The sequence below is a fragment of the Cibotium barometz genome, chromosome 17, assembly GCF_041138505.1.
Source record: "Cibotium barometz isolate CiBa-2024 chromosome 17, ASM4113850v1, whole genome shotgun sequence".
Classification (NCBI taxonomy): Eukaryota; Viridiplantae; Streptophyta; class Polypodiopsida; order Cyatheales; family Cibotiaceae; genus Cibotium; species Cibotium barometz.
The window spans coordinates 58,292,207-58,436,385 of NC_141062.1; the positions used below are offsets into that span (position 1 = coordinate 58,292,207).

General features: G+C 42.1%; 1 protein-coding gene across 1 annotated transcript; it reads left to right on the plus strand.

Moving 5' to 3' along the window:
* The first annotated feature begins 11,048 nt into the window (after positions 1-11,048).
* Positions 11,049-72,127, plus strand: LOC147630228 (zinc finger (C2H2 type) family protein). The gene is made up of 4 exons (XM_086811873.1): positions 11,049-11,205; positions 11,300-11,399; positions 11,481-11,543; positions 71,749-72,127. The coding sequence occupies exons 1-4, from the start codon at positions 11,121-11,123 to the stop codon at positions 71,867-71,869; spliced, it is 369 nt and encodes a 122-aa protein (XP_086667999.1). The 5' UTR covers positions 11,049-11,120; the 3' UTR covers positions 71,870-72,127.
* Positions 72,128-144,179: the final 72,052 nt, after the last annotated feature.

Below are 144,179 nucleotides of genomic sequence, written 5' to 3' on the forward strand. Positions count from 1 at the left end.
CATGGATCATTTTTGTTTCCCTCATGAAGGGTTGTCCAAGGATGCAGTCGTATGAAGTAGGCTGGCAGCCAAAACTCATCACTACAAAATTGTGATAGAAGTTAGTTCCCAAGGATCTTAATCTTTAGATCCTTCAAGAGGCCTATGGGCCGGCAGTGGCTTCGCCCAGCGAGTTTCACTAGCAAAGTAGTGTCATCCATGGGAGGTGCTCCCCATTTCTCCCAACATTGTTTTGTTACAATGCTTACTCCTACTCCGCCATCTAGGATGGCAATGACTTGACGGCCGTCAAAGGTTATGGGTAATGCGGCATTGAGTTCATCACCTTCGAAATATTTTTCAAGTTTGTTGAACCAAATAGTAGGGGTTCCAATGATCCCATGGGGTTCACTAAGCTCATCTTCCTCCGTTTCATCAGAGCTATCTCGCTCTACAGACCCTTATAAGTGAGTTTCACCAGCAAAGTAGTGTCATCCATGGGAGGTTCTCTCCATTTCTCCCAGCATTGTTTGGTTACAATGCTTACTCTTACTCTTCCATCCAGGATGGCAGTGACTTGAAGGCCGTCAAAGGTTATGGGTAATGCAGCGTTGAGTTCATCACCTTCGAAATATTGTTCAAGTTTGTTAACCCAAACCGTAGGGGTGCCAGTGATCCCATGGGGTTCACTAAGCTTATCTTCCTCCATTTCATCAGAGTTATCTTGCTCTATATACTCTTGCATCCCTACCCCTAGGTGTCCCTCCATCCAATCTTTTAGATCCTTCCATAAGCTTGGGCTACCTTTGAAGTAAGGTGGCCAATGGGGATCTAGATCTGTGAAGAGAGACCTATAATGTCTCTAGGAGCGAATGCAGTTCCTTGAGGAAGATCACCTTGGCTTGTCCTCAAGGTATTTTCTGTATAGGGGATTAGAATTTGGACTTCTGATTCTGTCCTTTTGAGGTGGTCATCCCCTGAGTTTTTGAGAAATTCAGCTACCCGATTTTCTTGGTGGGGGTAGCTGCAGTAGTGGGTTCTACTTCTTGAGTGAGTCTTTGAGGAGGTCCTGGGTCTTGGAAAGCCTTGGTATGCACCTGAGTTTCCTTGGTAGTTCTCATGTTGGAGATTGAGGGACATGGCTCAAGGTAAGCCGTTGGAGGCTCATCCTCTAGTTGAGTTTGGCAGTTCCGAACCAACTCTTGGGATGCCATTAGCCTTTCCTTTTCCTCAATGGGATTAGGATATTTGGCTAGCTTTTGGGGAAGCTGGTTGGGGTCAATTGTCCCTCTACAATGAGTGGGTGTGGGTAGCAGTTGTTTCTCTTCAGATGAAGAGGTCAACACATGAGTGGTTGTGCCATCTTTCGAACCGCTTTTGATGACTACCCGGCTATCCCCTTTTCCGATTTTAGTGGTATTTTTTCACGAATGTCTAGTCGCGTGCGTTTGTTCTGGGACATTTTTCTGAGATGGAATCTTTGCATGTCCTTGTTGTGAAGTTGAAGCTTCTACAGTGGTGGTGTTTGTGTTGCGGCCCTTTGTCTATTATGTAATCTTGTCACATTATTGAGAGAGGGACTGTATGGATGAAGCCTTCTCTAACACTCAGTAAGTTAATGCTGGTGCTGGGATTAGCCTCACAAGATTTCCTATTGTTCTCTCAGTGAGAAAATCCTTATACATGTGGTCAATACCACACCCAATGCATAAAGGGGTTAGTGTGGAAGCACATATAGAGGTTCTTGCCATCCCTATTGTGCTCTCAGTGAGAAAATCCTTATACATGTGGTCAATACCACACCCAATGCATAAAGGGGTTAGTGTGGAAGCACATATAGAGGTTCTTGCCATCCCTTTCCCTTTCTAAATAGGACACTTAACTACTCGGTGAGGTCCTGCACAATGCTAACATTGCATGGGTGGTCGTTTAGCCACAATGTTCGTGTCTCATCCCCGTGGAGTTAGGGTGGCTAAGTACACAAGGTACATCTGGTCGCCCTCCATCATATAGTGACTTAATATTTGGGAGGGTGGACTATTTGGTTCAGGGAGCTCATAAGTGGGTCCTTCAACGACTTCCCTCTCAGCACCTTCTTCAAAGATTTTAGTCAGTGTGACAATTGATGGACAGGGGTGATTTGAGAGGCAATGGGGGTTGCGGTGGAACCAAAGGGGGTGGCAAGGGTACATCGAGTACCCTAAGAATGCCTCTTTGGGCCACTTCATGGCCTGGTTGAGGTGCATTGTGAAGCGCAGCCAGGTGCTGGCAAGGCCAGCGGTTGTCTTTGTTGGTAGGGCTTGTGGTAGAGCTTGAGCTTGAGTAGCTCTTTGGTGATAGGAATTTGTAATATCATGGCTGCACCATCTTTGGCAGTATGTGCAATAGAGTGTGGGATGGGGTCTCAGATGTGGACACTCCGTGCTATTATGGTTAGCTTGACAAATCGAGCACCACACTAGCTCTCTTTTGGGGTAGAGATGGGGTTGACCTACTTAATCCTGGCCTTGTCTAGTTCTCCAATGTTGGGTCATTTACGGCCTTAATGCAACTCCTAGATATTTGACTTGTTGCCTTGAGGCGGACTCCTTGCTTTTCCCTTCAGATTTGGTGCTATTTGTTTTGAAGGAGGCCTTGGATGTACCTTCATGAAGTTCTCGGGAACGTGTTCCCTTAAAGTTATCCTCAAAGTCCATAGCACTCTTGTAGCATTGCTCAAAGGAGGTATGGGCCAGGGCATACAATGAATTATGTAAGGGTACGTCCTCTAAGCCTTCTAGAAATCTCCCTATTAGCCTTTCATCTGAGAACTCATCTCTGGTGCTACAATGAGAGTGGAGATATCATACTCTATTGATATAATCCTGGATGGTTTCACCATCCCTTTGTTTGATGTTATGTAACTGCTCAACGAGACTCCATCAAGTTCCTTGACGAGAGTATCAAACCTTGAAAGCCTTTTTCAAGGCTTTGAAGGTGGCTTTATCTTCTATTTTCAAGGAGCTAAATCATTGACCATCTTTGCCATCTAAGGTGAGGCCAAAGGCACTCACCTTGACTTGATCATCTCCACATGGCTAAATGCTTCGTAGATTTGATTAAACATCTCAAGGTGTGGAATGGGATCACCAGTTCCATCAGACTTAGTGAGATCATCTTGGAGATGTTGGTTGGTTTGTTTCTTTCTTATCTGGATTGGTGTGCTGGGAGCATGATCCCATCAGCTACCCCCTTCCTATTTCCATGGCTATCCATAACATTTCAGGGGTTAGCCCTGCCATGGTCGAAGTGGGTGTGCTTGTTAGGCATGGCAGACATGACATGGGTGTACGCTTCCAGAAAGACACGAGTGTGGCTTTGAGAGGAATACGAGTGTGTGCTTATGGAATTTGAAGGAACGGGCACACACAAGTGGAACGGGTATATGCTTTCAAAAATGGAAGATCTAGTCATGGATAGTGAAGAGGGAATGGGTGTGGCAAATAAGATATGGGCGTATGCTAAAGACATGGGAATGGTACGGACATGGCTTTAGTGAAGGAACATGCGTACTCTTTAGAAGGAACGGGCATACGTTATGAATGGCATGGCTGTACACTTCGGTTCAGAGAGATTTTTTAATTGCAGGTGCTGACAACCGCCTATTGAAATTCTCTGACAGTCCTTCAGTGCCCAGACTATACCTCTTTGCCCATTCAATGCAATTATTCCTTTTTAACTACCTCTACCGAATTTAATACTGGAGATATCAAAAGATATGCTTTGGAGGAAGGAATGGGCATGAAAAAGTTGCCACGGGTGTGGCTGTGAGAATGGTATGGCGTACACATCTAAGAAATGCCAGCAAAATGGAATTCTCCCCCGATTTCCTCCTTTGATTCCTGCAAATTCAAGTATCTTCTAGATGTTTTTTGGTGTTTTTGTTTTTATGAGGGGCTAGAGCTAGTGTCTAGATACCCAATGATACCTATAATGCTAAAGGAAACATAATTACCTAAGATTAATTATGAGATTAAGCTAATTTTGCAAAACTTAACAATGTTGAAGACAAACAAAAAAATGCATGGATTCAAGGGCAAAGATTGAACACCTACCTGTGTCTCCCGCATCTGATCAAGACGTCAATGCTCCTTATGCTCCTTTGGTCTCCATTGCAAGTGTAACCCAAACAAACATAACAACCAAATAACAATCGGTGGATTTGCACTCCAACTGGGCAAAATGATGACTCTAGCAAGTGAAATGTGAGAATCCTAAGCTAAATGCTATCCCCTGTAGGGCAGTGCCAAAGATGTTAATCCAAAACATACTACCTTGCACACTCAAGAGAGGGAGAGAAGAAGAGAATGAGACATGCAAGGGTTGGTTTGGAGATGTGCATTTAGCCAACCGTGGTGAGGGTTAACTCCCTGATGTGAGGTTGCTAGGGGCTCAGAATACCACCACTTGTGTCACTCAAGTGGAGATGCACAAGCTAGGTATGGAGCAATGAAGAAGGGAGCTATGGAAAGCTCTACCTCCCGTAGGTCACATGGCCAAATCACGGAAGGTATCTATTTTTGTGTTGTCAATATGGGATGCATAGATAAAGGAAATTTTTTTGTTCGTATGTTTGGTTAGCTAGAGAGAGAGAGAGAAAGAGAGAGAGAGAGAGAGAGAGAGAGAGAGAGGAGTGTGCACATCAAAATACTCTTTTTATCTCTTTCTATCTTATGAGTGTTTTATTATTGATAATTTGTATTGCAAATGTTAGTATAATATTGATATGCTTGGCTGCCCAAGCTAGAAACATTTCATTTTTTGGACTAGTGCCTTTGAGATTGTACAGAATATATGGGTCTTAGAGAATATACAAACTATAGTAGCCTTAGAGATTATATGCATGTAATAGTCTTATATTAAATGAGAAACGTTAAAAAAGCAAAAAACTTTTTATGGACAATTATATGTATCATTGTGTACTTTTTTTAAATAAAGGAGACATTTTCATGTATATAGTGTTGGTATATATGTAGGTTACTAGGGTTAGTTATATGTTGGCAAAGATACATAGAGATATTTGTAGAGCCTTAAGATATTAATTTTTTATTTCAGTAAATGGAGATTCAAAATGATAACAACTGCTCCAAAGTTGTAGTGGCTGTGAATGTTTCTTCTAAAATGAAGAAGTAGCTTTGTCTACCTTGCCTGAGTTTATGAATGTTTGAGCTGCAAAACACCCTGCCCGATCAAGGTCTCCATCTAAGCTCTAAATGTCCACAAACTATTATGGATATATGCGAGCACACTAATAAAAATTCAGTTGCTTACAAGGAGTACTTAGATGCCCTCTGGAATGAGATCCGTGAAAGTGGCAGCCAAAGGGGAGATACGTGAAGAGATGAGTTAACTCATCGTCTCCATCGCGTCCTTGACAGTAGTGGTTGCATGGAGGCTAACCAACTAGACATGATTTCTTTCATGGAGAACATGCATGTTGAAATTGGGGAACATCTAGGTGGATGTACTTAGATGCCCTCTGGAATGAGATCCGTGGAAGTGGCAGCCAAAGGGGAGATACGTGAAGAGATGAGTTGACTCATCGTCTCCATCGCATCCTTGACAGTAGTGGTCGCATGGAGGCTAACCAACTAGACATGATTTCTTTCATGGAGAACATGCATGTTGAAATTGGGGAACGTCTAGGTGGATGTAATAAGCAATGTAAAGAACAAGTCAATTCTCTAAAAGAGCAAGTACGTACATTAGGCTTGGAGGTATTGAGTCTAAAGATATATGTTAATCAATGATAATGCAAATAAGGAATACATAAAGAATATATGCTCCTATAATCATGCCTTGGTATTCGTTTCACTAGGTGCTCACTTGGATAGACAGTTCACTTAAAAGGGGGAGGAGTATTCAATTTTCGAATCCATGGTACCACCTATCATCATGTTGGTTCTATAATACCTGATGAAACACGAGATGCGGCTCCTCGATTTGCTCGACTTTATGTGTACGATACAGAGCATGAATTAGACAATAGACTTCATGGGATGCCCTCTTTAAATCATAATGTACAAAGGTTGCAAACAATGATGTATGGACATAATCCGTACGCCCATGCACTTCATACAATGAGAGAAATGTTGTTCTTAATTCCACATACTTTTGCAATAGTACATTGTTGATGCATATAGTAGCATGGAAGAATCTAGATTAGTATGGATATGCAATAACCAGAAAGCATTGTATGCTGAGGTCTTGTAAATATGATAAATTTAAGCGATGGGGTCAATAGAGTCTCTTCGGGCATTATTGGATGCAGGGTAGTACTGCTATTTACATATACTGGGAGCCTAGACATATGCAATTGTACAAGGATTCAATGGCTATTGTTAGGAAGATGGCTAAACCTGACCTGTTTATTACCTTTACTTGCAATCCTAAGTGAGATGAAATAACCAATGCTTTATTGCCGGGTCAAGTTGCCCAAGATCGACCTGACTTGACTACACGGGTCTTTTATGAGTGTGAGAAGCATAAGGACATGATGCACTTATTGGTGAAAAAATCAATATTTGGAAGGGTATCGGGATTTGTTTTTGTTATTAAATTTCAAAAAAGAGGCTTACCACATGCACATATATTATTGATATTGGAAAGTGGATGTAAACCGATTGAGATTGCTCACTATGATATGTTGGTATGTGCTGAACTTCTTAACAAGGTGATGTTTCATGAGTTGCACAACATAACTAGTCATTGTAATGTCCATGGACCATGTGGTGAACTAAATATGCACTCTCCTTGCCTAGTTAACGAGAGTTGCAAACATTGGCACCCTTAGAATTTTTTCGAGACTACTAGCGTTGATGACAATGGGTATCCAACTTACATGTGGCGAGACCATGGTAGTTTCATCCAGGTAAAGGATCATAGGGTGGATAGTCTATGGGTTGTTTCATATAACCCTTTTCTCTCGATGAGGTACAAAGCCTATATTAACATAGAAGTATGCTCTACCATTATAGCTGTAAAGTATTTGTATAAGTATGTATACAAAGGACATGATAGAGCTACTATACAGTTGCAAGACACACATGGGGTCATTGATGAGGTTAGTCAATATCTGAATGCACGGTACGTGTCTGCGTCAGAGGCATGTTGGTGCATATATCAATATGATTTGCACGATGAAAAGACTAATATATAAAGGTTACATGCTTATCTCCTGATGCACAATAATTGGCTATTCAATGACCAAGATGATTTGCATGATGTGATTAGTTGTGATAGAAACCAAAGAACATCTTTCACCAAATGGTTTAGAGCTAATCGTAAACGGATGCAAATAGCTTACTGTATGTTGATTTCCCTTGCAAGTGGGTGTGAAATTCGGCTCTTTGCTAATGGACTCAAAGGAAAAGGGAAAATATGATCGGACATATGTATAATATTAGTCCAAGTGCAGGTGAGCAATATACTTACGCATGCTACTCACAGTGTGCAAAGGGTGTAAATCTTTTCAGGATTTGCAAACAGTGAATAGACATTTGTATCCATGTTTTAAGACTGCATGTGAATGGACATTTGTATCCATGTTTTAAGGCTGCATGTGAAGCAAGAGGAATGCTGGAGAGTGATGAGGAGTGGTATATGTGTCTCCAAGAAGCTGCAATTCAGAATACAAGATTCCAACTGTGTAAATTATTTGTCATTATAATGGTTTTTTGTGAGCCTATATACCATGGACAACTTTGAAACAAATTCTCTACCAAACTTTTAGAAGATTTTTTCCATTCCTTATAGCAGAGAGGGTGTGCTGATGTTGGTGTTTGTTATTCTATAGAGCAAAGAATCAGGCTTTGTTGCACATGCAATACCTATTACAAAAGTATGGAAAGTGGCTAGGTGATTTTGAAGGGTTGCCTATTCGTGATAGATCAAGTGTTGCCACTGTCAACAATGGTTTATTCATGGAAGTGATGATGTTTGATTCTATTCAGCAGGTTGATTTGTTTGTTTCCATGGAAAGGAGTGATGATGTTTGATTCTATTCAGCAGGTTGATTTGTTTGTTTCCATGGAAAGGAGTCTAAATAAGTTATCAATAAAGAGCATTTGATACTATCCTTAAAGCTATTTCTTTGAACCAGGGTGGTGTTTTTTTCCTTGATGGACTAGGTGGATCAAGTAAAACATATCTTTATAATGCCTTGCTATCTCGATTGAAAGGAGAGAAACAAGTTGCTTTGGCATGTGTATCATCTAGAACAGCTGTATTGTTACTTTCAAATGGTTGTACAGCTCACTCACGTTTCAAAATCCCATTGGTGTTCAATGCTTCTAGCACATGTGGAATCAAAGCTAATAGCTCATTGGTTGAGGTGTTGAAGCTTACAAGATTAATCATTTGGGAGACGAGGCTTCAATGATGCATCGGTACGCATATGAAGCATCGGACATGACATTGAAAGACATTATGCAAAGTGATACAGTGTTTGGTGGGAAAGTTGTGCTCTTTAGTGGTGATTTCAGGCAAATCTTAGCGGTTATACCAAAGGGATCGCTTGAGGATATTATTGATGCAACATTTTGCTGGTCACATATTTGGAGATATGTGAATGTTTTAAAGCTCACCCAAAACACGTGGGTTAGACAGAGTGCTTATAATTGTACAAAACATGAATTTTTCAAATGGACATTACAAATCGGAGATGGCTCTATAGGCCATTCAAACAATGAAGGTAGAGAGTGGAATTCCACTACAAATATTGATCCATGGTAACTTTGTTTTAAGTTTAGTAGAATGGGTATACAAAGATCTTCAGGGAGTGGAAGATTATGCATGCTTCTTTAAAGACCGTGCTATTCTTGCACCATGAAATCTAGAGATTGATGAGATCAATAAACTAGCTTTGAGTGCATTGCTTGGTCTTGAAAGAGAATACCTCAATGCAGATTCGGTTGTTTCTTCCAAGAATGATGCAATATTGTATCCAATTGAGTACTTGAACAGTTTGAACTTAGGTGGTGGTTACCCTCCTCACCGCTTACTTCTAAAGATTAATGCTTCTATCATGCTGCTCCGTAATTTGGACCCTCGATGGGAACTTTGTAATGGTACAAGATTAATATGCAAGTAATTTAACTCAAAGATAATAAAAGCATAAATTATTACATGTATAAATATTGGAGAAATGGTCTTTATTCCTAGGATAACATTTATACCTACTATGCTTCAATTGTCTTTTGACATGAGAAGGAGATAATTTCCTGTAAGGTTAGCTTTTGGTATGTCAATAAATAAGTCCCAAGGACAAACATTGAGTGCATTGGGACTTTATTTGGCCACACAAGTATTCACACATGGACAATTGTAGGTTACTATGTCATGTGTTATATCATCTTATGTAGTGAAAGTGTGTGTAAAGCATATTGTGGAATACGAAAGCAACATAGAAGGTTCAAATGAAGTCTTCACAACCAATGTTGTCTACAAGGAGGTTTTGCAAAAATGACATGCAAAAGAATGTAAATGTAAATGGCAGCTTACAAATGCTAAAGACTATATTTATAGATATCTCTGTATCAATGAAGTAATCATTTGAATGGAGAATGTTTGCAAAGATGTGACATGTACAATCTATGTTTGCTTCTGGCTTGCTTTTATGTACAGTGTCATTATTTTATTTCTTGCTTGGCTCAAGCTACTGAACACACACACACACACACACATATATATAGAGACCTTAAAGTCTTATGTAAATGATTAGTATAGTGAGTATTATATCAAGGGTATATTGCTTAGGATGGATGTGGCAAGGATATCATTTTCATTTGTTTATGGTGATGGACAAGATATTGAAGGTAATTATTTTAAATGGTTGCTATAATATAGGTATTATTGTTTTCCAAAATCGATTTAATATTCATGGCTCAATTGTAGACCTTCCATTTTGGGAAGGACAAGCAACATCTCTAATTATTGAACTATTAAGAGCATCGATGTTTTACAGTATATATAAAAACTTCTTTTTTATGTAGTTTTTTGCGTTTTATTTGATAAATTTATATTGTTATTGATATATTCTTTTTGTAACAGGGAATATCTTTAATTTTTAGAACCTAGATTATTGCTAGGTTTGTATGGTCGAGACACTTACAAAACGAGAGCTTTGGGCTTCTTGAAATTTATAATCTAAGATTGTGAAAGATTACGGATCAACTTAATGTACATGTAATGTTTTTGGACTATGAAAAGCCCGATAAGTTAGTTTTTCGGTGCATAGGCATTGGATATTACAGAATTTTTTGATTTGCTGTCTACAAGCCTGTTCAAACGCCATTCGCCTCAAATATTGATCCACTAAATGAGTTTTGTAAGGTTTTATCCTTATCCTTCTTTTTTTCTTCAAAAATTATATATTCAATAGCTAATGTTTTTATCTTGAATATATTTTGCTAGATGGAGGTGAGGAAGGAGTATAGGATTCCAAGGAGAGATAATCCAGTTGCCCGAAGATTGTTTTAAAGTTGTGTTTAGGTGTGTTAAGATTATCAATATTTTATTGGGTTAGAATGCTAGATGTATATTTATATGCCAAGTTTGGTGCTTTAGGAGCTTCTACATGGATATATATGGCAAGCATGGTGTGTTTATATATAGGTTGGCAAGTTGAGGACCATAAGGCCCATCATGGGCTTTTAATATAAGGCTTATCTCTACTCACTCTCCAAGGACAAGTGTTTATATATATATATATATATAGAATTGGCTGGAATTAGAAAATGCAACACAACATACACACCCATACGTGCCATCGCTTGCGCAATGATGAGGGCTTGAATCCGTAACCTTGGGACTCTTGGGCAACAACCTCTCTCCATTGTACTAATTGACAGTCGACAAGAACGAGCCTTTAGTTTTTAGACATGCAAGATTACTCTTGCCCATCATGGACAGGTCATGCCACTAGTCATACCAATATTTTATACTAAACAAAGCAAATAACATACTTTCGTTCAAAAACACGTTGCTGCATAAAAGGAGCAAGAATATATATATTCAAGCTTTGGAAAAAAAAAACGCAACAGGGGTGTAGAGTTGATTGCATCTCTTTTTCTCTCGCTTTTCATTCTCTTCCAACAAAGACCATGGGTCGGTGCCCTAACCACAAGAACAGCAAGAAGAAAGGCTTGTCGCACAAGTCGGCGCGACGAGCCAAGTTCCTCGCCAAAGATATCCTTCCTTTGTAGGGTTTCTTAGCAAAATGTCGAACATGCGTGCCGTGTTTTGATCTCGCCTTAACTTTGAAAGGTAACAACTTTAACACGTGACGATGTGATCTACAAGGAGCTTTCGGTTGGCGCCAAGCCCCTGGCCCGGGATGAAGAGTTGCCAGGCATGGGCCAATTCTACTGCCTACACTGTGAGTAAGTATCCTTTCCATCTTCTGTCACCGACTAAGGCAGAGCTTGCTTTTGTACCCCCTGAAGAGCTTGATCTGCATGCAGCCGTTACTTCGCTTCATCTGCTGTGAGGGAGGACCATTTCAAGACCAAACGCCATAAGAAAAGGTACATACTCTTGTGGGTTGACTACCATGAGTATATAACATGCACGTTCTGAATTTGGGCATGTTCTAGGATTCATCTAGGTATATAATTCAGCTGTATTAGCGGACATGCAGATTTCACAATGCAGATTTCACATTGTGAAGTTTTTGTCTGAGTTGCGGCCAATTGATATTGTGCTAATTCTTTCTATCTTTAGCAGTGCATTTGCCCTATCAACTACTTATTTGTTGTACTAATTCTTTCTATTTGCTACTTCCCTTAGTGCTAGGCTTCATTATGGTTGAGTCTGCCTTGCATCTTCGGAGGTTTGACAGAAACTCAGTACGAAGGCCTTTGTGTGAATATATGCTCGTGTGTGTGTGTGTGTGTGTGTCTGTGGAGTATGTGTGTGTGAGAGCATATCTTGATACAGAGTTATACACCCACTATTGGGCACTGATGACGTTAGTGGGGATGTCGTAGTATCTAGTCCATACAATGCATAATGGAGTTGATAGTTATATAGTCTTGTGGGTTGACTACCATGAGTATATAACATGCACGTTCCTAAAAGGTGAATTTGGGCATGTTCCTGGATTCATCTAGGTATTGTCAAAATACGCAGCGGAAATGATAACCAAATTTGAGACCACAAGAGCAAGTAGAGTGCAGAAAATAGACAGCACAAGAGGAGGAGAGAGATAGGTGTATAACTCTTCTCTATACACAAGATCCTGAGAAAAACTGAATGAATATAATGTGGGGACTATGGGGCCTTTTTATATGGCCCCATGAGTGCAGTCGGCAAGCGCATCATGGAAAAAATGGAAAAAAATATGGGAGTGAGGAAAAATGATAAAACACCTATACAGAGCGGGCACACCATAATAGAGGCCTTGGTGTTTGATAAAGACAGGAGATGACTTCTAACACCTCCTCTTAGCTCCTGGCTGTGAAATCAACCCAAGGGAGCTGGAGTGCCGCCTGAGGGTAGCCTGAGGTAGAGACTTCGTGAAGAGGTCCGCCGCATTGTCCTCCGTTGAACAATAAAGTAGCAAGATATCACCAGCCAAGATCTTCTCACGTACAAAGTGATACTGTATCTCTATGTGCTTGGTCCGGGCATGGAAGACCGGGTTTCGAGCAATAGCTATACAACTCTGGTTATGGCACTGGATGACTGTGGGCTCCTTCTGTGGAAACCCAATCTCGCCTAGCAGCCTCCGCAACCACACAACCTCGCAAGCAGCCCGGTACTCTGTCTCTGTCAAAGATAGGGCAATAGTTGGCTGTCTCTTAATGCTCCAAGAAACTGCTCCTGAGCCGAGGGTAAAACTGTATCCTGAAGTAGATCTCCTCATGTCTGGATATTCTCCCTAATCTGAGTCACTCCAACCTTGGAGTCTGACTCCGTCCCCTCCTGTGTAAAAGAGTCCTAGATCCTTCGTACTCTGCAGATACCGCAAGATCTGCAATCCTGCGTCCCAATGAGACTTCAATGGCGTCTGCATAAAAGAGCTCAACAGCCCCACGGAGAAGCTCAAGTCCAATCTGCTGTTCAGCAACCAGATCAATGAACCTACCAACTTCCGATACTGCGAGGCATCAACTGGCTCACAAGGATCATTAATGGTTAACTTTGTGTTTGGGTCCATCGGCGAAGTAATAGGCTTGCAGTTCTGCATCCCAAAGGCCTCAAGCAACTCATGAACATACCACTGCTGAGAGACCAAAAACCCCCTCTGGGTCTGCAAGATCTCCAATCCCAACAAGAAGAAGTGGAGTAAGCCTAAGTCGGTCATCTCAAACTCCTTTCACAAGGCAGCCTTTGTCACACCAATGTGCTCCACATGACCGCCGGTGAGAATGAGATCATCCACATAAAGGATGATAATCGTAACCATGCCGCGTTCCCGAAAGAGATACAGGTTAGGATCTGCAACCGATCTCTGAAATCCAGTCCGAACAAAGAAGGAATCAATCTCCTGATTCCAAGTCCTGGGAGCCTGTTTAAGACCATACAAGGCCTTACGTAACCTGTAAACCATCCCTTCTGATCCTGGAACAACAAAGCCTGGAGGCTGCTCAACATACACCTCCTCCTGTAGGTCACCATTAAGGAATGCAGATTTTACATCCATTTTATACACGGGCCACCTCTGAGAAGAAGCAAGGGCAAGAACGGTCCGAATCGTGGACATCCGTGCTGTCGGTGCAAAGGTATCCTCGTAGTCGATGCCTGGCCGCTAAGCATAACCTTTAGCCACAAGTTTGGCTTTGTGTTTGTCCACCGACCCATTTGACGCATATTTGGTCTTAAAGATCCATTTGACACCAATGATTGAACGTTTCGACGAGCTCGGTACCAACTCCCATGTGTTGTTCTTCTCGATGGCATCAAGTTCCACCCGCATGGCTTTCCTCCAAGTATCCTGTGAGAGGGCTTCCTTAACGGAAGTGGGCTCCTTGTCCCTCATAATACGAGACATCAGAGCATAGTTTACCTGAAGAAGCTCCGCTGTATTGCTTTTGTCTCGGACTCTGTGTGATCTTCGAGGGCCGTCCTTTGTGGTCCACTCGGAGGGCCTTTGTGGTCCACTCGGAGGGTAACTCCGTGACACCCCCGAAGGGTGTCTAACAACCACCTGGGTACTTGAACAGATTGAGGAGTCTCCGGCCGTTGCGGGGGTTCCACTCTAGCTCTGCAGGCTCAACCTCCTGAACTGATTGAGGTTGATCAACTGGAGAAATGGTCTGGGAATCATCATCAGACTCTTATGGATCTCCAAGAAGTGGCGGTTTCTCGACAGTGGATACTGGAACATGCTCATCAAAGACCACATCTCGGCTGACAACAATCTTGTTCATGTCTGGATCATACAATCTGTATCTCTTGGAAAGAGAATTATACCCCACAAATATAAGCTTGCGGGACTTGGAGTCAAGCTTCCCCCTCTGCTTCTTCGGAATATGAACATACGCATCACTCCCAAAAACACGGAAGTGCGAGACATCAGGTTTCCTGCCAAAGTATGCAAACGGAGCCATGTTAGGTACTTAAGTCGTCGGAGATCGGTTGAGGGTATGGACAGCCGTTGCCACAACCTCTCCCCAAAGTGGACGAGGAAGATCACGATACTCCAGCATGGTCCTCGCCATCTCCACCACAGTCCTGTTTTTGCGTTCTACAACTCCATTCTCTGAAGGCGATCTTGTATTGGCCAGCTCCCTCTTGATGCCATGATCTGCACAAAATCTGAGAAATACAGTTGAGGAGAATTCACCCCCTTTGTCGGCCCTGAGAGTCTTTACCTGCAATCCAGACTCTTTCTTCACCATCACGTGCCAATCTTTGAACTGTGCAAAAGCTTGGTCCTTCTGTGAAAGAAAATAGACCCACGTGAATATGGTACAGTCATCAACAAGCAGCATAAAGTAGAGAGATCCTCCCAATGATGGTGTTTGCTGAGGTCCACACAAGTCAGTGTGAATCAACTCCAACGGTTTCGAAGCCCGCCTGGTAGCCTGCTTCGGAAAGGATTCCCTGTGCTGCTTCCCACGAATGCAAGAACTGCAACGTCCTTGCCTACTGCCAACATCTGGCAAGCCAACCACCATCTTGTCTCGGAAAGCTCGCCGCAGTGCGTCCACATTTAAGTGGCCAAAACGAAAGTGCCACAAATCTCCGACCTGAGAACCTGTCAACGAGGAGAGTGCAGAGAGTTTGTAGATACCATTCTCCACACCGCCTTCCCAAACAACCTGGCCAGTCTCACGGTCCCGTAGAGCAACTAAATGCTCCTCAAATTCCACCTGAAAGCCAGTCTTGCATACTTCATGCACTGACAGAAGATGAAAACCCAAAGCAGGGACATAAAGAACACGGGAAGCATGCTTGTTCCCCTTGCCGTCGGGAATAATCTCCATCTGGCCCTCATTGTGTATCGGAATAGTGGAGTTGTCGCCCAATAAAGATGCGACCTGACTGCCGTTACAGATCCAAAAAGATGTCACGGGACGGACTCATGTGCCTGGAAGCACCACCGTCAAGAATCCATTCTCGGGTATCCTTCGCGGTGAAGCCAACTGCCTCCTCGCTCGAAGACGATGAAGCATCGGAGTCCATCATCTCTAAGTGCACAAATGCAGGAGTCCTTGCAGCTGAGGCTGAAGAATCAGCACTCTTTCCAGTCCGCTTAGGACACTTCCTCCAATAGTGGCCTTTCTTGCCACAATCATTGCAAGATCGTTCGGCCTTCAGTTTCTCTCGTTCTGAGTCAGGCTTCTTCTCAGAAGACTTCTCTGGTGAAGCCTTCCCTTTGCCCTTGTTGTTGTTCCGGCCTTTCGATCGTTGGCCAGTTAAGGCCTTCGAACCTCCGCTGTGAGGAGGGTTCGTGAAACGTTCCTCCTGGTCTAAGACCATGGGCACAAGCTCCTCCTAGGTAATGGTGCTGAGCCTGCCACTCGTAATCAAAGAGGAGTAGAAAGCAAAATACTGAGCACGTGAAACTCGCGGCGGGTGCCCGGGAGACTAGGGCCTTTGACACACTTGTTGATACCATCAATGCATGTTAAAACACTTAAACATGGCCACAACCTTAACACATATCCATCATCACTTTGCATAAAACATAAAGCTGGACAAAACATCCACAAATGCTGAAAATGGAGCTTGCACGTGTAGACACCGCATAGAGGCCGGAATGGGCCGACCCCCCCCTTGGAGTATTTTATTACCCAAGGAGAATAATATCATGTATAAGCTTTGAGGGCCTTACTCTCCCCACGGGAGATGCCGGATTATCCGTATACAAATGCCATAACACAGCCCAACACAAGGCTACCAAGCCGAAACATAGGCTGTAGAAATGCCGAGCCAACAATATAATCCATATACCTCCGTGTGGGTACTGATTCTTCTCCAAAAACCACAGGTCTTCATGCAATAGAGCTAGTACAGCAAGTACAACTCTCCATTCAGTCGGTACAGCAGGTACAATGGCTGGTACATCCGGTATGGTGACTGGTACAGCAGGTATAGCAAGTACAAATGCTGGTACCGTAGGTACAATGACTAGTACAAACGGTACAGTGGCTGGTACAACAGGTACAACAAGTACAAAAGCTGGTACAGTCGGTACAATGGGTGGTATAGCAAGTACAGAAGCTGGTACAGCCAGTACAAGGGTTGGTACAGAAGGTACAGTGGCTGGTACAGCCGGTACGGGTGGCTGGTACAGTAGGTACAGCAAGTACAAAAGCTGGTACAGCCGGTACGGGTGGTTGGTACAGTAGGTACAGCAAGTACAAAAGTTGGTACAGCCGGTACAATGGGTGGTATAGCAATTAAAGAAGCTGGTACAGCCAGTACAAGGGCTGGTACAACAGGTACAGCAAGTACAAATGTAGGTACAACAAGTACAATGGCTAGAAATCATAATAAATGATTAAATACCCTTGCCTTCAGTATTTCTTCGCGATGGAAGCCTCCAAAACAGTCCCCAACAGCCGGTATTCTTCATGGGCAGCCTTCAAGAGAGAGAAAGAGAGTAGCCATCATTAGGGCAGCCTTCAATGGTGGTAGAGGCTAGTGTGCAGCAAGAGAGCCTCCATTAATAAAGAGAGAGGGCTCCAATTTATAGATTTGGGCCTCCCATGAGCTAAAATGGCAAGAGAAGGCTACGATGACAAGTGGAGAGCCACACAATAGCTGAAGTGACAAGTGTGAGGCCACTTGTCTCACTTTGATCCACTCTCTAACAAATGTTAGGCCACTTGTCTCACTTTGGTCCACCTCCTTGCCACATGTCCCAATCTAAGAGATGGGTCCTTCCATAAACTTTATCTCTAAAAATATCCCAACTGGTAGACATTCTGCCATAGGCACTTTGCCAACTCTTGGTATCTGCTCAATTCCAGATGTAATGACGCGAACAGAATTTCCATTGGAGTCGGGCCAAAAATAGCAACTCTCCTAAATTTTAGGAGTGTGGTCCTTTGTATTCTAGGATAATCCCCCATTCCCAAAGCTTGTACTTTCCAAATAATTAAACATCCTGGAGTCCACCAGACCCCTTTCAGACTGGGAAATGTCCAGGCTGGTGACATCCTCCCCAGCTTCTTAAAAGTTGTCCGCAACTTTAAGCTTCAAGCCATATATTCAAGATATAATCATGTCCCATCGATTGGGCGAGACGAGACAGTCTCAAAAATCCAATATAACTGAAGAATCCATGTCCCAAAGAAATGGGCGAGACTAAATAAGTCTCCATAATACCAATATCAAAATCATGTCCCAAGATAAATGGGCGAGACAAAAAATAGTCCCAGAAGTCCAGATATCATATACATGTCCCGAGTAAATGGGCGAGACAAATCAGTCCCATAATTCCAGATATCATAATCCCTGTCCCAAGATAAATGGGCGAGACAAAACAGTCCCATAAGTCCAGATATCATAATCCATGTCCCAAGGAAATGGGCGAGACAAAATAAGTCTCCTGCCAATAAAACATCGGTCCACATGACCCTTCGCTTCCAAGGAAGTCTATGCTCTGATACCAATGTAACTCGCGGCGGGTGCCCGGGGGACTAGGGCCTTTGACACACTTGTTGATACCATCGATGCATGTTAAAACACTTAAACATGGAGGTACAGTGGTTGGTACAGCCGGTACGGTGACTGATACAGCAGGTACAACAAGTACAAATGCTGGTACAGTAGGTACAATGACTAGTACAAAAGGTATAGTGGTTGGTACAGTAGGTACAACAAGTACAAAAGCTGGTACAGTTGGTACAATGGGTGGTACAACAAGTACAGAAGCTGGTACAGCTAGTACAAAGGATTGGTGCAGTAGGTACAGTGGCTGGTACAGCCGGTACGGTGGTTGGTATAGTAGGTATAGCAAGTACAAAAGCTGGTACAGCTGGTACAATGGGTGGTATAGCAAGTAAAGAAGCTGGTACAGCCAGTACAAGGGCTGGTACAACAGGTACAACAAGTACAAATGCTGGTACAAGTAGTACAATGGTTGGAAATCATAATAAATGATTAAATACCCTTGCCTTCAGTATTTCTTCGCGATGGAAGCCTCCAAAACAGTCCCCAACAGCCGGTATTCTTCATGGGCAGCCTTCAAGAGAGAGAAAGAGAGTAGCCATCATTAGGGCAGCCTTCAACGGTGGTAGAGGCTAGTGTGCAGCAAGAGAGCCTCCATTAATGAAGAGAGAGGGCTCCAATTTATAGATTTGGGCCTCCCATGAGCTAAAATGGCAAGAGAAGGCTACGATGACAAGTGGAGAGCCACACAATAGCTGAAGTGACAAGTGTGAGGCCACTTGTCTCACTTTGATCCACTTTCTAACAAATGTTAGGCCACTTGTCTCACTTTGGTCCACCTCCTTGCCACATGTCCCAATCTAAGAGATGGGTCCTTCCATAAACTTTATCTCTAAAAATATCCCAACTGGTAGACATTTTGCCATACGCACTTTGCCAACTCTTGGTATCTGCTCAATTCCAGATGTAATGACGCGAACAGAATTTCCATCGGAGTCGGGCGAAAAATAGCAACTCTCCTAAATTTTAGGAGTGTGGTCCTTTGTATTCTAGGATAATCACCCATTCCCAAAGCTTGTACTTTTCAAATAATTAAACATCCTGGAGTCCACCAGACCCCTTTCAGACTAGGAAATGTCCAGGCTGGTGACATCCTCCCCAGCTTCTTAAAAGTTGTCCGCAACTTTAAGCTTCAAGCCATATATTCAAGATATAATCATGTCCCATCGATTGGGCGAGACGAGACAGTCTCAAAAATCCAATATAACTGAAGAATCCATGTCCCAAAGAAATGGGCGAGACTAAATAAGTCTCCATAATACCAATATCAAAATCATGTCCCAAGATAAATGGGCGAGACAAAAAACAGTCCCAAAAGTCAAGATATCATAATCATGTCCCAAGTAAATGGGCGAGACAAATCAGTCCCATAATTCCAGATATCATAATCCATGTACCAAGATAAATGGGCGAGACAAAATAAGTCTCATGCCAATAAGACATCGGTCCACATGACCCTGGGCATAGACATAAGTCCCGTCATGTCCACTTTACCACTTGCACTCTGTGTTGGTACTCTGACCACACACCTTGGGTGAGAGGTGGGCTCAAGTAAGATAAAATAATCACTCGTAGGCATAGATAACTTGGTGTTCCATAAGCATTTCTGCTACACATAGTTTATAGGCATTTCGGCCACCAATAGTTTGTAGGCATTTCGGCCACCAACTCACACTACCCTCTCAAGTGCCCATGTTCCCTTCCATCTGCTCTCTATTGTTCCACCCACACATGGTAGAAACAATCTTCAAGAGAGCACGTAGGACAAGAGAACACTACACAGGGTATGTTGTGCTTGTCACTACCCTTTGAAGTGCCCATGTTCCCTTCCATCTGCTCTCTATTGTTCCACCCTCACATGGTAGAAACAATCTTCAAGAGAGCATGTAGGACAAGAGAACACTACAGAGGGTATGTCAATCATGAGTTTCATAAGTCCAATGCATCCCAAATAAAGGGAGCCAAAAAGAATAATCCATCCCAGTAAAAGGGAGCCATAAACATAATCCATAAACCTGAGGATGGATCCAAATCCCTTGGAGTAGAGGTGGACTTTGTCCACAAAAGCATCATATCCATGAGATATCCAAAGATTTCTTCTCTATAAACTCGGACAAATTCGTCCATAGAAATTGCTTGTGAAGTCCAATATCTATATAAATGTCGTCCAAGAAAGAAATCTCCATGGATATAATCCATCCCAATAAAGAGAGCCATGAAAAGAATTCATCCCATTAAAGGGAGCCATAAACAATGTTTCCCTGAAACCATCTCAAGTTAAACAACAACACCTTTCTCCTTGCATAGCTATACAAGGGTTAGTGAACATCAAAAACACTTCATAGTAAATAGCCAAAGCACCAACTTTGCAAACTCAAAGTATACTTAGCTTTTCTTTGCCAGGTTGGTCACGAAGGCAAAAGAAATATCTCGTCACCATATCCTTAAGATATCCTGAGATATATCTCCATATAGCTTGCCTGTAAGCTTGATAATATAATCCACAATATCCATATGGAAAGAGTGCTAAACGTGTGCACACAAAGTCAACTCCATACTTCCAAGATAAATTTTGTGAATTCATAAATCCTTAGACCAAGCTGTCTATTGCTCATGCTCTTGCTTCATAGGCTCTGAAGTGGCTGGCCATGCTTAATAACAATGATGGTAAGTGTGGTCCCCACTTGAGATCTTTTCTCTTCCTTATTGACAGAAGGAAACCTCCGCTTCCAAGGAAGTCTATGCTCTGATACCAATGAAACTCGCGGCGGGTGCCCGGGGGACTAGGGCCTTTGACACATTTGTTGATACCATCAATGCATGTTAAAACACTTAAACATGGCCACAACCTTAACACATATCCTTCATCACTTTGCATAAAACATAAAGCTGGACAAAACATCCATAAATGCTGAAAATGGAGCTTGCACGTGTGACACCGCATAGAGGCCGGAATGGGCCGACCCCCCACTTGGAGTATTTTATTACCCAAGGAGAATAATATCATGTACAAGCTTTGAGAGCCTTACTCTCCCCACGGGAGATGCTGGATTATCCCTATACAAATGCCATAACACAGCCCAACACAAGGCTACCAAGCCGGAACATAGGCTGTAGAAATGCCGAGCCAACGATATAATTCATATACCTCCGTGTGAATACTGATTCTTCCCCAAAAACCACGGGTCTTCATGCAATAGAGCTAGTACAGCAAGTACAACTCTCCATTCAGCCGGTACAGCAGGTACAGTGGCTGGTACAGCAGGTATGGTGATTGGTACAGCCGGTACGGTGACTTGTACAGCAGGTACAGCAAGTACAAATGCTGGTACAGTAGGTACAATGACTAGTACAAAAGGTACAGTGGCTGGTACAGCAGGTACAACACGTACAAAAGGTGGTACAGCCGGTACAATGGGCGGTACAGTAAGTACAGAAGCTGGTACAGCCAGTACAAGGGCTGGTACAGCCGGTACGGTGGCTGGTACAGTAGGTACAACAAGTACAAAAGCTGGTACAACCGGTACAATGGGTGGTATAGCAAGTAAAGAAGCTGGTACAGCCAGTACAAGTGCTGGTACAACAGGTACAGCAAGTATAAATGCTGGTACAACAAGTACAATGGCTAGAAATCATAATAAATGATTAAATACCCTTGCCTTCAGTATTTCTTCGTGATGGAAGCCTCCAAAACAGTCCCCAACAGCCGGTATTCTTCATGGGCAGCCTTCAAGAGAGAGAAAGAGAGTAGCCATCATTAGGGCAGCCTTCAACGGTGGTAGAGGCTAGTGTGCAGCAAGCGAGCCTCCATTAATGAAGAGAGAGGGCTCCAATTTATAGATTTGGGCCTCCCATGAGCTAAAATGGCAAGAGCAGGCTACGATGACAAGCGGAGAGCCACACAATAGCTGAAGTGACAAGTGTGAGGCCACTTGTCTCACTTTGATCCACTTTCTAACAAATGTTAGGCCACTTGTCTCACTTTGGTCCACCTCCTTGCCACATGTCCCAATCTAAGAGATGGGTCCTTTCATAAACTTTCTCTAAAAATATCCCAACTGGTAGACATTTTGCCATAGGCACTTTGCCAACTCTTGGTATCTGCTCAATTCCAGATGTAATGACGCGAACAAAATTTCCATCGGAGTCGGGCCAAAAATAGCAACTCTCCTAAATTTTAGGAGTGTGGTCCTTTGTATTCTAGGATAATCCCCCATTCCCAAAGCTTGTACTTTCCAAATAATTAAACATCCTGGAGTCCACCAGATCCCTTTCAGACTGGGAAATGTCTAGGCTGGTGACATCCTTCCCAGCTTCTTAAAAGTTGTACGCAACTTTAAGCTTCAAGCCATATATTCAAGATATAATCATGTCCCATCGATTGGGCGAGACGAGACAGTCTCAAAAATCCAATATAACTGAAGAATCCATGTCCCAAAGAAATGGGCGAGACTAAATAAGTCTCCATAATACCAATATCAAAATCATGTCCCAAGATAAATGGGCGAGACAAAAAACAATCCCAGAAGTCCAGATATCATAATCATGTCCCAAGTAAATGGGCGAGACAAATCAGTCCCATAATTCCAGATATCATAATCCATGTCCCAAGATAAATGGGCGAGACAAAACAGTCCCATAAGTCCAGATATCATAATCCATGTCCCAAGTAAATGGGCGAGACAAAATAAGTCTCTTGCCAATAAGACATCGGTCCACATGACCCTGGGCATAGACATAAGTCCCGTCATGTCCACTTTACCACTTGCACTCCGTGTTGGTACTCTGACCACACACCTTGGGTGAGAGGTGGGCTCAAGTAAGATAAAACAATCACTCGCAGGGATAGATAACCTGGTGTTCCATAAGCATTTCTGTTACACATAGTTTATAGGCATTTCGGCCACCAATAGTTTGTAGGCATTTCGGCCACCAACTCACACTACCCTCTCAAGTGCCCATGTTCTCTTCCATCTGCTCTCTATTGTTCCACCCACACATGGTAGAAACAATCTTCAAGAGAGCACGTAGGACAAGAGAACACTACACAGGGTATGTTGTGCTTGTCACTACCCTTTGAAGTGCCCATGTTTCCTTCCATCTGCTCTCTATTGTTCCACCCTTACATGGTAGAAACAATCTTCAAGAGAGCACGTAGGACAAGAGAACACTACAGAGGGTATGTCAATCATGAGTTTCATAAGTCCAATGCATCCCAAATAAAGGGAGCCAAAAAGAATAATCCATCCCAGTAAAAGGGAGCCATAAACATAATGCATAAACCTGAGGATGGATCCAAATCCCTTGGAGTAGAGGTGAACTTTATCCACAAAAGCATCATATCCATGAGATATCCAAAGATTTCTTCTCTATAAACTCGAACAGATTCGTCCATAGAAATTGCTTGTGAAGTCCAATATCTATATAAATCTCGTCCAAGAAAGAAATCTCCATGGATATAATCCATCCCAATAAAGGGAGCCATGAAAAGAATTCATTCCATTAAAGGGAGCCATAAACAATGTTACCATGAAACCATCTCAAGGCAAACAACAACACCTTTCTCCTTGCATAGCTATACAAGGGTTAGTGAACATCAAAAACACTTCATAGTAAATAGCCAAAGCACCAACTTTGCAAACTCAAAGTATACTTAGCTTTTCTTTGCCAGGTTGGTCACGAAGCCAAAAGAAATATCTCGTCACCATATCCTTAAGATATCCTGAGATATATCTCCATATAGCTTGCTTGTAAGCTTGATAATATAATCCACAATATCCATATGGAAAGAGTGCTAAACGTGTAACGCGCGGAAGCTCTGGGTAGTCTCCTTTCAGCCCTAAACACTCTTGAAAACCTTCTGATGCAAAAAAGCAGGTAGAGAGAGAGTAGAGAGAGAGAGTGAGAAGTGCTGGAAATTTAGTATATACTATGGTACAAAAAGGTACATATCTTGCAGCCCTTGGCTGCCTTCATAAAAAGGTGGTAAAACCCTAAAACCTGTCCCCTATGGGACCTCTAGTGATCCCAACCCCTAGTGGGTTTGAATGAGATCAAAGATGAGCACTTGAGCCCTTTTATATGGGTCTTGGACCATGGAGGAGTTGGCTTACTGCTGGTCGGCCAGTTCAGAATTCTTTTAATGCTTTTTTTTAGCCAATCCGACCAGATCTACTCCTGGCTCCTGAGGCGCATTCTGCTGCCCGACTGGACTCCAGTCCACACCCTCATGTGCCTGCAGCCGACTGAGGCTTTTACCATCTTATGATGCGTTTCAGCCGCCTGGTTCTGTGAGCATCCTTTTGGTCCTTCTCAATCCTTGCTCCAAGTCCTGCTCCAGTTTACACTGCCATCAGTGCTCTGTGCTCTGTCATCCTGGTTCTTCTACTGGGTTCATACTCTTTATCTGGTTGCCTTTTCTGGATCTAGCCCTGAGAATGTCCATGGCATCTATGATGCACATGACAAAACGTGTGCACACAAAGTCAACTCCATACTTCCAAGATAAATTTTGTGAATTCATAAATCCTTAGACCAAGCTGTCTATTGCTCATGCTCTTGCTTCATAGGCTCTGAAGTGGCTGGCCATGCTTAATAACAATGATGGTAAGTGTGGTCACCACTTGAGATCTTTTCTCTTCCTTATTGATAGAAGGAAGCCTCTGCCTCCAAGGAAGTCTATGCTCTGATACCAATGAAACTCGCGGCGGGTGCCCGGGGGACTAGGGCCTTTGACACACTTGTTGATACCTTCAATGCATGTTAAAACACTTAAACATGGCCACAACCTTAACACATATCCATCATCACTTTGCATAAAACATAAAGCTGGACAAAACATCCACAAATGCTGAAAATGGAGCTTGCACGTGTGACACCGCATAGAGGCCGGAATGGGCCGACCCCCCCCTTGGAGTATTTTATTACCCAAGGAGAATAATATCATGTACAAGCTTTGAGGGCCTTACTCTCCCCACGGAGATGCCGGATTATCCCTATACAAATGCCATAACGTAGCCCAACACAAGGCTACCAAGCCGGAACATTGTCACCAATTGGCCGACCATTTGGTCCATTCCCACATTTTTGCGTCTCGTTCACTTGAGGCCAGGCCAGTGTCTCGTGTGAAGAGGCCAGTATTTTGCTGACATGGACGGGAGCCAGACTGGTGCCACCCGTGTGTTAGCAGGATGGTGTCGTATGGACGGGAGCCAGATCAGTGCCACCCGTGTATGACCTGGACTGTGTTCGATCCATGGGACTGTCACGCCATGGAAGAGCCAGTATTCGTGCCGTGTTTTACCTATGGGACTGTCACACCTAGGGAAACTCGTGCCTGGAACTGTGTCTTACCTATGGGACTGTCACTCCATAGGAAGACCAGGATTTTTATGTAATAAATGTCGTGCCAGTTTTGTGCCGACAAATATTTTGTACATGTTCCATGAACGGGAGATATGTCCATGTTACTTTTGCACATGCACACATATTCTGCATGCTTGAAACTGTTTTCGCATGACATGTATTCGTGTGTTTGCCTGCTTGACGTGTTACTTACTGAGCGGGGACGCCTGCCAGTGAGTCGTGAAGTGTGCCCTGTATTCTGACAAGTTTCAGTGCATGTGAACAGGTGGTAAGTATGTCGCACATGTTTGTTTTAATGTTTTAAATTCTAACCCTTTATTTTTATAAGGTTAGGGGTTCACATTCATTTAAAAGTGGGCACCCCCTTTGGGCACCCACTTTGGGGCCAAGGTGGGGAGCCTCACTTTTAAGTGAGTGTGGGGGTGGGCATGGTCACCAACCCCCACTAGTCCCCTTCATGCATGCGTGGGAATTACTAAGGTTAACTCCACCTTTATTTTAATTAAAAAGAGGCTTCCTTCAAGCGTGGTACTTCACCGCTTCTCCCTGGCGTTGAGTTTTCACCAACCTACGCTTCCTTTCTTGCAAGCGATTGTGGCCCCTGCACTACTGGCTGCGCCTGACTCTCTACAGCCGGCTGCCACCACCTGAAGGCTACCTGCCTTTGTGCTCCAACTGGCTGTAACTGCCCCTCTCTACAGGCGACTGAAACTGGCTGCTGCAGGCGGCTGCCTTCACCCTTCCATACTGGCTGGCTGCAACCCTTACCTACAGGCGGCTGGCTGCAATCCTCTCCCACAGGCGTCTACTTCTCTCCACTGGTGGCTGGCTGCAACTACCCTACAGGCGACTCCCTCTCTCTGCTGCCGGCTGCGCTTGCTCCCCTACAGGCTGGCTGCCACTGTTATTGTACCTCCTTACTGCTACGACTGCCTTCCCTACAGGCTGCCACCCTCTACACGGCTGTACCACAGCAGGGGACTTTCTCATTACAGGTTGGCTGCAACTACCCTACAGGCGGCTGTGCCCTTTTTGGTGGTACTCTTAGTGGTGAGTCTTCACGAGGCTCCTCTTTCTCCAACAAAGGTGGTTTCAAAGACTACACAAACACTACAAGTTTTGGTCTTCTATCAACCATCTACAAGTAAGTGATTTTTCAGATTTGAGTAAAGCATTTAATGTTTAAATCTGGTAAAAGAGTCGTCCTGCTCGGCCTACACCCGTTCGGTGCCGGGTTGTCCAAGCTATATGGGCGAACCTCGGTCCAAAGGTGCTGAGATCGGGAGAGCCAGGCGTTAGTACGAGAGCGCCTGTCTGTGCGTGGTCTCGGAACACCAGTGTGGTGCTCTCCGCGGAGTCCAGTGAAAGCACAGGACCGTAGTGATTGGACCACACTAGTGGTCGTTCTGCTCCGAGTTTTTCTACATCGAAATTCGAGCTATTTTGTTTAATACTGTTTTCATATGTACATGGACATGATCTGGTTCTCAGAACCCGTGGAGCATTGTATTCTTTAAATACTCCCAATAAATATATCATATATTGAGGGGGGGGTCGGCCCGTTCCGGCCCCAGTGCTGGTGTCCATCTTTCCATTTCTGTTCATTTAAATTTCAAGTTGTTTTAAGTTGTCCTTTTTATATTTGTGGTTTTAAAGTTGTGCTATTAAACGTGTAGGTGTCCAATTGAGTCTTTCCCACTTGACGGGATCGGTTTCATTGGTATCAGAGCACGGTTGTTTCCCTCTTCCTAGTGGGGAAACGAACCTGTGTATTGGACATCCCGCTTTTAGCAAACTTTGAACACAATGGACAGCCAAGGCAACCCTTTGGAAGTACCAAATTCGAGGGGTCCCTCTAGTGCTTCTCGTGGGTCTGATGCCCTGCGAGGTAGACACAAGCCCCTTGAAAGGGTTATGGATAGTGAATCCAAAGGTCAACTGTCTCCAGGAAAGACAGTTATGCTTGAACAAGACCCTGATGCTATGAGGGCTGAAATGGAACATATGAGAAAACTTTTGCAGGCTCAAGAGCAAGAATTGAAGTTTTTGCATGAAGATCCTCATCTGCAAAGTGCTATCGAAGCCAGGAAGGCTGATGCTATGGTTGATGTAACCTTTGAATCTATGGCTCGTGAAGTGGGCAAGAAACCAAGGGAGTTGGCACTTGCCTATCTCCTTCGCAAAGGTGATATCAAAGAGGGGGATGACGGAGAGCTAAAATTCAGAAATCCACCTCGTTTAAAGCATGGAGATCCTGCATCCCAGAGGCTGAAATCTTATATGCAAAAGGAAGAGGTGACTGTCACTTCTCGTCATGCATCCTCTCCCCAAGGCACTAAGCCTGACAGAAATATGTATGCCAGTGCTCAAGGAGGACACGAAAGTCACATGCATGCAAGATATGTATCTCATGGTGACAGGTCTGCTTCCAGAAAAATTTTGCCTTCTGAGTTGTCTCATGGAGAGACTATGCCATATGCAGGTAAGTCACATGCATCTGAGCTTCGAGTTCGTGGAGCACATGCCACCGTGCCCCATGAAGCTTCTATGACGGCCCATGGAGCCCATGCAGACAGGGCTACCCCGTTGGATAAGGGGAAAAGAAAAAGAGAGGACCATGAGCCTCATACCAGGAAGCTCAAGGAGTTCAAAGCAGGTGATAAATCTGTCAAATTTGATGTCTTTCATGGTGAACATGATGCCTCTAAGGTGCTAGCGTTTGTGGCACAGTTCGACATTGCTTTTAGCGATGAAGACTTTACAGAAAAGTCGAAGGTGCGCCATGCTAGTATGTTTCTGAAAGGCACTGCTGCCCATTGGTGGATCACCGAAAAGATCACCAAGGATCCCATCTCTACTTGGAACGAATTCAAAGACAGATTTTATGCTCAGTTCCTGCCACCCAATGCAGAGCAAACTCTCACTCAAAAGTGGGACAGGCTGGAACAAAAAGATAATGAGAGTGTGCAACAGTATGTGAACAAATTTTGGAAAGTGTTGCTGGAAGTGACTCCCTTCATGCTAATCTCTGAGGAGGAAAGAAAGAGGAAGTTTCGTTCTGGATTGCAACCTGCTTATAGATCGGGTATTGAATTGCACCCAAAACATACGTTGCAACAACTCACAGCTTCTGCCCTTGCTACAGAGCAATTGGTGCTCAAGATCAAGCAAGATCAAGGAGGTTCCAAGGCGAAGGACAAGGCTGTCCCAAATCAGCAAAAGGGCGGACAGCCATCTAAAAAGAACTTCCGGGAGCCTTACAAGGGTGGTAAAGCTGAAAATAAAGAACAGGGCCCAAGAAAGAACAAGTTTGGATTAACCCCGGAGCAAAGAGAGCAATATGCTAAGGATGGAAAATGCTTTTCTTGTGGTAGCAAAGACCACATGTTCCGGCAATGCCCAGATCGCAAACCAAAGCACGAGGACAAGCATACCAAAGCAAATGTTCATGCAGTTCCTGATGTGCAAGGTAATACAGGTCATGATGCTAAGGAGAGAATGGTTTGCAAGGCATGGGGGCAAGTTAAGGATCAGCCCGCACTTTTCATGTTTGATGACTGTGCAACTGACAATTTCATCTCTATGCAAATGGCAGCTGCATTGGGAATTGAGGTTGAAAGCATGGGACCTCAGATTGAAGCTGAAGCTGCATTTATTGGCAAAGAGGTGCAGGTTACCCCTTTGATTGGAAAGTTGCGTATTCATATACAGGGTTATCTTGACAATGAGCATTTCTTAGTTGCTCCTTTGAATGGATGTGATGCATTGTTGGGCAAGCCGTGGCATCATAGGCTTGAGCCCCGCAAAGACTACAAGTCCAATATGATTTCTTTTATGCATAAAGGCCGCATGCACTTTATTGATGCTGGCAAAGAAGGGGATTCTATCCCAGTTGTATCACACATCCAGATTAATAAAGCAATGAAAAAGAGTCTTTCTGCGTACTTGGTTTTTGTGCGTGATAGTCTTGTGCCAAATCATCAAAATGTGGATGCTATGTCTAATGATAGGCTGAATTTTCTTAATGTATTCAAAGACTGTTTTGCTGACTCATTGCCAGGTGAATTACCTCCCCAAAGGCCCGAAGATCATTGCATAGATCTTGTGCCAGGTAGTTCTCCTCCTAACAAACCCGCATACCGAGTGAGTGCTGCACAACAAGAAGAAATTATGAAGCAGGTAAACGAGCTTTTAGAGAAAGGTTTGGTTCAGCCCAGTTCCTCACCTTACTGCTCTCCTGTGCTTCTAGTTCAAAAGAAGGACGGATCATTCCGTATGTGTGTGGACTATAGGGCTTTGAACAAGCTTACCATCAAGAACAGATTTCCTATTCCACGTATTGATGATATCTTGGATAAGCTTGATGGCTCAGCTTGCTTTAGCAGACTTGATTTGAAGAGTGGTTATCACCAGATACGCGTGGTGCCACAAGATGTCCATAAGACTGCATTCAGGACAGCCTTCGGATTATATGAATTCTTGGTCATGCCTTTTGGTCTCACCAATGCTCCTGCTACTTTTAATCGTATGATGGATAGGATATTCCGATCCCATCGCAAGTTTACAGGAGTCTTCTTTGATGATATCTTGGTTTTCTCCAAGAATGAGCAGGAACACAGAACTCATTTGGTCACAGTGTTCGAAGAGTTGCGGAAGCATAAACTTTTCGTCAATGCCAAGAAAAGTGAGTTTTTCCTTTCAGAGATTCATTATTTGGGACATATTGTATCCAAGGATGGAGTTACAATGGATCCTGCAAAGATAGAGACTATTCGGAATTGGCCCGAATTGCAAAACGTACATCAAGTACGTAGTTTTCTGGGATTATGTTCGTACTACAGGCGTTTCATAAGGCACTTTGCTATGATTGCAACTCCTCTACATGATCTCACGAAGAAGAAAACTGTTTTCAAATGGACTTCAAAGGAACAGGATGCCTTCTTGCAGCTCAAGCATGCGATCATATGTGGTCCAGTATTGATAGTTCCTGACTTGCACAAGTCATTCGTGGTTGAATGTGATGCTTGTGGTGATTGCATAGGAGCTGTCCTAAATCAAGAAGGACATGCAGTTGCATACGAGAGCCGTCGTTTGCATGATGCTGAGCTTCATATGGATATCTATGAGAAAGAGCTTTTGGCTGTAATTCACGCCTTGAAGATTTGGAAACACTACCTTCTTGGGGCTGAATTTGTGGTCAAGACAGATCATCAAAGCTTGAGATACTTTTTATCTCAAACCAAGCTTTCAGAGAAGCAAATGAGAATGGCGAATTTTCTTTCCATGTTTCATTTTCAGATTGTGCATACTCCAGGAAAGAAAAATGTAGTGGCCGATGCACTATCTAGGAGGCCTTATATTGCTGCAGTCTCAGTGGCCTCTCATGGAGATCTATCTGCTATGAGAGATTTGTATCATTTGGATGCTGATTTTTGCCATATATGGACTGATTTGAGGGCTGGTCATTCACATGCCTCTTATGTTATCAATGAGGGTTATCTCATGAAGGATAATTGCCTATGTGTGGTGAAGGATTTGCGTCCAAAGGTTATGGACGAATGTCACGCTCCACCTTATGCTGGTCATAGAGGTATTATGCCTACTACTCGCATGATTCAGAGGTATTTCTTTTGGCCAAGCATGCGTAAAGATATTGAGGCTTATGTGCGTGCATGTATTACTTGCCAAAAAGTGAAATTTGACAGGCAAAAGCCTCCAGGTTTGCTTCAGCCATTGCCTATTCCCTCGCAACCTTGGGAAAGTATTACGATGGATTTTATTATGGATTTGCCTAGATCCCAGCATGGGAATGATGCTATTTGGACTATTGTCGACAGGTTTAGCAAGCAAGCTCACTTCTTGCCCGTCAAGAAAACCATTAAAGCTGATCATATGGTAAAGCTTTTTCTTGCTAATATTTTCAAGCATCATGGTATGCCTAAATCCATTGTTAGGGATAGAGATCCCAGGACTACAAGCCTATTTTGGAGGGCTTTGTTTGATAATATGGGTACTAAGCTTGAGTTTTCATCAGCTTATCATCCCCAAACGGATGGCCAAAGTGAAGCTGCAAATTCAGCTGTATTGGATTTATTGAAGTGTTATGTGGCAGATCAAAAGAGTGCATGGGAGAAGTATCTTCCACTTGTTGAGTTTGCCTACAACAATACAATCCATGCTTCCACAGGAAAGGCTCCATTTGAGGTTGTTTATGGCAGAGTGGTCTTGCCACCCATCCTTCGTACCAAGGATGAGATTTTTGCAGCTGATGAATATGTTCGTGACTTGGATGTTGCCTTTGGTCAGGTGCGGACAGCCATTGCAAGATCTCAGGATAAGCATAAAAAGGCTGCTGACAAGCATAGAAGGGACATGGAAGTCAAAGAAGGTGATTGGGTATTGCTGAAATTTGAGAAGGCTAGGCTTCGAAAGAGGCCAGGACGAGAAGGATCATATCCTAAGCTTTCTCCTCGCTATTATGGACCCTTCAAGGTGATTCACAAGATCAATGAAGTGTCATACAGGCTTGCTTTACCTAGTCATTGGAAGATTCACAATGCTTTTCATGTGAGTCTATTTCGGAAATATGTGGGGCCAGATCCTGATGAGCCTGTCACAGAAGATCCGCCAGAAATTGAAGAGCTTGAGGAGATCCTCCAGCCAGAACAGATTGTTTTTCACAAGGAGAGAAAGCTACCTGCAGGAAAGCTTTCCAGGAGATACCTTGTGAAATTTAAGAATTATTTGCCTATTGATGCCAAATGGGTAAATGAAGATTATTTTGCAGATTATCCGCAGTTGCTGCAGGCATATCTTGAGGCTTTTAAGTTGAGGTCAACTCTTTAGAAGCCCGGGGGGATGTCACCAATTGGCCGACCATTTGGTCCATTCCCACATTTTTGCGTCTCGTTCACTTGAGGCCAGGCCAGTGTCTCGTGTGAAGAGGCCAGTATTTTGCTGACATGGACGGGAGCCAGACTGGTGCCACCCGTGTGTTAGCAGGATGGTGTCGTATGGACGGGAGCCAGATCAGTGCCACCCGTGTATGACCTGGACTGTGTTCGATCCATGGGACTGTCACGCCATGGAAGAGCCAGTATTCGTGCCGTGTTTTACCTATGGGACTGTCACACCTAGGGAAACTCGTGCCTGGAACTGTGTCTTACCTATGGGACTGTCACTCCATAGGAAGACCAGGATTTTTATGTAATAAATGTCGTGCCAGTTTTGTGCCGACAAATATTTTGTACATGTTCCATGAACGGGAGATATGTCCATGTTACTTTTGCACATGCACACATATTCTGCATGCTTGAAACTGTTTTCGCATGACATGTATTCGTGTGTTTGCCTGCTTGACGTGTTACTTACTGAGCGGGGACGCCTGCCAGTGAGTCGTGAAGTGTGCCCTGTATTCTGACAAGTTTCAGTGCATGTGAACAGGTGGTAAGTATGTCGCACATGTTTGTTTTAATGTTTTAAATTCTAACCCTTTATTTTTATAAGGTTAGGGGTTCACATTCATTTAAAAGTGGGCACCCCCTTTGGGCACCCACTTTGGGGCCAAGGTGGGGAGCCTCACTTTTAAGTGAGTGTGGGGGTGGGCATGGTCACCAACCCCCACTAGTCCCCTTCATGCATGCGTGGGAATTACTAAGGTTAACTCCACCTTTATTTTAATTAAAAAGAGGCTTCCTTCAAGCGTGGTACTTCACCGCTTCTCCCTGGCGTTGAGTTTTCACCAACCTACGCTTCCTTTCTTGCAAGCGATTGTGGCCCCTGCACTACTGGCTGCGCCTGACTCTCTACAGCCGGCTGCCACCACCTGAAGGCTACCTGCCTTTGTGCTCCAACTGGCTGTAACTGCCCCTCTCTACAGGCGACTGAAACTGGCTGCTGCAGGCGGCTGCCTTCACCCTTCCATACTGGCTGGCTGCAACCCTTACCTACAGGCGGCTGGCTGCAATCCTCTCCCACAGGCGTCTACTTCTCTCCACTGGTGGCTGGCTGCAACTACCCTACAGGCGACTCCCTCTCTCTGCTGCCGGCTGCGCTTGCTCCCCTACAGGCTGGCTGCCACTGTTATTGTACCTCCTTACTGCTACGACTGCCTTCCCTACAGGCTGCCACCCTCTACACGGCTGTACCACAGCAGGGGACTTTCTCATTACAGGTTGGCTGCAACTACCCTACAGGCGGCTGTGCCCTTTTTGGTGGTACTCTTAGTGGTGAGTCTTCACGAGGCTCCTCTTTCTCCAACAAAGGTGGTTTCAAAGACTACACAAACACTACAAGTTTTGGTCTTCTATCAACCATCTACAAGTAAGTGATTTTTCAGATTTGAGTAAAGCATTTAATGTTTAAATCTGGTAAAAGAGTCGTCCTGCTCGGCCTACACCCGTTCGGTGCCGGGTTGTCCAAGCTATATGGGCGAACCTCGGTCCAAAGGTGCTGAGATCGGGAGAGCCAGGCGTTAGTACGAGAGCGCCTGTCTGTGCGTGGTCTCGGAACACCAGTGTGGTGCTCTCCGCGGAGTCCAGTGAAAGCACAGGACCGTAGTGATTGGACCACACTAGTGGTCGTTCTGCTCCGAGTTTTTCTACATCGAAATTCGAGCTATTTTGTTTAATACTGTTTTCATATGTACATGGACATGATCTGGTTCTCAGAACCCGTGGAGCATTGTATTCTTTAAATACTCCCAATAAATATATCATATATTGAGGGGGGGGTCGGCCCGTTCCGGCCCCAGTGCTGGTGTCCATCTTTCCATTTCTGTTCATTTAAATTTCAAGTTGTTTTAAGTTGTCCTTTTTATATTTGTGGTTTTAAAGTTGTGCTATTAAACGTGTAGGTGTCCAATTGAGTCTTTCCCACTTGACGGGATCGGTTTCATTGGTATCAGAGCACGGTTGTTTCCCTCTTCCTAGTGGGGAAACGAACCTGTGTATTGGACATCCCGCTTTTAGCAAACTTTGAACACAATGGACAGCCAAGGCAACCCTTTGGAAGTACCAAATTCGAGGGGTCCCTCTAGTGCTTCTCGTGGGTCTGATGCCCTGCGAGGTAGACACAAGCCCCTTGAAAGGGTTATGGATAGTGAATCCAAAGGTCAACTGTCTCCAGGAAAGACAGTTATGCTTGAACAAGACCCTGATGCTATGAGGGCTGAAATGGAACATATGAGAAAACTTTTGCAGGCTCAAGAGCAAGAATTGAAGTTTTTGCATGAAGATCCTCATCTGCAAAGTGCTATCGAAGCCAGGAAGGCTGATGCTATGGTTGATGTAACCTTTGAATCTATGGCTCGTGAAGTGGGCAAGAAACCAAGGGAGTTGGCACTTGCCTATCTCCTTCGCAAAGGTGATATCAAAGAGGGGGATGACGGAGAGCTAAAATTCAGAAATCCACCTCGTTTAAAGCATGGAGATCCTGCATCCCAGAGGCTGAAATCTTATATGCAAAAGGAAGAGGTGACTGTCACTTCTCGTCATGCATCCTCTCCCCAAGGCACTAAGCCTGACAGAAATATGTATGCCAGTGCTCAAGGAGGACACGAAAGTCACATGCATGCAAGATATGTATCTCATGGTGACAGGTCTGCTTCCAGAAAAATTTTGCCTTCTGAGTTGTCTCATGGAGAGACTATGCCATATGCAGGTAAGTCACATGCATCTGAGCTTCGAGTTCGTGGAGCACATGCCACCGTGCCCCATGAAGCTTCTATGACGGCCCATGGAGCCCATGCAGACAGGGCTACCCCGTTGGATAAGGGGAAAAGAAAAAGAGAGGACCATGAGCCTCATACCAGGAAGCTCAAGGAGTTCAAAGCAGGTGATAAATCTGTCAAATTTGATGTCTTTCATGGTGAACATGATGCCTCTAAGGTGCTAGCGTTTGTGGCACAGTTCGACATTGCTTTTAGCGATGAAGACTTTACAGAAAAGTCGAAGGTGCGCCATGCTAGTATGTTTCTGAAAGGCACTGCTGCCCATTGGTGGATCACCGAAAAGATCACCAAGGATCCCATCTCTACTTGGAACGAATTCAAAGACAGATTTTATGCTCAGTTCCTGCCACCCAATGCAGAGCAAACTCTCACTCAAAAGTGGGACAGGCTGGAACAAAAAGATAATGAGAGTGTGCAACAGTATGTGAACAAATTTTGGAAAGTGTTGCTGGAAGTGACTCCCTTCATGCTAATCTCTGAGGAGGAAAGAAAGAGGAAGTTTCGTTCTGGATTGCAACCTGCTTATAGATCGGGTATTGAATTGCACCCAAAACATACGTTGCAACAACTCACAGCTTCTGCCCTTGCTACAGAGCAATTGGTGCTCAAGATCAAGCAAGATCAAGGAGGTTCCAAGGCGAAGGACAAGGCTGTCCCAAATCAGCAAAAGGGCGGACAGCCATCTAAAAAGAACTTCCGGGAGCCTTACAAGGGTGGTAAAGCTGAAAATAAAGAACAGGGCCCAAGAAAGAACAAGTTTGGATTAACCCCGGAGCAAAGAGAGCAATATGCTAAGGATGGAAAATGCTTTTCTTGTGGTAGCAAAGACCACATGTTCCGGCAATGCCCAGATCGCAAACCAAAGCACGAGGACAAGCATACCAAAGCAAATGTTCATGCAGTTCCTGATGTGCAAGGTAATACAGGTCATGATGCTAAGGAGAGAATGGTTTGCAAGGCATGGGGGCAAGTTAAGGATCAGCCCGCACTTTTCATGTTTGATGACTGTGCAACTGACAATTTCATCTCTATGCAAATGGCAGCTGCATTGGGAATTGAGGTTGAAAGCATGGGACCTCAGATTGAAGCTGAAGCTGCATTTATTGGCAAAGAGGTGCAGGTTACCCCTTTGATTGGAAAGTTGCGTATTCATATACAGGGTTATCTTGACAATGAGCATTTCTTAGTTGCTCCTTTGAATGGATGTGATGCATTGTTGGGCAAGCCGTGGCATCATAGGCTTGAGCCCCGCAAAGACTACAAGTCCAATATGATTTCTTTTATGCATAAAGGCCGCATGCACTTTATTGATGCTGGCAAAGAAGGGGATTCTATCCCAGTTGTATCACACATCCAGATTAATAAAGCAATGAAAAAGAGTCTTTCTGCGTACTTGGTTTTTGTGCGTGATAGTCTTGTGCCAAATCATCAAAATGTGGATGCTATGTCTAATGATAGGCTGAATTTTCTTAATGTATTCAAAGACTGTTTTGCTGACTCATTGCCAGGTGAATTACCTCCCCAAAGGCCCGAAGATCATTGCATAGATCTTGTGCCAGGTAGTTCTCCTCCTAACAAACCCGCATACCGAGTGAGTGCTGCACAACAAGAAGAAATTATGAAGCAGGTAAACGAGCTTTTAGAGAAAGGTTTGGTTCAGCCCAGTTCCTCACCTTACTGCTCTCCTGTGCTTCTAGTTCAAAAGAAGGACGGATCATTCCGTATGTGTGTGGACTATAGGGCTTTGAACAAGCTTACCATCAAGAACAGATTTCCTATTCCACGTATTGATGATATCTTGGATAAGCTTGATGGCTCAGCTTGCTTTAGCAGACTTGATTTGAAGAGTGGTTATCACCAGATACGCGTGGTGCCACAAGATGTCCATAAGACTGCATTCAGGACAGCCTTCGGATTATATGAATTCTTGGTCATGCCTTTTGGTCTCACCAATGCTCCTGCTACTTTTAATCGTATGATGGATAGGATATTCCGATCCCATCGCAAGTTTACAGGAGTCTTCTTTGATGATATCTTGGTTTTCTCCAAGAATGAGCAGGAACACAGAACTCATTTGGTCACAGTGTTCGAAGAGTTGCGGAAGCATAAACTTTTCGTCAATGCCAAGAAAAGTGAGTTTTTCCTTTCAGAGATTCATTATTTGGGACATATTGTATCCAAGGATGGAGTTACAATGGATCCTGCAAAGATAGAGACTATTCGGAATTGGCCCGAATTGCAAAACGTACATCAAGTACGTAGTTTTCTGGGATTATGTTCGTACTACAGGCGTTTCATAAGGCACTTTGCTATGATTGCAACTCCTCTACATGATCTCACGAAGAAGAAAACTGTTTTCAAATGGACTTCAAAGGAACAGGATGCCTTCTTGCAGCTCAAGCATGCGATCATATGTGGTCCAGTATTGATAGTTCCTGACTTGCACAAGTCATTCGTGGTTGAATGTGATGCTTGTGGTGATTGCATAGGAGCTGTCCTAAATCAAGAAGGACATGCAGTTGCATACGAGAGCCGTCGTTTGCATGATGCTGAGCTTCATATGGATATCTATGAGAAAGAGCTTTTGGCTGTAATTCACGCCTTGAAGATTTGGAAACACTACCTTCTTGGGGCTGAATTTGTGGTCAAGACAGATCATCAAAGCTTGAGATACTTTTTATCTCAAACCAAGCTTTCAGAGAAGCAAATGAGAATGGCGAATTTTCTTTCCATGTTTCATTTTCAGATTGTGCATACTCCAGGAAAGAAAAATGTAGTGGCCGATGCACTATCTAGGAGGCCTTATATTGCTGCAGTCTCAGTGGCCTCTCATGGAGATCTATCTGCTATGAGAGATTTGTATCATTTGGATGCTGATTTTTGCCATATATGGACTGATTTGAGGGCTGGTCATTCACATGCCTCTTATGTTATCAATGAGGGTTATCTCATGAAGGATAATTGCCTATGTGTGGTGAAGGATTTGCGTCCAAAGGTTATGGACGAATGTCACGCTCCACCTTATGCTGGTCATAGAGGTATTATGCCTACTACTCGCATGATTCAGAGGTATTTCTTTTGGCCAAGCATGCGTAAAGATATTGAGGCTTATGTGCGTGCATGTATTACTTGCCAAAAAGTGAAATTTGACAGGCAAAAGCCTCCAGGTTTGCTTCAGCCATTGCCTATTCCCTCGCAACCTTGGGAAAGTATTACGATGGATTTTATTATGGATTTGCCTAGATCCCAGCATGGGAATGATGCTATTTGGACTATTGTCGACAGGTTTAGCAAGCAAGCTCACTTCTTGCCCGTCAAGAAAACCATTAAAGCTGATCATATGGTAAAGCTTTTTCTTGCTAATATTTTCAAGCATCATGGTATGCCTAAATCCATTGTTAGGGATAGAGATCCCAGGACTACAAGCCTATTTTGGAGGGCTTTGTTTGATAATATGGGTACTAAGCTTGAGTTTTCATCAGCTTATCATCCCCAAACGGATGGCCAAAGTGAAGCTGCAAATTCAGCTGTATTGGATTTATTGAAGTGTTATGTGGCAGATCAAAAGAGTGCATGGGAGAAGTATCTTCCACTTGTTGAGTTTGCCTACAACAATACAATCCATGCTTCCACAGGAAAGGCTCCATTTGAGGTTGTTTATGGCAGAGTGGTCTTGCCACCCATCCTTCGTACCAAGGATGAGATTTTTGCAGCTGATGAATATGTTCGTGACTTGGATGTTGCCTTTGGTCAGGTGCGGACAGCCATTGCAAGATCTCAGGATAAGCATAAAAAGGCTGCTGACAAGCATAGAAGGGACATGGAAGTCAAAGAAGGTGATTGGGTATTGCTGAAATTTGAGAAGGCTAGGCTTCGAAAGAGGCCAGGACGAGAAGGATCATATCCTAAGCTTTCTCCTCGCTATTATGGACCCTTCAAGGTGATTCACAAGATCAATGAAGTGTCATACAGGCTTGCTTTACCTAGTCATTGGAAGATTCACAATGCTTTTCATGTGAGTCTATTTCGGAAATATGTGGGGCCAGATCCTGATGAGCCTGTCACAGAAGATCCGCCAGAAATTGAAGAGCTTGAGGAGATCCTCCAGCCAGAACAGATTGTTTTTCACAAGGAGAGAAAGCTACCTGCAGGAAAGCTTTCCAGGAGATACCTTGTGAAATTTAAGAATTATTTGCCTATTGATGCCAAATGGGTAAATGAAGATTATTTTGCAGATTATCCGCAGTTGCTGCAGGCATATCTTGAGGCTTTTAAGTTGAGGTCAACTCTTTAGAAGCCCGGGGGGATGTCACCAATTGGCCGACCATTTGGTCCATTCCCACATTTTTGCGTCTCGTTCACTTGAGGCCAGGCCAGTGTCTCGTGTGAAGAGGCCAGTATTTTGCTGACATGGACGGGAGCCAGACTGGTGCCACCCGTGTGTTAGCAGGATGGTGTCGTATGGACGGGAGCCAGATCAGTGCCACCCGTGTATGACCTGGACTGTGTTCGATCCATGGGACTGTCACGCCATGGAAGAGCCAGTATTCGTGCCGTGTTTTACCTATGGGACTGTCACACCTAGGGAAACTCGTGCCTGGAACTGTGTCTTACCTATGGGACTGTCACTCCATAGGAAGACCAGGATTTTTATGTAATAAATGTCGTGCCAGTTTTGTGCCGACAAATATTTTGTACATGTTCCATGAACGGGAGATATGTCCATGTTACTTTTGCACATGCACACATATTCTGCATGCTTGAAACTGTTTTCGCATGACATGTATTCGTGTGTTTGCCTGCTTGACGTGTTACTTACTGAGCGGGGACGCCTGCCAGTGAGTCGTGAAGTGTGCCCTGTATTCTGACAAGTTTCAGTGCATGTGAACAGGTGGTAAGTATGTCGCACATGTTTGTTTTAATGTTTTAAATTCTAACCCTTTATTTTTATAAGGTTAGGGGTTCACATTCATTTAAAAGTGGGCACCCCCTTTGGGCACCCACTTTGGGGCCAAGGTGGGGAGCCTCACTTTTAAGTGAGTGTGGGGGTGGGCATGGTCACCAACCCCCACTAGTCCCCTTCATGCATGCGTGGGAATTACTAAGGTTAACTCCACCTTTATTTTAATTAAAAAGAGGCTTCCTTCAAGCGTGGTACTTCACCGCTTCTCCCTGGCGTTGAGTTTTCACCAACCTACGCTTCCTTTCTTGCAAGCGATTGTGGCCCCTGCACTACTGGCTGCGCCTGACTCTCTACAGCCGGCTGCCACCACCTGAAGGCTACCTGCCTTTGTGCTCCAACTGGCTGTAACTGCCCCTCTCTACAGGCGACTGAAACTGGCTGCTGCAGGCGGCTGCCTTCACCCTTCCATACTGGCTGGCTGCAACCCTTACCTACAGGCGGCTGGCTGCAATCCTCTCCCACAGGCGTCTACTTCTCTCCACTGGTGGCTGGCTGCAACTACCCTACAGGCGACTCCCTCTCTCTGCTGCCGGCTGCGCTTGCTCCCCTACAGGCTGGCTGCCACTGTTATTGTACCTCCTTACTGCTACGACTGCCTTCCCTACAGGCTGCCACCCTCTACACGGCTGTACCACAGCAGGGGACTTTCTCATTACAGGTTGGCTGCAACTACCCTACAGGCGGCTGTGCCCTTTTTGGTGGTACTCTTAGTGGTGAGTCTTCACGAGGCTCCTCTTTCTCCAACAAAGGTGGTTTCAAAGACTACACAAACACTACAAGTTTTGGTCTTCTATCAACCATCTACAAGTAAGTGATTTTTCAGATTTGAGTAAAGCATTTAATGTTTAAATCTGGTAAAAGAGTCGTCCTGCTCGGCCTACACCCGTTCGGTGCCGGGTTGTCCAAGCTATATGGGCGAACCTCGGTCCAAAGGTGCTGAGATCGGGAGAGCCAGGCGTTAGTACGAGAGCGCCTGTCTGTGCGTGGTCTCGGAACACCAGTGTGGTGCTCTCCGCGGAGTCCAGTGAAAGCACAGGACCGTAGTGATTGGACCACACTAGTGGTCGTTCTGCTCCGAGTTTTTCTACATCGAAATTCGAGCTATTTTGTTTAATACTGTTTTCATATGTACATGGACATGATCTGGTTCTCAGAACCCGTGGAGCATTGTATTCTTTAAATACTCCCAATAAATATATCATATATTGAGGGGGGGGTCGGCCCGTTCCGGCCCCAGTGCTGGTGTCCATCTTTCCATTTCTGTTCATTTAAATTTCAAGTTGTTTTAAGTTGTCCTTTTTATATTTGTGGTTTTAAAGTTGTGCTATTAAACGTGTAGGTGTCCAATTGAGTCTTTCCCACTTGACGGGATCGGTTTCAAACATAGGCTGTAGAAATGCCGAGCGAACAATATAATCCATATACCTGTGTGTGGGTACTGATTCTTCCCCAAAAACCACGGGTCTTCATGCAATAGAGCTAGTACAGCAAGTACAACTCTCCATTCAGCCGGTACAGCAGGTACAATGGTTGGTACATCCGGTATGGTGACTGGTACAGTAGGTACAGCAAGTACAAATGTTGGTACAGTAGGTACAATGACTAGTACAAAAGGCACAGTGGTTGGTACAGCAAGTACAACAAGTACAAAAGTTGGTACAGCCGGTACAATGGGTGGTACAGCAAGTACAAAAGCTGGTACAGCCAATACAAGGGCTGGTACAGCAGGTACAGTGGCTGGTATAGTCGGTATGGTGGTTGGTACAATAGGTACAACAAGTACAAAAGCTGGTACAGCCGGTACAATGGGTGGTATAGCAAGTAAAGAAGCTGGTACAGCCAGTACAAGGGCTGGTACAATAGGTACAGCAAGTACAAATGTTGGTACAACAAGTACAATGGCTAGAAATCATAATAAATGATTAAATACCCTTGCCTTCAGTATTTCTTCGCGATGGAAGCCTCCAAAACAGTCCCCAACAGCCGGTATTCTTCATGGGCAGCCTTCAAGAGAGAGAAAGAGAGTAGCCATCATTAGGGCAGCCTTCAACGGTGGTAGAGGCTAGTGTGCAGCAAGAGAGCCTCCATTAATGAAGAGAGAGGGCTCCAATTTATAGATTTGGGCCTCCCATGAGCTAAAATGGCAAGAGAAGGCTACGATGACAAGTGGAGAGCCACACAATAGCTAAAGTGACAAGTGTGAGGCCACTTGTCTCACTTTGATCCACTTTCTAACAAATGTTAGGCCACTTGTCTCACTTTGGTCCACCTCCTTGCCACATGTCCCAATCTAAGAGATGGGTCCTTCCATAAACTTTATCTCTAAAAATATCCCAACTGGTAGACATTCTGCCATAGGCACTTTGCCAACTCTTGGTATCTGCTCAATTCCAGATGTAATGACGCGAACAGAATTTCCATCGGAGTCGGGCCAAAAATAGCAACTCTCCTAAATTTTAGGAGTGTGGTCCTTTGTATTCTAGGATAATCCCCCATTCCCAAAGCTTGTACTTTCCAAATAATTAAACATCCTGGAGTCCACCAGACCCCTTTCAGACTGGGAAATGTCCTTGCTGGTGACATCCTCCCCAGCTTCTTAAAAGTTGTCCGCAACTTTAAGCTTCAAGCCATATATTCAAGATATAATCATGTCCCATCGATTGGGCGAGACGAGACAGTCTCAAAAATCCAATATAACTGAAGAATCCATGTCCCAAAGAAATGGGCGAGACTAAATAAGTCTCCATAATACCAATATCAAAATCATGTCCCAAGATAAATGGGCGAGACAAAAAACAGTCCCAGAAGTCCAGATATCATAATCATGTCCCAAGTAAATGGGCGAGACAAATCAGTCCCATAATTCCAGATATCATAATCCATGTCCCAAGATAAATGGGCGAGACAAAACAGTCCCATAAGTCCAGATATCATAATCCATGTCCCAAGTAAATGGGCGAGACAAAATAAGTCTCCTGCCAATAAGACATCGGTCTACATGACCCTTGGCATAGACATAAGTCCCGTCATGTCCACTTTACCACTTGCACTCCGTGTTGGTACTCTGACCACACACCTTGGGTGAGAGGTGGGCTCAAGTAAGATAAAACAATCACTCGCAGGCATAGATAACCTGGTGTTCCATAAGCATTTTTGCTACACATAGTTTATAGGCATTTCGGCCACCAAGAGTTTGTAGGCATTTCGGCCACAAACTCACACTACCTGTAAACCGGCCTGACGGGCGGTGGAACAAACACTTGCACATAAAACACTTCAACGCCATTGAGGACCTAGAAAAAGAAAACAAACAGGGGGAGCTAAAGTGCTCCTGCAAACAGTACATGGACACCGATTAGTCCCAAAACGCAGTGGCGCCCCTTGCGGTATTTCTTTAATTGATTATAAGAGCTTTGATTACAATATAAGGCTGGGAACTCAGCCGTCACAGTAGAACTCCTGAAGCGTGCAAAGAACCTGCATCATGGCTTCTTGTCCACACGGCATCCACAAACAAGTCCAGCCATTGTTCATATCAAAAGACTCTCTCACATTGAGCCTGCATACAGAAGCTTTCTCCCATGATCAGGTCTGTCACTACCATCCATAGCCTCTCACACTATGAACAGCATCACATCCTGACACATCCAGTGCTTCTGCTTCACAACACAGACTCCCAAATTGTCTCTCAAAAGAGACCTCGTATCACAGCACAACATATCATACAGTTGACACACCTGTACCAACCTTCTCTACCTTCCAAGGATACTATCCATCTCTGTCATGGATTCCCTGTCCCCTGTCCAACCAGTAGCAAGGCTGTACTATACATGTGTCCATTCCTGTACCTTCTGCCTGCATGTGACCTATCTCCTGGAGAAACCCAAAAACATGTTTCCTCGTCAAGAAACCTACGACCTGTTTCCACATGAAACCCTTAGGCCTGTTTCCCTTTGAAACTTTTGTCCTGTTTCCATACAGAACCATTCATGGCACCATTCAACAACAGTGCCAACAACGGCATACATCAAGTTACCTGTTCCCTCATGAAACATCTGGCAACATAGAGATGCCCCTATCTGAAGGTCCCTCTGTTCCTTTCTAGCAGGAAGAAAACAATTTGCTCCATGAGCACGCAGCCATGCGAGCTTGCATCACTCCCATGCCAAGAAACATAACCACATGACCTGAACTTGCAGCCAAAAACCCAAGCACATAGCTGAATTTGCAGCCAAGCAAAAACAGCCCATAAACAGTCCCAAAATAGTCCCCAACCAAAGCACAGAGAAGCTGAAAGTTCCATCAGTTGAACACCATCATCATGATGTCTATGTTCATGAAAAACCAGCCCCTGTCCTCCTTTGTGTCAAGAGAAACCAGGCCCCTGTCTTCTGCAAAAATACGCCCCTTCCAAAAAGCACCAGTGCTATTGGGCGTTTCATAGCAAGCAAGGGAGGGAAAGAGAGAGTTAGGGCTCATGTGCAGTCCCACTGTTTTCACCCAAAAAGCAAGCACAAGAAGACACTCAGCTGCGCCTATAGTCCAGCCCCTTGTGCGTGGAGAAAAACATGCGCTGCTCTGTCCAGCGCTGCCTGCAGCCACCCGTTTGCCAAGAGAGAGAGAGAGAGTGAGCGTGGCATGCTGACACCTGTACCTGCAGTGCGGCTGTTCAGTCCGCCTGCAGCCAGTCCCACAGCCACTAACGCCTTCCCTTCTGCAACCTGTCAGAAGCCTGTAGAGCCTGCTATCCTTGCAAAGGAGAACCATCCCACAAGTACTCCTCTGTCCAGCAGCCGCCTCTGTGCAAAGGAGGAAACCGGCGTGTAAGAGTAGTCCTCCTCCTGCGGAAAGCACACCTTCATGAAGAGATAGGCGCCCCTTTCTGCCTGCCAGCCCCTCTTTTTTCCAAAAAGCACACGTGGCCCCAATAATAGCATAAGGGCCACGTTTTCTTTCATGAAGGGCATTATATTGATTTTTAAAGGTTTTTGAAACCTTTTAAGTTAAAATCTTTTTGCCCCCTTCACACTTGGGGTTGTCCGCACATGGGCTCCCTTTTTGACTCCAACCTGATGCCATTCACACTGTCCACCATGTCCCCGTGCACACCTGCATACTGTCCAGAGAAAAACACAGGGTCGTAACACTACCCTCTCAAGTGCCCATGTTCCCTTCCATCTGCTCTCTATTGTTCCACCCACACATAGTAGAAACAATCTTCAAGAGAGCACGTAGGACAAGAGAACACTACACAGGGTATGTTGTGCTTGTCACTACCCTTTGAAGTGCCCATGTTCCCTTCCATTTGCTCTCTATTGTTCCACCCTCACATGTTAGAAACAATCTTCAAGAGAGCACGTAGGACAAGAGAACACTACAGAGGGTATGTCAATCATGAGTTTCATAAGTCCAATGCATCCCAAATAAAGGGAGCCAAAAAGAATAATCCATCCCAGTAAAAGGGAGCCATAAACAGAATCCATAAACCTGAGGATGGATCCAAATCCCTTGGAGTAGAGGTGGACTTTATCCACAAAAGCATCATATCCATGAGATATCCAAAGATTTCTTCTCTGATGGGTCCTTCCATAAACTTTATCTCTAAAAATATCCCAACTAGTAGACATTCTGCCATAGGCACTTTGCCAACTCTTGGTATCTGCTCAATTCCAGATGTAATGACGCGAACAGAATATCCATCGGAGTCGGGCCAAAAATAGCAACTCTCCTAAATTTTAGGAGTGTGGTCCTTTGTATTCTAGGATAATCCCCCATTCCCAAAGCTTGTACTTTTCAAATAATTAAACATCCTGGAGTCCACCAGACCCCTTTCAGGCTGGGAAATGTCCAGGCTGGTGACATCCTCCCCAGCTTCTTAAAAGTTGTCCGCAACTTTAAGCTTCAAGCCATATATTCAAGATATAATCATGTCCCATCGATTGGGCGAGACGAGACAGTCTCAAAAATCCAATATAACTGAAGAATCCATGTTCCAAAGAAATGGGCGAGACTAAATAAGTCTCCATAATACCAATATCAAAATCATGTCCCAAGATAATGGGCGAGACAAAAAACAGTCCCAGAAGTCCAGATATCATAATCATGTCCAAGTAAATGGGCGAGACAAATCAGTCCCATAATTCCAGATATCATAATCCATGTCCCAAGATAAATGGGCGAGACAAAACAGTCCCATAAGTCCAGATATCATAATCCATGTCCCAAGTAAATGGGCGAGACAGAATAAGTCTCCTGCCAATAAGACATCTGACCCTTGGCATAGACATAAGTCCCGTCATGTCCACTTTACCACTTGCACTCCGTGTTGGTACTCTGACCACACACCTTGGGTGAGAGGTGGGCTCAAGTAAGATAAAACAATCACTCGCAGGCATAGATAACCTGGTGTTCCATAAGCATTTCTGCTACACATAGTTTATAGGCATTTCGGCCACCAATAGTTTGTAGGCATTTCGGCCACCAACTCACACTACCCTCTCAAGTGCCCATGTTCTCTTCCATCTGCTCTCTATTGTTCCACCCACACATGGTAGAAACAATCTTCAAGAGAGCACGTAGGACAAGAGAACACTACACAGGGTATGTTGTGCTTGTCACTATCCTTTGAAGTGCCCATGTTCCCTTCCATCTGCTCTCTATTGTTCCACCCTCACATGGTAGAAACAATCTTCAAGAGAGCACGTAGGACAAGAGAACACTACAGAGGGTATGTCAATCATGAGTTTCATAAGTCCAATGCATCCCAAATAAAGGGAGCCAAAAAGAATAATCCATCCCAGTAAAAGGGAGCCATAAACATAATCCATAAACCTGAGGATGGATCCAAATCCCTTGGAGTAGAGGTGGACTTTATCCACAAAAGCATCATATCCATGAGATATGCCCCCCTCAAGGGAGCCCATCTTTCGCATAAAGTTTGGTGGCAGAAAGTCAAGCCCACCTTCATAGCTGACACATGTCATCTTTGGTAGTCCATCCTCACATGAACATATATACATATATGCGTAGTCCCACCATCTGTCATCCAATGTATAATCAAGTGTGCCTACTCCTCCTCTTCTATTGGGGGGATCCTCACCATCATGTACTTGGCCAACTGCCAAAATAGCATAAGACTGTCTCATAACTCAAGGCTACCAATATGACGTGAGAACTCAATCACCTGGTCTCTCACGAATACCTCTACAGTCTGGTGTCCATTCCCCATAGTGGGAAAGAGAATGCCACCGCGGAGTGGAGTGCTAGGAGAGATCTAGTAGAACTACACACCACATGTTAAGACCCAAGTATGGACGGGAGGGCGCCCAAGTGTGGACGCCCGATGATCGGGCGTCCAAGGTTAGTTATTGGGATATAGAGAATCTCGCGAGTTTGTGAGAGCTCTATGGTCTTGGAGCATGGATTTAGTGCAGACGTCCACCTACTTTATGCAGCCGAGGCCGGCAGCAATCTGGAGGCCCGCGAGAGTAGCTTTGTGGCAGTATGGGACGTCACGAGGAGGAGATTGGTCGGTACGTCAACCTAGTTAGCTCAGCTCATGGCTCGGTGGGGACAGCCAAGACTGTGGGCTTGCCCATGGCTGTCATGGTTGGGAGGTGAGTCAGGCCTGCATCCCCTTGTTTGTTTGTTTGTTTGTTTGTTTGCAGGATTCGAGTCTCGTACCAGGAATGATCACGAGGAGATCCGTTGGGGATTTGACAGTGGTATTAGAGCATGCCTCGTGAACGAGCAAGTCGGTAGGTAGAGAAGATGAGGTCGAAGAAAGGTATGTGTTAAAAAAGCTTGCTGTTTTTTCTGTGCATACTGTTGTTTTCAGATTCAGTATGTGTTTTTCTTCATCAAAGAAACCCATGTTGATGGGAGGTGGTAGTCTAAGAAGGGTTGTTTGCTTTGCAAAGAAGAGGCATGATTCGTTTGTGTAGTCGCATGAACTGCAGAGAGAGAAAACTAAAAGAAAGTAGGTTTGCTTTTCGTTTAACGAGAGAGAGAGAGAGAGAGAGAGAGCGAGAGAAGTGATGGATCGGCTTTGCTGGATCGCATACTCGTGCTGGTCAAGGGCTACCCGAACGTGTAGGCAAAGGGTGTAGGCAGCCATGCCTATGCAGGCGGCCAGGCTGGCAGCAGGCCAGGCCTCTGTAGGCGACCCTGCAGGCGGGCGCATGGGCTTGCATAGCCAGGTGGCCAGGCCTGCGTAGCCAGGCGGCCAGCAGGCTGGCGGGCGCCTAGGCCTACGTAGCCAGGCCTACGCAGCCTAGCGTAGGCACCCAGGCTAGGCCAGGCAGGCGTCCAGGCCCATGCCGCTTGTGGCCAGACCTACGTGAGGCTGGTGCAGAAGCTGGAAAGCAAACCGGCAGCAAGTTGACGTTAGCAGACAGCACGCCGGCGGCTAATCCAGGAGGGATGAGAATAAAAAAAAACAAGGAAAGCACTCGTTTTTTTTTGGGCTTTCGTTTTTTTTAGTTTCAATTTTTTTAAAAAGTTAAAAAACCTCCCTCCAAGGTTTAAAGGTGTTTATTTTTTTTAAAAGAGTATACAATATATATATATATATATATATATATATATATATATATATATAAACACAAAAGCAAAAGCTAAAGATAGCTTTTGGAGATTTTTAGCTTTTGGGAAAATCTTTATAAATCCCCTTAAGTGGGCTTCTTGCCACACATCTCTCAAGTTTTCAAGCTCTCAAGTTCACTCACACTTTTATTGTGTAAAGATCAAATTTTCTCTCCACTTGCCCTCTTCACGATGTCGACCCAAGAATCAAAGTTGGAGCCCATTGTGGAACGCGAAGGCTTGCCGGCTACGAAAGATACCGATGCCGATCTTTTTGACGATTATATGTCAAAGTCAGATTTCCAAGAGTTCAAAGTAGCTCTCGAAGCTTCTTCGTCGGAACGTCAGGCACAAATCGCAGCCCAGATGCAAGCTTTGCAGAACTCCATCGCTCTCTTGACCACTACCCTCTCTACTCTATCGGGTATGGATACCTTGGCTTCTGCTTTGGGACCCAACATTACTCCGGAACCGTTCGGGGGCGAGCAAAAGCAGCGCACCAAGGAGATCGTGGACACTTGGCTACATAAGTGGCAAGCTCACTTTCAGTTTCATCCATATGATGATGGAAAAAAGATCGAGTTAGCAGCAGGTTTCCTGTCCGGCAAAGCTTTGTTTTGCTGGAAGGAACTCAACCCTAAGCCAACAACTTGGACACAATTCGAAGACGTCTTCAAAAAAGAATTTCTTAAGAAAGAGGATGATTATGATGTTGTTGCCCGGTTTTCAGCTTTGACCATGACCTCACTTATGAGGTCTACCTCCAGAAGTTTCGGGACTTGCAGATGAAAGCTACAAAGATACTCTTTTGGGGTTCTTCGTAGCTGGTTTACCAGACTCATACCGTTTACAGGTTAAATACAACAAATGCAAAACATTCGACGAAGCCATTCATTCAGCTCGTATCTATGATGATACAATGGTCTCTTCCAAGTCGAAACCCGTTTTACCGAGCAGGGGAACAAGCATAAAAGAAAGTTCTCCGCACCTATGGCTAACACGATAGAAGGAAAGTCTTCGGACCAACCTTCGAAGAATTCAAGTTCGACTCCAGCGAAGAAGAAACGACTCCTTAGGGCTTTAAAGCTCAAGAAGGAAGGACTTTGTTTTATCTGCGAAGAAAAAAGACACATGCGTAATGAGTGCCCAAAGCAAAAGGGTGCCAAGACAAACGCAGGACCCAAGCCAAAGGTAGCTAACCAGTTGTCTTTGACAGGTATGTCAATTACTGTACTTTCTCGCCCTAGTACTTGTTCTGATTGTCTGTTCAATTCTAAAGTATTTGGCTTGCATGATCTTCTCCGCGTTTATGGAGAAGTGAATGGCCATAAGATTCACATTCTTTTAGACCCTGGCAGCTCACACAACTTTGTTAACTACAAACTTGTGCAGAAATTGAGTCTTGATACGACACCCAGCGATCATACCTATGAGGTACGCTTACCTGCGGGCAGGCAAGTATGGGATCGAAAGGTGGAGATGCTTCCAATCCAGATTCAGGACTACAAAGATACTCTGGAATGCTATGTAATGCATCTAGAAAATGTAGACTTGTTATTAGGGATTGAGTGGTTTAAGACTCTTCAAGTCCAGATAGATTGGTCTAGTCATATTTTTTCTTTTCAGCATAGGGACACCTAGTATAGTATTTTGATTGTATTCATCCCTCTCAGGGACCTCTTGTAAATACAATTGATTTTGGAAATATAATGGATTCTTCTTTGTATACCACTTTCCATTGTGTATTGATTCCACTTTCTTCCTTCTCATTCCTTCCTTGGATGTAAATGAATTAAGTGTGCTTGAAAGCAACGAATTACAGAAGATACTTGATTGGTTTCAAGACGTATTTCCTAAGGAACTGCCATCGGGTTTACCACCTGAACCACGATTGTCTTATCTATTTTAAGACAGAATCGACTATATGCTAAGTTAAGTAAATGTGAGTTCTTTATGACCGACATCATTTACTTGGGACACAAGATCACTAGAGATGGATTGAGCATTGACTATGACCGAGTTCAGAAGGTTCTGGACTGGCCTATACCGCGAACAGTGAAACAACTTCGTTCTTTTCTCGGTTTTGTAGTTTTTCTTCAGAAATCTGTGCGGGAGTACTCTCAGCTCACAGTACCGATGACCGACTTATTGAAAGGTCATGGACGTAAGTCAAATCAGCCTATCACTTGGAATAACGATTTGGATATGGCCTTCAGACTTTTGAAAGATAAAGTCAAGGAAGCACCTATCTTAGCATTACCTGATCCTAGTCGGCCTTATGTTCTTGAAACTGATGCCAGTGACTATGCTATCGGGGTTGCTCTATTTCAAGATTTTAGACTGATTGCTTTTGAAAGTAAAAAGCTAGACGACACTCAATCTCGTTGGCCAACCCTTGAGAAAGAGCTTTATGCTGTGATTCATGCTCTCAAGGTTTGGAGACATTATTTATATGGCTCCAAATTTGTGGTATTGACTGATGATTGGTATTGACTGATAATCAGTCAATCAAGTATGTGTGTGATGCGGATGATTTGAGAGGAAGGAAAGCTCGTTGGGCGGAGTTAATGCGAGATTTTGATTTTGAGATCCGTTATCGGAAAGGGTCCATGAATAGTGTTGAAGATGCGCTTAGTCGAATTAGAGAGGTGAATTCTTTGTCGTTCACCGTGATTTCTACTGACTTATTTTAGTCATTGAGAGGGCTTTGCAGGACTGATAGTTATTTTGGTCCATTTTGGCAGAGGATCCAGGCCGGGAGCTCATTGATTGACCAAGACTCAATGACTGAGCAGTCTACCATTCAGGCTGCAGGAGGCCAGTGGATGATTCGGAATGGTTTACTATTCCGTAATGACAAAATTTGTGTACCACAGATGCCGGACATTAGGTCCAAGATTCTTAGGGAGTGTCACGACGCGCCTTCTGCTGGACACCCTGGGGTACACAGGACACTATCGTTAGTGAAACACACTTTTTATTGGCCAAAGATGAAAGGGTATGTAGAAGATTATGTTTTTAAGTGTCAAATTTGTCAGGCAAACAAAGCTGAACGCTTTAGACAAGCTAGTTTGTTGCATCCTTTGTAAATCCTAGGTAATAAATGGGAAAGTATTTCCATGGATTTTATTACCGGATTGCCAAGAACACATCAAGGCCATGATTCTATTTGGGTTGTGGTAGATCACTTGACAAAAATGGCTAGATTTTTACCGACCCGGAAAGCTATTACAGCTACGCAATTAGCACGGCAGTTTATCGAGCAATTGTTTAGACTGTACGGGTTACCGTAGGACATAGTCAGTGATAGGGACTCTAAGTTTACGAGTGATTTTTGGAAACTTGTTTTTGAGAAGTTGGAAACAACTTTGAATTTGAGTTCCTCTGATCATCCTCAATCTAGTGATAGGGACTCTAAGTTTACGAGTGATTTTTGGAAACTTGTTTTTGAGAAGTTGGAAACAACTTTGAATTTGAGTTCCTCTGATCATCCTCAATCTGATGGCCAGACTGAAAGAGTGAATCAGATTTTGGAGGATATGCTTCGAGCATATGTATCCAAAAGACAGAGTTCATGGGAGGATTATCTTCCTATGTTAGAATTTGCATATAATAGTACTAAGCATACGAGTACAGGTTTTAGTCCTTTCATGCTTATGTATGGTTTTCAACCTAGATCACCTGTTACAGTAGGATTCTCAGGACTTTAGCATGATGCAGCACGTAATTTTTTGCAAGATATGCAGGAAATGTTACAAGTTGCGAAGGAATCTATTAGAAGTGCTCAAGATCGAGACATTTTTTATTCTAATAGGTATCGTTCACCCAGAGAGTTCTCTGAAGGAACGATGGTGTATTTACGAGTTTTGAAAGATTCCGAGACTTTACGGACAGGTTGATCTCCGAAATTATCCCCTAGATACTGTGGACCATTTCGTATTACACGACGGATTGGTTTAGTTGCATATGAATTGGATTTGCCTTCTCATGTGAAAGTTCATCCTGTATTTCTTGTCAGTAGACTTAAGAAAGTACTGGGTGGAACAGACCAGTTAGTTACTCCTAAAGAAATCATAGATGTCGAGGACATGATATTTGTTCCGCACGAACTTGAAAAGATTCTTGGATTTCGTGAAAGAAGATTGTTCAGAGAGTACCCGGTTTTTTTAGTGAGCTCAGGAGTGAGCTCTTAGGAAGGGGAGTATGTCATGTGCACAGTGTGTATCTACCGTGTGCTACACCATGCAAGACTAGCTTCGAGGTTTGGGGAAGCTTGGAGCTAGGCAGGCTGATTGACGAGCTGAGTTAGGAATATACTAACGGGCGGGCACCCAAGTATGGACGGGCAGGCGCCCAAGTGTGGACGCCCGATGACCGGCCAAGAGCCTATAAAAGGGTGGCCAAGGTTAGTTATTGGGATATAGAGAGTCTCGTGAGTTTGTGAGAGCTCTCTGGTCTTGGAGCGTGGATCTAGTGCAGACGTGCACATGCTTTATGCATCCGCCGAGGCCGGTAGCAATCTCGAGGCCCGCGAGGGTAGCTTCGTGGCGGTATGGGACGTCGCGAGGAGGAGATTGGTCGGTACGTCAACCTAGTTAGCTCAGCTCGTGGCTCGGTGGGGACAGCCAAGACTGTGGGCTTGCCCACGGCTGTCATGGTTGGGAGGTGAGTCAGGCCTGCACCCCCTTGTTTGTTTGTTTGTTTAGATCCGTTGGGATTTGACAATGTGCAGAGTGGGTAAAGCATGAAGAGGGACATATGTGGGAAGTACTTAGTGGATGTACTGTTTGGATGCATTGAGTGCTTTCATATGCTCATGTTGTACCTCTAGTCGCGGGTCTTGCGAGATATCTATGGGTGTAAGGCTTGCGAGCAACCCTGAGACTGCTATTGTGGAGTGGGTAGAGCATCTTCAGGAGCATATTGTTTGCGAATGCATATATGTGTCATGCATATGTTTGTCATATGTAGATGGTTTTGTTTTTGGCTAACACAGGTTACGTGTTTCCACTTGGTTTTAGACTTTTGCTGCAGGTTCTGAAGGAACAAGCAAGAGTTGTTTCACTTCGATGTGACAATATGGCCTTATTGTACAGGATGATTGTTTCATCACCCAAGGGCATTGCTTTGGTCATATGGGGAATCCTTCTTCATTGGATGCTTACTGTGTTATTGAGTGCAATCGAGGACGCTTGCTATTTTTCAAGAGGGGGTATGTTACGACCCTGTGTTTTTCCCTCTGGACAACAAGCAGGTGGGCACGGGCACAGGCATGGACAGTGTGAACAAGCCTCAGTTGGATATGAAAAGGAAACTCATAGATGGTGGCCAGCCCAAGTGTGAAAGGAAACAAAAGGGAATTTTATTGTTTACAAGGTTTAATAAGCTTTGAGGCTTAAAAATATTATTTTTTTGAAGGCATGCGTTTTTGTTCATCGCTTTTGGCGTTTTTTGGAGAAAGCGAATCACCTCTTTATAAGGCAAAGGGTGGTGGAGCTGAAAGAGCAGGTCGCCGTGTGGATCATCTTGCGTAGGGCTGTGTATGGCTGTGGGCGCCAAATGGACTACAGCCGCGCACTGCTGCACATATGGGCTACAACCGGTAGGTGCTGTTGCGCAAGGGTTTCAGCAGGGCACTGCTGTGCGCATGGGCTGCAGCCAGCAGAGGGCGCCAGGCTCGCTGTGCATATGGTTACCAGGCGGGTGACCAGGTGGCTACCAAGGTGCTGCGCACATGGGCTACAGGGTACTTCGCACATGGGCTTCAGGGCAGCTGCTGTGCGCATGGGCTACAGGCAGGTGGGCTATAGTCAGCTAACGGGCGCCAGGTGGGCTACAGCCAGTCAGGTCAGCCAGGCGGGTATCGGGTGGAGGTTCTCTACGCCAGGTGGTTGCATGTATGGGCACGTATGGGCTTCAGCCAGCAACGGGTGCAAGGCGGGAGACTCTACAGCCAGTCGGGCAGCCAGAAGGACTGCAGGCGGTCACAGAGGCTCAAGGGCTGAACAGTACACTTGACTCTCTCGTAAGGAGGCAAGCTGAAGGAGGCATCGAGGGCTAACAGCCAAGGGGTTTCTCTCTCTCTCTCTCTCTCTCTCTCTCTCTCTCCGCGAGCAGGTTTTTGGCACCGTGATTGGTTGGTGCATATGTGGATTTATCTGTCATGGAAACAGGACATTGGTCTTTCGAGAAGAAACATGACTTTGGTATCGAGGAAACAGGCCTATGGTTTATGGATATAGGTCTATGGTTTATCAGATACAGGTCTTTGGTTTCATGTGGAAAACATGTCTCTGGAATTCATGTGAAGAGGTTATAGTTTTCTGCAGGTTACATGCAGGCTGTGACTATAGGAAGGACATATGGTTTGGTACAGCCCTACTGCTGTTTGGGAAAGGGTTCGTGGGATCCATGGTTGAGATGGAGAAGACCTTTTCAAGCAGGGAGGTGTCGTACATGTGTGCCTTCTCTATGGAATGCTGTGCTGTGATAATGAGAGTTCTTATTTGGAAAGTCCTGGGTGAAAAGCTAAAAGGGACAAATCAATGTACAACTGTCAATGTCTTCTGGATGTCCAGAAAAAAAAAAGACAAAATGAACATGAAATAAACTATGAAAGTACTGAGCTAGTGGGGGGGGGGTGTGATGGATGGAGCCTACTGCTAGAGGCTCAGTATGCAACCTATATGCGCAGGGTATACAAGAATGCAATGTAGATCTGTCTAGCTCCAACCAGTACCATAATGAGGGTGTAATATGTGATACATAGGCGATGGTGAGGCAAAAATACCTCGGAGCATGATCTCCAGGTGTGAGCTAGCCGCTCCTAGATATGGTGTTGATGTCGAGCTCGTATCTCTGTGATCTCTCTGATGTAGTCTGGGAGTCTGGTAGCCTGGTGCTCTCGGTCTCCGTCTGGCTCGGAGGTCTGCAGCGCGCTGAAGTGTAATCCCCTCCTGTGTCAGGGTAGGCACTGGGATAGATCTCTGGAAGAAATCAGTGAGCTGGAGCTGTCGCCCACCTCTCCCTGTGGTATGAGTCCGTAGGAGTGTCTCTCTGTGGCGCTGTGTCTCTAGCAAGAACTGGCCAAATCTGCGCTGGTCTACGGACTCCATGATCTGGCGGAGTGAGGGATGTCCACTGAAGATGGTGGTGTATCTCTCTCTAATGACACTATATGCTCTGCATGTGCATACATAATGTTCCTCACTCTGAACCTCCTATTGGCATAGTCTGCATATCCTCTCTGCTCTGGGGATCTGTGCTGCCCTACCTGCCTCAATCTCAAGCTGGTGTGATGACACTCTGAGCTGGCCAATCACCACTTGGGCACTGTGAGGCATGTACACATCCATGTATCCAGGTCTCTGTATGAATCCATCCGCTGAGATACGCATGAACTGATCTCTGTAGTATAGCATCTTCGGCGGTAGAGGCTGACTGGGTGTAATCCAAGTCTCTTGAGTGTATCGTTGCCATAGATCCTACCGAAGGACTTTGTTCCTCTCACTGTGAGAGAGCTGGATGTGTGGTGCATGTATATCATACTGGAAAGGTGGTAGGTGATCTATGTCAAGACCATGCTCAGTGAGCCACTGTATCATCTGTGATACCATGATCTCCTATCTCCACTCTCTGCGAGCTGCCTGGACGCCTCAAAAGCTCTATGTGAGAGTCGATCTGATGGCATATCTTTGATCCTCTGTATGGAGCAGATCGTCTGGAAGAGGACTGTCACCATTTGGCCACCCACTTGGTCCACCCGTGCTTTCTTATCATGTATGTACATTGGACTGGTGTCCATGGCAGTTGTTTATGCTGGGGATTGATGCCACTCATATGATATTGTAGACTTTGCTTTCCGTTGGGACTTTTGCCTCTGTGTACATGCCCGAAAATGCTTGGTGGATTGGTGTTCCATTGGGTCTGGTACCTCGTGTGCTTGCTTGGAGCACGTCTATTTTGGTATAGTCTCATGAACGGGGATTGTCCATACCAATGCTGCATTGCATAGCATCTTTATGTGCTTGCTTGCAATTGAAATTGCATGCTGTTTTCATGCTTGCTTGACCAATGTGTAGTTCCGTTTAAGAGGACGCCCGCCTGTGAACCGTGTGTGTGAAACTGTCTGCTGACATGGTTGTGTGGCATGTGAACAGGTGGTAAGTATTACCCAATCTAGGCTCAAATAGTCCTTAGGCACATGTATCTATGCCTTGCATCATCTTTTGGTCCAAAAATGATGCCAGTCACAGGAGCTGTCCCAATGGACACACATGGGGGAAAACATGTTGAGATGCACACACATGCATCAAAGTCTCGTGACTTCAAAGCCAGAGACAAATCTGTGAAGTTTGACACATATCATGGGGAATATGATGCATCAAAGGCACTTGCTTTTATTGCCCAGTTTGATATTGCTTTCAGTGATGAGGATTTCACTTAGAAATCCATGATCCGGCATGTAAGCATGTTCATGAAAGGCACTGATGCCCATTGGTGGCTCATGGAGAAGCTCTCACCGAATCTTGTTAGATCATGGGAAGAGTTCAAGGAGAGGTTCTGTGCTCAATTCTTACCTCCAATGCATTGAATTAGATAACAATGAAGTGGGATTGGGTAAACCAAAATGAGGAGGAATCGGTAAATGCATATGTACAAAAGTTTTGGAAAGTGCTTTTGGAGGTGTCTCCATTTATGCATGTCACCGAGGTGGAAAGGAAGAGAAGGTTTCAATCGGGATTGCAACCCGTGTACAAAGCGGGACTACAAATGTATCTTGGTCATACCTTACACTAATTAATCGCAGCCGCCACCGCCACCGAGCAATTGGAACTCAAATTGAGTCGATCCAATAAGGCTAAACCCTCATTTCAAGGCAAAGAGAGGGCTGCCCAAAACCTGCAAAATGATGGACAACCACCTAAAAAGGACAAAAACCAAGATAAAAATGGTCCAAAGGCTCAAAATAACACTACCAAGAAGCGTCCCTTCAAACTGAGAGACTATGGTCTCACTCCGGAACAGAAAAAGCAATATATGAGTGAGGGGAAATGCTTTACTTGTGGTAGCACCGAGCATATTGCAAAGGCATGCCCAAACAAGAAGCAGCGTGATAATGCAAATGCATCAAAGCCTAATGTGCATATGGTTCCGGATGGGCAAGGCAACACTTCACATGATAGCAAAGATAGGGTTGTATGTAAAGCTTGGGGACAGCTCAAAGATCAGCCCGCTTTGTTCATGTTTGATGATTGTGCATCTGAAAATTTCATATCCACACAGATGGCGGCTGCTTTGGGTATTGAAGTGGAGGACATGGTTGTGATGTATTGCTTGGAAAGCCTTGGCATACACGTATTGATCCGTGCAAGGCTTACAAGACCAATAGGATCACCTTCATGCATAAAGGCTGAGAGCATGTAATTGATGCTGGTGAAGAGGGTGATACCATTCTCCTTGTATCTCATGTACAAATTAAGAAAGTAATGAAAAAGAGTGTTTTTGCATACTTGATTTTTGTACGAGATTATGTTGAGGAAAATAATGTACATGTAAACACTCTTAGTAATGATAGGCTGAAATTTTTGCAAGAGCACAATGATTGTTTTGCTGATGAGTTACCACTTGTACGACCGGAAGATCATCGCATTGATCTAGAGGCTGAAAACTCTGTTTTTCCACCAGTTCTCTCCATTTCCAAGCTCTCCATAGCCATACCCAACTTGCTAGGGTGTTTTCCAAGCTTTCAAGAGTGTTTCCAAGTCCTTATCACTCTCCTACTCACTCCCAATGACTGAAACAAACCTTCAGTCGTGGAGAGAAGGTAGGATTTATACGCATCCTTAGTAGATGATGTAGCAACAATCCTTTGTATTTGAGACTTCCAAGAAACCATTCGAGACCCAAGCAAAAAACAGTATCTAGAAGTAGATCGTCGAGAATCAATACAACCAGCCCAATCAACATCCGTGAATCCCACCAAATGAGAACCTTTGGAATAAGTGATACCATAACTGGATGTGCCTCGAAGATACTAAAGAACTTGCAAAGAAACTTGCTAGTGAGACCATTGAGCCGTAGAGGAGAATTGACTAAGAATACTCAAGGCATAAGAGATATCCGACGAGTGTTGTTGAGGTAGAGCAATGAACCAACTGTCGGTACTTAGTAGAATCAACCAAACGAGAATAATCTTCCTTTGAAAGCTTGGAACTAGGATCCATGGGACAAGAGAGCGGAGTACAATCTATCAAACCATAAAGAGAAAGCAATTTGCGCAGATACTTCTCCTGAGAGATAAAAATGCAATCATCGCACTGCCGTACTCCAAGACCAAGAAAGTAATGAAGTAATCCAAGATCAGACTTCAGTTATCTCAAATTGTTGTGAAAGTTGAGACTGAATATGAGTGCCCAGGTGAGAAGCAGATCTTGTAAGGATGAGATCATCCAGATATAGCACAATGATACAAATATCACCATGAGAAAGAAAGACAAAAAAAATTGAATTTGGATAAGCTCTCTCAAAGCCAGGTGAAATCAAGAAGGCATCAATCTTCTGATACCAAGCACGGGGTGCCTGTTTGAGACCATATAGAGTCTTCCACAATAAATAAACATGATCTGTGTGTCCCTGAATCTCAAATCCTGGAGGTTGCTCAACATATACCTCCTCTTCTAAATCTCCATTGAGAAAAGCAGATTTAACTTCCATTTGAAAGAGAGGTCATCCAAAATTAGCAACCAAGGCTAAAACAATCCGAATGGTGGTATACGTGGTTGTAGGTGCAAACGTCTCATCAAAGTCCTTGCCAGCTTTTTGAGCATAACCACGAGCTTTTTGTTGAGTTTGTACTTATCCAAAGTACCATCATAATGAAACTTGACTTTAGAAATCCATCTGACACCGATAACCTTCCGATGTAATGGGCGTGGAACTAACTCCCAAGTTTTGTTCCACTCGATAGATGACATCTTTGTGTCCATAGCTTGTCGCCATTGTGGCAAAGCAAGGGCCTCCTCGGGAGTCTCGAGCTTATCAATATCCTGTAAGGTACTCATAAGAGCATAATTCACGGTATGACCGGAAGAAGCAAGCCGAGAAGATCTACGAGGTGCGGAAGACAAGGTAGAGGCTTGAGAATGCAACTGGCTATGAGAAAGGCAAGAGTCCTATAATACGTACTTATCTTGATGTGTACTTTACGTCCTCGTATTGTACACGTACCATACCGCACTGTACCTAAAGTACTCAACCACTATGGGAGGCAATCCAGCTTTATGTAAGGGGCTAGACACAGCAAATACAGGGACTGAAACAAAGGGTACATGTTGGACATGTCATCTCTAGCTCTCTTTTACTCCTCTTGAGCTCTCTTTTACTCCGTTTTATGCCCCTTTTATCCAGATATTTATATGATATTTTTAGGGTTTTTTCTTATATTTCTTAGGCTATTTTACGCATTTTTATCAGTCGTGGACATTTGTCCTCTAGTGCTACTAGCCGACTACTCTACATGAGATGCATATAAGCATGGCCATTGTGCCTTGATAATTTATTCAATACATTCAATACTTTTCAGTTCTTGGCTCAAGTGTTGGATCTTTTTTGGTTGTCTTCTCTCTCGTGTGATCTCTATTTGATTCCGCTTCATATTCACATATTCTCACATGGTATCAAAGCTCTTGTGCTTCCACAGGTCAGCAAGAAGATTTTTTCAGCTTGCGTTTTTTTCTCCCCTTCTCCCTTGGCGGCTGCATTTTGGAGATCTACTTCATTGCGCAAATCAACGTTTTTTTGCTGTGTTTCCCCTATAGCAGCACCAACGTTTTTTTCCTAGCCCTCCCTCTCCTCTCCTAATTTTGTATTTTGTCGCTACCCCGGACTAGTGGTAGTTCCGTTTACTTGCTCCACTTGCTTTACATGAGATGTATATAAGCATGGCCATTGTGCGCTCATAATTTATTCAGTACATTCAATACTTTTCAGTTCTTGGCGTAAGTGTTGGATCTCTCTTGGCTGTCTACTCTCGTGTGATCTCTATTTGCTTCCGCTTCATATTCACATATTCTCACAGTATAGTAGCTGAATTGGTGCTAAAGACACCGGAATCATCGTGGGTGAAGAAGCTCGCTGTGGTAGATGAGAAAACTCTCCAACATCGGCTGGAAATGGATTCGAAATCTGCTTAGAAGAAGACATGGAAGAGGAATGAAGTCCAAATAATGTCTCATTGAACGGACCATTTTTGAGATATGATAATATCCTCCACATCGGGATCCCAAAACCGGTATCCTTTGGATCTTGAGCTATAGCGTGTGAAAATCATCCTGTTGGACATAGGAGCAAGTGTAGTCCGTTTCTTATTGGGGACATGACCAAAAGCAACACAACCAAGGACACGAAAATGTGATATAGATGGCTTATGTCTAGAAAATGCCTCATACGATGTCAACCTATCAACCGCCTTCGTGAGTGAGCGGTTTATGAGATAAACAGAAGTAGCCACAACTTCTTCCCAAAACGCGGGAGGAAGGCCAAAATGATGCAGTAAAAATCTTGCCATCTCCTTCACAGTATGATTTTTCCTCTCGAGTCTAAACTACTCCATTTTGTTCAGGAGTATAAGGAACTGTTGTCTGTCGTTGAATATCTTTCGATGTAAGAAACTCATCCAGGGGTACAAACTCACCACCTTTGTGAGTCTGCCAGAATGAACTGTAGAGTGAGACTGATTCTCAACCATGGCTATCCAAGTCCTAAAACTGGCAAAAGCATCAGACTTCCGAGCCAAAAAACATACCCACACTTTTCGAGTAAAATCATCCACCAAAAGCACCAAAAGCATGAAGTACTTAGCCCCTTCAAGGAACTCAACCTGCATAGGTCCAGCCAAGTTTGCATGTGTAAGCTCGAGCTTTCGTGTAGCCCAATGTGTAGCCTGCTCTTGAAAAGCACCTTTGTGATGTTTGCCCATCATGCAAGACGAGCATATATGTGATAGTTGACGGAGCTTAGGTAAACCAAGAACCAACTACTGGGAATAATTTTTTTGCAAAGCAGAAACAAGTACATGACTAAAGCGTGAATGCCACAAAGAGGTCTCATCAACGGAGACTAAGGCATGAGAAAGAGAGAATAATTGATGGATATGAGAGTCCGATGAGGGAATCTATGAGGAAAAAGTGGTGATTTTGTAGAGGCCTCCATCATGAACTCCATGGACCACAACGGAGAGCGTCTTTCTGTCAATGACCTCAACCACCTCATTATCAAAATAAACTCCAAGTCCCTTCTGAGCAGCCATATAAATTGAAAACAAGTTCTTTGAAAGCCAAGACAAATGTAAAAACTTCATGGAGAGTAGTAGAGAAACCAAGAGAAAAATTACCAATACCAAGAACGGGTAAGGAAGAGTCATCTCCAATGCGAACCAAAGAAGAGAGTGGCTGGTAATCCTCCAAAATATGTGAATGTTTGGTCATATGGGCGGAAGCACCGGTGTCAGTAATCCATTCAACCTCTGTTGGTGTGTCGATGAAAGTATCCTGTGGAGAGGTATGGGGAGAATCTCTAACTGCCATGTTATGCCACTTTGGCATTGCCCTCGTCCTTCACGTTTTCCTTGCCTTTGTTCTTATCAAAATCCGGAGAGTTATCTTTCGCATGCAAACTCTCACCAGTGCTCATCAGGTATGGTCTAAATTGGAGGATCTCTTTGCTCGAGATTTGTTGATGAGGGCGGTTACCTTGCAAGGGAAGCTCTACGGTTTGTTATTCCTTGAAGGCAGTTACATGCAATTGTTTCTCATGAAGGCCAAGGTTATCCATGACCAGTTACTGGCTATGGGTGCTTCTTTGTCCTCTTCTAAGTTGGGTGTACTTATCCTCACCAAGCTTCCCCAAACTATGATGTGATTTCTCAATCTTTGTGGTGCCAGGTCACATCCACTTAGTTGGATTTTGATGATCTTAGTTCCCTACTTTTGGAGGAGTCCGTTCTCGTTTCACAGGGTAAGTAGAAGGTGCCAGTCGATAGTTCTGAATAGGCACTTTCCTCAGTTCGGAAGAAAGGTGAGAGTCGTAGCTTCTCTCGCAGGAAAAGAGGACATCTGTCCAAGGACTGTTTGTCCAGGAAGAAGGACAAGACCAAGGGCAAGGCTTCATCTCAGAGAAAGGGCAAAGACACGACACATGACAGTGATAGAGATGCTTCTAGTACCACTTCTAGGGCTCCCAGGGTGCCTCCGGCTCAGGAGAACCCAGATGGTGTACTTCTGTAATACACATGCAGTTCCCCCCCATGTGCTTCTAGCAAGAGGAGGCTTGTGGGCAGGAGAGGGGGTTGATTACAGCTCCACTTACTGGTCCATGGGGATTGTGATTCGGAGTTCCAAGCATCAGACATCTGGCAGGACATGGTTATCTTTTGTGTAGCAGAGATTATGAACTAGATCTATTCGGAGTTCATTGTTCGAGGCTTTTCGGACGTGATGTGTTTTCCATCCATTGTTGGGGATTATGGGTGCGGTGTGTCCAGCAGCTCATCATCTATTCTTGGAGTTCACTGCACACTTGTCTGGGAATTCGTGGCCAAGCAAAGTTCCTTGCTGTTCGTGGTGGCATTTTTTGAGGAAACAGGTTGGTGGATGCTCTCTCCAAGGTGATTCCAGTATTCGCGGCGCTGGAGGGTCCATGGTTGCATCTTCATTGGCTTAACTTCTTCCGACTCTTGCACACTATGGAGTTGCAGAGGGGGTGTTAGAATTTATGGTCTAGCTGCTTCTAGCCCGGGGGAACTCCTTATATAGTGCATGTATGACTTGGCCGACTACACTAAAGCAGGCCAACCAACTCACAACCTACTAAATCAAGGAGAAATACATAAATTGCCCTAAAATAGGTACAGCCCCAAATACATTGAGATGCTCCTCTAAAACTGAGCACAATTAGTATGAGGATGAAGAAGGAATGCAAGTTGGGAGGGTGGGAAAAAACCAAAAGGGGAGAAAAGAAATGGTTCTCCAAGGTCTAATGGCACCAGAGATGTTGAAAACATAGCTCTGTGAAATGGTGGTTTCTTTGATGGTGCCATCTTTGATAAGTATCGGCAAGCTCATTAAAAGATATATGCAATGGGATTTCTTTAAGCCACAAGGAGGATTAGTAATGTGTAGAGGATTGTGCCAAGTGCACATGCACACTTTTGAAGGCATGCTAGGGTACTGCATGAAAGATCTGCACAAAAATCATTTCAAATTCTATTGCCACAATGCCTCGTGCGAAGAAATAACTCGTGGCCGAGATATGGTTCTCACCTGAAAACGCAGGTCTTTATGTGCTGAAATCTGTAAACAACACGTTCATGAAGAAAAACGCAGGTTCTAGAGCAGTTCTAGGCTTTGATACAATGTAAGATTTATGTGCTACTGCTGCAAATCTGGAAACAGAGAATAAAACATCGTATATGTGTAGACAATAGACTGCATATGATCAGGAATATGATTGAAGGTACACCACGAGGGAGGCCCGTGAGTGCTGGTATGTGCAAGTCGGGGCTGAAAATGGATATAAAAATGATGTGGGTTGTGGCACCTATTATATAGGTCCTCAAGGGTTGGTCGGCCAGGTCCTACAAGCCGACTTGGACAAAAGTCCATAAAATGCTAGCAAAATACTAAAAATGCTCCCAAAAATAGCAGATAAATATGCAATGCAGGGCTTGATAAATGGGCCAAATACAAGCAAGCCCAGAGTCCATATGGGGATGAACACTATTTATGTAACTATTTGGCCCTCCTAGCTCTTTTCACATGATGGAACACATGCTCGAACACTGGACAGGTTGATACAAGCATGGGAACAGGGATCATGAAGTTGGCACAGGAAAAAGCATGAGTTTTGGTCAAAAAGTAGGGAAAAGCAAAAAGTCAAACTGAGTTGACTGCGAGCCAAGGGCACCATTGAAAAGAGGAGTCTGAGGCGGATCAAAAAGCTAAAAACCGCTTTTCCAAAAAGCAGCTCTAGGACCAAAAAGCAAGGCCCTGAAGCTAGAAAAGCAATAATTCAAGAACTTTGGGAAAAGATGAGTAATATTTTATTATTATTAAAATCCTAAAGCATAAAGAGAAAGCAAAGAAAAAAGTATTGCTTTTGGCAAAAAGCAAGGCCCTCCCCAAGTATGAAAGAAGCTAGAGCCCTCTTGTTTGGGTATTGAGTTTGTGAGAAGCAAGGAGATCATCACCAACATCATCATCATCATCTTCGATCACTTCTCCCTGTGCTGCCGCCGGACAACCCTTCCGCGCTAGCCCCTGCCGCCAATGCCACCATTGATCTGCCGCGTCAGCTTTGCTTGGTCCACCTTGAAAGAAAGATAAAACATAGGTTGCATGCAAAAGCACAAACTGTAGAAGCCTGTGAATAGTTGATTATTGCTGAAAATGAGCACGAGGGAAGCCTGTAGGTGCTTACAAGCATAAGAGATTGTTGCAACCTCTAGCAAATATGCAAGAATGAGATGAAATATGAGGAGAAGGGTGTGCTCCCTTATATATCTCTCATATGAGCTGGTCGGCCAGATGTGGCAGGCTGACAACAGTCGTGTAGCATAAATATGCTATAAAAAGCCTAAAAAAGACTCATAAATGGTAGAAAAATCCTAGATGATGTCTACAATGCAAGGCCTCATAGAAATGACTAGTACAAGCATGCAAAGGTACATGCAGACTCTCTGAAGATTATATATAATCCAACACCACCTCTTCAGCGCCAGAGGGGCGGTCCAATACCAGCACGTTGAAGTAACATCTCCAAAGTAGCTCTCGAAAGTGGTTGGGTGAAGAGATTAGCCACATTATCCTTGGTAGAATAGTAGGCTAGCCGAAGAAGTCCCAACTCGATCTAGTCGCGTACGTCCCTGTATCACAGGATTTTGAGCTTGAGCAAATAGCACTCTGAGAATCTGAGAGATAATAACCGGGAAAGTGTCGACAGAGTACAAATGCTCCAGAATCTTATGAATCCAAAGTGCCTCAGTGGAGGAGAGATGATAGGATTTGTATTCAGCCTCGGTGGAAGAAGCAACAACAATCCTTTGCTTGTGAGACTTCCATGAAACCAATCCTGTACCAAGCATGAAGCAATATCTAGATGTAGACCTCCGAGTATCAATGCAGCTTGCCCAATCAGAATCTGTGAAACCAACCAAATCAGCACCACCGGAATAGGTGATGCCATAATCTGAAGTACCTCGAAGATAACGAAGAACTCTCAAGGCTGCCCACCAATGAGACCTTCGAACGATTGATGAGAACTGGCTGAGAACACTCATAGCATAGGAGATATTTGGGCGGGTGTTGGCAAGGTAAAGCAATGAGCCAACAATCTGCTGGTACTCCATGGAATCCACCAAGGGTGTATCATTCTCCTTGGATAACTTGGCATTGGGATCCATGGGACAAGAAAGAGGTGTACAGTCTGACAGCCCATAAAGTGAGAACAGCTTCTTCACATACTTTTGCTAAAGGTACACAGTCATCTTTCTGCCAAACCTCCAGCCCAAGAAAATAACGAAGAAGGACAAGGTGAGTTATCTAAAATGTCTGAAAGCTTGGACTGAACCAATGTACGGTTAGTTGTAGCCACAACAGGTCAAGGAGGTTCTTAGTAGGCGGCGACTTTCCCATTGATGGGTGGCTGCCACAACAACGAACAACACCGATTGGCTGTGATATGAGTGTACTTGAGAGGCGAATGAGAGTGACAGGGCAAGATTAGCTGCTGATAAGGATATCAATTGAGAGGTGAATGATAGTGATGGGGCAAGATGATTATAGTGACGGGGCAAGTCCTTGCTCTGACATCAATTGAAGGTTCAGAGATGCACGGTACAGAGCCTAGCTAAGGGGGGATCTCACATATAAGCACATGACGCATGGCATACACTTAAGCATTTATAAGGGGCGTTCACACCTAAGCAAATGTTCACACGCTTATACATGAATGTGCTCTTACACACATATATTCAGCCCTTTTTGGGATAGTTCACACATGGACACAAGTGGGTACATAGGTGGATACAAATACATGGGTACATATGTGAAGGATACACACACACTAGGCTCCGATTACCCAATATGTTACAATTTGTCACTAGATGTCTTTTTGGGATTCAACTCTTGGATGAGAGTTGGATTGATAGTAAGCTATTAGATCTTTGTAGCAACAAAAGGAGTCTCACAATGACCTAGGTAAGAGGGAGTAGACTTGAGTAGATGGTATGGACGGATGTCCAGATTCAAGGATTCGCTTACATAGGCTTGTCGCTTGTCTGCTTATGCATTCATGAGGACTTGAATTGAGTGGGAAGTATGTTATGTCCTGATAGGCCTAGGATTAGGGGTAGGGGTGTGTGCTAACCCAAGATTAGGGTTAGGGCTTAGCTAGGGCGGGACTTGGAGGGTTCACACTTGGACTAAGGACGCTAGCAAGAAGAAGTTTAGATTGGCTAAGAGTACAAGAATGCAGCTGGGTGGCAGATGGAGTGGTCTGCAACAACAGGCAAAGCTAGAGGAAGCATTCCTTGATGATATGTATGCATAACCGGTAGATCATTAAGCTCTTAGATTAGTTCCAAAGGCCTAGCATCAGGCATGATCAGTTCCGATGGTGGGTCAAGTAGGCATGGGGATAGTAGTGGAACAGATGCTTAGTTCTTCAGCACGACTTGGAAGTGGAGATGTGAAGAGGAAGGCGTTCAGACAAAAATCAGTCAAATCCAGAGTCAAGAGTTAAATAGCAAGTCAAAGTCAGAGTAAGTAGTCTAGGGAGGAAGGATGACAAAGTGTCCACCCCGTCATCCAGTTTAGTAGGAGGGGATGTCACATGCACTCCCATGCTATAGCTAATCTTCGGCATGAACAACATAATCCCTGATTAGAATAAGCAGATAGGACAACATTTAGGTCATCTTCAGTGTCATCATCATTAGTAGTATTATTATCAGCATAACATCAGTACCATCATCATCAGTAGCAACATCAGCATCATCATCAGCAACAGCACCCTCATCATCATTATTAGCAGAATCAACATCATCATCATCACCATGAATCTCTGTCAACGACTCAACTGACTGCTGCAGATGGGCTGCTGGCAGCCAGAAGAGGGTCCCAAATAGCCGGGAGCCAAGCGTCAGAAGGAAGGGGCAACAAGATGGGCAACAGGGAAGTTAAGTGCAGCATTTGATGGGAAATTCATGGTTGACCTGCTCCTCCTTGCATATATATAAGCACAAATCATTTCTAGCAAGTCATTCATTCATTAGTTCATCATAGAAGTTAGCAGTAGACATTATGTAAAGGCGAGAGGTGTTTGGGGCTGACCAAGGGCTCAGCCGTGTACAAGCATTTAAGCCACTTTTTTGTACAATATTAAATACAAGAAAACTTGATATCAACCATCTCTCTTCTTCTCTCTCCTATCTTAATTATGTTTAAATCAGTGTCTTGTTCTTAATTAGGCTTAAGGCTATGGATCAATACAGCAAGGCTTCCGCGCATGGAACATGGGTTGTTCGGCCTAGTGGTATGGGACGCTATGTTGGGACCATTGGTACCAAACAAGCTTGCGATTATCGGACCTCAAGCTCGGTCGGGGGTGGTCCGAGGTACTGAACCTATGGTTGGGTGGTGAGTCACTAGCCACGATCCATCACGGTCATGCAATGCATACAATGATGTCGGGTCTATGAGACTTGGTTAAGGCTTTGGTTCTAGGACAGATAATCCTTTGGCATGGTCTGTGGACTTTGCATTGAGGCTTAGCAAGCATGGCTCAGAGGCTTATTAACAAGCATGGTCTTGGCGAAAGACTCAGAGGTCAGGTCCTGCCTCGGGAGACAAAGACAACCTACATCAGCATATCAGAGCACCCCCCCTTGCTCTAAGTAGAGGTAAAAAGGGGCATTATAAAATGGAACCACAACCAAAATAATAAATTCAGATTTCAGGGGACAACCCGGGTAGAGAACCCCACAAAAAACTAAGATAGATTTTTGGAAGTTTTAATAACTCCCGAGTTCGCATGGCAGAACGTTGATGGTGATCTGATGTTGTCTTCTTACGTCGACGTTTCCAAGATTCTGACATTTGTTTGTCAAGTGTGGGAAACATACTTGCAAGGTGCACAGAACAAATATGTCATGATGATACTTGCAGTACTCACAGTTAAAATCATTTGTGGCATGATAGCAAAGGTAGAGAACCTGAGGGCTTGAGTGAGTTTGTCCATGATGTTTTATCTCAAAAAGATACTGATATGATCACTAAGTACCTTGCTGTGGTGCCGTTGCACTGGTGAAGCTGAGGAGCACCAAGGAGAGTCCCCCAGTGGGCAGTTGAGGCTCAACAGTACAGCATAGGTTGAGGTGGTTGCCAAAGAGGAGTTTAGTGGAGGAGGTGGCGGTCAAAAGAGCCACACTGGAGCAGGGGATGCAGGCTTTGATCAGAGAATGAGCACAGCTGTAGTGAAGGCTCAGGGCAGAGGCGTAGAGCTGGGCATTAAGTGCTCAAGAGAGGCAGGAGAAAAACACAGCAGGTCATCGGGCTGAGGCCTGAAGAAGACCGCTTGAGAGTGGTAGGCTCAGCACCTGCGCCACCAGCAAGGGGGCGGTGCAACCAGAGCTCATAGCACTAGGCCTGGCAGCCCTTGGGGCTGAGCAGCTGGCTTTGTTATGGTGGTGATTTCAGAGTAGCCATCGGATGGGTGGCGCCAGTTTCAGAGCCCGTTTCAGAGCAGGCTAGTATAGGGGAAAAAATGCAACTGGTGGTCGATGAAGGGAAAAAAAAACGGAAAGGTTCTACCAGCAAGATAAAATGCTTGTTTGCTGCTGCTGGTCATCATTGGGGTGCATATGAGCGTTATGAGCATTTGCCCTTCGTTTTGGGGCTCATTTCTTCATTGGTGCAAATCTTTGTTCCCATGGTTGAACGAGATGGTGCTACACATTCATTGGGAGGTGCTGTTTGCTGGTCACAGGCTGAGAGCCTTTTTTATGGGCTGAATCATGACATTCAAGGTGTTTTGAGGATTCTTGGTGCTCTTTTGGTATACTCTGGTGGGGGTACAAGGTACTTCTTTTCTCTTGGCAAGAGGGTAAGCGTACTTACAGGCTAGCTGGTGTTCAAGAGTTTGAGGACCGAGCATGATGAAGATTTGGAGTGCTTCCCTTGTCTGGGATTTGGGCTGTGGATGGTTCTTGCCCCTGCCTTGGGCTAGGGTTTGGAACTTCTGTTTGATTTGTTCTCAAGCTGTACTCGGAAATCTGGTGCAAGCCGTCCTCATACTTTCATCTTGTAAAAAACTCTTCTTGGATTAAAGAATTCCTAAGGGGGGGGGGGTCAGCCCGTTCCTGTCCTAGCGCGTGTCTCTTCCTGTTTTATGTTAAGTGAATGGTAATCGGAGTGGTCAAATGTTTAAAGGACTCGTTAATGTGAACACAGTAGTGAGAGAAAGAGCCCCTATTGTTCCGGGGGTGTGTTACACATGGCACCAAGGTTGGTGCCAATTGTGAGGTTAAACCTCCACACGTCACATAAGTGGGCACACCATGCAGTTGTGCCCACTTATGTGGTACTCGGAAATCTGTCTGATTTGTTCTCAAGCTGTACTCGGAAATCTGGTGCAAGGCTTCCTCATACTTGTATCTTGTAAAATACTCTTCTTGTATTAAAGAATTCCTGGGGGGGGGGCGGGGAGGGGGGGGGGGGTTCGGCCCGTTCCTGTCCTAGCGCGCGTCTCTTCCTGTTTTATGTTAAGTGATTGGTAATCGAAGTGGTCAAATGTTTAAAGGACTTATTAATGTGAACACAGTAGTGAGAGAAAGAGCCCCTATTGTTCCGGGGGTGTTACACATGGCACCAAGGTTGGTGCCAATTGTGATGTTAAACCTCCACACGTCACATAAGTAGGCACACCATGCGGTTGCTGCCCTCTGGAGGAATCGGGTTCACATGCATTAAAACAAGGTGCCCAAATAATAGTTTGTGCACACAACATTAAAAATACGATTCTAACTCGTCCAGCTCTTGTAATATGTCTGCCCAAATATTAAATGAGTGTAAATCTGGCACAATAAAACACATGATAATGTGCCTCATTTAACCCTTGTTCACTCGACAATTGTCGAAACATGAGGACTGACGGGGTCACGTCCTTTGGTCCCAATGTCCACATTATTACACATACGTCCATTGACATGGACGGACTATGTATTCTATAGTCCACCATTATCTATAGCTTGTACATTATGTTGCTGGTGTCCATGTAAGCCATTAATCATGGAGCTTATAGGTGACAACTGGTGACACTGTGAAGGGTGGTAAGTTCATGGAGGAGTGGATAATTGCGTGAAAAGCTGGAGCGTGAGATTCATGCGTGAGCCTGAGAGGATGGCGTGGAGTGCACGAGAAGAAGTACAACTGGCCCAGCCCTCAGCTCAGAAATATCCAGGGCTATCATGGTTGAATTTTCTTTAATGATGGGTACAACATGCAAGTCCCTTTGGGGTACTCTAATGTTTCCCTCATTCACAAGCACATTAAGAGAATATGCAGCTAAGGATACCTGCAGCCTCATCGGGGTCATGCCAATCATAGGCAGCCACATTTTGCAAGAGATGTGCAGAAAACATGAATCTTGAAGGGGTGATCTATCAATTGTTGGTAAAGTGGGGCAGATAGCCATGTCCCACAACTGTAGGGTTCCAACTTCTCTCAGAACAAAATTCATGCGACAGTAGAGATGTACTGGACTTCACTTGTCGAAGTAATTTGGTGTCCTGTCTGATATTAAGATAGATGGATCAAGCGACTTACAAATTGTTGGATGTCCCCTTTTTTTTCTCAGAAATAAAAATGCTTATCTTTTTAAGTTAATACCTTATTCCCGTGTATTGCAGAATGAAATTGATGCAAGGAGATGCACCTCATTCACAATTAGATGCTGAGATAGCTGCAGGTATGGGCAAGCCGGATAATGGACCAAGTTTAAGGTTGGGCGATGTGCCTATGTGCCTTTGAATTGGTCTTCAGAGCTGTAACAGACATGATGATGTGATGGACCAAAATGTCACACGAGCTTTCATTTCTGTCGTAAGTTCTTCCTGCACAAATTATGCATGTATACATGTAGAATGGTTAGGTGTATTGCCTAAAAAAAAGCTTATGAACAGCAAGTTTAACCTCCACAGAAGGGACTTTAATTCTATCTGAAGTTCAAGTGTCAAGGCTGTGTAGGATTGTGAAATTGATATCATGATTAGTATCTTTTCTTTGGTATTTGCTTGTGATACTTACAAAGCTGTTTTGGATTTGGAGTTTCCTTCTGGTCTATCATTTCAGCCTGCTAGAAGCTAACTCATTAATAGCAAGCTCATAGAACACATATTCCTTTGTAAACGCATTCAACAATGAAGACAATCGTTGTACAAAGCATTTGTACGTTTGGGGGCAAGAGAATTGAAAGGCATGAGATGTGTTGAGGTCATTGGTTTTCAAAACTGTACGAAAGGTGCAGGGGTTAATAGAAAGTCAAGGCTAAGGAAATGGCCACAGCTCCACCGAATGTGGTCATGATAGTCAGACTAGTAGCATCAATATCGTTGTTTTTAGAAGAAAATAGGCTTTGGTGTTCCTTTTCTTCCCCGGTTGCATCCAAGGATAGGATTGAAACGTTTACATCGATTGAAATGTTCACTAACATTTGGAAACGTTAGTGAACGTGGGAGTTTGATTAATATAGGTTAAAAAATGAAGGGCAAACGCATGTCGACATCACGTTTTTTTTCTTCTGTTTCTTACGTGCGTGCGGCTCTCTCTCTCTTCAGCGGTCGGCGCTCGTGGGCTGGTCATGTTGGGCTCTCTCTCTCTCTCTTTCTCTAGACTCATATTTCAAAAAGTTTATAAGTATATATATCGGGGGTAACGTTCACTATGTTTAGAATCTTTTCAGCACGTTTTCCAAACGTACTAAACGTATCGTTCACTATGTTTGGAACCACCTTGTGTTGAGAGAAGATAGAGGATTGGCCAACTATATGGCAGAGCCAGCTACTAGCCGATACCACGGTACTGTTTGGCCTAGGGTCTTATCACATTAATCTAGGACCCTGCGTTAGTATGTGAATCAAGAATCGCACAGGGTTTGCCATGTGTCACATCGTTTTTTTTAAAAGTAATGATAGATTTTTTTATAGTAATGATACACACGCACACAAGATAATGAAGATTCCTTGTAATATGGAGTAAGATCAATGCTACTTTGTAGAGTACCTAGTGTATTTCATCATATGCACAAACATAGTAAGTACTAATTATGTTGACAAGGTATGTTGATTCGTAAGCCAATAATAGCAGACTTGTGAGTACAAAAACCGGTGCCTTTGTCCCTTCGCCTCTTGTACAAGATCGGAAGTTAGTCTATCATGTAGAGAAAAACAGTTTTTTATATAAAAGTGGTGCTTTGTGTGAGCATAAATTCAATATACACAAAAGAAGATTGTTTAAGGGTGTGTATATGTTGGGAAGAAATCCTTAACTTGGCCATAGGCTTGTGTATATAAATAAAGTATCAAAATGTGACCATAAATTAAATTTAGACAATAGATTGAAGTACACGATCAAACATCAAAAGATTTCAAAGAGAAGGGTTTTGAGTGGTGTCTGTGTGACCATTAATTCAATATACATGAAAAAGATTCTTTTTCAGAAGGAAATCTTTTTTTTTTCTTGTTCATGAGAGGAAACCATAGTTTGGCCATAAGCTTGTGTAAAAGTGTGAGCATACATCAACTTTCAACATTAAAACATTTTAAGGCAAAAATAACTCCTTTTAAAGTGTTTATTCAATGTACGCAAAGAGGGCCATTCCTACATAAGCATTTTTTTCTAAGCTAGTGGACACTACAACATAGCTTTCTTCTTATGAGTTGATAGTGTGACCATAGATTGAGTCTACATCATAGATTGACTAAAACCTAAAGATTATGAAGAATAAAGTGTTGTTCTCAGTGTATGTGAAGAATACTAATTTTTAGGGGACTATTGAAAAATACTTTTATTATTGTTATTATTATTACAATTTTGTTGACGAACCCAGGACCTGGTTTATAGAATAAAAGCATAAAAGTGGGTTTAAATTTGATCCTTGCTATAAAGGCATTTAAAAGTTAAAAAAGTGGTGCCTTTTATATACATGCCTAAATGATATATATTTAGATACATGTATGTATCTACCATCATATAGTGTGTGTGTGTGTATGTATGGGGGGAGGTGTGTGTGTGTGTGTGTGTGTGTGTGTACATATACATATTTATGTATACTTAAGTGCATATGTATATGTATATACACATGTGAGTATGTATATATGTATATACACACGTGAGTATGTATATATATACATATGTGTGTGTATATGTGTATATGTATATATAAATGTGTGTGTGTGTGTGTGTGTGTACACACGCACACACACATATATATGTGTATGTACATACATACATACATACATACATACATACATATATATATATATATATATATAGAGAGAGAGAGAGAGAGAGAGAGAGAGAGAGAGAGAGAGAGAGAGATTTATACAATGTTGGCTGACGATGCTAGGTAACAATTGCTCCTCTTCAATTTTTGGTTGTTTTCAAGAGAAGAAAAAGCTCTGGCTTGGTTAGCAAAAGCCAGTTGTAATTTACTCAGCTTAATAAAAAATGAAGGCTTCTAATGTCTTTGGTGTACTTTAAATTCATTTTCGTTGTACACTATGTATTCATCTTTCAATGTTGGATTCATTTTTTGTATAAAACACACACACACACACACACACACACACACACACACACAGTTTATCTATCATGCACACAACACTTTTTAGATTTCTAACTCACTTTACTCATTTTAGACTCACTTTACTCATTTCTCTCACAAAAAGATTTTCAGGTCCGAGTGTAACCATTGAGAACTCTCTTGCCTGCTCCACCTATAACCTTCTAAACCCTCTACTTCCTCTGAGGCTATTCTAGCCTACATTTGTGTTTGTACACAATACTAAAGCCTTCTTTAATGACCGCCTCAAACTTTTGAAATTATCCGAATTTCCTAGTATTGAACGGCTTAATACACTTTTAAAAGGGCTTCTAGAGACCTTGTGGGCATAACATGATGACTATATGATTATCTTACATTTTTACCAGGCCTTGCCAATGACATGTTGGTCTTTAATAATGCTAAATCCCTTTCCATCTCTACTGGTCTTACTCTAAGCAATCAAGTTCTCCACAGGTTTATTGACCTAGATTTCTCGTCTCCTAAAGATTCAAAAAGAACTTTGAATCTTCAGGAGATAACTTCATTGCTTGGTGCAAGATCAGTAGAGATGGATTTAGCATTATTAGAGACCAACATGTCATTGGCAAGGCCTGGTAAAATTGTAAGATAATCATTGAAAGCAATATAGTCATCATTTTAAATGTCCCCACAGGGTCTCTGGAAGACCTTTTAAAAGTGTATTAAGGCCGCTCAACACTAGGAAATTTGGATAATTTCAAAAGTTCGAGGCAATCATTAAAGGATGAGGTCTTAAGTAGCAAATATGTTCTAGCCTGGAAGGCTTTAGTATCATGTACAAACATAAATGTTGGCTAGAATAGCCTTAGAGGAAGAAGAGGGTTTAGAAGGTTAGAGGTGGAGCAGAGAGTTCTCAATGGTTACACTCCATTCATTAAAGGACCTGAAAATCTTTTAGTAAGAGAAATGAGTAAAGTGAGTTAGAAATCTAAAAACTTCTTTTGAGATTTTTACGAAGTCCCTATCCCTCGCTCAACCAACTAAAGTCCTTGATAGCAAGGAACTTAAAGGTTTTGCTTCCTGCATGTGTGCCCCTGACGAGGTACGATCTTTGTTTCCTACATCTAATGGTCTTTCGCATTTACGTACCAGAAAAATGCAATGGAAATTTTAGTCCTTTAATGTTTGAAAATATTTTTTTGACTTTTGTAAACCTTGTGAATTGTTTACATGTATCTTATTATTGCATAACCAACCTTCTGAAATCATGGTCTTTTGATTTTATCATTTTTGGATGGAGCAGCTATAATAAAATAATTAGAGAATTAGTATACAAACCATTTGACACTTTCTTATCCTTGAACAAGAATCACATATGCCATTGCCTAAAATACAAAAGGTTCCCTCATTACCCTAAAGACCTCAATGGCCAAATACATGTATGTACTAATGACCCTTTGTTTTTTCTCACAAAACCTTTGGGCGGCGGCGGCAAGAATTTGCTAAAGGTCTAAATGATATACCATGTCAACCTTTAAACCTAAATAAATCTTTGAAAGACCTTGAACATGTGTTTTTTAAAGGTTTGTGAGATCCTTGAAATGCCTCCCCTTGAGATGATGCATCGCTGAGTGATGAACTTGATTGGATTCTTACATATCATGCTTAAACAGTAAAGCCTCTAAACCCTCATCATTATCTACAGAGAATTTATGAGGGACATGGCTCTATCAAGGATACTAAGTCTTGAATTTGAATCTTCTCCCTTATCTCCATCCAATGCTATTCACTATATTAATAGGTGTTAGCTTAGGAAATTACCCTTAGAATTGTTAATCACTTATATCTTATTCATATATACCATAGCTTAGGGGTAGCTTAGGAATGAGACCCAAATAGTCATGACGAATCGAAGGGGACACTCGGTTCCTCGATTCATGCCGTTATGTACATGCGAACTATGCTGATGTAATAGATTATCATTATTATATAATCATCATCAAAGATCTAGAGTTATGTATGATTCATATTTACAACTATGTGTAGACTTGTGAGTGTTGTAATGTTTTACTTAATCTGCGTAGTATCACATAATCTTGAATGTCTGAATGATGGTTTGTATGTAACTATGTTTAATGAACTATGGTGATGTAATAGATTATCATTATTATCATCAGAGATCTAGAGTTATGTATGATTCATATTTACAATTATGTGTAGACTTGTGAGTGTTGTAATATGTGTAGTATCACATAATCTTGAATGTCTGAATGATGGTTTGTATGTAACTATGTTTAATATTTAACTTGCAATCGGTGTTGTTTATCCAGCAACACTTTTGGTGATCCTGCTGGAAATCAATCACTCAAACATGCTTTGGTCATCGTTTGGAGCATCATGTAGTTTTCTACATGGATCTAGCTTGGGTGCATCATCTTCCCTTACTAGTCAAATTCCGAATTGTTCAGATCTCCTATGTCATCCTTCAGTTTATCTTTCCTATCATTTTAGGCCCTGATGGTGTTTGTTGTTCCATCTTACATGTTGATGTGTTTTCCTTGTGTGACGTCCTTTTGCCTATTTCACATGCTTTTGTCTTGTTAGCATGTTTGTGTGGCATTTGGTTGATCGAGTCAAAGTTGCCACATTTTGTGGGTGTTACTCTTTGGGTCTTCTGGAACGACTTTCGTTTTCCAAGTTCAAGCCTTTTATCTTCCTTTTGTGTGGTATTTAGTGGCATTTTTAGTGAGTTCCGAATTTGATGTGGAGGGCTTCCTTTTTTTGGAGGGTAAGGGGGAAAATGACTCTTACTAGGCCACCAGCTATTGTTTCTCTTTATTTATGACGGACTAGGAATAAAATTATGATGCTAGCCAGGAGCGTTGATATGGCGTACCATACTATTGGCATATGACTCAAATTGGGAGCCAGGTTAGGAGAATATCTGGGAAGATGAGTGCACGGGAAAGAGGAATATCTGGGTGCCAAAGAAGACTATGAGTCAAAAGAAGAGGGGGATGAGCTTGCAGACAATGATGTTTTGTGAAAGATATAGTCATCACAGTAGTAGTGAGCATATGGAGGATGACTGCTTGCGGTTGAAGCCACCTTTAATTGCCTCAAAAGCAACTAGGAATCTCTTGATTTTTTGATGGCTTCTTGTGGGATTAGGTGCAAAACTTCCTTTTCCACATCATTCGATGTTTCCAAGCTTAGTAGGTCTTTGAGTTTGCTAGTGTCTCATCGCCTTCAGGTCTAGTTGGTCTTTCAGTTTGCTAGTGTCCCGTTGTCTTGAGGTCTAGTTAGTCTTGCGGGTGCATCATGGCTCCATGTGTATCCCTCTCGTTGTTTTGACATCTTGTGGGAACATCACGGCTCCATGTGCATCCCTCAAATACCCAAAGTTTCATGTCATACATGTCATAAATTTCAAGAATATGTGGCTAGCAAATGGCATGCAATCTCCTATGGTTTCGATCATTTATAAATGTATTGCACAATATGACCCTAATCACTTTGCCACTTATGCGGCCCTGCGTGATGCATTTTTGCACCGATTTTAGAAGAATAAGGCATCCTCACAGGCGTTGGAAAAAATATGCCTCCTAGAATAGAAAATTGATAAAAGACTGCGATTATTGTAGTACCTGTCATAGATTAGGCACTGGGGCAAATCCAGGGGAGACACGATTAAGCAGGCTTTCCTTGAAAAAGAGAACGCTAAGATTTTAGCAAAGATTAAAGCAAGGATTGCTAGAATAAGCACATGAGAGGGACTTACTAAAAAGTGGTCAGGTTCAAGAGGATAAACTCTCTGAAATGAACTTGGGAGATGAACTGAATCCTCGGATGGTCCGCGTAAGTGAAACTTATAGATGAATAGGGTCAAAAATTAAACAAATTGTTGGCCGCATGTAAGGATGTATATGCGTGGAGCTATATAGGTATAAAGGGCATTGACCTTAGTTTTTATCAACACAAGATCAATCTCAAGGGTGCACTACAAATCTGGTAGCAAAGTTACTAAATGAATCCAAATTATGTCCCACAAGTCAAAGAAGAGATTGACAAGCTATTAAAAGTGGGTTTTATCTACCCAGTTTTGATGGCATGGGAAAGAGTGGGATTTTTCAAGGCCCCTCAAGCACTAGGAAACTTGAAAAATGCACACTAGGCCCTGATTGACATATCAAACATCGTTCAAAACTTTGCAAGCATGTAGGGGATCCCCTCTACATGCTTGTAAAATTTGGTCACACCATCGAACGATGTTTGGGTATAATGGCATGGGGAAGAGCGGGACTTTCCAAGATCTCTCGAGCATTAGGAGTCTTGAAAAATACACATTGGGTCATGCTACTTGGCATATCGACATCATCCCCGATGGGGTGAACAAACTTTGCAAGCATGTGGGGGGTGACCATTTCCACATGCTTGCAAAGTTTGAGTCACCATCGGATGATGTTTGGGTATGATGGCATGGGAAGAAAGGGATTTTCCAAGGCCTGTCAATCGAGCACTAGAGAAGACTTGAAAAATGCACTCTGATGGGTGTTACTTGACATATAAACATCATCCAATGGTGAGACCAAACTTTGTAAGCATGTTGGGGTCGGGGGTCCTTCACATGCTTGCAAAATCTCGTTACCATCGGATAATGTTTGGGTATGATGGCATGGGAAAGGGTAGGATTTTACAAGACCTCTTGAGCACTAGGAGACTTAAAAAATGCACACTGTTACAACTTGGCATATCAAACATCATCTAATGGTGGCTAAACTTTGCAAGGGGGACCCTTCCCACATGCTTGCAAAGTTTGTTCACCACCATGAGATGATGTTTGGATACGATGGCATGGGAAAATAAAGATTTTCCAAGGCCTCTTGAGCACTAGGAGACTTGAAAAATACACATTGGGCACTACTTAAACATATCAAACATCATATGATAGTGACCAAACTTTGCAAGCATGTGGGGGTAGGTATATACTTGTAAAGTTTGGGTATGATAGCATGGGAAAGAGGGGGATTTTTCAAGGCCCTTCAAGCACTAAAAGCCTTGAAAAATGCACACTGGGTGCTATTTAACATATCAAACATCGTCCGATGGTGACCAAACTTTGCAAGCATTTTTGCAAAGTTTGGTCACACCCAAACGATGTTTGGGTATGATGGCATGGGGAAGAGCGAGATTTTTCAAGCCCTCTTGAGCACTGGGAGACTTAAAGAATGCACATTGGGCACTACTTGACATATCAAACATTATCCCATGGTGATGACCAGACTTTGCAAGCATGTGAGGGGTTACCCCACATGCTTACAAACTTTGGTCACCCTCGGACGATGTTTGGGTAAGATGGCATGGGGAAGAGCATGATTTTTCAAGGCCTCTTGAGCACTAGGAGAACTAAAAAGTGCGTACTGGGCACTACTTGACATATCAAACATCATCCAATGGTGACCAAACTTTGTAAGCATGTGGGTGTAGTCCATTCCACATTCTTATAGAGTTTGGTCAACAATCAGACAATGTTTGGATATGATGGCATGGAAAAGATCAAGATTTTTCGAGGCCTCTCTCTAGGAGACTTGAAAAATGCACACTGGACGCGACTTGACGTATCAAACATCATTCGATGGCGACCAAACTTTGCACGCATGTGGGGTGTCCCGCTCACATGCGTGCAAAGTTTAGCCACCATCAAATGATGCTTGGGCACGATGGCATGGATAAGAGTAAGATTTTCCAAGACCTCTTGAGAAATACTAGGAGACTTGTAAAATGCACACTGGGCTCTTTTTGACATATATCATTATGCTTATCAAGCTCTAGATGGTTTGGGTATGTGACATGCTCTATGTGGAAGATGTATGCATTTTGTTCTCTTTACTTCTCCATTTGTTTTCAAATTCATAGATACAACACTAGGAATAGCTCTAGAGGATAGGCAGGATACTTAAGTATATTAAGCTTTTGATAACCTGTGATTACCATCCTTTTGCCACTCTATGTCATTGCATTGTTTGGCTTAGAAAGGTGCCCTTTTGTTTATATACCTCTACTTCTAACTCTATTTTATATTCTTAATCCGACTTCTCTGATGTGGTGTTATCAAATAGACAAAACCAAGCTATGTAGTTGGTTATGATAGGGTGTTGGCCAATGCTGTAGATGTCCACGCGATCTTGCAAATGAGATTGGCCTTGAAACACCAGCATTATGATGTATCTACACATTAACACCACAAGCACCTGCTTTTTTATAATTTCCAAGCTGAGCAATGATAGGGGCCAAGTGATATATTATGATATAGGGCCATGAGTTCGATTGCATACCTTACCAATTTTAGATACTTTGCTAGGTGGTGGTTTTGGTAAATGACCTCTAGATGCTAGGTGGCTATTTAGCTTAAGTAGTCTCTTTATCAACATCTCACTCTAAGGACAAAGAGGACAATGTCGAGGGGCTTCCATCTTCTCTCTGCTTCAATGTCGCACCTCAATCTCTAGCCTTGATGTGTTCATCCTTTTCATCCAAATGAACCTTCATGCTCACATTTGTGCTGTCAAGAGCCTTTTGCATAATTTTTAATTGAATGTTCATCCTTGCCACAACACCCTTGCCCTTATTTAGCTCAATGTTGATCTTTTGGTTGGTCTCTCCTCCTTTTGTTTAAGGTACACATTTGCCTTGTCTAAGTGGCTCTATATCATAAGAAAGGCTACTATTGGGTGTAAGAGTTTAAAAGATGTTCATATTTTGGATCCAACGAGTCCTCCAAGCTTTAAATTTTTTGATCTCCATTTCTAGCTTGCTTATTGTAGTTTGGGCTTCCTAGAGCTATACTTCATACTCCTTAGTTTTGAAAGTGTGGACTCAACAACTTGAGAGTGCTAAAACTTTTGGCTCCAAAGAGGGGAGGCTATTGTTGTGGCTTCCTTTTCCTCCTGTGTTAAGATTTGAAAAGCCTCTTAAACTGGCCAAGCCATTGAGATGGGTCATAGCCCTATCCCCTTCTTGGATGTCTTCTTGATTTGACTCCTCGACATTTTGGGTATTATCTTTAGCCTACGGTTTAACTTCCTTTTTCTTTGTGTCCTCCCTCTTTTTATTTATCGTAGCCTCTTTTATGTCTATGTCAGTCTCTAAGCTCGATTATTCCAACATTTGGCCTTGCTCATTGATGGTGAGATAAATAATTTTCTCCTACTTTTCTTTAGTGAGGTGATCTCACCGCCTCTATGCCAAAGAAATACTGCAACTCACCCAAATCCTTCACCTCATACTTCTGGTTCAAAAGCCTTTTGACATCATGTATATCAACATCAGTATCACCAGCTGGAGTGTTGGCTTCTCGTATGTGTCCTATCAATGTGTCTGTGTGACACTGATTGAAAGCTAATACATGACTTTCCTTGCACCCTTGTTCTAGTACCTCAATGCCTTTAGAGGCTCCTCAACATAGTCCCAAAATCCTTCACCCATCAGGAAATTGGTTATTCTGAACTTCCAAGCACCAACTTCTCACTGACAATTTGATTGATTCAAACATGTTTGCCTGCAGACAGCAGCAAACCAGAAACCTACAAACATATAATTTCTGTATGCAAACTATAACATAGCAATATCTTCTATGACTGCCACCAGAGCGGTACTTCAGCACAATCTGTATGTCACCAAGTGTGACCATAGTACATGTACATACACCCAAGATCAGCAATATATATACAAACACTATCGGAGTACATGTATCTGATTGATTCAAACATGTTTGCCTGCTCTGCACAGCAGCCGACCAAAAGCCTACAAACGTATAATTTCTATATGCAACCTATAACACAGCAGTATCTTCTGTGATGACTGCCACCATAGCGGTACTTCAACACAATCTGTATGTCACCAAATGTGACCAGAGTACATGTACATACACCTAAGATCAGCAATATATGTACAAACACTATCGGCACTCCCAAAATGCATTGCTGCATTGCAGTAGCTAGATTTCGAGCAGAGATAGTTCTCAACCATAACTTCTCAGAATGGCTGAAACGCCTTGCCATGATTGAATGGAGACCAAAACGCACCCAAAACGTGATTCTGTATGCAAAACACCTATACAAAGATGGGAAAGAAATGATGATGCTCTTACCTATGTTGATGCTCTTACCTATGTATCACTTCCTTGCTTGCTTTGTTCTTACCTCTTGCTTTCCTCCTTAGCTCTCACACGAACTAGAGCTTTGATACCACATAAAGACAATGTGGGGGAGAGGAAGAGCTTAATTTCCTTGCAACCCCTCTTGCTTTCCTCCTTAGCTCTCACACGAACTAGAGCTTTGATACCACATAAAGACAATGTGGGGGAGAGGAAGAGCTTAATTTCCTTGCAACCAAACACACACATACAAGAAAGAGCAAGACACAAGAGAGAGATGGATGGCTGAATTTTCTTCTATCTTCTTCTATTCTCTATGTAACAACCATATAACTAAAAAGATAAGAATAAGGGAAATTACTCTCCTACAATAACATACAATGGTCAGTTCCATAGTGTGAACTAGACTATATAAGTTGGCTCTATAACTATGCCATAACTCTAGTACTCCAAAGTGGCTGTCACATAGCCTATCATCCACTAGAGGCATATCAACCATAATCTTCACCATAGTGTGAATTAGACTATATAAACTGACGCTATAAACTATACCATAACTCTAGTACTCCAAAGTGGTTGTCACATAGCCTGTCATCCATTGGCGGCATATCAACTATAATCTTCACATTAGGGAAAAGGTTCATTGAACTCCATGGCAAAGATGCAAACTACAAGAACCTAACTTTTTCCATCCATATGTGATTAAAAGTCTATTAACATCCAAAACCGCTATGAGTTTTTCAAACGCCACCATGGTTGCTAAAAAAGCTTGAGATAGATAAAAGTTGTGAGAAGAGCGTAGGATCAAGCAAGGAGGTAAAGGCTGAGAGCTATATATGGAAATAATGGAAAGATTGGGAAATGAGGTTGTGAAAAAGCCCTTGACACTGAGAAAAGTTGGGGTAATAAGAAAAAAGATTATATGCCAAATTATGATTACTTAATTCGAGGGTTACACGAATCAAGACGACATGTGGCTAAAGTAATAAAAGCAAATCATATCCCATGATAAAACACTTATGCGTGAGGATAATCATCTCAATGATAAACTTGAAATGTAAGGAGTTTTGGGCTTCTTTGTGGTTGTTCTCCTTGCTAACTCTTTGGAGCCAAAACATAACTCCATGTCTTGTTTTATTTGCATACGAGACATCGGTGGCTCCCTCCAAAGGAAGATGGAATACTTTTGCCACATATTTCAGAGTGAAGATATGTGGTTGTCTTCACCACACTATTCTTCTACAACTCAACAAGTGGCTTATTCACATTAGGGAGACAAGGATCATCAAGATCCATGGTAAAGATGCAAACTACAACAACCTAACTTTTTCCAGCCATCTGTGGGATTAAAAGTCTATTGACATCTAGAACCACCCGTTGTTGTGAGTTTTTCAAACTCCACCATGGTTGTAAAAAAGCTTAAGATGGGCAAAAGTTGCGAGAAGAGCATAGGATCGAAGAGCTGTGTGGAAAAAAATGGCGAGAATGGGAAATGAGGTTGTGAAAAAGCCCTTGACACTAAGAAAACCTAGGGTAATAGGCAAAAAGATTATATGCCAAATTATGATTACTTAATTCAAGGGTTACACAGATCTATGGCTAAAGTATTCAAGGCAAATCCTATATCCCATAATCAAGCATTTATGCATGAGGGAAATTGCACATTACCAAATGCATGCACACCACGTAGATTCATATTGTTGTCAAGTGGAGGTGTAACAAAATGGTGTATATCGATGCTCTCTCTCAAAGTTTACCAAAATAGGGTTTTAGTCTGAATCCATTCACTAGTTTTGCTAACTTCACACCATCCAACAATGTCAAATCAAACATATTGGTACGAAATTTTATGAAAGTTAAGGTCCTATTTATCGCATCTTGAGCTTACCTAGATGTGAGCCCATTCTAAAGGTTAATAGTAAAACTAGATCACCCACATCAAAAAACTTGAACTTGGTGTTCCAATCCACAAAGAGTTTCTAAGATCTCTACATTAGTAATCAAGCTACTCTAGATCCTCTTTTCCCCCAATGCCAGTAACTACTCTAGATGATGAGTAACTGACTCATGTGGAAAGGGTATGGAGTCACTGCACCTCAGAAACTGAGAGTAATAAATTCCATTAATACTATTACTTCCAGGCCACACACTACTAACAAAGGGTGTGTGACCTTGTGACCTTATGAGCTACCTGGAATGCCCATAATGCTAAATATAACTTTTGATTTTAGTTTGTCCAATTCTAATTAGTAATCTTTTTTAAGATTTTTTACAATACTTGATTTGTGGATTCAACCTATCTATTTGCCTACGAATAATAAATTGTAGACTTCTTATGGATTATCATGTGATATTCTGCGAGACTTTAGATAACCTTATTTAAGAAGTGTCTACCTTGATCATCACTAACTAATTTAATTGGCCAGCAAAATTCTGGTCATTATCATCTCATAAATGTCCTTATTGTCAATTCTTTGAGTTGGAGGTTTGAAAGGACCCACAAAATCAACCCCCACTTTTGGAATAGTTCTAACAAAAAGTTTGGAACATGTGGCATTCTATCTGTAGCATTCGACTGACCTAACCACTAGCATGAATCATAGGCTTTTACGAACTTCCAGGCATCTTTTAATATTGTGGGCCACCATAAAACTAATTGGAATATCTTTTGACCTAGAATTTCTCTAGAGAAGTTTCCTCCACTCATGCCTTAATGTGCTTTCACCAATTATCATAGCTTTTTCATGATTTGGGACATATCATCTTAGGATTTGATCTATTTCCATTTTATACAATTGACCTGCCCACACAACCATAAAAGTTATGCTATGGAATGCCTACATTTAATGGTGATCTCTGGACATTCCTTTTGGAAATACTCCATTTTTTAGGAACACCTCTCATCATACCACGTCATTGGTGGAAGATCTGCAATAAACAATACCGCATCCAAAAATTGATTTGGTACACCATTCGGCAATTCTCCAGGATAAAAAATTTGCAAACACATTTTCACTTCTAGCCTATGTATGTCGTAGTCTTGCACCAATAGCATGCATCTGGCCATCTTCCCTATCACATTGGGTCTTAACAAATACACCAATGTTTTATTGATCAACATGGAAGATAAAATGATTACCCAAACGGTAATGCTCACACATGCGCAGGAGCATCAACAATGTGAGCCTTTTGACAAAGATAAGGCTCCTTTCTTCAATTTAAGTCATGTCCCATATCTCCCTTGACAAAGACCCTTGCCAAATAAATGGAGTGCTGTCTAGCTATGATCCAATATTTGTAACTCCTTAATAGATGCTTCTCTATCTCCTCCTTGCGAAATGGAGTCTTCCAATCATTTGAAACGGGCATCAAATTGTGGATGGATTTGATGGTGCTAGAGCAAATTGTGCCACTAGATTTGTTACATAATTGTGTGTTATTATTCTACAAATGTATTTTGCGAGCACCCTTTGACAATTCACCATGGGAATGCTAGCTTCAAAAGTTGAGCCATAGGGAAAAGTATTGCTCAAACTCCAACATCCCGTGTACCATGGTTTCCTCCTTCTTGCTAAGGTATGCCATGGTAAACATCAATACTTTTATCTGTGGGAGTACTATGTTCATCTATTGGGCTCTTGTTATTTATGCCTGAAACATCTAAAATATTAGCCTTCTTTAATTTTGGAACCTCCTTGCTTTATCCTTTGTAACTATAGAGCTAAAGAATCCAAAAGGGCTCCAATAGTGAGCTCTTCTACATGCCACCCCTTTGATACCATGGTATCATCCCCACTTGCAACCATGTGATCTTTATCATACGACAAAGGTGCAAGATCATACATTATATCACCCGGCCACCTCAATACTAAGGGATGGAACCTCTGGATGTCCTTTCAATGTTAACTCCTTAATTGCTCTTACTTTTCCAAGATCATCATGTTTCACTTGCCCCTGTGGATCGTGACTACCCATAAACAAGTGAGCCTTTTGCATATGTTGACCTTGTAGATTGAAGAAGTCAAGAGACCACTTTTTGGCTTCTTTATAAATAAAATCAACATATGTTGGGGCAATATGAGATTCCTCTTTTAATAGCCATAATGGTACCTTCAAATCATTAAAATCGTAAAAAAATGCTTCTCACCATTGAGTTCACCACATTCTAAATCAATACACTAAAACATTTCAATGAAAATCACACAGAAATGCTTCTCTCACAATCATGTTCATCACACTCTAAATCATCCCTTGATAGGGATTTTTATGAGATTGGTAGCTCTTGCCTCGAGAGGTGGGGGTGAAGACATGACCCTTGGGTAATATCTCTTCCAAAGCTTGGTGGATCAAGGAATGGATATATAGCCATGTAGCCATATCTTTTATGGATATTTCCCCAGAGCAATATCTCCTCTTGGGTTATGCCTTTAGAGCCTCAAGATGGGCTTTAAGTCTATCTCAAGGCATTACATGTGGGTAACTCATGGCATTGAGATATGGAAGTAGAGAAATATGGTTTGGGGATATGGACCAAGGTCCATTTATCTTTTTTTTCTAATGACATCCCTATAGAGACATGCCTCCTCCCCCAGAGATGAGAGAAGATAAAAATTTAATTAGAGATGGTTAATATCTCATGTATAGGTGGGAAGGCTAAGGTAGGGAATTATGGCTAGATAGCCATATGTCCACATCTAGTGGAAAGGGAAATGAGACACAACATAACAATCCCTATTACGAGATAGGTTATCCACCTTTGGGAAGGCTTTAGGCATGGAGATATGGCTCACAACCCATATCTTTCCTTGAGGTTGGTTGCTCATGCCTTTATGTGGGTGTGTTTTTGCTAAATCAATATCTTCTCTTAATCTAGTGGATTATGCCTTAAGACCCTCCACATGGGCTTTGAATCCATCTCAAGGCATTATAGGTGAGTAGCTCATAGCATTGAGATATGGAAGTAGAAGCATATGGTTTTGGAGATATGGACGAAGGGCCTTATGTTTTTCGAATGACTTATCCCTATAGAGAAATCCCTCCTCTAGATATGAGAGAAGATAAAAAGCTAATTAGATATGGCTAATATCTCATGTATAGGTGGGTAGGCGAAGGTATGGGATTATCGATAGAGAGCCATATGTCCACATCTAGTGGAAAGGGAAATGAGACATAACATAACAATCCCTCTATTAATTTGATAGATTATCCACCTTTGGGAATGCTCTAGGCATGGAGATATGGCTCACAGCCCATACCTTTCCTTGAGATTGGTTGCTTATGCCTTTAGAGGTGGGTGTGTAGAAATGTCCATTGGGCCATATCTCTTCCAAAGGTAGGTAGCTCAAGAATTGGAGATATGGCTATGTAACCATAGGTTTTATGGATAGTTTCCTCAGGTAAAATCACCTTGGGCTATGTATTTAGCCCACAACATAGGCTCTAAGTTGAGGTCAAGGATCTAGAGGTGGGTAGCTCTTGCCATGGAGATATGGAAGTAGATCCATATGATTTGGAGATATGGCCCAAAAGCCATTTCTCCCTTTTCTCCAACAACTAATTGCTCTACAACATTATCTCAAGGCTTGGAGATATGGATATAGAGGCATTTCTCCTCATCTATACACTAGATAGGCCTTTAGAACCACAACATGGGGCTTAAAGCCTAGAACTTGGCCCCAGAGTGGAATGGCCATGGCAAAAGAGAAATGTCTCTATGGCCACATAAATCTTAGACAATATAGGCATGGCTCTAAAAAGTGGCTTAGGGTCCATATCATTTCAAGAGATTGGTAGAGGTGGGGATTTCAAGGCCATAGAAACATTTCTTTCCATTACACTTGATAGGGCTTTTCAAGAGATTGGTAGCTCATGCCTTGCGAGGTGGATGTGAAGAAATGACCCTTGGGCAATACCTTTTCCAATATTATCTCAAATGGCTGAGGATGTCATTCTTCACACTCAACTTTATTATGCAGACAGTAAATATGGCCTTCTTGTCAGCAGCAGTGAGATCAATTGGTCTCTCCATAGAAACCATCTCCCAACTATCTTGGAAGAATAATAGTGACTCCATCTTCAGCTTCCATGTTGCATAGTTTCTATTATTGAGTTTTTCAGCTCCTTCCAAGTGTAGGCGACTCAAGTTAGGTGCCATTGACTCAGCAAAATAGTCAAACACTGAATGTCAACTCTAGAATACAAAAAATTATGCAACAATAAGTGGTGCCTGTCAGTATAGCAAGTCACTAGATGTCAACAATAAGATGATGGCAGTTTTGTCAATTAATAGGTCGATGACTTGTGAGTAGCACATCGGATCAAATGGTTGACTTTGATAGCTAATTTAGATGGCTGATTCCATAAACCAAATCAAGAAACTGATTTCAAAAACTAATTTAGGTAGTTGGCTCCGATAACTGGTTGAGATAGCTAGCTTCGATATAGTAGATGTTTCGGACAGTAAGCTCCGATAGTTATTTTAGATAGCTGGCTCTAACAGTTATTTTAGATAGTGGGCTCCAATAGCTGTTTCAGACAGTTGACTCTAACAAATGTTTCATAAAGCAAGATCCGATACCTATTTTAGATGTGGCTAGCTCCCTCGGACAGCTATTTCAAACAGCGGCTCTGATAGCAGTTTTAAACAGCTGGCTATGCGGGGCTGAAAGATGACATGGCATCAGCTCTAAGGATGATGCGGCTTCTGTTGGTCACAAAAGATAACATGACTTCGGTAGGTTGGAAGATGATGTGGCTTCAGTACATTGGAAGATTATGTGGCATCAACATATTGGAAAATGATGTGGCATCACAACAGGTCAAAAGCTAATGCAGATTCTGCTAATCTGATTCTACAAGCGAAAGTGGCTGATGTTGAATCTGAAACTCAAGTGCGAAATGCTGAATGCTAGAATGTAGAAGACTGAATTAGCAGTTTGTGCAGCACCAACATGGAGCAAAATGGTTGTAGATCTGAGGTAACATGTAACTGAAGTTGATGGAGATGTTGGTGTGCTCAGGGGCTAGGTGGCGCCTAGGCAGACTCTACACAATGTAGTAAACGAGGCTCTAATACCATGTTAAAATTGTGAGGACAAGAGGAAATGCGACACAACAACGAGTACATCTGATTGAATCAATAAGTTAAACTGAATCAATATTGTTTATATTTTAGAAACAGATGAAATACAAGTGATAAACTTTGACACTAATTTGTGGATGGGCTAATCCAAAAAAATCCTAATCCTAGTACAAAGGACCTCAAACAACTCAAATCTAACAATTCATATAGTGTTGTGAGTGTCAAGCTTAGGCAACACTTAGCAAGTGGCTTCTGCTTACTATCTTGTCCACTTCAGTTCACTATGTTCACTCTCAGCAAGTTGCTTACAAAATAGGCTTTTTATAATGATCCAAGATTAATAGCTCGTTGCCAATAGTAGACACATCGTGATTGAGGCTTCATCTTTGCCTATGTAATTAGTTAGGTGTGACTAGAAATTTTGTAGATTCCTGTGAGCTAAATCCAATGGCTAGGTGAACTTTGTAGAATTATCTGACGAAAGTGACCTATAATTTCTCCTTTGATGTAGGAATCATTTTCTACCATTGAACAAATGGTGCATTTTCAAGTCTTTAAAAACCTTAGAAATGGTGTGAATCTTGTATCTTTTAACAGTCGACACCCATAGGAGCCAAACAAACATATCTCAAGGTTGGCATCATACGAGGGTAAGATCGAACCAATTCCATCATCCCATATAGCATAACTCAAAAAACCAAACACATGATTCACTGCATCAATAGGTATATGGGCATGATCCAAACCATGCACAACCTCCTCCTGTGTAAAAAACCCTAAGTGTATATGATGATCAAGAATAACAATATGATCATCAACATCATCATAGTCATCCACTTAAAAATGAAGAGGTATCCCCACATGAAAAGTAAATGGTATCATCTCCTAAATCATCATCTATGGCCAAGGTCTCCAAGGTCATCCTCAACATGGTCTATCTCCATTAATGATGCCCCTATGTGACCTATATCCCATAACAAATCTATCTCCAAAAATATAGGATCTAAGGAGATGTCTAGATCAAATGCCCCTATGTGACCTATATCCCATAACAAATCTATCATCCTCAACATGGTCTATCTCCATTAATGATGCCCCTATGTGACCTATATCCCATAACAAATCTATCTCCAAAAATATAGGATCTAAGGAGATGTCTAGATCAAATGCAAATCTCTTAGACCTATGTCATATGATCTACATGGATATAATCGATATGCATAATCCTACTACAATGTCTCTCCCCAATGAAATCATTCACTACTCTCATTCACTATCCCTGGCTCCTCAAACACATGAACTCTATCCACACGAACATTTCTAGGTACACTACTATAAAGGCCAGAAGAAGTGGTATCATGAACATCTCCACATGCAAAAGCCCTAGAAGAATAGCCTGTCCTATCTAGCATAAGGAACTCAAGCCTATGCCCATAAGTATCCCACAAAATCACATGTGAAATATCATTGTACTTGTGTGCTATAATGGATGTATCACTAATTAAATGCACACTATCCTCTAGAATACCCCCATGATAAACTAATGTATCCACAAGATCTATAGGAAGGAAGATAGGCATAGAAGTATCAATTCTTGATGTGCTCACTCTACCCTCAAGATCATGCTCACATGACCTTCTCACACGCAACACCATCACACATATCATCATTACGTGCATATGTAGTATCAATACTATCATGTGCACGTGTATCATCACCTGCATATGTAGTATCAATACTATCATGTGCACGTGTATCAATATCATCATGTGTGTGTGTGCAATACATCATCATGTGTATGTATATGGGATACATCATCATCATCATCTGTGCCAATGTCAATCTTTGCTATGGCCTACAACGTACACTCCATCTATTGCAAGTGATGTAATGTGGATAGAATGTATGTGATGGGATTGTTATGAGAGGCACACAACAAGAAGCTAGCACAAGTTGAAAAAGAAGCCAAAAGGCTATCGATGAAGAAAGTGCTTTAGCAGAAGAGACCAGACAATTGCCTAAACATTTCAAGACCTTCTAGATGGTTGACCAATTTGTCCAATATGATTTGGCTCAAAGGTCTAATAGTGGGCAACCAAGGACCTCTTATGATGGTCCAGCTAAGGTCAAGGAGATAAACTTGGCAGGCCCGAGTGAAGACCCAAGGCCAGTGTATATTGGAGAAGAACTCTCTATAGAAGAAGAGACCAAGCTTATCACTCTACTAAATTCCAGGATTGCTTTGTTTGGAAGTACACGGACATGAAAGGTATACCTCCATGTCGAATACTTGGGATTTATAGTATCTAAGGATGGGATTTCTCCTGACCCCGCTAAAATCCAAGCAGTCATAGATTGGCCAGAGCCCAGAATAGTGAAAGAAGTCAGAGGATTAACCGGGTGGTATAGAATCTTTATACCCAGGTATGCTCAGATAGCATCCCCTTTGAATAACCTTCTTAAGAAGAGTACTATATTTCATTGGACCGCTATGTGTCAGAGTGCTTTTGATAAGCTGAAGACAACCGTAGTAACCAACCCTGTCCTAAAATTGCGAGATTTTTTCATACCTTTTGAAGTAGTGAGATAGATGCCAGCGGTTTTGCCCTAGGAGAGTAGCATAAAAAAAACAAGATACTAGAAAGTACTAATGGTGTTAGAATTGTGACATTAGTGCACTTTTAAAGGTGATGTTGACCCATACTTGCATTTCATTCACATGAATGCACCTATGTAAATGATACTTACTAGTGACTCCCATCTCTTTCATGAAAGGTTTTTTCAATGAATGTGATGTGATGGATGTGATGGACGTGAATAGATGTGATGTGATGTGAATCGGGATGTGAATGAATGAGATGTGATGTCATGTGAATTGGGATGTGAGTGAATGAGATGTGATGTAAATTGGGATAGATGTAATATGTGATGTGAATGAATATGATGTGATGGGATGTGGATATGGACATGGGTAGATGCAAGTGGATGAGATCTGATGCAGATAAATGAGGAAAGATATGATGAGATGGAAAACGATGTGATTATATATGAAATAAATGAGGATTGATGTAGAACAATGTGGAAAGATGAGAGTTCATTATAGAAACTATATTTATGACCTGTTTTTAAATGACTGTTTTATGTCAAAAATGTTGGGGAAGCATTTTGACCGTCTTGTGAATGAGGTCGTGCGGAGACCTATCTGTTAAAGTTGCAACAGAGCTGACGGAGAGTCAACAAAGGATGTCTCGCGTAGCAAGGTCGGCCGAGGTCTTGACCAGCCTCGGTTCGATTTAAATGGTGAGCTTCCGGTGCGGTGGATGAGGGACTAAGGAAGCGGCCTATGAGTGAAGCGCTAGGTGACCTACGAAGGATCCTAGAGGGTGTTGACCATATGGTGCTCGGGCTCTAGGTCGCCACAAGGATACCCACACGTACATCGTGGAAGATATTGGAACAAGGAGTAAGAGTTGTTTTCTGAATTCGGGCATGGATCTGGTTGGTTGACCTTGTTGGTCCTCAACGGATGAGTCCATGGCTCTTTTATATGGATCTGTTGGTTGATCTTGCTGATCTTCAACGGAGATTCCATTTTGATTTTTATAAGTGAATATATTGTCAAGTACTATGAGCTAGGAACTATTGAAAAGGCCCCTAAGTGGACATGTGGTGAGTGTTCTGGTTGCTAATGATGCCATAGGTACACCGATGAAGGAAAAATTAGAAATTAGGATTCAGCCGGATGTTTTGGAGGATTATGATCAAAGATACTATAGTTTCATTAAATGATTGTTTTCAAGACAACTGAATCTGTGAAAAAGGCAATTTCATATTAGGTGTGTAAGTGGTGTGACTAGTTTTAAGTTTGCATGAATATCCGACTAGGGGACTTGGGAACTCTTTTCCCTGGTACACCTGGGACAAAACCTAACCAAATTCTTAAATGGATCCCATCACTACAGTGGTTGGGCGGTTGGCTAACCCACGGGACTATAGGCTAGACTGATAGTAGATCCCTAAAATGAGACTCAATTCTGTTATGGTACAATAGATGAAGTACATCCCGGATAAAAATTATTCTATGGAAACGAATCAATGGCTGTGCCTCTCAATGAGGAAAAAAGCATTGGTCTTTATGATCCAAGTGCAATCTTTTCCTTGATCTTTCTATGGGACTTACGAGTTCGGTCAGATTAATTCAGTTAGTTAAGGCTTTTGACTACGATAGAGTAAAAATATCCTGGAAGAATCGCCCGTGTTTTCTAGGCGAGGGAAGTTTTTTCGGGTTTGGTTTTTTGGAAGAACCGAGGGATTAGTCTCTTGTCCGGATATACGTGGGCGAGGCCCCGAGTGAGGGACCCTGACCCGCGCAAGAAGTGCTACTTCTGCTGCTACTAGCACCCCAAAATTTATTACACGGTGGGGACAGGGATCTTTCACATTTCTTTGTGTGAAGCACAAAAAGGAGCTATGAGCTGCATGAGGTAGAGGAAGAAGACCACCAGTAGTGTGAAAAAAGAAGAAGAAAGGAGTTTTAAACGTGAAGGCCGTTAGTACTGTAAAAAAAGAATAAGGAAGGAGTTTTGAACGTTTAGGGTTTCCTTTCTCTCTTTTCACCCTCTTTTTTTAACTCATTCACACTTAGTCTCCTTGCCCTTTTACATCTTCTTTCTAGCCTAATTAACCCATTTGTCTTTTACCCATTCACACTAGGGTTGGACCTTGGACTACCATTTACGAAAAGAGTAATTTTTGATAAATTTATTTTTATGCAAAAAGAGGAATTCCCATGATATTCGAGATCCAAATAATTAAATGTTAAAAGAGGGATTTTTGGCATAATTCAAAATATGAGTATTTATCAAAAGTGGAATTTTAAGTATTATCATTTTTATTGAGAAATATGGGTAGAATTGATTTTTGTAAAACCCATGAATTTTTTATTTAAAAAGAAGAATATTGAATATATCTTATTTGAGAAATTTGAGAAAGAATGTGAAAATATCCATCGAGAAAACTTGGATAATTCTTAATCATCAGGAAAGAGAATCCAGAATCCCTTGGGGAGGATCAAGAATCCAATAAGAAAATGAAAGTTTAGATTTAATCTCATTAATGAAGCTTAAGGAATGAAAACACAATACGTAGATGCTCTTTCTGAGTTTTTACTATAAAATTCTGATAAGGTTTATTTTTCCTTTTTAAACTTTCAACAACACTCTGATACTTAGATTTAATGGGATCGAGAAAAATTTACCTTTAACTAAGCCAAGCAATTGGCTAAAACTTAGAAAAGTTCTATCAATATCGAAAGTAGAGTAACCGTACTGAATGGATGTGATGATATGTGAATGGATGGGATGTGATGTAAATGGATGATAATGAGATGTGATGATATGTGAATGGATAGGATGTGATGTAAATGGATGATAATGAGATGTGATGATATGTGAGTGTGATGTGAATAGATGTGATGATATGTGGATGTGATGTGATGATATGTGAATGGATGTGATGATATGTGGATGTGATGTGATGCGGATGGATGTGATAAGATGTAATGTGGATCTGAATGAATGTAGATGGATGTAAATGGATGTGAGTGTGATGTGATGAGATGTGAATGTGATGTGATGAGATGTGAATGGATGTGATGAGATGTGAATGGATGTGAGTGTGATGTGATGATATGTGAATGGATGTAAATGGATGTGAGTGTGATGTGATGTGATGAGATGTGATGTGATGTGGATCTGAATAGATGTAGATGGATGTGATGTGGATCTGAATGGATGTAGATGGGTGTGATGAGAAGTGATGTGGATCTAAATGAATGTACATGGATGTGATGGGATGTAAATGGATGTGATGAGATGTGATGTGGATGAATGTGATGTGATGTGGATAGATTTGATGAGATGTAATATGATGTGAATGGATGAGAATGGATAAAAGATGATGGGAATAGATACGAATGGATGTGGAATAACCAATGTGAATTGATGTAGAAGAATGTGAAATAACGAGAAATGATGTGGAACGATGAGAGTTTGTTAGAAACTATATTTATGAAACCTATTTTAAAAGACTATTTTATGTCAAGAATGCTGGGGAAGCATTTTGACTATCTTGTCGATTATGGTCATGAACGACCTAAGTGAAAGTTGCAACAGTTGACACGGAGAGTCAATGGAGGACGTCTCGCGTGGCAAGGTCGACCGAGGTCTTGACCAACCTCGGTTCGATTTAAATGGTGAGCTTCCGGTACAGTGGATGAGGCACCAAGGAAGCGACTTATGAGTGAAGCACTAGGTGACCTGCGAAGGAGCCTAAATGGTGCTGACCATACGATGCTCGGGCTCTAGGTCGCCAAAGATACCCACGCGTGCGTCGAGGAATAAAATGGAACAATGAGTTGGAGTTGTTTTCTAAACACGGGCATGGATTTGGTTGATTGGCCTGTTGGTCCTCAATGGATGAGTCCATGGCTCTTTTATATGGATCTGTTGGTTGATCTTGCTGATCTTCAACGGAGAGTCCATCTGAATTTTTCTTATGTGATTATATTTTTGGGTACTATGAGCTAGGAACTATTGAACAGGCCCCTGAGTGAGCAGAGCGTTCTGGTTGCCAATGCCATAGGTACACCGATGAAGGAATGATTGGAAATTGGAATTCAAGCTAGATATTTTGGAGGATTATGATCAGTGATACTATGGTTTCATTAAAAGATTGTTTTAAAGACAGTTGAGTCTGTGAAAAAGGCAATTTCACAGTTGAATCTGTGAAAAAGGCAATTTCATATTGGGTGTGTAAGTGGTGTGACTATCTTAAATTTTGCTTGAAGCGCCGAATAGGGGGCCTGGGAACTCTTTTCCCCAGTACCCGGGGCAAAACATAACCAAATTTCTAAATGGATCCTATCAATACAGTGGTTGGGTGGTTGGTTAACCCATGGGATTGGATGGTTAACCCATGGGATTGGATGGGGTTAGGCTGGACTGATGGATCCCTAAAATAAGACTAAATTCTGTTAAGTTACAATAGTTGAAGTAAATCACGGATAATCCTTGTTCTATGGAAAAGAATCAATGGCTGTGCCTCTGGATGAGGAAAAAAGCATTGGTCTCTATGATCCAAGTGCAAGTTCCTCCCTTGACCCGGCCATGTGACCTATGGGTTTGGTCGGAATGTCAATGGGTAAATTAAGGCTCTTGACTACGTTAGAATAAATTTTCCTAGAGGAACTGCCTATGTATGCTAGGCGAGGGAAGTTTTTCCAGGTTCGTTTTGGGATGAACCGAGGGATTATCTCTTGTCCGGATATTCATGGGCGAGGCCCCGCATGGGAGACTCTGCCATGCACAAGAAGTGCTACTTCCACTGCTAGCACCTCCGAATTTGATGCACAGTGGGGGTAGGGATCTTTCAGTATTTTGCAATTATATTTTGTAACTATATTTTAGAAATTGTATTCTGCACATTTTCTTGAAACTACACCAATACTTTGTGCAACAACCTTCTTCTTGTAGTATTTCATTAAGAACCTAAAACTTTAGCAATCTAGAGTCTCAATCTCAAAGAGACAAGGGCTTTAAGGATTAATCTTTTAAAAGGATGCTCCCTAAGCAAGGTATTGAAATAAATCACTCAAAATTGGTTGTTGAAATTTTTGTAAAGCCTATTTTCACAAATCAAGAAAATTTCAAGAAATCAAGATCAAGAAATTTAAGAAATCAAGTATCAATACTATCATGTGCACGTGTATCATCATGTGCATATGTAGTATCACTACTATCATGTGCTTGTGTATCATCATGTGCACATGTATCAATATCATCATATGTGTGTGTGTGCAATACATCATCATGTGTATGTATATGGGATACATCATCATCATCATCTGTGCCAACTTCAATCTTTGTTGTGACCTACAACGTACACTCCATCTATTGCAACACACATAGGCATATATTTTTCTTTTGATCTCTCTCGTGTTTCAAATCACATGAATATCTTTCTCTTTCTCTCTTCCTCGTGTTATGTTTCAGATTACAAGCACATCTCTTTTTTTGCTCTCTTTTGTGTCTAAAATCATAGGCGTATCTTTCTCTACCACTTATTTTTTTATTATCTTTTCTCTGTAGTTATTAAAAAAAATGTGTAGTCGTATGTTTCCTAGTTAATGCATGCGCAACATCACAGAGGAGAACAAAAAAAGAAAGAAAGCATGTAGTCGTCTGTTTCTTCTTGGTTCCCGACATCCACACTTATAGTAGCTTGATAAAAGATTTAGCTTGAGAATGCATCATTGAGCTTTGAACAAAGCTCTCAGCCTATTTCATTCAATCGTTTCTTTGTGTGAAGCACAAAAAGGAGCTATGAGCTGCGTGAGGTAGAGGAAGAAGACCGCCACTAGTGTGAAAAAAGAAGAAGAAAGGAGTTTTGAACGTGAAGGCCGTCACTAGTGTAAAAAAAGAATAAGGAAGGAGTTTTGAACGTTTAGGGTTTCCTTTCTCTCTTTTCACACTCTTTTTTTAACTCATTCACACTTAGTCTCCTCGCCCTTTTACATCTTCTTTTCTAGCCTAATTAACCCATTTGTCTTTTACCCATTCACAGTAGGGTTGGACCTTGGACTACCATTTACACTACCCATCTACCTTGTCTATTTACCTTGGGATTGGTCATATGTTTTTGGGTATTATGGGTTTTATTCACATGCCTTGAGCTTCCTTGGTGATTTTCACACGTGCGAGTTGTGCCACACATGTTGATGCATTATGTGGACTTGTTCACACACACAATGTGCGTTTTGTGCATTGTTAGCATTGATTCATGCACACTTTGGCATTGTTAGCATTTTCTCACACTATTTGTGCTTTTATAGCCTTGATTACACATGTTAGCACATTGCGGGCTTGTTTCACACGCTTGGGGATTTTTAACCTTTTGTTCGCATGCTTGGTTCTTATTGGGTAAGTTCATAGCCATCATTATTTACTATTACCCCTCTGCTTCTCGCCATGGATCTTTATTTCTTTGGCGATGACATCATCTTACGACTCTTGATGATGATTGGAGATGCATGTGTGATGCTAGATTTTTAGTGGGGATTTTTCATACATAGTACCATGGGCTACCCGACATGATCAGGTTATACATCACTTTTGCCGTCTTTGTGTATACATTTGGGACATCTAGACTTCAACCCATTGGATTCTTCATCATCTATTTCACACGATGAGTAGATTAGACCATTGGGGCCATAGATGGAGCATGGAGTTGTAGAGTTTATTGTCTATATATGTTCATCATCTATGGGATGAGAGACATTGGCACATTTGATGATCCCTTGACTGTTGGTCATTGAGATATTTCTTAGAGGCAGATGGATCAGTTTTTCTTAGTTGGGATGATTCCTATAGTCACCTATTTGAGTGTCCTACATTCTTGATTAGTCGTGTGATTATGTTACTAAGGATGTATACTACATCAACAATGGCACATATGATGATGATGATGATGTATCATCCCATATACATACACATGATATTGCACACATACACATATAATGATATTGATATACGTGCACATGATGATACACAAGCACATGATAGTATTGATACTACACATGCACGTGCTGATGATATGTGTGATGGTGTTGTGTGTGAGTTAGATCATGTGGGTATGATCTCGAGGGTGATTGGATTTAAACACTTTTGGTGTCAAAACATGACTACTGAGAAATGGCTAGATAAATACTTAGCCCCAATTTATAGGTGCTAAAACATAGATCAAAGGCATAAGCTCTTTTATTTTATCAGTGGCATCGTTAAACAAATGAACTTATTCGCATTCTCATCACAAGTTCTACTGTGTGGCTTTCTTGGCTTAAAAGGACATAGATAGGTCTTTGGTTGTTACTCAAAAAGCTATGTTGTGCATCATCATGTCGATTCATTTTGTGAATACTTTCATATAGTGGGAGCAGTGCCTTGGTGTGACACCTTTTGAAGCTTGTAGAGGCTTAGATTCCCTAAGCTTGATGGCTTTAGGAGAATAGGCATCTTTGCTCTGTGCAAATAGTATTGTTTTGGTTTAAAGGCCTTCTTCAAACCTTTCAATCCTTAATCAAATTTAAATTTTATCTTTCCTTGCACACATTCAACCATGTGTCTACAGTTTGCACAATGATGCATAATCTTTCTCTATTTTGTTGCCCTTGTCTTCATATGCTTGAAATCCTTGAAACTTGTTTGCTTTAAATGTATAGGCCTTGTGGTGTATGGGACACACTAGGTCACATCTTCTATTCCTCCCAAGAGGGCCATATCTATTTGCCTCAAATATATAGAAATTTGTACTGTTTTTTATAGTAAGATGCAATCTGTACTCAATTGTTTTCAAAGCTGCACTTGCTTTGTCAAGACAACACTTTTGTAAACTTTTTTGCTTAAACTTTCACAAGATTAATACTAGTCTACTTAAGTTATAAATAATCTAATCTAAGGATAATCTTCATATACCACTATAGTTTTATCTTTCTTTGCAAACGTTTCTCGGCATTTTCAAATGTTTTTGGGTATTTCAATTGTTTCTTGGTTTTAATATGACTCTCACAAGTATGAACTTTCACACCAATCTTGTTCTCTGTAATCGTACCTTTAATTTTGCAATAAATATTCATTGTCTTTCATGTCTATACTTGAATATTTAACTTTGCACTTGAATATGTATAGCAAATTGTATTCTGTAATTGTATTTTGTAACTATATTTTGCAAATTGTATTCTGCACATTTTCTTGAAACTACACCAATATTTTGCACAACAACCTTCTTCTTACAGTATTTCATTAAGAACTTAAAAATTTAGCAATCTAGAGTTTCAATCTCAAAGAGACAAGGGCTTTAAGGATTAATCTTTGAAAAGTATGCTCCCTAAGCAAGGTATTCAAATAAATCACTCAAAATTGGTTGTCGAAATTTTTGTAAAGCCTATTTTCATGAATCAAGAAAATTTCAAGAAATCAAGATCAAGAAATTTAAGAAATCAAGTAATAAAGAGGATTAGTATTCTTTAAAATAGTGATTAATATAAATTTATAAATCATTAAGATAAATTTTATAGTTAATCTTCTCAAATCAAGAAATTAGCAAATTTAAAATTGTAAAAATTTTTAATTTTGAAAATGATCAAGTAATAATCAAACTCTAATTAAAGCATCAAAATCTAAGCCAATAGCTCTTATACCAATGAAGAAAATCAATATCTAGATTAGCTTGAATGAGCTTGATTAGCTAGTATTAGCTAAAATAAGCCTAATTAGCTAGTATTAGTTTGGATTAGAGAGAAAGCTAGAGAAGATGTCTAAAGGTTTTCACAAACTCTGCCATGCTTGTGTGCAGAGTATGCTCTCCAGCATAGGGGATCTTGAATCTTCCTTCGTTTTGTGAAAGCTCCAAGCTCCTCTCTACCACCATTCAAGAAGCCCTAAGCTCCTCTCTTTTTCTTTGTACACAAAGACAATGTCCGGACGAAGATTGCATCTCTCAACATCCTTTGCATGTCCTCCAAATAATTATAACCAGAGCTCATTCTACACTACCCTTAGACATATACCCTTAGACATACCATCTCTCAACATCCTTCACATGTACTCTAAATATTTGTAACTAGAGCTCATTCCTACACTACTCTTAGACATACCATCGCCTACGTTCATGATAGTGGCTATCTCAATCAAACATCAACATATTCATACTATGAATTTTTGCCATCACCACATATCTACATGATATAGGCTACAATTTCTTCCTGCCACCATTATCCATATTGCATAACAAGAATTTCCTTCATGACAACAAATGCCTATGTGGGTCGAAATTTACACCCATAGGCTATATGATGTATGCCTCTAAAATTGTCCTGCCAAATTTTTTTAAAATTTTCTACTCTTTTAACATGCTTAGGTTTACTCAAACCCTCCATAGTTACCGTCTTCTATATATATATGAATAGAAGTCTATCTTTGCACACCTATAAGATGACCTCTTTAAAATCTTAGCATTGGTTGTATATCATTCCCATTACCTGCTTATAAATAATAGATTAAATAATTATGTCATGCAAACTGTCAAGGTAAGTATATACTCAAGGCTTTGCTATTTGGGTCTAGAAATAGACTCAAGGATGTTTGTAGGATTTTTTCATAAATTATAGAGCTTATAATGTTATGTCTTCTAATATTTTTTGAGTGCTTGTTAAATAATGTACATATTTATGCATAGTGGTAGAATTTGACCCAAGAAAGTCCATTAAAAAAGTGTCTTACATTCATGAAATTTATTAAATAAAATTTTATTTGAAAAACATTGATATTTCTATAAGTTGTGTAGACTCCTATGCCATTTTATAAGTCAAGTTTATTTTTATGTCACAAACAATAGTAGTTTATAAATCTACAAAAGTCACACGTGTTCTCAATCTTGAAAAAACAATATCAAAATTCATGTAATTTTTAAATGTATACATGGAATTCTAGATGTGTTTTCAAAAAACTATGTTTTTAAGCCATTTTTGAGATTTCACGTAGTGTTTAAAGCTCATAGACTATATAAAAAGACATATCTACATGTCATAAAATAATACAAACCATCGAACCTCTAGAAGTTACTCCTTTTCAACACATACCTTCTCGAATTCATAGCAACCATGCCTTAAGCCTAATGTTGCCATCCCAAACCATGAGTTTTTTGCCCTTTAAGTTAGACCACTCCTTATTCAAGTCATCCTCAAACTATGCGTTCACCAAATTCCACATGGGTCCCCATTCTCGCAAATCCGAATATGTGACATTCAAGTATTCCTCATGTGGCATGTGCATGGAGAGCAAGAAAGGTGCAGAGGACACATAACCATTCAAGTCAAAACTTTTTTTGAGGCTTGCAATTTGACTCAAGGCCGTCTAGATTGCCTCATTGTGGAAACAAGCCAACATAATGAAATAAGGGGTGCCTCTATCATGTGCTTAATGTGAAATTCATTTAGTACATTTTGTAAGAGGCCAAGTCGGATTTCCCTCCCTAGAATTTGGGGATGAAGCTTTTATCTTTCCTTCTCTCTATCACCTGACTCACTTTGCTCACCTAAATCCTCAATGTTAAGTCCTTACACATTTGGTTGAACTTGCTCATTTGCCTCATGCTCAGCATAGGTCCCCTCTTCACCCTCGACGTCATATGTAGTGTTTATATTTGTCAAAGTAGGATCATCTTGTAACTTGATAAATGTCCCTATGCTCTTATTTCTAGAGGTTTATCTCGGTGGTCCTAAGTGTGTTCACACACATCACTGCCTATATATATGGCAACAAATCCCCCCTGGGAGTGATGGTGTGAACGAGAGCTGGCACTCATGTATAGGGAAGTTGTATAGGGAAGTGCCATGCCCGAAGTAGATCAGTCCACAAAGGGGAGCAAGCCCAAAGCTTTGCGGAAAGCTTCAAACTTCTCACGAGGAAGCGCCTTTATGAAAAGATCGGCGAGGTTGTCCTGTGTTGGCACATATGCCAAGCTGATCTCTCCTGCTGAGAGTCTCTCCCTGACATAGTGATAATGCACCTCAATGTGCTTTGTGCGAGCATGAAAAATTGGGTTTCTCGCAACTGCCAATGAGCTCTGGCTGTCAGTGTGTAGATAGAGGTGGCAGACTCCTGTCCAACACTCAAGTCAGCCATAAGCCGTCTGAGCCACACACACTCAACCGTAGTTGTGAAAGCTACCCTGTACTCAGCTTCACAACTAGAAGTGGCCACAGTAGGTTGCTTCTTGCTCAACCAAGATATGCATGAGCTACCGAGCATGAAACAAAAACCACTTGTGGACACTCTTGTGTCATAGCAACCAGCCCAATCTAAGTCCGAAAAAGCACGTAAATCTGGCGGCAATGATCCCCCTTGGGATAAAACAACCCAAAATGTATGGTGCCACTCAAGTAGCGAAAGATGCGTTTAACTGCCTTCCAATGCTGAGACCCTAGGCTATGCATAAACCTGCTCACCTGTGAGACTACAAAAAAACTAAATGTCCGGCCTCGTAATACATACATAAATGAGGCAACCAACAGTTGTCTGATAGAGTGTGACATCAAAGTGATCTCCAGCATCATGAAGACTCAACTTCAAACCTATCTCCATTGGAGTAGCAATAGGCTTGCACTCTTCAAGGCCAAATCTCCGCAACAATGTCTCAATATACTTTGTCTGACACAAAGCAATACCTCCATCACATTGCTTAAATTGTATCCCCAAATAATGATGCAAATGTCCCAAATCTGACATCTCAAAAGAGGCATTCAAATCAGCCTTAAAATCAGCAATATGACTCTCATTTGGTCCTGTGAGCAACATGTCATCGACATAGAGAGCAATGATTTGATGTACATCATCCACACGTTTAACATACAAAGTGCTTTTTGTTGGACTATTCTAAAAACCATGTGTAGTCAAATATGCATGTATCTTTTCATACCAAGCTCGTGGAGCTTGCTTTAAACCATACAAAGCCTTTTTCAGCCTGCACACTTTGTTTTTCTGCCCTCTTTGAACAAAACCACGAGGCTACGATACATACACCTCCTCATGCAAATCTCCATTCAAGAACATAGTCTTTATATCCAACTGATGTACATTCCAACCATTATGAGCTACCAATGCACAAATGCTACGAATGGTAGTCATACGACAAGTGGGAGCAAAGGTCTCATCAAAATCAATGCCCTTTTCTTGAGCATAACCCTTTGCAACAAGTCTAGCCTTATAGCGATCAACATTGCCATTTGGATTTTGTTTCAACTTAAAAACCCACTTACATCCAATGACCTTTTTACCAATAGGCAAATCACACAAAGACCATATACCATTCTTCATTATAGCATCATATTCACTTTGCATTGTAGCCAACCAATTTTTTGATTAAGAGGCATGCTGAAAACCTGAACGAGTACGACTAGAAATAGGTGCATCAATTTTACTATCACGCAAGGTTTGCACCAGCCATTTAGGCATACCTCTATCCTACTCATTTTCAGCCATATCCTCATAAATTACATCCTGTAAATCTGCATCAGAAATAGGCTGATCTATGATGTCGTTTGAAATTTGCATAGGCTGAATATTTGCCTCGTTGGGACTTACATTTGAATCCCCACCTGTAAATAGAGGCAACAACGTATCAAATACATCCTGTGAGCTCACACCTGTCTCTTTGGTACATGATAACAAAGGCTGCACAGCATCTTCCACAAAAACATCATCTCGACTAATCAAGATACGCTTTGACTAAGGATGATACAATCTATAGCCCTTGCTCTCAGCACTATAACCAACAAAAATGCATTTGACAGCCTTATCATCCAATTTTCTACGTTGTTGCATAGGTACTAAAGCATAGGCCAAGCAACCAAAGATACACAAGTGACTAATAGAAGGCTTCTTGCCATGCCAAGCTTCGTATGGAGTAATAGACTGCAAGGCCTTAGTGGGACACCTATTGAGTACATATGCAGCACACATGACAGCCTCAAGCCAAAACGCATGTAGCAAAGCTTGGCTCTTGACCATACATCGTGCCATCTCCATAAGTGACCTATTTTCCCTCTCAGCAACACCATTTTGCTTAGGGTTATACGGCACTGTACATTGGTGTTTTATCCCACGACTAGCTAGAAATGCATCAAACTCTTTAGACATGTACTCCCTCCCTCGATCAGAACGGAGGGTCCGTGGCCACGATTACATATCGTGCTTGTGAATGGATGTGCCGCTAGATAATAGGTCCAACAAAATCAATCCCCCATTTCTCGAAAGGTTGTCTTACAATAACAGGGGTGAGCGGCATCCTATCCCTTTGTTACGGGATAGCAAATCGTTGACATTCCTTGCACTTTTGACAAATTCTATGGCATCCCCGAACAACGTAGGCCACCACAATCCTTCTTGAAGTACTTTGCGAGCTGTGATCTCTTTAGCAAAATGTCCTCTGACTATCCCTGAATGAGCTTCATCCAATATCGTGACAAACTCATCTTCTCTTATGCATCTTCTTAGGACATTGTCCTTACCTAACTTATATAGTTCTCTCGCAAATCAATTGATAAGGTGCAGCAAGCTTGATAAGCCGTCGCATTTTATCTTTGTTCAAGGGTGTTTCTTATATGAAAAAACATAACCTAGATAATCGGATATCTCCTCGCTCCATTCGAGCACCATGTCCAGTTTGAACAAACAAGCATCAGGGAGGTCATCATCAACACTAGTTGCCGGTTCCCCATTTGGAATTCTTGACATGTGATCGGCCAACACATGATGTGTCCCCTTTCTTACCATAACTGTAAAGTCAAATTCCAATGGTAATAGCAACCAGCATGTGATTCTTCCCGTGGTGCAAGGCTTGTTCACCAAATATAATAAGGCTTGATGGTCCATGAAGAATACGAATTTGTTAGCCAATAGGTAATGTCGATACTTCTTAACTACATAAACCATGGCCAACCCTTTGTCACTCTGTGGTAGTGTAATTCACCTCTGCATCATTCAATTATTTGACGACTAGCAAAGCAGACTGGATAGTCCAATTTGAACTCATCAGGTTGTGCTAGTACACATCCACCAATAGCAAAGCTCCATGCATCGATATGCACATAAAATATGAGGTCCCAATTGGGTGGTCTTAGAATTGGCGCGTTAGCCGATGCTTGCTTCAATTGATCATATGCTTCCTGGCATTCCTTAGCCCATTCAAAGATAATGATTAGCTTGTACAATGGCTTGGCGATTTCAGTATAGAAGATTATGAAGCAGCAGTAATACCCAACCGTGGCCCATAAATCTTTACACACCTTTGTAATTAGTGGGTGGTAGTAGTTCTAAGATCAACTTGACCTTGTTGTCATTCGTGGATATACTGTTCTTAGAGACAATGTGTCCCAATATCACATCGTGTTTGACCCAAAATTAGCACTTTAAAGGGTTTAGGTATATACGATATAATCGACATCGCTCAAATACCTTCCCGAAGCAAGCTAGATGGTCTGCCCATCAAGAGTGTGCACACAGATCATCAAATAACTCCAACCACTTCTGCAAGTAGTCTTCAAAGGCTATGCACATTAATCATTGGAAGGTTGCTGGGGCATTGGTGAGAACAAAAGACATGACTTTGTATGCAAACGTCCCCCACATTGTATTGAAAGCTGTCTTATGCTGGTCTTCTGGTGCTATAGACACTTAATCATTAGCTTGAAAATCTATCCAAGAAGCTGTAAGCTTCTTCACCAGCCACTCTCTCCAAAACATGTTCCATATAAGACAATGGATAATGGTATTTCTTAGTAGCTGCGTTGACCTTTTTAAGATCGACACATACCCTAAGTTTCCCATTCTTTTTTGGCACTATTATGATTGGTGAAAACCAATCCGTATGTTCTATCTCATAGATGAAATCCATAGCAATGAGCTTATCGATTTCCTCCTTTATAATTACTGCATATTTAGGATTCATCTGGTATGGTTTCTACCTAGTTGGTCTTGATCCTTCCATGATTGAGATCGTATGTTGCACCACCTCAGGTGTGGTACACCCTTCATCTCCTTGTAGTTCGAAGAAAAATAATCATTAAACTCCTTAAGGAGAGTAACGAGCTCTCTTTCTTCAACCGAAGTCAAGTCCTTGGCGATATAAATAAGTTTGGCTTCCTCCCCTAGTTCCACAATATCAACTTCCTTGACTTCAGCTATGGCCATATATGACGTGGATAGTCCATCTTCCTTAACCCTTTTTGCCATCAGTCGACCACTTTCCGCTCGTCAACTGTGTAGGTTTTTGAAATGGTCTGGTACTGAAAACAAGTTTGGTTTATCCTCATTCTCGCTTTTTGTTTTAGCCATGACTTTCCTAGCCTCTCGCTCAGCTTCTATCAAAGCTTTGTTTCATTTTTGACACCCAGGTTTTGTAAGCTTAGGTGTTTCTGGTTATTGAAGGATGACTTCCTCCTTATGTTTTCCTTCAAGTGATATCTTACTCAATTCCTCACCCCAATCCTTAGAAAACTCATCAGGTACCTTAGTGGCTTCGAGGTATCTCAGCCACTGGGCATCTATGGGTTTTCTTCATAGTAGGGCATTTCGTCAGCAATATATCGTTTTTGCTTTCGCCATCTTCTAAGGCATTGGCATACAAACAAAGGTAGTGGGAACAGTTCCAGATTCCACATATTGGGTTCCTCAGGGTTGCATCACATCTATGGTAGCTAGTACATGCATCCAGTTTTCACTGAAGTTTGAAGGAGGAAGTGATGCATACATTTCCGTTTCCTCTTTCTCTTTGGAATTTTCCACCGTGGGTTGGCAGATCTGTATGGATGTGGTCCGCTCGGTTATGACCGAATCATTACCGAACAGTTGCCCTTACCATGGGGTGTGCTCTCCACATTCTCAGAACTATCTTTAAAACTTGTGAATCCCTACACACATACACATGATCTAATGCCCGATCATGCACCAATTTGGATTCCCTCATGAAGAGTCTCCCCAATATTATGTCATATGAGTCTGGTTGGTGCTGAAAGTCCATTACTACAAATGTATGATGGTGGCAAAACGTAAAGAGTTTGAGTCTCACATTCTCCAAAAGCCTAATGGGCCTTGAAGATGTTCTGTCTACCATTTTAACGATTAGATCTGCTCTTTTTAAATCGAGTTTTTCCCAGTTTTTCCAACACCGTTTTGTGATGATGCTATCCCCCGCCCCACCATCCAGGATAGCTAGTGCCTGGTACCCATTATGATGAATTGGGATTGTAACATTAGTGTTGTCACTTTCGTAATAACATCCCAATTGATTAACCCGTATTTTGATGACTCTTGTTGTTCTTTCCCTTATGTGTTTTAAGGTTCTTTTTGCTAGAGGTGACAGAACATCCTCTGTAGTGTCGGCCATGTATGCCTATAATGTTGGTGAACTGCGTAGCAGTTATCCCAATGGCATTTGCACAGAAGTGGACAGTATAGCCACCGCGAGGATACCTGTCTTTGGGTTCCCTAGCAATTGAGGGTTCCTTCCATGTGTGTGTGTCTCATATGCATCCCTAGGGAATAAATGGATGGACTCATCCTGTATATCTTTCTCAAACATTCTTGACATTGTGTTTCCTTGAGATCCCTCTTTCGTCTCTTTTGGAATTGGAGTAGGTACGTCCAATTCTCATTCCTTTGTTGGCTCATTTCTTGGATACATTGTATCCCTGACCCAGTTAGCCCTTAACTTGGCTTTATGAAGTCATTGGCACTCTTCTACTAAGGCCCTAGCGTATTTGAGCTTCCTTATCTCCTCTTTGGCATTTGGGTATTCCCCAACTCCTTTAGGGGTTGATGGTCTTTCCCCTTGCATCTCTAGGTCAGGCTTTTTTTGTTTGATCGCTTGATCCCCTACTTCTCTTGATTGGGTGGATCGGATGTTGATTGTATCTTCTTTGGATCCATCTTGGATTGTGACCCTGGTGTCACCCTTACCCACTTTTTTCAGTCTCCTTCTCCATCCAGTTCTAGAAGTGGTTGCATCCGCTCGATTCTTCCCCTTGTCCCCCAATTGGGTCTAGGCTTGTGTCAAGACATTGAGTGGCTTGATATTTCCAGATTACATATTAATTGTCCGGACGGTGGCCTGGATAGAAGTGGAAGTCGAACCACTTGCGCGTGGCATGGACAATCCTTGATCAAATGATCAATGCCACAATACAAGTACTAGCATGTCATTGGGTGGAGCAGTCAATTGCTAGGGTTGGTGCATATGAACCACATTCTTGTTTGGACACTCAGCGATTCGATGCAGCCCATCGCAGCCAAAACATTGTAGCAGTCCTCTCCTCATGTTTGAGTTTATTTCCTTACCCTTCCACTATACCGTGGTTTGAAACATAGGTATTGGCATGTTATTCTATAGGACATAGAATTCTGGTACGATCTCCGTAGCTTCCTCATAGTACTCTCCACTAAGCTCTACTTCATGCACCATATCCTATCTTTTGATGGCTCTTCAATCAATATTTGGTTGATTTTAGCCTATGTTGGTTGTGGTGTTAGAACAAGTGGTGGTAGAGGTGAAGTGTCATGTTCCCGAAACATCCCCCTATGTAAATAGGACAGTTGGGTTGTCCTGCAGCTATAGTGATTTGCACGGGTGGTGCTGGGAAGGCTAATGGAGCTCTAGGTGCCAGCAGTTGTACAAGTATTTGGAACCTTGGATATTTGTACATGGAAGTGTCATGATTCCCTAATTTTACACAGTGTGCACAATAGAGTAGTGGCCTTGCTCTTAACTGTGGGGGACATTCAGTGGTAGTGTGATTCACTTTGCACATAGAGCACCACACCAATTTTCTACAAGGGTAAAGATGGATATGGCCATGCCTAGATATTTCTTTTCCCTCCTTTACCTTCAATTTTTCTAGTATTGCATTATTGAGTTCGTCCACCATCATATTTCTGACTTGCTTACTCTGAGTTCCAATCTCTTGGTGACTCGAAACACGTGAAGTCATTGTTGCCGAAGATATTCTAACATCTTTTGGTTGTGGCAATTCCAACATATTATCTTCATATTCAATTGCCAATTTGCAACATGCATCTAGAGTAGCCGGTCAGGCCAATACTAGATAATCATGCATCTTGTGGTCTCTAACTCCTCTCTGGAAACAAGGCAATAACTGATCATCAGTTAGCCTTTCCCGTAGTTTTCACCTTGAATTTAAGTGCTTTAGTCGAGACACATAGTCTTGCATAGACTCCATTTCCTTTTGTTTGATGTTGTGCAGCTGTGTCACAGGACTCCATCTATCACCACTTCTGAGACAAAATTGGGTACAAACACATTCTTGAGTCGTGTTTGTGAAGTTAACCTTATCCTCGGCGGGTTTAAGGGTGATGCACCTTTCCTTCTAGTGTCAGTGTGAAAGCCTCAATCATTGTTACATCACTAATGGGTCCGCAAGTTTCGCATGTGGATTCAAAAATCTCTACATGTTGAATAGGATCCCCATCCCCAAAGAATCTTTGAATGAGCTTTGAAATGATGTGTCGCTTCATTTGGGAGGGTCGGGATTCTAGAGCAGTGCCTAGTTCCTTGACCATTCCTTGGCCCATTTTCGCAGCCATATTCAACAGATCCATCCTTGTGGCTGCATTAAGATCGATGGTTGGATCCACCCTTGGTCTTTGAGGAATTGCTCCCCCCTACCTAGACCTCTTCCTCTTCCTATGTTGGCTCTTCTAGGCATCTCCGGTCTATGGGGGATGGTCCGGCCACTTCATTCTAGAATGGCTCATCATTAGCCGTCTCTATACACCTTTGCAGAATGAAAAGTTCCATGTCCTATAGGAACGTGGAATGATTGATCATTTGCTCGATGTCCTTTTTGGTGTACAGGCGGTCTTCCACTTCACCCATTGCTCTTGGTAGATTATCATCTTCATCTATGGTTACAAACCCTTCCTCTACTCTAGGCTCTTCATTAATGGGTTCTAAGTTTGGAATTTCTCCTCACTTCTACCCATGACTATTTCTACCCTCACTTCTACCCATGACTATTTTCGGCTCTTTACTCCGTCGTGATTGGAGTAAGTTTACACTTCCCATCTCCTTTTGTTCGGCTTTAGCCCTTCGAGTATCGAGCTCTTGTTTCCTTACGCTCAACTCTCGTAGCTACTATTCTACCTCAATCCTTTTCAGATCTAACTCTACTTCCTCTGAGGTTGGGAAGAATACTTGACCAGCCTTGGCCGCACTTTCCATGTCCCTTCTCATTTGGGGGGTGCCAGTGTTTTGACAGCCTCAAATTTGAAGTTTGGATAGGTACTTTTTTCCTTAGATCAAATCCAGTGCTGGTTGACGGACCCATGCCCCGCAGATTGTGCTTCTTCATCATTGTTGGTTCGGAGACCAAAAAATCCCCAGGCTATATCGATGATACTGCTGGATCTGGTAGGGGGGAGGGTGGTTTCTCCTCTTCCCCAAACCCAAAGTATCACAAACCTTCTTCCATAGCTTCTTCACTACCAGTTTCAAGGGTGGTCATATTCCTTAAGACACTCAATTGTGAGTGCTTACTGAGTGACCTGAACCCACACTCTTTTGATAGGATGATCCTGGGTGATTCGATGCACTATCATCAGAGTGAGGTTGTCTCCGATGAGCTTTCCAGACCTCAAGTGCATGTGAATATGATTTGATAAGCTATTTTGCTACCCCAATTAAATTCTGGTCAGATTCTGTCGACTTGCTTCTAAGGCCGTGAGATTGCAGAGAATAGTTCACAGTGTGAAGTGTCAGAGAATAGTTCACGTCGTGAACGATTTTCTACACTTTCACGTGTTTAAAATTTTTGCTTTTGGACTCAGAATTCTGCGTTATCTTGTTATGATTTTCAATGGTCTCAAGACTTCCTTAGCCTTAATCCAACAATACCAGGTTTGTGAGTTGGATTTGATTAAGGTGTGAAAATGTAGAAAAAGTTCACGCCGTGAAGAGAAAAGGTTTCAAGTCATGAAAAGAAATTGGTTCACGTCGTGACCTGAAAATGGTTCATACCGTGTGAAGGGTTCTAAAGTGGTTCACGTTGTGAAATGAAAATGTTTCACACCATGAAGTGCTCTGAAATAGTTCACGTTGTGAATGATTTTCTGCACATTCACGATTCTTAATTTTGTTAGACCTCGTGGTGTCAGAGGTGTCAAGATAAGGTTACCTATTTTTGGCAAGGTAATCCTGTGAATTGCAACGTTGATACCCGGGAGAATTTCACGACGTGAAGTTGCAAAAAATGGTTCACGTCATAAACGATTTTCCTACAATTTTACATGGGAACTTTCTGGTCGACTAAGGTGATTTTGGGTGCAAAATCCTTATCCAATTGTTTCCAAGATGATTGTGCCATGCCTAAGGAATGTAATACAAGCTCAAGGCACAATCAATGGCTCCTTATTTTTTTGATTTTTGTAAATTTTTAAAAAGAAAGAAAAACAGAACACCAACCCGCTTGTTCACGTTGATGATTCCGATGATGTAAACATCAAAATTAACTAGAAAAAACAATGAAGCTCTCTTCCAAAACCACTCCACCATAGAATTACACAATAAACACAACCAATTTCTCACAATTTTTCACTTCCACACAAATCTTATCCATTAATTTCCTACACAATGCACTACCATAATGCAAAGGCAATCGAGCTTCATGCTTCTTGGCTATGGTGGTACTCCCTTGAGTGCATGTGGTACTCCATTATGAGTGCAATCTTCTCTCTCTCTTTTCCCATCATTACAGTATTGAACGGTTGGATGTGGATGCAACCACTATGAGTATTTTATAAAATACATTTTTTCCATACACTTGGAATTGTATAAGAGAAATCAGCTCCTGCTCCTTATAACACAAGTTCATTCCTTGGAAACATGAAAGCAATATTATTGCATATGCAATAAAAGATCTTACCATGAGAATGAAACATGGAAAGAATGGTCTTGTTGTGTATCTCTTGTTTCTAGTTTGAAGATTCTAAAAAAAATAAGAGCATATTTTGAGGAGAATATGTACCAAGTATTATTTAGCAATCATCATAATCAACTTCTACAAACTGTAGTTCCAAGTGAAGGCTCTTACAAACTACGACCTTGTATGTAATATAAAATTTATCTTTTTATTTATAGCTTAAGTAAGTATTTAATGAAACTCATACATTTCTTTTTTTGACTTTATATGCAGGTGTAAACATGGCAAATGAAACCCCCACAATTGCTAGCTACACTTAGTGAAATGATGAATGGTAATGAAGACTTTGTATCTTTGATGGGAGACAACGATTCAGGCTAGAAATGATTCTTCAACACAAGGAGTTGTTTGGAATCATGGACAAGAGAGAAGACCTTCACCACCCGAGTAGTGCACCAATGGAGATCATAAAAGTTTGTAGTTTGGGTACTTGCACTTCAACCTTGGGTGTTTTGTGTACCAAAGAAGTGTGCTAGAGATGGTGAAAAGCTTTATGGAAAAAAGCTTCTTGTCAGACTCTTGTAAGATTTAATTGATAATTTATGAAAAAAATCTTCTTGTAAGACTCTTTCTTTTCTTTGATAAATTTTAGAATCAAGACTCTTGTAAGATTCAATTCTTGATCTCTAAGTTTTCTTTGAATTTACTTGATTGTAATGAAATATTTTAGTTTTACTTAGATGCATAAAATTTTGTTAGAGGCCAAGCAAGCTAAAATGATGCAACACTCAAACTTTTATGAGGTATGTACATCCTCTGATTTGAGTTGAGGCCACAGAGTAGATGCTGGACAAAATGGATCGTCAAGTCAGGATAATTCGGCAAGATCTTAAAGTCACTTTGGATTGAGAGAAGAGTTATGCATACATAAAGAGATTAAAGAGGGCTATTCAAATAAGGAGACATGATGTTTCTTCCAGTCAAATTGATCCATCTTCTTCTTCCTTTCATTCACTTTGTGCAAATTGTTTTTTTTAATGTGTGATTCTTGAATTTCTTTGATCTTCTTGATTTCGTGGGTTTCTTTTCTTGATCTTCCCCAACATTTCTTGAGAAAAAATGGTGCAAGAATGGAAAATACTTCAAGTTTGATGATAAGAATCATGGCAATGGTGATCTTGAAGGATGGCCATGGCATTAGGACATGATTTTGTCTCATTTTGGAGAAAATAGGACTAGTTTTGATAGCCGGACATAGTGTGGCCAAATTTTGGGTATGCAATGGACAAAGCATCATGGTGTTGACCTAGATCTTCTTCCCCTTCATCCCTCTCTCATGTTTTTGAATCTATGGAGGATTTGGGGCAAGATTGATCACCATTGAAGCATGGGAAGGCACCAGGGAGACTATTCACAACCTCTTGAGGCTTCGATGGAGCGAAACAATGCCATTTGCTACTGCATCCTCACAGCTAGTTTGCGAATATTGCTGCCTACTCCTTGGTTTTCTTCACTAACCCTAATCACCATAGTCACTTGAGCTTGACTTATTATGCTTTTTTCATCATGTTATAAGGCATAAAGCATCTACTATGCTTGTGATTGGGCATTAATTTGGTTCAAATTAGGGGAAAAGGAGTTGCACCATTTTGCCAGGATTTCATGATGGAATGTTTGCATAATAAGGACTCTTTTACCACATTTTCTCCTAATTGATTGCTTCATAATCCAATTTTATCATGTTTGGCAACAAATGATTACTTTTACATCAAGAACAATGCTGAATTCAAAGGAGTGAAAGTCAAAGCTAACTTCACCAAGTTTGATGGTAAGATCATGTCTAACGAGTGTTTCAAAGAATGGTCCCAACAAATCGGACATGTACTTCTTCGAGATTAGTCTAAGAAGTGAGAAGGCCAAATTCTACCTCACCACTCTACATTTGGAAGGATATGCCCATGCTTGATGGCGAGAATTGCAAAGTGATAGGTTATGTGGTCACTTCTTGTTTGGGAGGCCTTCAAGGAAGAGATGAGAGAGATCTTCACTTCTACACTTCAAAAGGACAAGCTCATATGTGAATGGGATGATTTAGAAAAAATGAGGAGTGTCAAGGCATACACTCATAAGTTTGTCAAGATCATGTTGCATGTGAAGGACTTTGGTGAGAACTTCAAGATTGTTAAGTACATCAAGGGATTGAAGCCAAACATTAGGGGTTGCTGTGAAGTCTCAAAATCCTATCAATCTCAAGCAAGCAATGGTGTTGGCCGAGACCTATGAAGAAAATTATGCTAGCCAAAGTTTTCACAAGAGCACTTATAAGGCTGATGTATCCTCTCTGTTACCTTGGAAGTCATCTAAATAAGCTTCTCCAACCACTACCACCATTCCAAGGTATCCTACAATGTATGGTAGAGGTACAAAGAACAATTTCAGATTTGGTGGGGCTCCTTCAAAGGGACCCATTGGTGATGGGAAAGCTTCTAATGGGGTGAACAAAATAAAATTTGTTAAAGAAGAGGATCGCATCAATGATTTAAGGAGTTAGGGGTTGTGCTACAGGTGTGGCAAAAAATGCAGCAAAGAGCACCCAAAGTCATGAAAAGCAAGGAATATAACACTCAACATGGTGCTTTTTGAAGATGTAGAGGAGGATGAGCATGGAGGATGAAGAGAAATTTAATGAATGCATTGACTTCTTGGGTGATGATAAGGGTCATGAGCTTGATGGTGAGTTTTATTTTGATCTGGAGGGATCAAAAGGGAACTTGGATGAATGCATTGTCTTCTTGGATGATGATGAGAGTCACGAGCCTAATGGTGAGTTTCCATTTAGGGGATCAAATGAAGACAACTTGGATGATGGATATCCTACAACCATATGTGTTACGGGAGCAACAAGGCACGATGTAAAGTTGTGCACTCTTTCTTATGATGCTTATGCAAGATGCAAGGGCGCCAACACTTTGAGTATTAAGGGAGTTTCTCATGTGCTTGTGGACAATAGCTTTGTGAACAAGAATTCAGTGTGGGAAATCTAAAACTTTATCCCGAAGCCTTGTCAAAGTTGCATATGGTGCAAGTGGCTATCAATGATGGATTGTACAATGACATACAAGTATGCAAAAGTATTGCTTTCTAAGGAGTACACATTCATGTGGATTTTATTTCATTGGACATGGATTTGATTGACATTGTGCTTGGATGTGATTTGCCTTCCATAATGGGGGCGGGGGGGGGATGCATAGGGAAGAGGTTTATCACCTTGGATCTCAAGAATTAATGGTAGAAACACTAATTTTCAAGAAACCCCAATGCCTGCAAGAGGTCCAAGAGACCCTAAATCTTGGTTGAAATCAAGCATTGAACACATGTATAGGTACAGGAAGGTTGGGAGAGCCACGTTATGCAAGAAATTCATGAAGAAGATGACCACAAACCATAATTTCCTAAGAAAACCCTAATGTCAAGAAAGTGTATGAAAGTAAGCATTCAAAGTATCTTTGAGAAGCTTACAAATTAGATATTCACTTGCCATACTTGAAGCACCAAAGAGAACACCATATTCATCAACAAAAAGCTTGAAGGAAGTCGGTGCAAATTCACCCCTCACCGCTAAAAAATGGCAACTCTTCCTTGCATATTGGTGCTCCATGTGTAGCTTAGATGTTGCTCCATACTTTCCCATGGTTGTAGAAGGTGAAACTAACCCTAAAGGTTCTCCATACCATGAAAAGTGTCAAGGAAGAAGAGGGAAAAGTAAAAACGTGAGGAAGCAAGATTTCTGCCAATTTTGGTCCAAATTTTCCAATGATTTAGTCCCAATCCCAAATTGGTCCCCAAATTTAAAAATTGGCCCAAATCTTACATTAAAACCTTTGGAAATGGCTAAATAAAGGTAAATCTTGCATTTTGCACCATCTTTCCCATCCACATCAAAAAAAAATTCAAGAAAATGCAAAGATTATAGTGTGCAAAATCAAGAAAAATACCAAAACACATGTAAACACTCAATTTCCTTGCAATTTCTTGTCCAAATGCACATAAAAGCTCCCCAAAATCAAATTCCAAGCTCTGATACCAATCTAAAGGTGGAAATCATAAAATGAAAAGAAAATACTCATGTATATGTAAATTAAGAACTCCATAGCTATAGCATGTGTATCTCCATCATGCATCATATGAAAGTGACAAGAATATAGTAAAAGGGGTATGGGTCTAAGCTATACCCAAGGAAGCCATGTGATAAGCCTCACATGAATGGTATGATCTAGCTCCCATGAAAGTCCAAGTGTGGTAGTACACAAGTACTCCAAGAAGTGACACAAGGTCAAATGTAAAATGCTCCAAGAGTTCCTTCCGTGGACCACCACCCCTATTTATAGTCCTACCTCAAAAATAGTCATAATCCTAATATTTACAACTATCAGGCACTAAAATAACCCTTCATTAATCATGATAGCACGTGTAACAGTGTGGTGAGGCAATGTGTCTCTTGTCCAGTGGTATATATACCCACGGAAGCACCCCAACCATAAGAAGACTCTCTATTTCAAAGGGAGTTTATTTTTCCAAATTTTATTAAGGCATGTTTTCCACCAACGCAATTGTTTAGATATTCACCAAAGCTGGTTAGCAACCTGTAGTCAACTGATCAAATGAAATAGGCTTATAACCACACATCTGTCTATCTAATTTACAATCAATCTTCCTGTTGTGTGTAGTAAAGGGTGGAATAGGTTGTATAGATTGCATTATTTGCATAATCACTTGCCATATTGGTCTATGATGCATGCCCAAATCATATTGATGATTTGCTTGAGGAAATCTGAGAACCTATCTATTTGCCTTTATAGCATCCTATATACCTTTGGTGGTGGATAGAAAATAGACCTTTTGAGGTTCTAATAATGCTGGTGGTTCCTTAAAAGATTTTGCTCCAGTGTATGCTTTCTAAAGCCAAAAATTTATAGTGTCAACATTCCTGCTAGACTAATGCAAGTGTGAGAGGATCTATTTCCAATCCTACATAAACTTGGTGGAATAATACGGAGGAATACGGATAACTAGGTATTTTACCAACAAAAAATTCAAGAGTAATATCCTAGTGGGTAGGGATCAACTCGCCAAATGCCAAGGTTTGCATATTTGCACATAAGGTGGCTAGCAAAATTGCCCATGGGTGTTTTTGTTTCACAAAATTAGCATTCATTTGCCAACACATGATAATGTAAGTTGAGAATATTCAAACCATCATGCATCTTAGGCATACAAATAAGTTCATATTACAACACCCTAAGCACATTTTTATCCGCTATGGTTCTCCATAGACTTTCCAAAGCTATTGACATGAATTTGTTAATATCTTTTTTTGCCCAAACTAAAAGAGTCAAGTAGAACTAAACATACACCATAAGAATGGATTGAACAATCTGGAGTCGAAAATGCAGAGAGCTTCCAATAATTTATTTTATGATTGAATTTCTATAAAACCTAGCATGTCTCATTCTTAAGAGAAACCAACCAACCTAAGGGATGTCCCTGATGTCTAATAATCTGATCTAGCACAATAAGATTTGTGGCCACAATATCTCATGCCAAGAGTATGCATTCGGAAGAAAGTTAGATTTTGCAACGTTAACATGAAATCCTGTAGCCAAGACAAAAAGAGATAATGCATCCATAAGTTCATTCACATCAGCAAAGCTATTGTTAGGAAAAATGGAGTCATCATTGACATATGCTTGTGCGAGAAACTGTGAGCCACCACCACACATTGCTAGGCCATGGAGATTGCCATTTGCAACCAGCTTATCTATATACAAGAGCATAGGATGGGTAGCAATTACATACAATAATGAACTAAGTGGGAAACCCTAACGTACTAATTTTCCTAGTTGCCAGGGAGTAGAGAGATCCCCTCCCAATATGCATTTTCTTGATCCTTCAGCATACAACCAATAAATAACATTTCGTATCTTTGGTCCGAAGCCCATTTTTCTCATCACTTATGCATTTAGCCCCAATGTACCATATCAAAGGCGTTATCAATATCTACTTGCATGATGATGGCATCCTGTTTTGTGTATTTGGCATATTCAATGCTAATATATGCATTTGCAATGCTATCATTTATATGCCTTTGCTGTACAAAACCATATTGTGTGGGATGCAATCCTTTATGTAATATGCATTTGACTTGAGTGACTAGCATTTTTGTGATAAATTTGTATATCATAGGCATTAAAGTAGTAGGATGCCAATTAAAAATCATTTTGCACAATTGTTTTGTATAGGGACAAGCTTGACAAGTCCTTCCTTCTAAGAAGTTGGTACCATCCCTAGTCCTAATAATGATTTATCATGGAGAGGATAGCGATTTTCATAAGATCCCATAATGCATGAAAAAATTCTATAGTAAGACAATCCCATCCTTAAGATTTCCATTTGCCCAATGCTTTAAGTGCATCATCAAGATCATCTACAATGAATGGTGTTTCAAAGAAGTCATCCTCTTAATGTGTCATTATACACGTCATAGTGTCTTCTAATAGAATCTGATAGGTGGCCCACACTTGTGTAGTAGCAATAGGCAGAGACACAAACATGTCAACAAAAAGCTGTAAACATACCTCCTCAAGTTGCAGCTTGTTTGTGGTCCATTCACTATTACATTGCTTAACACACACTATGGATTGTATTTGATGAGAGACATGTAATCCTTTGAAGAAATATTTTGAGGAACAACCTTTATCAACAAGTAATGGATTTTGTCAAGCCTTTACTTGCTATTTTTAAAGCTTTTTTTGGTTATTGATTTTTAAGGTTTGCTGCACATTCCACAAAATGTCCTGCTCTTAGGCATTTAGAATTCTATGTTGGTTGGTTTTTGTGTATTGTTGAATAAGGTGATTGATGAGATTTAGTTTAAAAATGGTAAAGGAGTTTCTTTTTATGCTCGCGTGAGGACACTTCATGATTGATCACGAGAGGAATAATGACCCTTATTTTTGGCACCAAAATTAGCAATTTTATGAATGTTCTTCATTGCGACAAACTTAATATTTTATGCTTTGAATCAAGGCATTCCTTGGCCTTTGTATTTTATTTGATATATCTTTTGTAAAATGTGTATAGCTTATTTAGAAGGTCCGTAAATTTGTAATAGCCAATGCACATTTAAATTTGTTCATTTCTTTGGTAGTATGAGAACCTTAGTCAACTAGAAAAGTAAGGCCTCAATTTAAAACCTTGGAAGAAGGAAAAACCTTAGTCAACTAGAAAAGGTGGTTTGGGTGGTTGGAGAAGTGCAAGACTCCTTTATCATAAAAGAAGGTTGTCTTTCTTTTTTCCCTCTCTTCCACTTTCTTGCTTCTTATATTTCTTCTCTATCTTGTGTAACAATGTCTCCTTTTAGTGATGGAGAGAGTGTAAAAAATCAAGAAATCACCATAGCTTAGTTTGTGTGTGTGATTTTTGGGCACTTTCTTGTGTTAATTACCATCTTAAACCTTCCCAAAGCTTTCAACATATAATTTGTTGGATTTTTACCCATAAATCTAGACTACAAAGAGGAAATTTTAGTAAGGAATTATGTTCGGATAAGGAATGTGATTTGGGGTTCTTGGAACACTTAGGGAATTTAGTGTAAGGTATTTGTGAAGGGAACTTTGTAATAATGCAACATGGGACTTTTTGGAAGCATTATATTACTGGTCTACATACCATATTGTTGAGGTTGAGGTCTTTTACTCTTTGTTGCACCATGGGGGGATGTAGTCCATGGTGGAGGTGAAGCCTATTCAGGATACCCATAGATACACATAGATCATATTGTTGCCACTCATATGGATCTTGTTTTTTGTAAGACTCATGGCTTTCTTGTTCTTGGCATTTTGTCTCTATGGTGGGCAGGGTCACCAAGTACTATTGTATTGGTGAAATTCTTGTATATATGTATGTGTGTGTGTGTGTGTACATATGGATCTTGTTTTTTGTAAGACTCATAGCTTTCTTGTTCTTGGTGTTTTGTCTCTATGGTGGGCAGGGTCACCAAGTACTATTGTATTGGTGCAATTCTTGTATATATGTATGTATGTGTGTGTGTGTGAATGCATAGACACACATATATATACATACATATATATGTGTGTAAATGCATAGACACACATATATATACATACATACGTACGTACGTACGTACATATACATACATACATACATACGTACGCACGTACATATACTTACATACATACATATATATATATATGTGTGTGACACACACACACACACACACACACACACACACACACACACACACACACTTATATACATTTATAGATACATACATACATACATGCACACATAAATATATATATGTATGTATGTATATATATGTAACTCCTCATACACTTAAGTCAACTTGAGAGTGATAGAATGTTAATCTAAGCATAGACATATGGATTATAGATGAGACTACTTAACTCTTGGCAAGGTTGGTTAGTCCATTAAACAAACCCAAAAGGATTGGAGAGTGATAGAATATTGAGTTTGGCACCAAGTTGGCAAGTTAATGAGGAGGCTACATAGCTCTAGGCATGATTAATCCATGTATCAATCTTGGCAACAAGATTGATATGTGGTTGTTGGATGAGGCTACTACCTAAGGTAATGTGCCTACAACTAATGTAGATCACATCTTTCAACACCCTCTCTTGATCTACATACAGACCTCACAGGGTGTGTAGACCAAGATTCACACAAAGTGAAAAAAACACGAAAGTAAATTTTCCCATTGGCTATCACACAAATACAATTGTCCAATGACAATCAAATAGAACACCTTTAGAACAAGGTGTCTACACAGTTTGCTTCAAGCTTTATAGGTTCTTCTTTCTTACCTTTATCTTCATTCATCTCATCTCTCTTCTTCTTGTAGCAGTCCTTGATGACATGGCTCTTCTTCTTGTAGCAGTCCTTGATGACATGGCTCTTCTTTTTGCAATAGAAACAAGATCTTACAGTCTTGAATTTTTCTTTTGACCATCCATCAAAAAAGCTGTCTCACTTGAGTGCTGAGGGTTTGTTGTATCATTGGTAGGAGAAGTAGTTGAAGTAGAGGCTTTCCTTTCTTCCAATCTTGTCTCCTCGAGAACGAGTGAAGACGATACAGTGACAAGAGTTAGATTGGGTTGATTTGCAATGACACTAACATATTACTCATATGTTGTAGGCATACTTGCAACAAGCAATATAAAAACAGTCTCTTCTTCTTGGACTACCACACCAGCTCCAGTAAGCTGGTCCATTAGACACTTATGTCATTAATGTGAGAAGCCACTGTGGTCTTCTCCTCTTTCTCTAACTTGTATAATTTATTCCTTACGAAAAGACAAGGTGCAGCATTTACTTGACCAAAAATTGCTCTTAACCTTAGCCAAGCATCATTAGAGGTTGGGGAGGAACTAACTTGATGTATTTGGTTATCACTCAAGCCATTGATAATGTATGAGAGAGCCTTTGCATCATTGCTTTTCCATTTTGTAACCATATCAAGATTTCTTGCATTTGGTTTCCTCTCAGTCCCATTCACAATTCCGCAAAGCTCTCTATCTGTCAAAGCCATTTGCATCTTGATGGCCCAAGTGTGATACTTATATTCATCAAACCTATCTCCTTTTTTGTAATACCCATTTCCATTGCTCCCCATTGCTAAAAAATGAGAAAACTACCCTCTCTGAACCCTTTATCGATGTGGGTTTGTACAAAAGAAGATAAGAGTACTACTACTCTTCTTGCTTCACAAAGAAATCTCCCTCACCATACAAATCCAAATTTTTACTTAGCTGCACTATAATAAGATGGAACTTTCTTCCCCGTTAGTGACAAGGTTCTTTGATTTTTTTAAGTGCTTGAGGAAATCTTCAATGGTTCAGTTCCTTACAACTTTATGCCTTCTCCCTGATATGTTTTTGGGAATGTATTATATCTCCCTCTCTTCATCCAAAGGAGGCAACTCTTCCACCACTTGAAGATCTTATCCCACTATCTCTTGAGGTTGGATACATGGAACACATCATGCATTCTTGTAGTTTGGGTAATTGGAGTTGGTAGGCTACCTCTGCCACTCTCTTGATGATCATAAAAGGCCCATAGTGTTTATGTGCCAACTTGTTGCCAAGTCCACCCTTGAGAGATGAAGGTCTTGATTTGGGTAACTTCAAAAAGACATATTCTCCTCATTAAACTTCTCATGCCTCCTATGTACATTGGCACAAGACTTCATCCTCTCTTGAACCTTCTTCATGTTATCCTTGCATTGTTGCATCAACCCTTTCATTCTCTCCATCTTCTTTGAAGATCATTAAAGGCACAAGCACCTTATAAACATAAAGAACTTCAAAGGGTGCCATGCCAATGCTTGAATGAGTGGTATTATTGTAGCAAAATTCAGCCAAGTAGAGCTATCTATGCCAAGTGGTTTGGGTGTCATGGAAATAATGCCTCAAGTCGGTCTCGAACCACTTATTGACTCTCTCCTATTGGCCATTTCTTTGAGGGTGATAGGCGGTGCTTGGAGTAAGCTTGCTACCCATACCTTCAAACAAACTCTTCCAAAAAGAACCCATAAACTTTGGATCTCTATCACTCACAATTTGTAGATGCATCCCATGTAGCTCGAACACATGCTGCATAAATTGAGTGGCCACTTAGGATGTTGAAAATTGGGTCTTTTTTGGAATAAAATGAGAGGATTTAGTGACTTTATCCACCACCACCACATAAATGGAATTCCATCCATGCCTTGTGATAGGCAAGCCAGTGATGAAGTCCATGGTTATGTGAGTCTATTTGCCTTGTGGAATAGGAAAAGGTTGAAGCAACCCTTTTGGTTTATGAGTAGAATCCTTGTTTTGGTGACAAGGTAGACGTTGAGAAACATACTCGTATACATCCCTCCACAAATCCTTCCAATAAAATCTATGTCTCACTTTGTCATAGGTTTTGTAGAGTCCCAAATTCCCTGAAAGTGGAGAAGAATGCATCTCTTGCAACACTTTCTCTTTATATTATGAGTTGGGTACCAAATGCACCTTGCCACAATAACATAAGAGTCCATTGTGCACCTTATATTGAGGAAAATCTTCATTGTTACCTTGCTATAATTCCTAAAAAGTGGGGAAGCCACATGATCAAGCAAGAATTCCTCTTGTATATCCACAATCCAATCCTTGTATAGCTCTGAGATGGAAGAAAAAGTGCATGCCCACATATAAGAGAAAGAATCGGCCACCACCACATTGTCTTTGCCCGCCATATAAGATATCTCAAAGTCATAAATTTGGAGATGGCCAACCATCTTCTTTGCTTGGGAGAAAAATTGGGTTGACACATGAAATACTTGAGAACCTTATGATCACTTCTCACCTTGAAATGGCTCCCATTGAAGTAGTGATGCCACTTCTTGATTGCGTGTATGATGTCCAACATCTCTTGCTCACAAACGTGGAAAGCCCTTTCCTTGTCGATAAGCTTCCTACTCTCATATGCAACCACACCATGCTCTTGGTACAAAAAACCCCAATGCCACTCTCACATGCATCTTCTCTTATGGGAAAAATTTGGACACGCCAAGATAGGGGCTGAAGTAAGGATTTCCTTAAGCTCTTGGAAGCTCTTCTTTGTTATGGCATCCCAAAAGAAGGCCTCTTTCTTGAGCCTATTAGAGTGAGAGGAGCGGCTATGGATGCACAATGTTCAATGAACCTTCTATAAAAGGAAGAGAGCCTTAAGAATCCCCTTGATTGAGTGGTATTAGTTGGAGTAGGCCACTCTTTAACACATTACACTTTCTTTGGGTCCACTTTGATGCCATATTTACTCACAATGTGTCCCAAATACTCCACTTCATGCTCCATAAAAGAACACTTGCTCTCCTTGGCACACAATTTGTGCTTCCTCAAGGCATCCAAGACTTGCCTCACATGCAACAAATGATCCCTTTTATTCTTGCTATAGATGTGGATATCATCAAAAAACACCAATAGCTATTTGTAAAGGAAGGATTGAAGCACCTTCTTGTTCATGAGTTCTTGAAAAGTGGCAAGTGTATTCGACAATCTAAAGGGCATAATCATGAAGTGAAAAATCCCTCTATCAGTGCAAAAATCCATTTTGCACTCATCTCCTTCCTTCATTCTTATTTGATGATACCCTGATTTGAAATCTATCTTGGAAAAGAACTTGGCTCCCTTAAGCTCATCAAGTAGATATTGGATGTGAAAGGAGATGCTTTGCCAACAGACTCACAAACAAAACATGCACACGAGCTCATAGAGCGACAGAGATGATAATGATAGTGGTAATGTACTTAATAGATAATGATAGTGGTAATGTACTTAATAGATAATGAGCGAGGAGTACAACTCTAGAAGCCCTAACACTTGGGTTGACGTGGCTGCTAACACACTACGGGTGTGTTCTCTCACGGGGAAAAATCCCTACCAGCACAAGGTAAAAAGTGCCCGTGATTAGCTCTGTTCACACCTGAACTTCTCGAAGGCAGAAGGCTAACAAACCCTCCTGAAGTGGATGGTGTGAACAGATACATGGTGTAGTAGACTACCTTGGTAGAAGTAATAAACTCAGAGCTTATAGAAAAGTTTCAAACTTCTCCCTAGAAAGGGGCTTGGTAAACCCATTTGCCACCCACATTGGCCTATGTCGACACGTAGGTCAAGGCTATCTCTCTAGCATGGAGCTGTTTCTTGGCATAGTGATAATGCACCTCAATTTGCTTTTTTTGCACATGGACAACTAGATTTCACGCAAGTACTAATGCGCTCTGGATGTCAATGTAAAGGGTGGTTAGCAGATTGCTGTTCGATACCAAGATCAACCAAAAGACGGCGGAGCCAAACACACGCCACAATAGCTGTAAAGGTTGCCCTGTATTTAGCTTCACTAGATGTGGATATTGTCAGCTGCTTCTTGATGAGCCATAGGTACCAAAAAGGAAACAATATCCATTGGTTGACACTCTTGTGTCGGTACATCCTGCCCAGTCTCACTATCTGTGTAGGTGGACAAGCATAAAGAAGACACACTGTTGTAAAACAATGCATAGTGCTGAGTGTCTTGGAGGTAGTGGAAGACACGCTTCACTGCTTGCTAATACCAAGTGTCGGGACAATGCATAAACTTACTCAATTGTGACATTTCATATACTGAACATCTAGACGAAAATTGCATAAACTTAATCAATTGTGACATTTCATATACTGAACATCTAGATAGGAATCGCATAGATATATAGGGCATCCGACATCTTGTTGATAGGTGGCTACATCAAAGGGCTTAGAAGAGTCCTCAATTGTCAGAGATCGGGTTTCACAGGAGTAGAAACAGGTTTGCAACCTATCATTTGAAATCATTCCAAGAGCTACGGAATATATCTTCTCTAAGATAACATGATGTCCCCCTAAGTCGGACTAAATTGGACACCCAAATAATCATGAAGAAGACCCATGTCGGAAACATCAAATGTATTCTGCAGGTCAGCAAGATGAAAGCTACAATATGCCCCTCATCAAGGCCTGTCACACGAGAAGATCATCCACATAAAGGTTAAGGATAAGGAGATGATCCCCTTATATGTGGACATAAAGAGTGCTTTTAGTGGGGCTATTCTGAAACAGGCAAGAGAGCAGGTATGCATGTATCTTTTGATACCAAGAACAAGGAGCCTCTTTAAGACCATATAGTGCTTTTCACAACAATGGACATATCTTATGCCCTACACCTTGTTGAACAAATTGTGTGATGTAAACCTCTTCCTACAAATCACCATTTAGAAATGCAATTTTGCACGTTCTAATCTTTATGTGCAATCAATGCAACTAGAGTCCAAATGGTCATCATATGTGATATAGGTGAAAAAGTCTTATCATAGTAAATGCCTTCCCTTTGGGCATAGCCCTTGGCAACTAATTGAGCCTTATACCAATCAACAGAGCTGTCAGGATTTCGTTTTAGCTTAAACACCCACTACCTATGTCTTGGCCTTGTCTCTGTCCTCCATGGCTTCTCTCAAGATCTCCGCATACTCTTGGGAGGGTGTGACATCTTGCAATTCCTGATGTAATTCTTTCAGGGCTAGCATAGGTTCTGGTCCTCATCTTCTATTTGCTTATCCTTTTCGGAAGTGCTTGGTTTGGGGGACCATTGGCCTACAAGCTGCTGATGTTGTTGTTGTTGTTGCTGCCTGCTGTGCTGATGTTGTTGTTGTTGTTGCTGCCTGCTGCCTGCTGTTGCTGTTGTGTTGTTGTTGCTGCTCTTTGTTTGTGTCCTCATCTTTGTCTAGGTCATGGATGACCTTTTGAGCCTTGCAAGCCATTTTCTCCTGAATTTCTAGTAGGGCTTCTAGGGCTTGGTCCCAGACCTTACTGAGTCTAGCCTTCGCTGATTTTATGATTCATCAAGTGGAAGGGCACATGATCTCCTCTTCTTCCCAGGTATTCAGGGCTTGGACCTCTGTTTGGGCGACTACCAATGTTGTTGTGCTCTCCAGCACTTCTTCTTTTATCCCTTGGATGGCGTCGCCCCAAACCTTGGCTGGCTTTTGTGCTTTCGCTAACTCTGCTCTGAGCCTGTCCACCTGAGCCTTGAGCATATTTTTCTCGCAGTGAGGGTTTTGATTTTCCATTTACTCAGTTCTTTCTATTGGACTAAGGCTGTCTCTTCCAAAGTGAGCTTGTTCTGCATTTTGATGTTATGTTGAGCCATTACATGCGCTTGGCTTTCCAGATCCTTGGCTTTTGCTACAACATTTTTGAGCAGTCCATGTTGTTTCTGATGCAGGGCACACATTTGATTGATGGTGTTCCAGGACTTTGACTCGTATTCTTAAACGGATGCAAGGGCATGAGATAGCATGCTTGGGGCCACAGCCCTACGGAACTCTTCCGCAGCTCTGTTGCTTTTTGGATTTTTCGCGTCATTATCATGAGATCATGCCATAACGCGGATGCTCTGGACCAAATCCTTGTCCTCTGCTTGTTCTTCTTCTGGTGTAACTTTCACTGATTGGTCCATGTATTTCCTCATCCTAAAGTCATTTATTATTTTGGAGAAAGGCGTACTATCCAGGCTTTCTAATGTGAAGGCATTCTGACTGATCGGGTTTTTCACCATGAACGGTCCTATTCACTGGATTTTGTATTTTTTGGGGTGAGATCCCAACTTGGAGTTGTAGACTAATAGAAAAATTCTCCTTGCTTGAAAATTCTGTGCTTGAGATGCGTGTCAATCTAAGCTTTTCTTCTCTGTTGCATATTTTAAGAATCTAGCATGCCAATTAACTTTACCAAGGAGCCTCTCTAGTTGCTTAATATTCTAAGGAGCAGACATCCTGGTATGGCCTCCACTTTAGCAGGATCTATGGCCAATCCTTGGGCTGACACAATGTGTCCTAACAGTGTTCCTGATCTCACTAGAAATGCACGCTTGGCCGGATTTAGCTTGAGCCTTATATCTCTACATCTCTATAGACACTGGCTCAAATGATAAATGTGCTTTGTCTTATCTCCATACAATATGATGGAGGGCAACCAGATGTACCCGCGGTGTACTTAGCCACCCCAACTCCATGGGGACGAGACATGAACACTGTGGCTAAATGGCCACCCATGCAATGTTACCATTGCGCGGGACCTCACCACATAGCTGAGTGTCCAATCAAAAAAGGGATGGCAAGTACCTCTCTAGGTGCTTCCGCACTAACCTCTTTATGCATTGGGTGTGGTATTAACCACATGTATAAGGGCTGTTTGCTGAGTAGGTACAATAGAAAAAGCTCGTGAAGCTAATCGCTGGCAGGTAGTTATCAAAAGCAGTTCAGAAAACATAACAATCACCCATGCGTTGACCTCTTCATTGGAAGAGGACCAATTACTACCTACAGCCACCTATGCTAGAGGGCCAATCGAACCCAACCAACTTCCCAAAAAGCTAGCTGAATACCCTAATCCCATTGAGGAAAAGGAAAGACTAATGGCAACCCAAGAATTTGTTTGAAATTGCTAAGCTCAGCTAGAGGATGAGCCTCCAATGGCGTACCTTGAGCCATGTCTCTCGGTCTCCAACATGAAACCTACCAACTCAAGTGCATATCAGGGCTTTCCAAGACCTAACACCTTCCCAAAAACTAACTCAAGAAGCAACACCCACCGTTGCAACTACCCCCCGTGCCAAGAAAACCGGGGAATTTCTCAAGAACCTAGCGGATGACAAGCTCAAAAGGATAGACACATAAGTCCAAATCCCAATACCCTATATAGAAAAGAGCTTGAGGACAAGACAAGGTGACCTTCCTCAAGGAACCGCACCCGCTTCTAGAGACATTGCAGGTCTCTCTTCCTTCCTCTCTTCTCAAATCCAGATCCCCATTGGCACCTTGCTTTAGGGTAGCCCAAGCTTATGGAAGGGTTTGAAAGATTGGAGAGGCGTCTTGGGGGAGGAATGTAGGAGTCTACAGAGCTAGATAGCTCTAATGAAACCGAGGAAGATGAGCTAAGTGAACCCCATGGGATCACTGGCACCCCTCCTATTCGGGTCAACAAACTTAGACAATATTTCGAAGGTGATGAACTCAACTCCGCATTACCCATAACCTTCAACGGCCTTTAAGTCACTACCATTGTGGATGGCGGAGCAAGAGTAAGCATTGTAACCAAACAATGCTGAGAGAAATGGGGAATCCCTCCCATGGATGACACTATTGCTGGTGAAACTCGCTGAGATGGAGCCACTGCCAGGCCCATAGGTCTCTTGAAGGACCTAAAGATCAAGATCCTTGGGACTTATTTCCACCACACCTTGGACAACCCTTCATGACAGAAACAAAAATGATCCATGACTAGGATATTACTCATATTTACATCCGAAAGAAAAACAAACAGTCAAGATCAACCTACGCACATGGAAGGTTCATCCCATGAGCGACCGACCCTTCGCGAAGGACTCGATAACAATAACTTGGTCCATAGCAGTCCACCTATGCCAAACTTGCCATAGAACAATTGGTGAAGAAAAGGATACCGAGGAATGTGCACCTCTCCCAGAGCTAGAAGACTCTGAGAACTAGATGCATATCCTTGCTACCTTAGACATACTTCCAAGGCACACAAGAACCCAATTCATAACAGCAGATGGGAAAGAGATCACATCTCTCTACATGCTTAGCTCTGCATACTTGCCCGAAGTAACCAACCAAGAGCTTGACGTTGGCTGACGAAGTGGAACCATCATGGAAACAACACTTAAGATGGCCGATTGCGTGAAATATGACTCGGCCACAATGGAGAACCAGGGACCTCCTATTGTATAATGAAGTAGATTTGGTTGCACATGCACATGGGGGATGGGGCTTATGCACTTGGGATTAGGGTCATTTACATGTGTACTTTTGGGGACCTTGGGCTATATTACACATAGGGCTCATGGGCATTGTACAACCTTTTGATCATTTTGACTTTACCTTTCTTGGAACTCTTATGCCCAAGCTTCTATAGTGTTCTTCTCCATTAGAGATGAAGTTGGTGACTACACCCATGTTATCTAATCCATGTCTTGAGTGTGTCTTTTGCTTTCTTACATTAGTATCAGAGCTTTGATTTTGATCCATTTTCTTGGGTTTTTTTGAAATTTTTTTTAGTTTTCTTGAATTTCTTGATTTTCTTCCTTTTCTTAATCAAGAAATGGGGATATGGTGATCTTACTTGAGTTGATTTGATCTTTTTGATCTCTTTCCTAAGATTTTGGGGGCTATGGGTTATGGTGGACCAAATCTTTTGGGATGGCTTCATTAAATTTGAATTTTGGGACCAAATTTGGGAAAGGGCGTCATTAATTTCACTAATCTAGATTAATGTGGTTAATCAAAACGTTTTCCTTCTCCCTCACCTTTGCTTGATTCTTGGAGCTATCCTGCATTCATCCTTCAATCTTCGTTGCCCAAACTTTAGGGTTTTTATTGTGCGAATCTTTCTCTTCACATGGAGTACAAGCAAGCTCATATTCTTCATTATTTTTTTTGGCCATAAGGGGGTTTTCTTTACAAGCGTTATTTTCTGCATATCTGCGCATTTTTCTATGGAATGAGAGCTTATGGATGGTCAATAGAGCTTAGTCAAGCTTAGATAAAGATTAAGGAATTATATTGTGCTCAATAAGCCTTGTTATGGAGTCTATTAAGGGTGGTTCCTGCCGTGGTGGAGGCAACGGACTACGCACATTTCTGCTCGAATTCATAGGTTATAGACTTACGTGGTGATAGCCTAACCTCATGTTTGCCTTGGCTAAGCTTATGGTTAGTCAATGGCTTTGCAAATAAGTGTATTAAGCTCGATTTTGGTCATGAGGCTGCTAGCAAACCTGTGCACGTTTTTCCTTTTGGTAAGTGAAGCTTAGCCATCAATTATCAAGTGTTAATGATGCTTGACGATGGTCATCAAAAAAATGTGAGCAACAATATTCCTAATTTTTTTCCGTTGAAATGCTTCAAATTCTCCTTTTCATGCATATTAAGGTTTCATGGGGATTAGATTTCATAAATGAAGCCTTGTCAAATGTTGATTAACTCTTTAATGGTGGATAAGCCTTGATTAAGCCTCTACATAAGTCTTTAAATGAGCATTGTCATGCCAAGGTGAAAGGTCTTTATCAACATTTGGGGCTTCCACACTAGAAATCCTAATTTCATGCAATTGGACAAAGATTTGTGGTTGGTTTGTATTCTTGATGCCTAGTGTTGAAATGCTTGAGAATTTTTCCATCCTTGAATAAGAATGCAACTTTCTTAACCTCATTCATTGACATCACATAGCCTTGGATGTCCTTTGAAGGCTACATATACCTTGGAGTGCATTTATGCAAGGTCAAGATACTCATTGGCGCTATGTGAACGCATTTTGATGCATTGGTGCATCTTGGTGGAATTAGAATGTAGTAATTGATATTGGAGTTATGAATGGCATATGATATGCTTATGTGAATGCTCAATACACATGTACATGGACGTGTTGAATTCCCATGCTTTTGACATATCTATGTAAGGCACATGCATGTGTTTTGATTGATACCTTTGGAGCTATATGGTGTTGTGGAAGACATTGAACACTATGATATTGACATGAGTTCATGTACTCAATTGTAAGTGAACCTCTACTTCCACTCTTCTATTGTTGCAAGCTATTTTCGTCGTAGAATCTAGTTTGTGGTAGAGGAGTATCTTGGCATATAGGTGGAGAGGCCAAGGAGATTTTTCTTAAATCTTCCTTGCCGTGAGTGCCATGGTAAAGTGATAAGGAAGAGGATTAGGTACATGGAGTAAAGACATGGCCTCTCAACTCTTGCCACATTGGATTTTAAACTTTGGTAAGAGGGTGGGAAGTCTTGGCTAGGAGATTAGGTACATGGAGTGAAGACATCACCTCTCAACTCTTGCCATTGGATTTTAAACTTTGGTAAGAGGGTGGGAAGGCTTGGCTAGGAGATTAGCAAGCGAAGCTCTCCGTTAACAATCAATCTTCATTGGCATAAAGGTTACATGCAATATGCCATTGGTCAATGTATGATGCAATGAGGATATGACTTTGATACTATGTCAAATGCCAAGAGAACATTAATTGTGGATTGAGTATATAGGAAATTTGAGATTTGGTCACTAATACAAAGGAGACCATGCAAAAATTTTTCAAAAATTACATTCGTGGTTTAGATTGAGGGAATTTGTGCACACACATAAGGTGCTTTTGGATGCCAAAGTTTCTTGGAAGCAAGGTTGGAACCTGCGGAAGACAAATGGATACTAAAAGAGCTCTTGAGCAAAATGGGCAAATTCACAAAACCCTAATTCAGCAAAATCATATTAGGGCTGGAGTTTTGGTGATTATATAGGCTCTTAGTATTCCCTTACACCTTCCCACCAACAAGCCTTAAACCTGTCCATTCCAACATCATTTGGATTCCTAACTTACCATTTTTCATTGGAGGTCAAACTTAGGCCCTGACAAAATAGCGAGCTAATTGGGACAAATGACATCATAAGATGGATGTACATCATTAGGGATTTCAACAATCCATAATATACCCAAATCTGATGTCATTTGGAAGGTCAAACCTATATGGTTGACTTTGGCCAAAAAGTCAAAACATAGTATATCTACACTTTGACTTTGGTCAAACTCTCTTAGGCATAGTTACTACTTGTCATCAAAAGCCACACACCAAATTTCATCTAAATCTGATGACTTTTGAGTACTCTACAGCCTAATTCCTATTTTTAGCAATGTTGCACAAACCCTACAATAGACAATATTAGGGCTATCCAAAAATCTTCTATTCTTGCATATTTGGATATTACGCCATCAGATCTATCCATAGAGCCCTAGATCATCAAATTTTGACACCATTCAAGCCTTCTACTAGCCATTTTTCATTTTTAGCCATTATGCCAAGCGGGCATCCATCTAAGCAAGCGATGGATCTTTAAGAGATAAGGGAAGACAGGGAAATGGTGAATGAGTATCATGTAGAGGAGATTTGTGAAGAGGATATGAATTTACAAGGTGACAATAACATTGCAAATGTGTTACATAGGACAAATCATGTGCAAATTGGGCCAAGTTTTGCAAATATGGCCAATACAACAAATCAATTGGGAGAAGCAAATGCACAAGCGATGCCCGCTATGGAAAATGATATGTCGCAAATGATGATGATGGGTGGTGAGATACATAATAGAAACCATGATTCAAACAATTGTGGATACAATTATGTAAGAGCTTAGGGACCTTCATAATGTAATAAAGAGCAAGGATGAAGACAAGGATGGACCATCTCACAATGTTCGACAAGATCATGTTGAAGACAAAAAGATTCATCACCCAAGTTTTCATTCTACTTTTGGTGCTATGCGCAACCCAATGTTTCCATACACACCCAATGAAGCCAAAGGAAAGGATCATGCATCTCCAAATGAAGGCTTAAGATTCCCAAGGAGTGATGTTCATATTCCATTCAAGGGGAATACTCATCGAGGTGGTGCTTCTTCAAGACCTCATGTTGAGAAATATTTTGATGATGAGTTTGAGGATAACAATGGTCACATGCCTTTTTCTTCACAAGCCATGGATGGAGGAAAGCAATGTGTTAAGTTCTATGGTAGAGCCACTACTAGTGAAGGCAAGAAAAGGTCGATCAATGTATGTGAATTCTTGGTACCATTTCTTGGTGCTTACCTCTTACTTTAAGAGGGGATGGACGAGCTAGTATACACTCTATTTTGAAAGAGGTTGGCTTTACTAAAGGACAAATGAGGACTTCTATTCACTATCACATTTAGGCATAGAGTATGACTATGATGCAGACATTTTGGGTGTTGAAGTGGATGAGACACTTGCTGTAATTTCTGGACACGAGTAAATGAGGAGATATCGATGCCGATTCTCTCTCGATAAAACATCATCAACGTGTTTGTGTTGGTCAATGGGAATGCTTGGATTACTTCCATAAGTGCTTTGATTGATACATTTTCAGCTTATGATATGATGCCATAAGATCATAAAGACATGATCATTGAGGATATTTTGGATGTGCGGGCAACTGTTGTTGACACAAGGGATGATGATTCATGTGATGGTGTACATGCCTATGAGGATGCATTTGACATAGGCCTTGCACATGAGGATGAGGATTATACACATGGTAGAGACACATGTATTATTGGTCATGGTGACATTAGGCATCTTGATGATGATGCTCATGCAGGTGTTGATGATTCATCTACCATCATTACTAGTGATGAGAAGAGCATTTATGTTGATGTGGATGATGGTAGTGTGTATACACATGCTACGTATGATGAGATGCATACACATGCTACATATGATGATGAGTCCTATGATGCTAGTGAGCATGTGGATGACATTGATGATATGGATGACATCAATGATGAGGCTACCTATGCATTTAGTAGTGTGGGTATCTCATGGAGGATCTATAGAAACCCAGCCTATGACCCTTTTTTGAGAGATGAGTGGAGAGTCTATGATTGTGACCTCTATGAGGGTTATGCGGACAATGATGAGAATTATGCCTTGATACATATGGATCATGCTCAGGTAGTCACTTGTGATGTGGATCATGCCTATGGACATATGCATGGTGATGGATGCAGTGACAATGGATTCACATTTGATGAAGCATGTTATAGAGTATGAGGCATTATCTTTATGTTCATGGATGCCTATTCATTGACACTATTAAACGTATGATCCAAGTGGGTGGTTCTATATGGACTATCATGTACCCACAAGGTCCTATGCATGGGTGCATTATCCTTTTGATCCAAGGGGACATAGGATGCATCTCATTGATGGATGTGGTGCATTACACCATCCATTTGATCCAGGAGGAGGCAGGATTGATATGGTCATGGGGGTCACGCATGGCTTGGATTTCCATTCAATCCAAGCATCATTATCATTAGCCTCACCATCGACGACACACACCCTCATATCTTTTCCATTTGATCTAGGCGGGAGTTGTGGACGTGTTTTTTATCGCCATGAGTGCATTTTTTGCTTTTGTATATAGCCTTTTGTATATGTTTTGTGCACGATCACCCTTCGATTTTGAGGATGAAATCATTGTAGAAGGGGATGGTTTGTAATGAAGTAGATTTAGTTGCATGCACATTGGGGATGGGGCTTAGGCACTTGGGCTTAGGGTCATTTACATGTGTACTTTTGGGAGCCTTGGGCTATATTACACATAGGGCTCATGGGCATTGTACAACCTTTTGATCATTTTGACTTTACATTTCTAGGAGCTGTTATGCCCAAGATTTTATGGTGTAGATATGCAAGAAAGCAAAAGGCCAACTTAAGACATGGAGTAGATAACATGGGTGTAGTCACCAACTTCATCTCTAAGAGCTCCAAGAAAGGTAAAGTCAAAATGATCAAAAGGTTATACAATGCCCATGAGCCCTATGTGTAATATAGCCCAAGGCCTCCAAAAGTACACATGTAAATGACCCTAAACCAAAGTGCCTAGGCCCCATCCCCCATGTGCATGTGCAACCAAATCTACTTCATTACACCTATGATGGTCCAGCTAAGGAGGTTAACTTTGTAGACTCGGGTGAAGACCCAAGGCCGGGGTGACTTCTCTGCAAAAGATAAGAAAGATTTGATTGCTTTCGTCACAAAATTCTAGGACTGCTTCGCCTGGAAGTACATAGACATGAACGGTGTACCTCCCAAAGTGGTCCATCACACCATTCCTATGGTTGATGGATCGAGACTAGTCAAGCAAAGAGCTTACCCTATGAACCCAAAATATTCTAGGATGGTCCAAGATAAAATCGACAGACTCATGGGGACGCTAGATTCATCTATGAAATAGAGCACACCGAATGGGTTTCACCCATAGTGATAGTGCCCAAGAAAAATGGAAAAGTACAAGCATGCATCGACCTCAAAAAGGTCAATGCCACCACCATAAGGGATCACTATCCTTTTCCAATAACAGAACAGGTGGTCAAGAGAGTTGCAAGAAAGGAGGCCTACAACTTCCTAGATGGATTCTTTGTCTATAACCAGGTGTTGATTGACCCAAAAGATCAACACAAAACAGCTTTTGCAACACATAATGAGGCACTTGTGTATACCGAGTCATGCCCTTTGGGTTAACTAATGCCCCCGGCACCTTCCAGCACCTAATGTGCATAGCCTTCAAGGAGTATCTAAGGAAATTCCTTAAAGATTTCATGGATGACCTCTTTGTCAATTCCACGTGGAAGGCACACCTCGAATGCTTACAAAAATTGCTAGAGAGATGTCGGTTCTACTGTATCTCCCTAAACCCTCTTAAATGCCAATTTTGGGTTTAGCCTGGAGTTATCCTAGGACATATTGTCTCCAGGAAAGGCATCCCCATAGATGACAACAAAGTTCGGCTCATCCTTGAGCTGCCCCCACCCACCAACTTTAAAGTAGTCCGGCACTTCATGGAACATGTTGGCTACTATAGACATTTCATTTTTATGTATGCCGATGTAGCTCTCCCCCTCATCATCTTTGTGTGGACAAAAAACATACGACAGAATCAAGAAAGCCTTGGAAAGCACTCCTATTTTGAGGTTCCCCAATTGGAACATCATATTCCATGTCCACATCGATGCCTCTACTTTTGTTGTTGGGTGTGTGCTAGCCCAATCTGGTGAACATAAGATGGATTTTCCCATCAGCTTTTCCAGTCACCAACTCAACGAGGTAGAACGCAATTACACTACCACCAAAAGGGAAGGGTTAGCGATGGTCTATAGGATCAAGAAGTTTCACCATTATCTTTTGGCAACCAAATTCGTCTTCTTTATAGACCATCAGGCTCTTCTATAATGGGTACCGAAGAAGCTCCTCAAGGCCCAAAGATACAATGAAGGTGCCACCACTCTGGGGATCCCCTGATGATCCACTACCCACACTCACCCACTGGCAAAACCAGCACCACTTCCCTCCCGACGACATCCCATTCGTCAATCCCTTGCCCACAAAGTACAGGACACCTGCCGGCGAAAACTCTCCCCAAGGCCACCCCATCAATACCCACAACCTTGACCATACTGAGCAACCACTTCCAGATCGATCCCCAAGCCTCTACTTCAAGCCCAAAACTTCTATCAAGGTAATCACCACATTTGGGTCCCCAAACCACCCACGTACACCCTTCCTACCCCTGTGCTTTCACTGTTACCAACCTTTCAATGGAGACCCAAAGTGACCTCCGCTACTACTACTCTACATGACAAAGGGAAACTGAGTTCATGAGGTACCCTTACCCCTTCAAAAGTAGTCCCCAATACTTGACTCTGATATATCCTCGACTTTGGCTGCTCCAGCCCCCCTCATTGTCTAGCTACCTCAGAGTACTCCCACTCAACCCTTGGCCTCTCCACCATCCGCTACTCTCTCCTTGAAAGCCTCGGAACTTTACACGGAGATCCCCACCTCGCCATCACCCAATTGGAACCACCTTCTCAATTTGGCGCGATGGGCACGGAGTCAGTACAAAACCTGCAATGGGGTGCTGGCCACATAGCCCATGGGTACAAAACCTGTTTACAAGGTGATCCAAATATATATATAATTAAAAAAATTGCCACGACTATACCAAAGGAAGCCATGGCCATGCCATTCTCTTCTAACTTTTCCACGGCCGTATCATTCTGCACCTCAACCTTGCCATGGTCGTACCAACCAAAAGCGTATACCCGTACTCCGGAGAAGCCACGGCCATCCCAACCTCTACATCTACAGCCATGGCCATACCAACCAGAAAGCCATGGCCGCCCAATCTTTGCCACGCCTATACCAAACAAAAGCGTATTCCTGTACCTTGGAAATGCCACAGCTGTGTCCTAAAATGCTATAAATATGGGCCCGCCATCCCCTTTTCCTCACTTTTTTCTCTCCTAACCAAACTCTTGCAAAAACATTTCTTCCATACTCGGGAGAAGCCATGGCCATACCAACCTCTACGTCTACAGCCATGGCCATACCAACCAGAAGCCATGGCCGCCCAATCTTTGCCACGCCTGTACCAAACAAAAGCGTATGTCTGTACCTTGGAAATGCCACGGCTGTGTCCTTCTAAAACGCTATAAATATGGGCCCACCATCCCCTTTTCCTCACTTTTTTCTCTCCTAACCAAACTCTTGCAAAAACATTTCTTGAGCTTTCACTTCCTATCCCCCATCCTTTACCCCATGGGAGAGACCTCTGACTCCTCCCTGAAGGTCCATAAGCACACCACCTAGAGAAAGAAGAGCCCAACAGGGGGACACTTTGAGGAGTATGGTTGCCATCCCACCTAGCTGTCACATCTTGGAGAGGCCCTAATGAAGCAGGTCAATGGTGGCAGACACACTATCCACTCTCTTATGAAGAACAACCACAAAGTGGAGCACAAGCTTCTTTACTACATCGGCCCACGTTATCGAGCTGTAGTAGTTGACCCATAAACTTGGAGAAGATTGGACCGGAGCCATGGGGTCTTGACCTGTAGTACAACTTCTTTTTACAGAGACATATGATACCAGGGAAGCCCACTGGACAGGTCATGGATATCAGCCGGCCAGGTCCACACCATCCACCTCAGCCTCAACCTAGTCCAAGAAGCTCTGCACCTCCCTCGAATGGACCAACTATACGTCCGCCTTGCCAACGCCACATGTTTGACACACGGCACATATCAGGGCATAACCACCAAGGACATGGTGGAATGGGGCAACATCACATAGCAGGACCTTGTTATGCCAACAAGGGCATTATCCTTCTTGCTTACCACTCGGTGGACTGACAGGTTTAGTAGGTGCAGCCTCTCCACCTTGGCAAGAGTCCCCTAGGGCACCCTCGTGAATTGGGCAGAGTATATCGGGAGCTCCACTCCATCTATGCCAACCCCCCAAGGGAAGCTCACATTTGCCTCCCTCCTTACCAAAGTCCTTTACCACACCGCAGGATGGGAGAAATTCCCATGAGCATATCAACTAGAAGGCCTTGATGCGGTACCATCCTCTCTCCCTCCCCTTAAATCATCTCCCACCTCTTCACCCTCAAAACGACATCACCCCAACCCCAAAAGCCGTAGGAACAGATTCCCCCCAATCTAGCCAAGACCCCCAAAGCACAGAACCTCTGAACCAAGGCCGCGTAGGGAGAGGATAGCCTCAACCAACTCCACCTTTACTTCTAGCAATATTGTGAAGTTGCAAAGGCAGCTCTACATCAGAAAATAGAACAGCTGGAAGCTACTGAGGCACGGCCCACCCAACCCCTAGCCACTTCCTCTGGCCCTTACTATCCCCAACGTGGCCGAACGTAAAGTCAATGCATTGATGGACACCACCATGGAGCTTCCCATCTTAGCCCTTTCTCCCTAATCCCCTCACAAACCCTCAAGATTAACGTTTGCACCATACGCCTTAACCTCCGTCAACATGACATATTTATTGATGAACCCCTGTCCCAACCCACCTTTTCTTATCTACTAACCAAACTCCCGCCCTTAGCATCTCCCTTCTAGCCATCCTCTTCTTTCAGGGGCAACCCTCTTTCACCCACCCCTCCGTCTTTTTTGATCTCCCTGTTCATCCTCTCCAAGCCAACCTTCTAAGCTTGGTGCATCTCCTTTGCTACAACCAACCAACCGAACACACAGAACCCATAGACCTTGCAGTACCTGATGGGCTCTACCCTTATCCTTATTCCTCTCCCAAAACTGCAAAAGGCCTCCGCTTCCTAAATCGCTTAGGTTGGGAAGTCATGTATGATGCTTACAAATCCCTCAGGTAATACGAACCCCAACCCTACAAAGCTAAAGGCCTACTCATCCTATACCAGTGCTGCCATTTGCGAATGGAGATTACCTAGACCACCAGCATCATGCAAATTGATGATTTGCATGTGGCTTATTCCATGGAGAATGCCCCCAAAGAAGCTGCCAGCTATTTCCACTCCAAAGGCCCCGCCGACTCCAACTTTGCTGATGACAACGACCAAGGTGGCAACAAAGCTCGGAGCGCCCATGCAATCTTCATCTCCCCCCTATCAGCCTCCTCCTCCCAGCTCCTCTCACCCCACCAGCACCTAACCACCCCCACACCCACGTGGCACCACCACACTTACTCTCTTTCCCTCACAGTCCTCTACACCCTCCAATTTTCACACTCCCCCTCCCTCACCAACTCCTCCCTCACCTACAACTTTAACCCTCAACTTTGGCCTACCCAAAACCATAACCAACTTACCCTCAACATCGACTAGGCCTCCCCCATTACTTGTTGCCAGCCTTGCGACCATTCCCTCAACATCAAGTACCCCTCCACCTTCATCACACCCACCACTAGAAATCCCCTCCCCCCCCCCACCCTTAGGAGAGGGAGAAATCCCACTGTCACCACCACGCGAGCAAGAGGAGATCGACCCTCCACTGAACCCTTTGAATTGGCATGATCCCCTTGATCGCACCACGGAGTTTGAGCAGGCTATCTGAATCCCACTCAGTTAACAACTCCACGAGGCGCCCCTCACCCGCCGAGACACGGATCGTGTGGACCTCCACATCCTACAACCGTACCTCAATGCCAAGCATCACGACTAGAAGCGCGAGCACCCCCCTCAACAACACGGTGGCTACCACAAGCCACCCGCCCCATCACATTCGATCTCATGGGTGAGCCATCGGCCTGGCTGTGTCCCTTCCTCCTCAAAGCCTACATTTGGTAAGGCACCACGCCAACTTCTAATAAGCCTTAACTATTTGCAGATACACCGCCGCTAGGCCTGGAATCTTTTCCATGAGGAGAAAATGAAAAACCCTAAATTACTTTACAATTTTCCATGGTTCTCTCCCTCGATGCCATAGAACCCGTGCACCAAGGCCAATATGCTCAAGTGCCTCCATGACCTCATCAGCAGATATGAGTAGGTGCCGGATCCCGTAGCAATCACCACCCAACCTTATCATTACATTGCCAAACACATTCCCAGACTAGAGCCATTACCACCCACGAAGGCAGTCAAGGATTGGCCTTTGACCTCAATAAAGGGCCAACACTCAAGAAACTTTTTGGCTTCTACGAGCATCTCCATTGGGGATGTCTGCCTGGTGGCTCCAAACATTCGAAGATATGATGGAGACAACCTTCTAGATGAGCTAGTGAGTCTTCCATCGAGCCCCCCCACATCCTACCTCGCAACATGACTTTGTCCACACACCTATTTGATCTAGTACCATTAGATCATTTGCCAGCTTTGAGGACGGACATGAGTTAGGAATGGGGGTATGTTAACCACTCCGTTTAACATCATCTTTTCAAGAATGGTTATGCTTCTTGTACTTTAACTTTTTGTAACAGTGCTAAGTGCTTATTGATAAAAAGATATATGGGATGACTGAGCATACGGTTTGTGTAATGCTGGTCGTAGTGAGGTAGTATGTTTTGGAATAACAAGATATGTGGCAGACCCCTCCCATATATTGGATGATGCCAAGGTGATCATCCCTAAGTAAGGGGAATTCAAAGTAGAGCCATAACACATATTAGACTTCCTAGAGAAACCTCTTCAAAAGAGACATCTCTGAGAACTTTTGGTAAAGTGGAACACTTGCCACTTTAGGATGCTACTTGGAAAAAGGCCTGTTGATATTCATAATGCCTATTCCCATTTTTCAACCAGAGAAAAGCTTGTTCTTTTTAGGAGGGAAGGATGTAAGTTCTCCCCCTCTCTGTAACTAATGATCTCACTGATTTTGTTTTATTGTACTCCTATGGTGTAAAAATTAAACTTGTGAATTTTACCCCAGTATAAATTCTTAAGCTACCCATTTTAAAAAGATATAAATTACTTTTGGATTTTGGTACTTAGAGATAGATATAAAATTCTTACACTACCCTCTATTACCATTATAAAAAGATATAAAATTACTTTTTAATTTCAACACTCAGAGATGGATAATAATAGATATTTTGCAATGGTATGTAGATATTAGAGTTAATTTTTATTGAATAAAGAGCTAAAAAATTTCTTAAGCTAGCCATTATCGAGAGATATGTTGATAAATCTTAATTTCAAGTTGGACATGGTAAATTAGTAAGAAATCAAAGAAAAATAACAAATTATTTTTGTAAAAGATAAAATTTTGATCCTATGTAAGTAGGTATGTGCAGATTATAACCTTAGTTAATTAAACCTTATTAATAAGGGGGACTACTTAGGAAACCTGCTCAAGGGGCTTTCTTTCCCATCCCCCAGCCATGTTTCCACCATACCTCCTTCTAGAAAGGGTAGGATGCTTCTGACCTTACCTCTCACCATTCCCTTTCCTTGTGTGACTATACCCACCCTCTTTGTATTTGGATTGAGGATAGGGAGACTTCTTCTCCCTATCCTCAAGCTAAAAAGATGCACCTACTTCCTTGGCCTCTTACAAACTATTTTTTACCACAACTAAAATTCCCTCATGTCTCCTACTATTACATCCTCCACTCTCGGGTGATTAAGTTGGAGTAGTTTTTAGAGCTAGAAGACTGCTTCCCACTCTACTTAAGTTAAGCCAAGTTCATTTTAAGTAAAATTATAGTTTTTCTTTGAATTTTGAGTAATTAATCTTTTCTTAGGATTTAATTATGTTGCTAATGTGCTATGGAGTGTCATATAGTGTCCCTAGAGGCCTTTCTTGGAGTTTTCTACTCCTCTCTCTCTCTCTCTCTCTCTCTCTCTCTCTCTCTCTCTTGTTCTCAATTCTTAAATTAGAGAGCTCTTTCTCATAAATCAACTCAAGGGAATTTCATTAATTAAGATTAGTAATTAGACTTGATGATTAGAGTAAGTAGAGAAGTGAAATTTTATGATTAGGTTTTACTTAAATCAATTCCCTACTAGAGTTAGGTGGTTTATGAGAATTTCTCTGGTAGGAATTCTTCTCTCTCTTTATGTTTTCTTAATTCTCAATTGGCTTAAAAAGGAATAAGTTGGTTCCAAAATGTTGCAATGATGTCTTTATACAATGGTTATGTTAAAGAGACGAAATAAAAGGTAACAAAGAAGATTGAAATTTGAGCCCACCATAGCACATAAGGTGGACAAGGGTAGTGAGAGAGTTTACACTCATCATAGAGAGAG

What these genes read in the sequence shown, in the direction of transcription:
- LOC147630228 (XM_086811873.1), top strand. Translation starts at nt 11,121, where the DNA reads ATGGGTCGGTGCCCTAACCACAAGAACAGCAAGAAGAAAGGCTTGTCG. An exon ending in TTCTACTGCCTACACTGTGA is followed by an intron (nt 11,400 to 11,480) that starts GTAAGTATCCTT and finishes ATCTGCATGCAG; the next exon opens with CCGTTACTTCGCTTCATCTG. An exon ending in ACCAAACGCCATAAGAAAAG is followed by an intron (nt 11,544 to 71,748) that starts GTACATACTCTT and finishes CGTGTATTGCAG; the next exon opens with AATGAAATTGATGCAAGGAG.